We start from the raw sequence: 118365 nt of genomic DNA on the forward strand, positions 1-118365 counted from the left end.
GACTCCTTCTTTCCACTTCCCTGTGTGGTCTACCCAACATTAGAACACAACACACTTGCATCCTAAGCAATAGCTGAACATAGAGTGGGAAAGTTGACCTGCTCAAATATCTATTTGATTGTCGGTGGTCTATCAAATATGAATAAATGAATGAATGAATGAATAAATAAATAAGAATGAAGAGGTTCTGGTTAAGGCATCGGACTACAGCAATTAAACACATTGGTGGCAATTCAATGAATTGCCTCATTTGAGGTGCCACAAAGGGGTGTGTTTAGTGCCTGTAATAGCTTAAGAGTGTGCCTCAGCCAATGGGTTCACCTAAGTGCCCTATGCCCCCATGGCACCCAAACTCCACCCATGTCTACACCCTCTGACACTTACGCATTGATGGCCAAATTCTATATATGGCGCCTAGAGTTATACTCATTAAATTGAGCATGCATCCAATTTAATGTATATAAGTTAATTGAATAATGAGCCAATTATCAGCATTAATTGGCCCTAATTAGGATTTACACACATATTCTATAACGATGTGCATGTAAATCCCAGCAACCAATTATTGGCACGGATTGGCTTCTTAAGCAATTAAGTTGCACGCAAATCAGTTACGTGTGCTGATTTGCATGCACAACTTTAGTCACCATTTACAGAATCCAGGGGGTTACAGTGCGGTAATGTAGATCACTAACTGGTTAGTGCAGGAATGCCCACTCTCTATCCCTGATGTGCCCCTTAAAAAAATTCCAACAAAAAAATTTACTGTGCAAAAATGAACACATGATGCTTTACGGTATCCCACATTAGAGTGGAGGAGTAGCCTAATGGTTAGTGCAGCAGGCTTTGATCCTGACAAACTGGATTTGATTCCTGCTGCAGCTCCTTGTGACCTTGGGCAAATCAATTAACTCTCCATTGCCCTAGGTAAAAAAAAACCTTAGATTGTGAGCCCTCTAAGGACGGAGAAAGTACCTGCATATAATGTGTACACAATGGTTTTATTTCCAAAACTAAGAAAAATATTTCCTGAGATTATTTTCATACACCTTTTCTGATTTCAGGTGCAATTTTTCCTTCAGTTAGTCACCTTTATCTTCTAATTCCTGTTATGTTGTCTTATCTGTGTATTCCACTTAGTGCTGGCTATTAAGATATTTTGATGTGGACATTGCAAGTAGCAATACTATCCACCTTATAATTGAAAGAGAAAAACGCCTAGATTTCGACCCAAATCGGGAGATAGACGTTTATCTCACAAAAACAAATAAATCGGTATAATGGAAAGCCGATTTTGGACATTTTCAACTGCACTCCATCGCGGAAGCGTACAAAGTTGACGGGGGCGTGTCGGAGGCGTGGCGAAGGTGGAACTGGGGCGTGGTTATCGGCCGAGGAGAGATAGGCGCCTTTCGCTGATAATGGAAAAAAGTATGCATTTGTAGCTAGAATTTAGGGCACTTTTCCTGGACCCTGTTTTTTCACGAATAAGGCCCCAAAAAGTGCCCTAAATGACCAGATTACCACCAGAGGGAATCGGGGATGACCTCCCCTGACTCCCCCAGTGGTCACTAACCCCCTCCCACCACAAAAAATGATGTTTCACAACTTTTTATTTTCACCCTCAAATGTCATACCCACCTCCCTGGCAGCAGTATGCAGGTCACTGGAGCAGTTATTAGGGGGTGCAGTGGACTTCAGGCAGGTGGACCCAGGCCCATCCCCCCCCACCTGTTACAATTGTGCTGCTTAATGCTTAGTCGTCCAACCCCCCCAAACCCACTGTACCCACATGTAGGTGCCCCCTTTCACCCCTTAGGGCTATAATAATGGTGTAGACTTGTGGGCAGTGGGTTTTGAGGGGGATTTGGGGGGCTCAACACACAAGGGAAGGGTGCTATGCACCTGGGAGCTCTTTGACCTTTTTTTTTGTTTTTGTAAAAGTGCCCCCTAGGGTGCCCGGTTGGTGTCCTGGCATGTGAGGGGGACCAGTGCACTACGACTCCTGGCCCCTCCCACGAACAAATGCCTTGGATTTATTCGTTTTTGAGCTGGGCGCTTTCATTTTCCATTATCGCTGAAAAACAAAAAACGCCCAGCTCACAAATTGTCGAATAAAACATGGACGTCTATTTTTTTCGAAAATACGGTTCGGTCCGCCCCTTCACGGACCCGTTCTTGAAGATAAACGCCCATGGAGATAGACGTTTTTGTTCAATTATGCCCCTCTATGTCATATTGTGTATTGATGTTTGAATATTTTTACTGCTTATGTGGGAGTTATTCACCCTAGAAAGTATACTGTATTTCTTCAAAAAGATGTACTCACCTTAGTTTAACATATTGATGGGCCGAGGCTCAAAACCTCATGCCAGCACTAGAGGTGATTAGCGCCAGCGTTAGAAAATGCAGAATGCTCAGAGGGCTGTAGTACAGAAGACAATGTGTGTGCCAAAGATTAGTGCAAATAGCATGCAAATGTAGTCAAATGGATGTTAATGAGGTCATTTCCTATTCCCTCCCAATGCCCAGAGAACAGTGCACAAAACAAAGCTGCCTTTACTGCTGAAAACTTAACTCCAGCTCAGAGCACGCATTGGGGTGTTTGAAGAGAAGATTTCCCACTATTTTTTCTTTGTAAACTGCTGGTTTTTATTTAATTTGAAAGCAGAAGGAGGCCTGTGCAAGCCTCTAAGTGCTGGTAGTGAGAGACAAATGTATGTGAGTCAGAGCAAACCTGAAATTTAAGCTTTTCAAGTGAAAAAAATTTGAAAAGCTTATGTTTAAAGCACAGAAGAACGGTGCCGACGTATGCTTTGCTTCCAGGTTTGCCTGGCACATGTGTACACAAGCTGTGCTTATTGCAAAACTCCTGTGCACGTGCCAGGCAGAGTTGCTGAGACACAAAGCCGGGCCTGGGGCAAACACCCTCCCCCCCCTCCGAACCTGCTTACATAATACTTGTCTCTTGCTCCTGTCTGCCCGGACCCCATGTTAACTCTGCTATGCTGCCACAGGTCCTTCTTCCTGCCGTATTCCCTCCCATCTATAAGCAAACAGGAAGTACTTTACACAGGAGGCGGGCAGGGTTGCCAGGTGGAAAATTTTTTTCCAGCCCGATGGAGCCCAAAAAACAGCCCAAAACCCGCCCAAACACAAACCCCGCCCCTGACACCCCCACCCCCGCGTCATCACCCCCGCCCCCGCCGTCATCAACCCCGCCCCCGCCGTCACCGGCCCCGCCTCCCACGTCACCGGCCCCGCCTCCCCGTCATCGGCCCCGCCTCCCCGTCATCGGCCCCGCCTCCCACGTCATCGGCCCCGCCTCCCACGTCACTAACCCCGCCCAAAACGTCATTAACCCCACCCAAAAACGTCACTAACCCCGCCCCCCCGCGGCCGAAAAAACCGCCCTGAAGGCCAAAAACAGCCCAAAAAACCGCAACCCGCCGCGGGCAAAAATTTCCCGCGGTGGGTCGCGGAAAACCGCCCAATTGGGCGGTAAAACCGCCCACCTGGCAACACTGGAGGCGGGATGAGGCAGGAAGAAGGACCTGTGGCTGGTAGAGCAGAGTTAATGCGATAATGTGATAACCCAACACTGTGGCACACAGGAGCAGAAAACCAATCGGCCTTGCTGGCGATGAACGGGCCCCCCTTGGAGGCCGGGTCCAGAGGAATCTTGATCCCCCTGCCCCCCCTCCCAGCGGCCTTGTGCCTGGCATGTTCCTCCCCCTTGCTTTCAGTCAAGCAGCATGCATATCATTTGCATCTTTTTACAGTTGAGCATTGGGGATCTATTTCTCAGCACTGCTCCCATGATATTGATCGAACACTGTTCCAGATAGCTTCGGGTTCTGAGCATCGGCCCATCAGCTATTCTGTGGAAATGTAATTGCTGTTTCCATCACAGTGCAGGCATTCAAGGTATATGCATTGTTATTCTTTTTTGTTAGAGCATAATCATTATATTTTAAACAGAGGGGCCCTTTTACTAAGCTGCGTAAGCATCTACATGCGCCCAACGCACACCAAAATAGAGTTACTGCCTGATTACCGCATGGGATCTTGCAGTAATTTAATTTTTGGTGCGTGTCCAATACTTGCGGCCGAAAAATAAATTTTATTTTGAGAAGCGCGTATCGGACGCATGCCAAGTGGCATTTGACACACGTAGATCATTACCGCCCGGTTGTCACGTGACCCTCCCACCGCTAGGTCAAAGGCTGGCGGTAAGGTCGCAGACTCAAAGTGGATGCAAGGCAATTTTGCATGATGCGCACGTCCATTTTTCTGCAAAAATTTTTAAAAGGCCTTTTTTATACGCGTGCTGAAAAATGGATCGGCGTGTGCCCAAAACCCACGCCTACACTACCGCAAGCCATTTTTTTAGCGCACCTTAGTAAAAGGACCCCAGAGAATCCATGACTAAAAGGTAGTAATTGTGGGGGGAAAAAACCTGTCCCCTAGCAGGATTTGAAAGCTGTTCCTGGTAATTACTAAAGTGAAAACAAAGTGAGTGATGACTTTGAAATCAGGTTTAACTTGGAGCACACCTTCAAACTTGAATTAATACTAAATTGAACTAAACAGATGTAATTTGTGGACTTTTATTCTGAGTCAGCCAAGTAGGCAACCACCATCATTCTTCCTATGGGAAACACTGTTGATAACTCTCAGGCATTTAACATTTGCAAAAAGTTGAACACTATATATAACTTGTCTTAGCGCCTTTTGTGAAATAATGACATTAAAATACCCCCGGGTTAATGCTATTAAAATCAAATTGTACTGGTTTATAATTTGGAGCAACTTAATCCTGTGCTGATGAATCCAAAGTAATTAGATTTTTTTTGTTGACTGATTGGATTAGATCACAATAAGTACTTTGTTTGGCTGAAGTGAATGACTTGATCCCATGTCCTGCATAATCTTTCCCCTCCAGATTTGGCCAGTGCTGCTGAACAGGGAGTGATGGTGAAGTACCCAAGCAAAAAACGCCTCCATAATTCTTGGTGATAAAGAAACCTGAGAAGAGCAGATCTTGTGGCAGCTAGAAAAAACGAAAACAATTAAGTTACAAGCTTTGGAAACAGTTCTGCATAAATTCTTCAGGTGCTCTTTGTTGGCTAATTGTCTGGGAGTCAATAGACCTTCACCTGATCCTGTTCCAGTGAGACTCAATCCCCAAGGTTGGTATTAGCTTAAGCGAGATGTCAAAAAGCATATTGGATTACAAGTTAAGTGTTCCTCATCACGGAAAAGACTAGTGTTGAGATCTTTTGGTCTCAAAATATTACCACTTGACTCACCCCTGAAACTCTTAAGTTATGCTCATTGGGTGTCTTAATTTAATCATTATCACTGTGCTAGGGCTAGGGCTTTTCAGCTTGGAGAAGAGACGGCTGAGGGGAGATATGATAGAAGTGTATAAAATAATGAGTGGAATGGATCGGGTGGATGTGAAGCGACTGTTCACGCTATCCAAAAATACTAGGACTAGAGGGCATGAGTTGAAGCTACAGTGTGGTAAATTTAAAACAAATCGGAGAAAATTTTTCTTCACCCAACGTGTAATTAGACTCTGGAATTCGTTGCCGGAGAACGTGGTACGGGCGGTTAGCTTGACGGAGTTTAAAAAGGGGTTAGATAGATTCCTAAAGGACAAGTCCATAGACCGCTATTAAATGGACTTGGAAAAATTCCGCATTTTTAGGTATAACTTGTCTGGAATGTTTTTACGTTTGGGGAGCGTGCCAGGTGCCCTTGACCTGGATTGGCCACTGTCGGTGACAGGATGCTGGGCTAGATGGACCTTTGGTCTTTCCCAGTATGGCACTACTTATGTACTTATGTACTTATGACTGAGATGAGGGGTTCACAGGCTTACTTTACCCCTGAATCTCCCTTGCTTGACCCTAAGTTGTCACAGCACTGGAAAGAACACATTAATGCCAATAGGTATGGAAGATGTTTATTGGACAGCTATATCACCTCTAGTACAGAAGAAGGATATATTCCCCCCCCCCCCCCTTTACTACCAATTTATTTGCAAAAATGGTACTGCAAAGAGCAAATGCCAATCAAAGCAGGAGCACTTCAAAATGCAAAGAACCCTCTTCTAGGAAAAGCAAAATCACTAAACAATACCAAATAAAAAGCTATCCATAAATGGAGCAACGGCGATCTTGGCAAAAAAACAACAACTTTTAACAAATTAATTAACGTAAAAGAGGAATATCTTGGTAGTCAAACTGATACCACAACCTGAGGAGCCTGGAATAATGAAAGTGCCATATATTGACAAATCATTGTGATCCAAGTAAGCTGTGCAGATAAATGACTAGGTCTCTTTGTACTGATGTGGAAGGAGCACTGATTATTATTATTATTATTATTATTATTTTGTTCACATGTAAATATGCTTTCTATGAGGGGTTTCGGGGATGATACTCGGAGCTCTAAATGATTAGCCAGTATATGGCACTTTTCTTTATGTCAGGCTCCTCAGACTCAGGGGCGTAGCCAGACACCCAATTTTGGGTGGGCCTGAGCCCAAGATGGGTTGGCAGAAGAACTCCACCCTGTCCCACAAGTGAGTTGGTCTCTTTCTCTCTCTTGCCTGCATGCCATATGGTCTCTCAAACATACCCCTCCCCCCATACCTTTTAAATAGCAGATTTTCACTGGCAGCTGCTCATGTTGGCCCCACGGCCTTCCCTCTGATGCAACTTCCTGTTTCCACATAGGCAGGAATACATTAGAGGGAAGGCTGGTATGCAGGAAGGACAGTTGTTGGGAATTTTCAGCTGGTGGGGCTTCGGGATCCCTGCCAGACACTTCATAGGTGTGCTGCTACTGGGTGGGCCTGAGCCCAAAGTTGGTGGGCCTGGGCCCACCCTTGGCTACGCCACTGCTCAGACTGTGGTATCATTTTGATTACTGAGATACTTCTCTTTCACATTAATTCATTTGTTAATCTTTTTCTGAGGTCTCTGTGGCACCATTTATAGAGGTGATTGCAGCTAAAGAACAAAAGTGAGAATGGAAAAAAAAACATGTATATTTTTTCTTCACATTTTCTACTTTACTTTTTAATGTTTGCAAATGTGTGTGTGTTGATAGATTTTATGACTGTAAAGTCCAGGCATGTCATACTTCACTCTGAAATTCATTTTTTTTTTTTTGCCCACAGGTTGGCTGCTGCTCTGCAAGTGTAGCCTGCAGTGATCTCACAATGACAATGATATCATAGGTGCCAACCAGCTGGGTCCCCCTCCCCCCAGTCTTACCAAGCCACAGCAGGGCCACAGCAATTACTAGAATGTTTCTCTTCTAGAATCAGTGACCCCTAGCAACAGAACCGAAGTTCTTTCTGAGATCCGAGTCATCTTCAACTACTTTTGAAGCATATTACCTGTCCGTCCTTTAAGAAAAAGATAATTCCTGGAGTCCTAAAGCTGTTTGATCTGGGCCTCCTTGAAATCTTTCTCTTTCAGCTAGTGGAGGGAGGCTTCGCCATGCATGTGGAGAAGGTGGAGTGTCCCAAGAGGAGGGAAAGTGCTGCAAAATCCTGCAGTGAGAGTTTCCTTCGGCTTTGGAAAGAGAAGTCCTGGTTTGATGCATGTGACATTTCGGCCCAGCGGACTTCATGCCCCTTGTTGTTCAGTCAGGGTCTTAGGGAAGAGGGGCGAGGTCATGCCACTGCCTCTTTCTCAATCAAGGTGACTCCACTGCAGCCTAGTTCTAAGCTGAAGGCACGATACCCCCTGACATCTAAGTCTTCTCTGAGTGGGCAGAGACCTGCAAACTCATCACATGAAGCTTGCACATACCCTTGTGGAGCAGCTAGTGCAGACAGTGGTTCCTGCTGGAAGGAATCCAGCATAGCCAGGGACCAGATGGCCAGTACCCCTTCCCAAGGAAGCTCAGTGCAAGAGGAATTTCTCTGGATTTGTGCCTCAGATTTGCTTCTGGTGGGGCCTCACAGGAAGAGACCACGGTTGCTCCCTCCCAATAGGAAAATGCATGTAGAGGTAGCACAGAAGCAGCCCCTGGGCCCCTGGGCAGATGAAGGAGCCCGGAGCCCAGTGCCTCCAGAGTACAGTCACCTGGTAGACACCATGAAAATGGCAGAACCTGCTGATATCTCAGAGGTAGAGACTTTTTATCGGAGGTTCACCCCCTGGCCAAGACATCGAGGGTCTCTGGGCATCACAAAGCCAATGAGGCAGTCAGACTGTAAGTTTCCCGAGCCGGCTGGGGCAGGATCGTCTTCCCAGCAGCTGAGAGGTGGTGCTCCGAGCATGGTCAAGATTGGATCCGTAAGCAGCTGTAATGCGAGCAGGAACCTTACTTCCAGCAAGCCCCTGGTGACCAAGAGAGCAAGAGAGCTGTGTTGGGAGCAGCTTCCCCCTAAAAAGCGCTTTATTCAGCAGCACGACGGCACTCGGTGCTCCTTCTAGATACAGCAGGGATGAGACTCTCGGGGCCAGAAGCTCATTTCAGCACCAGGACAGGAGCAGAGAACGTTGGACGCTTCCCACTTTAATGACCTTTGCACAATCCTGGCCCTTTTTTCTTTTTAATATAATGTATAGACATGTTCTTAAAATAAATGTTTTAAAGGTGTAATGTTAATATACATTTCAAATCTCATTCCTGCTACAGTTCCATTTAATTTATGGCCATCCAATTTTGCCTCATTGTGATTAGATGTTGGATAGGGGAATTTGTACATACATCCCTCTCAGGCCCCGCCTTCAACCTGATAATATATACACACAAATGCAACCTCATCCTGATGCATCATGAGACCTGCAGCATCAATTTCAGTGGTCCTTTTACAAAGGCTTGCTAGTATTTTTAGCATGCACTAAAAATAAGCATGCGCTAAACACTAAAGACACCCATATATTCTTACGGGCATCTCTAGCGTTTAGCGCATGGTAATCAGCACGCCCTAAAATCGCTAATGTGCCTTTGTAAAAGACCCCCTTCAATTAGGAGAAACAGGGACTTCACATACCACATTACTTTGGGGTGTAAGTTTAAAACCAGGCCTGGCTAAAAAGTCTCCTTCCTGGAACTAGATAATTTGGCAGCTCTGAGTGAAGCCTGAAGAGGCTTAGCAGAACCTGTCACGTCATAGAAGGATTCAGACCACTTGTCTAGCTGATGCATTTGGAAGGCCATAGTTTGTTTTGTGGTTGCCTGCTTTATGTACACATACCCTGAGCAGCTCAGGCCTCGAATCATGTCCCCGTTCCCTCCCCCCCCCCCCCCTATATCCCAGATCCTTCTGCAATTCAGAATACAGATCCAGGCAGTTGCTGGCTGAGATGTCTTTCCTCCATAAGAACAGAAAATCCAAAAATCCTTGCATAATTCTGGGAACAGAAAGGCTGGGAGTGCTCTTCCCCCCCTCCCCCCCCTCCCCCAGTTCTCTACATGTAACACCTCCCCTTTGGACAAATGCAATTTATGCACATTTGGTAGTAACATCCTGCAAATCCAGGTAGTGGTAATGGAGAAGAGATTGAAACGAGATTGGAAGACACCGTGCACAAGTCCCAAGACGGCCAATGGCAATATTTATTCTTCAGATCCAACGTGCAGGAAGTGCTGACAAGATATACCCAACACAGGCTGCCTTTCAGCACGCAGGCCAAAGGCATCCTGTCAACCAGTAACCAACCTACGCAATCATCCTGAACTGTATAATCATCATAAGGATACATTTGATGTGACCAACAATGCACCAAGTTTAAAACCTGAAACTAACGCGTCAGCATCAAACTTGAGCTCGTTGATTTTTTTTGTGGAAGTTTTTGTTTCCTGTTTTTCTGGTGGGGAAGAGATTCCCACTATTGCTGAGCACTGCCAATGCCACGTGAACCCCCCCCCCCCCCCCCCAAATAAACACATGCTTCATGGTGGAAAGAGGTTGGCAATATTTCTGCGGTACATTCAAAGTACAAAATGAAGTTACTCATTTGCAGCAGGTATGCTCTGAGGATAGTATGATGAATATACATATTGATGGGTGATGGCACCGAAAGAGCCCCAAGATGAAGACGCTCCTCAGCATTCTATTTCCAGAAACTTTCACAAGCAAGCAACAATGCAGGTTTGCGAGCTTCCTGCCTACCATCAGTGCACTGGACCAGATACAATGCAACTTCAAGAGGAGGTGGACGTGGCAATATGGATATTCACCCTGCTGTCCTCGGAGAACATGAGTACCTTTGCTTTCTCCGAGGAGAAGCTGGATGAAGAATCCACACTGTTGAGAATCCCTAGTACCCAGGCTGTCTGAAAGAAAAAGGTGAGAAAACTGAAGGCCTACAACAAAGCAAAGCAAAACAAGACTTTTTTTTAAAAATCCTTTTCTCTTCCCCCCCCCCCTCCTCTTTTTTTGGGGGGGAGGAGGGGGAGACAGCCTGGAACAGAAACAAATTGGGCCTGGGTGGGGTGAAGTTGGATTCCAGACCCCAAACAAAGGAATGTAAACGTGTAGACTAATGACCACATCGCAGCTCTGCAAATCTCCTCAATGGCGGTTGACCTCAAGTGGACTATTGACACCACCTTGCTTCTGACATTGTGAGCCATGACATGACCTCCAGCCTCAGCCCAGCCCAGGCATAAGTAAAGGAGATGCAGTCCTCTAGCCAAATGGATAATGTGCATAAAAGGGCCCCTTAAACTGTTATTGAAGACTTGGCTCTTTAAAAAGGCCTTTCCTTTAGATTGAAGTGGCTGTCCCCTGTTGCCCTTATGGTTTGTTCCCTTTTTCTGCTTGTCCTTTTCCCATATTTACTCTTAGGTATGTATGAGTCTGATATGAATATGTATTCTTTACTGTCATGTCTGATGATCTCTCTTTATTTTTAATTTTGTTATCAATAGAAATCAAACAAAATAAAACATGGATAAGATGATACCTTTTTTATTGGACATAACTTAATACATTTCTTGATTAGCTTTTGAAGGTTGCCCTTCTTCGTCAGATCGGAAATAAGCAAATGTGCTAGCTGACAGTGTATATGAGTGAAAACATTCAAGCATTACTATGACAGTCTGACAGGGTGGGAGGAGGGGGGTGGGTAGGAAGTATGCATGGGGACATCAAAGCATATCATTGATATTCTAACAGGATGGGTGTGGATAGGTGAGGGGTGGGGTGATCAACAGAGACATACAGCTTTATGGTTTATAATGGGCTAGGAACCCCAGGTCCTTGTTAAGTCCTTTCTGTTGGGTGTTAAAATATTTTGTAAACCGCTGTGATATACCAGTTGTGATACATCAAGCGCAAATAAAGTATAAACCATTTGCTAATGGCAGCCTCCCTTGTATTGGGTCAAAAGAAACAAAAAAACTGGGTGGACTGTCTGTGGACTTTAATCTGCTACAGATAGATAGCCAAGGCTCTTTTGCAGTCCAAAGTGTGCAGTGCACTTTCACCATGGTGGGGCATGGGGCTTTGGGTGGGGGGGGGGAAATGTTGGCAGAACCATTGACAGGTTAAGATGGAATTCGGACACTACCTTAAGAAGGATCGTGAGATGCATATACAGGACCACACACTGTTATGATAAAGCTTTGTGGAAGGTGGAACAGCTATTAGAACCTGGAGCTTACTCCCCTGTGGACCAAAGTGACAGCCACCAAAAACAAGACCCTCCAGAGGTTCTCTTGGACTTCCTGTGAGAAGCTCTCCTTCCTTCTGATAGCAGGAGTTAGTCTCAAAAGGAGCTTTTATCAGCTAGATTAGGACTACATTGAGATTCCATTACACTATCAGGTTCTTGAAGGGGGCTTTATTAATAGCAAGCCCTCATGAAGCAAACAACTTTAAAAGCTGAGGAGAGATGGCTTTACCCATGACAAGGCGAGGATATGCTCCAATTGTGCTGAGGTGAACCCTTTTATTTCTAGGATAAGCACTATAAAATGTACTGTTCTGGGATCTTGCCAGGTACTTGTGACCTGGATTAGCCACTGTTGGAAACAGGATGCTGGGCTCGATGGACCTTTGGTCTGTCCCAGTATGGCATTACTTAAACAGTTGGTGTTGAGACCAGACTCAGAAAAGTGTAGAAGATACTCAAGCAGTTTGTGTAGGACAGGAAACAGTATCTACGGCCTTGGCCTCACAACACACAGCAAAACTATGCCTTTGAGAATAGTAGGTCATTCTTCAGAATACATTTGAGCCAGGAGTAGACCAGGACAGCGACTTGATGGTATCAATACATTTGTGGATAAGATCAATGACTTTTCTACCATGTCACCAAATAGGTTGTCCCTACCAGCATGGAACATCCAGTTTTTCCTGAACTGCTAGTTCTAGATCTGAGGCATGTACTACTACTACTACTACTACTACTTAGCATTTCTATAGTGCTGCTAGGGTTACGCAGCGCTGTACAAGTTTAGCATGGGGAAGGACAGTCCCTGCTCAAGAGAGCTTACAATCTAAAGGTTACAAACTATGTAGTCAGTGTAGCCAGGAGAGTTTGCACAGCTCAATACCCATAATAGAGCCCCAGATGCCACAATGAAATCTTCATAGGTTACCCGAGCTATAAGCTTCAGAACAAGAGAAGTAACAGGAGCCACTCAAAGAACACATCACGTTCAAACGCTGTACCTTGGTCCATAAAATCATCCATGGTGACGCCCCAGCCTACATGTCAGACCTAATAGAACTACCACCCAAAAATGCAAAAAAATCCTCCCGCACAATCCTCAATCTTCATCCTCCCAAATGTAAAGGCTTAAATACAAATTAATGCATGCATCAACCTTTTCCTATACAAGCACACAGCTCTGGAACACACGCCACGCAACCTGAAAACGACCAATTTCCGCAAACTCCTGTTCGACAAAATATATCATAAAGAACACCACGTGTAACTCTACTTTCTTTAAGATATCCAGGAATGTTCTTTAATGTCTTTTGCTTTCACACTATCATTTATGCCACCGTCATGTACCCAAAACCAAATGCACATTCTTTTCTATTTCCAGTATCCACGATGAATTGTAAGCCACATTGAGCCTGCAAAAAGGTGGGATACAAATGTAATAATAATTAGTATCCCCCAATTTTTTCTTCCCTCCCTCCTTTCATCCCTTTCTCCAAAATCTTCCCACTCCCCATGTTCTCTAGAATCTCTTCCATGCAGCAACACTGCAATTTGCTTAAAAGCATTGCTACATGGGAGAGAACGGTAATAAGTTCTGCAAGTACACACTTATGCAGAACACATGTGGGAAGTACAGCGTTCTGAAACATTTTCCTCCCAAAAGACGCCAATGTCTGAGCCTAGTGAGTCATGAACATTTGGCTCTTGTGAGTGCAGATTTGACCACCCTAGAACAGAGGAAACTAGAACTTCTTGACTCAGGGAGGCTTCTAGGTATAGAGTCAGCTTTCTGGTGCCTAGGCTGCATCTGTACTGAATAAAGGAGGCTATGCACTAACAGCATCCTTTGGAGGGGAGGATGTCCAGTAACTCAGTCTATTACCTAGTTAGAGACAGACAGACTTTGCCACCTCCTTTATAGGATCAAGGAAGGAAAGCTTCTCAGGGGAAGCCCAAGAGAACCTCTAGCACCTCCCCAAACACCCAGGAGTGGTCTGAATAACCTCTGTGGGTGGCTAAGTGTGTACCTGCCTCAGTTTGCTGACTAGTTTGTCAGGCCTGGTGGGTGCTGTGGATGCTTCCTACCACCAAGGAACTAGACAGCGACACTTACAGGCATGGACCGACTACAACAAGCAAGTGTGGGCTTCCAGGATAGGTTGGCACTCCAGCATTGAGGCCATTTATGCCTGGGCATCACAGCAAACCACAATGTGTCCCATCTCCTCCTGGAGAATTGTGCAGATCTGCTCCTTGAGAGAAATCAGCCAATGCAGTTGCCTCCCTCAAAATAGGCAGGGTCAAAACAATGGCCTGGTCCCAGCTCAATGGAGGCTGTCATGGTCACTTCAGATAGTGAATATTGATGCCCCAGCAGGCTTGACTCTACACTTCAGAGACAGATACCAACACTTCAGGCACCTCCTTGAGAAGGACAAAGTCAAATCCTCTCTTGTTAAACAACACCTGACCTTAGTGGCACTAGCCAAGGAAGCCAGTGAGCAATGCAGCTCCAAAGCTAGTTGAGGGACTGATGCCAAGGTCAATTAACTAATTGTCAGCACTGCTCCTTAAATCTTTCTTGTAAACCATCCACAGATGTTATGGTCAGGCCCCTAGAGCAGACACCACTTGTCTGTGCAAAGTGAAACTGCAGCACCAAGAACACAAAGTGGTGAGAGTTCCTAGGACATAGCTGGAAGACACACAGAATGACCCTACCACCACCCCCCCCCCCCCCCCCAAAAAAAAATGTATGCTAAAATGCTTGAGGCTTAAGCCGTAACAAAAACATAACTGGGGACACAAGGGGAAGGAGTGACACTGCCTCTACTTCAGAGAAAGGTCAAAGTTCACAAGGGAACACCCCCCCCCCCAAAAAAAAAAAAAAACCAGCACCTGTGAAAGGAGGTGCAGAAGAGAGATGGGTCCCTGCTGTACCAACAGTCTGGAAGATGTGCACCACAAGCAGTTGCTCACTACAAACAAGATGCTGAGGAGCATCTCCATGACTTTACCCAGTGTGGATTCTTCATCCTGCTTTTCCTTGGGAGAAATACAATTTAATTCATGTCTGCAGTCTGAAGATAGTGTGACCAGCCATCCAGCAGCTTCTCCCTACTGCAAGAAACACTATTTCTAGCCTATTGTGTTTCCCTCCTAAGCCATGCCCTAATTAAGTTTTTTAAGTGTTACAGTGGTTGCCGCTGCTGTCCCCCCCCCCCCCCCCCTCACAACTACAGCACCCCATTGCTATGGCTAGCAGAAATGTTCAAGCCCTGCCAACAGAATGCCTATAAGCACCCTCCCCAGCCCATGCAAGTAGGCAACACATTTCCAGCAGTTCATGTGTAGGGAAGTGATAGCATTAGCTGTTGAGGGGCATCCCTGCTAGCCAAGCTAGTTTTAAGGAGGGAGAACCGAGGAAAGTGTGGAACAGCCCCTACTCCAGAAACTACTGTATGAATATTCCTATATAGCTTGAAGAAAATGCACAAATATTCCTATATATGGGAGGTGAGGCTAGTACTGGGCAGGCCTCTACAGTCTGTGCCCTGAAAATGGTAGACACTAATCAAGGACAGGTATACATAAAGTAGTGCATACTGGATGGACTGTACAGGTCTTTGCCATCACCTATGTTACTATGTATGTATATCAAAGAAAAAAAACTCTGCCTTGAGTACAGCTAAGACAACTGGACACTGCACAGAAGTTTGCTCATCGAGTTTTCACTATTTTTAGCCTGTAAACCATAGCCCTGTGAGTCAGGTTTGTGCACTACAGTAAATGACCCATAAAAGTTAAGATGCATGCTTGTGTTCAGTAAGACCTTGACCTCAAATTGAATGGGCATAGAACAGTGCTTGTCAACCCTCTCCTGGGAGGCATCCTAGTCAGGTTTCAGGATTACTACAATCAATATGCACGAGTTTATCAAATCAGTAATCCTGAATAAACCTACTGGCTAGGTCTGTCTCCAGCACCCTCATGATCAAAAGTAAACGCCGGTGCTAGAGGCTGTTAGTGCCATACTAGCACCGGTGTTTGCTACTGCCCCATGATTAGAGCCCTCGAGTGCGTGAAATAATGCGCTTGAAGGCTCTTTGCGCAAGTAGCATGCTAATGCATACTAAACAGGGCTCAGCGCATTCATCGCCAATGATCAAAAGCCAGCGCACCAAAATTTGGCGAGAGATTTGAGAAAGCACTGGCAGACAAAGGTGAGCAGTTGCCTTACAATAGCTTCATTCTTATCTTAAGCACCACATTTAGGAGGGCATCAAAAGTGAAAGGATGTGTTGAATCCTAGCTCTAGGCACAATTTTGTTCAAGGAAGACAAGAGAAAAAGCACCTTCCAAATTGGCATTTTATTTGCTATTGAATTTAATATAATTAAGCTTCATGGTTTCTTCATTAGGTAGAAGATGTCTTCTCCAATTCTAGGGGGGAAAAAAAAGTCAAGATTTAGATTTTGAGTTAAGCTTCCTCATCTCACTAAGCTGTGAAATCTCTGTACTTTCAGACACTGACATTATGCCACACAAGTTGCCCACCCAAGAGAAGTTTTAAGAGCCAATTACCTTGTGGCTTTCCAATTTTTTTCTATTGAGCTAACAGATGATCTCAAAAGCCAGATAGTCTTAAGAACTTGTGCATGATCTGCCTGCCCAAAGCACTGTCCAGCCCAGGTGCTCACAGAACCTGAGAAGAAAAATAGAAGTATTGTATGATATATAGCATTAGAGCCTTAAGTGGCCACTTCTCAAAAGCACTTCATCAGAACTACTGAGAACTGATCCATGTGTCTTAGTTAAGACCTCTCCTCTAATGAATTCCATAATGGGATCGGGGGGGGGGGGGGGGGGGGAGTCCTCAAATGACCCTGGATCTTACTCTGTTCTCTACATTAATCTTCAATGTTTCTCAAGCTCTGTACCTCTTCCCTAATAGAGGTAGCCAAAACAAAATCAAGTGATCACAGTATAGATTGAGCAGAGCAGTGGAAACCTGTTCTGGGGGACCCCCAGTCAAGTTGGTTTCAGGATATCCCTTAATTATGCATGAGAGGTCTGCATACTACCACCATTTATATACATGAGAGATTTTGCATATAAATGGTGGCAGGTATACAGACCTCTCATGCATAGGGAAGGAATATCCTGAAACCCTGACTGGCGGTCCTTCAGAACAGTAGTGGTTCTCAACCCAGTCTGGGTATCAAGCCTAGGTTTAAAGAGCAACAAAATGCTCAATATTGTATACAATAAAATGACTACCCTAGAAGACGACATGTTTTATCTGTCATATCACAGGTTCATCAAACCTAGTATCTTGTCTCTGGCAATCATCACTAGAAGCACCAGATACCAAAGTATTAAATCAATTTTTGTTGCTAGCATTCAGGGACAAGCAGAGATCTTCCCTGGCCAAATCTGTTTTAGGGTTGAAGAAATATCCTTAGCCATCCAACACCAGTTACCCACATCTTTGGATAGAATTCCATTATGAATTGAATTAAACTAATTTGTTTTAATTGAGGATAGTGTATGCCGCTCCATGCTTGAAAACCCACCTGACTGAGAACCAATGACTAGAGAAGCTGATTTAGCTTAGAGTACAAAATGGTAAGAACACTGCTTATGTTACCTCCACCTCTCAAAGTAGGTTTCTTTTAATCACATACCTCCATGCCAGCATACAGAAAACACAAAGGTGGGCTCGTCACCTACATTCTGAAATCCAATCACTTTGCTTGCTTTTGTACTTCCTGCTGAACCCTTGGAAGTCTCCACCATGGTGTGGAAGGAGCCCTCAATAAACATCCCCTGATCAACAGAGAGTTTGAGGATGGAACCCAGATCATTCTGCCAGGTACCAGTGACATTGCAGGTATTAGCCTGACAGGAAGAAAGAAAAGCAAGTCTTACCATTACACTATCTATTCATATACTAGTGAAGCACAGGGATATATATAAAACCAATAAAAGTGATCCTATTCTCTATGGTAGAACAAGTCTTTTGCTATAGGGAAGTAAAGAGACTAGAAATATACAACACTACAAGAGACAGTAAACTTAACATGGGATATCCTAAATAGAAAGTTTTTTTTGTTACATTTGTACCACGTGCTTTTCCCACTCATGGTAGGCTCAATGCGGCATGCAATGGAGGGTTAAGTGACTTGCCCAGAGTCACAAAGAGCTGCCTGTGCCGGGAATCGAACTCAGTTCCCCAAGATCAAAGTCCACCACCCTAAACACTAGGCCACTCCTCCACTGTTGCTACTATTTGAGATTCTACATGGAATGTTGCTATTCCACTAGCAACATTCCACGTAGAAGTCGGCCCTTGCAGATCACCAATTTATTTATTTTATTTTATTTGTTACATTTGTATCCCACATATTTGTAGGCTCAATGTGGCTTACATAGTACCGGATGTGGCCGCACAGACTTCTGCTTCTGTGAGTCTGACGTCCTGCACGTACATGCAGGACGTCAGACTCAGAAACCTGCGCAGCCTTCTACATGGAATGTTGCTAGTGGAATAGCAACATTCCATGTAGAATCTCCAATAGTATCTATTTTATTTTTGTTACATTTGTACCCTGCGCTTTCCCACTCATGGCAGGCTCAATGGGGCTTACATGGGGCAATGGAGGATTAAATGACTTGCCCAGAGTCACAAGGAGCTGCCTGTGCCGGGAATCGAACTCAGTTCCCCAGGAACTAAGTCCACCACCCTAACCACTAAGTTATAAGACAGAGCAAGTTTAGCTACCTTCCTAGAGTTTTATGCAGTAAACACATTACAGGGTTTAAATATTATTGCTATATGTTCTGAAAGTTAGAAGTCTGTTAAAACTTAAATACAAACACTGTTTTCTACTCAGCAAAAAGCTAGCCTGGTCTCTAGACCTACATCACTTTCAGCAGGGTTGGAAAGAGCTTCAGCATAGCTAGACTGAACAGAGAACAAATACCCTACCCATCTGCATGTTCTCATTTTAGTCTTTCAAGCAGAGAGATGTGGTAGCCTTGTTAGTCCAATTCCCCAGCTCTCTTCAGGTTTTTCAGCTGAAGTCTTTCGAGCAAATGGGCTTAGGTCACATTAAGTGTGTGAGGCTTAGTTTCCTCCCATTTCTTTGGGTTTACAGCTCAACTACAGCCAAGACTAGATTCTAATACCCAAAACCTTAAGTTTGCACCCTTATAACTTTTTATAGTTCCTTCTATCCAGTCATTAACATAACAGTCCCCAACCAGAGGTTATATACTAGGATACACTGCAGAGCCAGGCTATTAAGCCTTAAAAGGCATCTATTACAATGTCTTATTAAGTAAGAATTGTGAATTCCTACCCACCAGATAACATTATTTCTATAACATCCCAACCCTAGCTAGCCCAGAGAGCAAAAGAATTGTCCCAACACGTTAGTGAACCAATCCACAAATAGGTTGGTTCAGTAGCAGTGAGTTATGTTATACATAGAACAGAATTTTTGATAAAAGCAATTAGCTAACTTCTTAAAACAGAGCCAGGATAGTTTTAGCAGTAACTACAGACCTCAGTGCACAGGCAGTTTTCAACCAACACTTACTTCTGCTGTGAAGAACAGCGTCACAAGCCAAAGGAAGCTACTTAATTGGAACATACACACCATCTTTAGCTATTCTCACAGAGACCAACAAAACCTTTCTCTATGGAAACACACTTAGAGACAGTCGAGTGTTTTGCTACATAGCTTAGAAGCTGGAATAAATATCCAGCAGCTGTGTTAAGTAATCAAGAACAGGTGGGCTCTTGCTGGTCATATGCCAAATTGCTCAGTATTTTTAAAGGTACAGCCACAGATTCAGGGCTCAGGTTGCAGTACCAATGGCCAAAGCTGGAATCAGAAATATTCAGATCTGATTCCATTTAGTTTGACTGGACTTCTGCCAGATAATGTTAGCTGGGCAGACTAGATAGGTTTATTGGTCATTTTCTCACCAAGAGTGAGGGGTTGCCCCTAGATTGGCAGGTTATAAGAACATAAGTGTTGCCATACTGGGACAGACAGACTGAAGGTCCATCAATCCCAGCATCCTAGAAATAAGCAGTGGATTTTCCCCAAGTCCAACATGATAATGGCTTATGGACTTTTCTTTTAGGAAGCTATCCAAACCTTTTTAAACCCCGCTAAGCTAACTGCTTTTACTATATTCTATGGCAACGAATTCCAGAGTTTAATTACACATTGCGTGAAGAAATATTTTCTATGATGTATTTTAAATTTGCTACTTTGTAGCTTCATTGCGTGCCCCCTAGTTCTAGTATTTTTGGAAAGAGTAAACAAGCGATTCACGTCTACCCGTTGCACTCCACTCATTCTTTTATAGATCTCTATTGTATCTCACCTCAGCCATTTTTTCTCCAAGCTGAAGAGCCCTAGCTGCTTTAGCCTTTCCTCATAGGGAAGTCGTCCCATTCCCTTTATCATTTTTGTCGCCCTTCTCTGTACCTTTTCTAATTCCAATATATATTTTTTGAGATGCAGAGACCAGAATTGCATACAGTATTCAAGGTGCGATCGCACCATGGAGTAATACAAAGGTATTATAAAATCCTCATTTTTGTTTTCCATTACTTTCTTAATAATACCTAACATTCTAATTGCTTTCTTAGCTGCCGCTGCACACTGAGCAGAGGGTTTCAACATATTATCAATGATGACACCTAGATCCCTTTCCTGTTCGGTGACTCCTAATGTGGAACCTTGCATTACATAGCTATAGTTTGGGTTCCTCTTTTCCACATTCATCACTTTGCATTTGCTTATATTTAACGTCATCTGCCATTTGGATGCCCAGTCTTCCAGTCTCGAAAGGTCCTCTTGTAAATTTTCACAATCCTCTTGCGATTTAACAACTTTGAATAACTTTGTGTCGTCAGCAAATTTAATTACCTCACTAGTTACTTCCATCTCTAGATCATTTATAAATATGTTAAAAAGCAGCAGTCCCAGCACAGACCCCTGGGGAACTCCACTATCTACCCTTCGCCATTGGGGATATTGATCATTTAACCCTACTCTCTGTTTTCTACCTTTTAAACAGAATGAAGGAGTAGTCTAATGGTTAGTGCAGTGGACTTTGATCCTAGCAACCTGGGTTTAGTTCCCACTGCAGCTCCTTGTGACCTTGGGCAAGTCACTTAATCCTCCATTATCCCAGGTACAACCCCCCCCCCCCCCCCCTTAGATTGTGAACCCTGAAAGTACCTGCAAATCTATCATATTCACTGTGGATAGCCAGGTGTGTCCCAAGGATTGGGTTAAAAACAGCTTCAAGAAAATGTCTTGCAACTTTGTCATTACAGAAATATATACAAGATGGCAGGTGATGGGATATGAGATTTTTTTTTAAATATAAATTATTATTATTATAGAGATCTTTCTATTTTCATTTGGAGTAATCTTGCTTTACTTTACAACATAATTTTGTTGTATGAACTTTCTTTTTTATAGCATTTGATCATTCTAATGTGCAGACAGCAAATCTGGAGAAAAAAATCTTTTACACTCTTACAGGAAGAGCTGGCAAATTATCCAGTTCCAGGAGAGAGATTTTAAGCCATTCCTGGATTTCTGACTGTCCTTTTCTGATGCATTATGGGACTTGCAGCACTGCATTCAATGGGTAGAATCAGGAGCTACAAATATCATGCAGCATTAGAATTTAAATTCAAAAGCAGAACTGACCTCCTAAAACTGAACAAGTTGACAGTTCTGCACCAGGGGCGTAGCAATACTTCGGAGGGAGGGGGGTCCAGAGCCTGAGGTGAGGGGGCACATTTTATCCCCCCCCCCCCCCACCATTGCCAACCCCCCCTCCGCCACTGCCACAATCACCACCACCACCACCAACTTTGACCCCCCCCCCCCGCCGCCAACCCGCTGTCACCGTCGCCTACCTTTGCTGGCGGGGGATGTGTACGTATATGTGCAGGACATCAAACTCAGAAACAGAACGAAGCCTTGCGCAGGATGTAGAGGACCTCGGCTGGCGGGGGCTGGGGTCCCCCGCCAGCAAAGGTAGGTGATGGCAACGGTGACGGCGGGTTGGCGGCGGGAGGGGGGTCGAGAGGGTCATCGGCACGGGGGTCCAGGGCCAAATCTATGGGGGCCCAGGCCCCCGTGGCCCCACGTAGCTACGCCACTGCTCTGCACAGGATTTCTCAGCTTTTCAGTGTAGCGCAGAGGTTTATTTATTTATAGTACATTTCTACCCCATATTTTCCCACATATGCAGGCACAATGTGGCTTACATAGGATTAAGTAAAGTAACAATGCAACTGCAGTCCTCAAGCTAGTTGGGTTTTCAAGAAACCCACACTGAATATACATGAGATACATTTACATGCACTGCCTCCTCTCCTGAAACCCTAGTTGGTTTACAGCACTCAAGGATTGGCATTATCTACCTCTGGTGTAGCTCCTTTATTTTTCAGCAGGCACCTTCAGTCATAATTGTCATGAGTTGAAGTTTGTCTCAAATTATGCACAAAACAGCAAATCTCCCTTTAACATTTAAAATCCTTGCATGAAGAGATTAACACGGGGATGGGGACTTGCGGTAACTGTGAGGAGGGGGACAGAGCCCATGGGGACAAACTTTGCCCCGTGTCATTCTTTACTTTGAAGGCTGTTAATAAATTGGACAGTTATTTATGTTTGAGTGATGCAAACGACAATGTTTTCATTTTTTGGAAAAAACAAGCAAAAGTGCTGGCCACAACTGGCAAAATTTGCACGGGGGATCCTGTGCATTCCTGCTACCAGCACATTTTCTGAGAAGACATTTTCTATGACAGGAAGGACTGTGGAAGACAAGAAAGCTAGATTGAATACCGAGATTGTTGATGAGTTATTATGTATCCACAGCTTGTAAAATCATAACAGTGCTTCATAGGGCATATTTCAGACTCACAGAAACAGAAGGCTGCGAAGCCGCGTTGCTGATCTGCAAGGGCAGGCTTCTACATTACTACTACTACTACTACTTATCACTTCTATAGCGCTACAAGGCATATGCAGCGAGGTACACCATACATGAAAAGACAGTCCCTGCTCAAAGAGCTCACAATCTAAATAAGACAGGTAAACAGACAGAACAACTAAAAGTCATAATCCTAAATCCTAATAAATGTTGCCCTTATTTTAGGCTAGCAGTGCCAGATGACCTCAGATGAAACAGGCAGAGTCAAATGTCAAGGAAGCAGCATTTATTCAAAGACCCGACATGGCCTGTGTTTCAGCAGACGCCTGCATCAGGGGTCACAGCAAGGTAAAGGCTCGTATCCTCAAAATTACAGGATATCTATATGCAAGATCATGCTTCCCGTGACAAAAACAAAGCAGCATGTAGATACCCTGTAATTCTATTGTAGACCCTCCCCCACTAGAGGATACAAGGCTTTACCTTGCTCTGAAACAGGCATCTGCTGAAAAACTGGCTTGGAAGTGCGTAACAGCTTGCTCTACCTCTTGGAGTGTGATGGGTGAGTCCAAGAGAAGAGACTGTTGGGGAGACAATTTGGGAAATGGTAAACCCTTCAGGAAATCAGTGATGGCACAAGCAGGAGCCGATAGCTCCGAGGTATAGAGCTGTTTATAATAGTTTTCGAACAATTGCAATATTTTTGCATCTTACGTGATTGTGGAATTATCACTTGGGTCTTTAAGAGATGCCACTTTTGTTTTCCTTCTTTTACCTTTCAGTAAATTAGCTAGCGTCCTGCCCATTCTATTACTCTCCGAGTATCAGTTACTTCGTGTTATCCATTTCAAACACCGGCAATTAGGTGGGGTTACGAGCACTACGACCCTTGCTGGCTTTGTTGGCAATCAGTGCAGGCAGCAGCACGCGGCCTCGTTGTTTTCCAAAGCTATGAGGTCTCATGTTGCTGCGGCACGTAGGTCCGCGCAGCAGGTGTGGGAACTGGATATAAATGATACCTTGTCTGAAACTCAATGGTCTCGTATGTGGTCACATGGCCCAAGGGCTTCTTTGTCAGCTGCCATAACACAATCCATTTTCTTTATGTATCACAGGGACCTTTGGACACCTAGAAAAAGCAAACTGTCTGGGTCTTCTAGGAGTGATTTGTGTTGGTCATGTAAAAGCAAAACTGGAACTCTTGTACATCTATTGTTGGAATGTCCTCATCTTGTAATATTCTGGTCAGATGTTTTGGGGAAAATTGAAAGAGATTTTTGGATTTCATGAATCTTTTTTGCCCAAATATGTCAAACGGAAATCCACTTGCATTTCATTTCTAAATTCTGAAAATGATAAGTTATTGTTTGACTTCTTGGTCTCCCGTTGCATTGAAACTGGTCATTTCGCACTGGAAAGACAATTCCCAAAGTAAATGTGGTGGAACTGGATTTTGCTGTACAAAAAATATGAGCCGTCAGCAGCACTTTCCATTTTTGGTCCTAAAAACTGGTCTTCAAAAATGGAAATCTTTAGACCTTTTTCTTTCAATTGCAGACTAATGTAATGATTTGAACTCAGCTTTATTGTGTATTTTATTTTGTTACCTTTTTGAATTGGATGTATATTTTAAATCTAATTTAAAAAAAAAAAAACTGGCTGGGACTTTGAATAAACGCTGCTCCCTCAACATTTGACTCTTTCTTGTTTCATCTGAGGCCCTCTACACCATCACTACTTCACAACTTTTTCTGTTGCTGTTTCCCTACGATTGGCTGGCTTCATTTAGGTTAACCAGTTGACACAATATGGGGGGGGGGGGGGGGGACTCTTTGTACTTGCCACAACAAATGATTTCAGAAGGGGACTCCCTTAGCTGGAGGAGGCAATGCTTCTTAGAGACAACCTAATATGCCATTTATCCCCCACGCTATTTGGATAACATCAAAGAAACCATGCTACACGAAATAAAAAGAAGTTATGGATGCTGTAGTAAAAAGGGGCCTGCGCTAGCATCTGCATGTGTGTTTGAAGCACGCCGAGGCTCCCTTTGACCGCAGCAGGTAAAAGGCTGTCTTTTTTGCAAGAAAAGGAAGAGCCATGCTATAAGTGAACTGCTTGCCACATAGCCATTGCGGAGGGGGAAGCACTTACTACTACCCATTCAGGTGGTGGTAAGGGCTCCCACACTAACCCAGCGGTAACCAGACAGTGCTGAGTGGGAACTACCACTGGGCTCCTGCAGTAGTTCAGGATTGGTGCACGGCAAGTCTATTGCTATGCACCACTGCTTTAGTAAAAGGTCCCCTGAAATTCTAAGTGCTTTTTATGTGGTTCAATTTTTGAAAAAAAAAAAAAAAAAGGAAGAACCACCGCAAAGGTGGAGGTACACTAAGTTCCTACGCAAAGAAACGCACAAAGCAGGAAAAGTAGGTTCTTCCAAGAATCCGCAGAAGATGTATATTGAAAAATCAAACCTTTATTCCAAGAAAAATACTGACGCATTTGACTCTGACTCAACGCAGCTGTGTTTCGGCGCTGAAAAGTGCCTTCATCAGGAGTCTTATACAGTACAGCTGATTGTGTATATTCAACTATCTGTTATATCAGATATGGGTATCGTCCAATATCTCTTCCAAGGATGGTCTATGTGGTGTGCGAGTCGCTCCAAAATATCACTTCATTGTAGAAAATTTTTTTTGAAACACATACTTCGATTTTTGTTAAAAATAAAAGGGGTCCGTTAGCTGCAGTACATGGGTTCACAACTATTTTAGCTATGGGAATTTCCCATCAGTTCCCCCCTCATTCTACCACGCACTCTCTCTCTCAAGCCCATCCCTACTCACTTCTCCCTCTTCCCAGCCCATCATCATCTTTTTGATTGGGCAAATGTCAAAACATGCTGCCACTTCAGGCAGCTGCATAGTTTCTTCTCCCTTTTTTCCTGCCACATGTAGTGTTAGCATATATTCTCTTAAGGACACAGACTCCCTTTTGGACTTCTCCAGACTTTTTAATTTTTAGGAAAACATCCTCTTTTTCTTTTACATACCTATGACCAACACACCTACTACCCATATAACGAGAGAAACTCTTTTGCCTATGAGTCAGTCTGGACACATGAGGGTGCTAGAGAGAAAGGCATTGATCTGTCAAAGGAATTTTGTTCATGCAGTATAATTTTGAACATATGTCACACAAAGACTTTCACACATATCTCAGTATCCAGCCAAAGCTGTTGAGGGATATCTGCTCCTTCTGATTAAGTACACTTGGGCTCAGACTCAGTCAAACTCAAATCTAGAAGTTTTTGAGAAGCAGATTGTCTACTGGTGTACAGTGTCAGTCACCGTTTTATGTTTATTAACTAAACTCCATTTACATATTTGATACCTTTTACTAAAAGGAACAAAAAACCATTTATTTAGTTAGTGTGGCCTCTGTCTCCACAAATATAGCAACAATAGACACAGGAATCTTTCCAGAGCTGCTTTTTCATATGGGGTTTCTGGTGAGGTTCACATGAAGCTCATACAGAACTTTGTCTGTAGTCACTCAGATCGAACACAGCTTGCACACTGTAGGAGCCTTCAGAGTCCCTAACTTTGAGGACTAGGGAATCTCAACCACTGCCAGACTCAGCAAACACAATATGCTTTCAAATTTAGGACCCCTAAGTATTTTTATTTGGGGGGGTAGGAGGTGGTCCTCTTAGTAGTGCAGTGAAATATCTTGAGACCCCTCCTCAAACCTGATGTGTTTTCAGGACCATGCTAATGAATATATATGAGATAGCTTTGTATACATTTGAGGTTTAATACATGTAAGTCTTTCTCTTGCATTATTCATTAAGGAGATCCTGAAAATACAACTGGTTTGCAGGTCTTGAGGACTGTGCTATGAGATCTCTGCTCCAGACCATAAAAGAACAGGTGAGGCGTGGGTAGGTTACCTATAATGGCAAAAAAAAAGTCATACCTGAAGAGAACTCTGTGGTACTAAATGCTGATCCAAAAATGCAATCACTGCCTGCAAAGACTAGCTAATGGGTGTGCGTAGGAGTGCCTCCACTATGACTTTTGGCCAAAAGTAATGGAATAGACCACTACTACACTTTTTACATTTTGTGTTGTTATAACCAGAAATCCATAAGTATTTCCTTATAAAAACACAAATAGCTTCAAATACAATATGTAATTATTTGCATAAAAATATACATAAATCAGGTACTCATCATGAATTGAAGAAATTAAGTTTTCAAGCTATCCATGATGACGAATACAATGAACTTGCATGAGATCCTTCATGCGTATTCATCACCATGGATAGCTTGAAAACTAGACCAGCAAGGGAATAGACCGGGTTTGGCAGATCAATGGTGCAGCAGATGGGAAGATATCTGGGGCTGAAGTCTTGCCTCCATATTAGGCAAGCATGAGGCAGTTCCCGGGGAGGCTGATCTTCAGAGCAGGAGTAGTTAGTTTCAACCATATTCCGTAGAGGTTCTTATGTCTGCAAATTTTTTTTTTTTTGAGAAAACACCTTCGCCCTGGCATTTTTGAGCTCTAAAGAGTTAATCCATCTATGGTACTGAAATGTCATCACCTGGGTGTGGCCAACTGATCCTGTCCAGAGATTTGCATATACTGCATCTATTGTAGGCAGATCGAAATTTTTACAACATTACAGGTTATGCAAAATGCGGTTGCTAAATTGGGAGTCAAGAAGGCTGTTTTTAATGCCACTTGAGGGTTTGATTTTGTTCAAACCTTTAGTTTTTGCTTTTAAAATTCTGTTGTGGGTTGGTCCCACCTTATTTAACAGGCACTTTACAGTTCCCTGTTTTGGCTAGATTGATTGTATGTATGTCTTCCTGTTGTACATAGTTCTTTCTTAAATCTAGCTTTGAAAAATCTGTACAATATAGACAGTGGAAATCTTTTACTCACTGCCCTTATGGGCAGAAAATTATATGACATTTTGAAAAAAATCTAAAGATGTATTTGTACAGTCAATTCTTTGGGAGTATAGAACTTTGTATTTGTCTGGATTAGAATCAATGTTTTACTTATGTTATTTTTATTACATTGTATGTTCTGTCTCTTTGTGATCTGCTTGGAACTATTTTGAACAGGCAGAATACAAATGCTGGAATTAAATTAAATATCTTTTGTAATATTCATTGTGGATAAATAGCAGAAAGAACAGCAGACCACCAAACAAAGACAGGAGAAATAAAAGGCTTCAATTGCAGGAATCTTCATTTGGTGATCTGCTGTTCTTTCTAAAGATTTTAGCATCACAAATCCCCGCCTCTGCTTGGTCCTGTATTCACTGTGGATATCCTAAAAACCAGACTGGCAAGAAGGAACTCCAAGATTGGCTTGAGAACCCCTGTTCCACATTAGAAACAGGTGTGAAAAAGTAACACATACACAGAAATTAAACCATTCACTTTTTGGTGTTTATTTCAAAAAAAAAAAAAACTGTAGTGTTCAAAATCAAGTTATTGGTCCCTGTCATCTCCAAAAGACAGCTACAAAAATAGATTCTACCCAATCTATAAATCCAGTGTATGAATTAACAGTACTTCAGCAAAACAAATTATATTTCCTCATTGAAAAGTATAGAATTACAGCAGCCACCAGAATCTAAAAATTATAGATACAGTATATATTAATTCACTAAATTATTTTTTTTAAAAGACATTTCTAAAATATATTTCCATTAAAATGAAACACCCAGATGGAATTAAAAAAAAAAAAAAAAACACAAAAAAACAGAACATCATACAAAAGTCAGTTACGAAATAAATCAATACATTAAAACAGTCTGCGGCCCAAAGTAGTAAAATGTACAACTTAAAATCCCCAGCTCCAGCAAGGAAAGTCTGAAGTGTGCAAAGGCAAAAGAGAAAGGAGGATTAAGTGGCCTCTCGCTGTCCTGTGGAGGTAGGCTTTCCCGTCTCTTTCTCCTGGGAGAGGAGGTCACAGAAGGGATGAGGCACAAGGCGAGGTGGCAACTGCTAGAACAGCAGGTAGGCTCCCAATCCCAGAAGCCACACTGGTCTCTCCTTCAGAGAAGGTGGCTCATGGCTCTTCATCAGAAGCTGAGTTTCAGTAGTGTCATGATACACCATAATATCAAGTCCACGTGGCACATTCTAGGGATCACTTCACTCCGCTTTTAATTAGCATGAGATAAGAAAAAAAATGGTACAGTGAGACTAGTAATTGCAAACTGGCCGATTATTAATCTAACATTCTTCTTCTCGCCACCCTCAACAACAGTCAACTGATCGAAAGTCGCTCTCATTGTTCTTGAGTACTATGGTAAAAGAGCAAGCGATCAGATCGTACTATGGTAAAAGAGCATGCGATCAGACCTGCCATTGCTTTTAAGTACTATGGTAAAGTGCAAACAATCAAACCTGTCATTGTTCTTTCGTAAAACTGCAAGCAATCAGATTTGTCATTGTTCGTAAGTACTATGGTAAAAATGAAGGCGATCAGACCTGTTTGCTTTGGCCATTTCTGAACATACATTTATGAGTGTAACATGCTTGAAAGTGTTGTGTAAAGTTATCAGATTTACACGTACATTGATTAACCAGATCTGACTATATTCTTGTCTTGTGAATCTATGAGGATTCTCAGTATTACCCTTCTCTATTTATGGTCAGAGCAGCTGGGACACCACCTCCCTTTTTAAAGCTTATAACTTTGGCTGTTTAGGGGCACTTTTACTAAGCTGTGGTAAAAAGGGACCTTAGCGCACCTTTACACAGGTTTTTGCTGTGTGCCAAGGCCTTTTTCTTTTTTTTTTTACCACAGCTGTAAAAATGGCCTTTTTCTATAATTTTGTATTAATGGCCATGCGCTGATGTTACCATCAGTGTAAGGCCATTAAAAAAAAAAAAAAAAATCAGTGCATGTGCACTTACTACTATCCATTCTGTAGACGGTAAGGGCTCATGTGCCATTCCTGTGCTATCCAGTTAGCGCACGGTAATGTCGCTGCGCTGATTGGCACAGAACACTCACGCTCTGCCCCCAGACATGTTTTTTTACAACACACTTAGTATGCACACATTTGGAACTTACTGTAGGAGGCCTGAGCACCTGATACGCCATTTTAAGCTGCGTTAGGCATACATTAGCGCCTAACGCAGTTTAGTAAAAGGGCCTCTCAGTGATCTAAATGGCTTCTATATGTGAGGCCCACATTAAAAAACAAAATACATCCTTGTAGATGTCTTGTGTCGCTTGAATTGGTTAATTATGTTTTCTTCAACCCAAAGAAATTGCTAGAATTTATTAATTCTAAAGAAAGAGTAAGGGTTCCCTTGGCTATATCCAATAGTTAATCATGCTGTTCAATCGGCTGCGGGTTGTAGTCAGCTCCCAACTGCTCTAATGATATATAAGTACTAGTAAAAAAAGGCCCGTTTCTGAGACCAATGAAACGAGCGCTAGCAAGGTTTTTCCTCAGAGTGTGTATGTTTGAGAGAGTGTGTGAGAGTGACTGTGTGAGAGAGACAGAGTGAATGTGCGAGTGTGTGTGTGTGTGTGACAGAGTGAGGCTGTCTGTGTGTGTGAGAATGTGAGTGTGTGTGAGAAAGAATGAGAGTGTGCAGCAGGGGGCCCCCCCCCCCCCCCCCCGTCTCCTCCTCCCCCTCTTTCCCTCCCCTCCCAACTTCTGGGTCGTGCCCCCCCCCCCCTCCCTCCGCCTTTCAGGGTCGTGGCCCTCCCTCCCTCATTCAGGGTCCCTCCCTCCCTCCCTCCCTCCCTCCCACTGCCACGTTCAGGCTGGATCCCTCCCTCCCACGTTCAGGCTGCCTGCCTGCCTGCCTGCCTCCCTCCCTCCCACGTTCAGGCTGCTTTCCTCCCTCGTGTCAGTGCTCCGCCCTCGGCGTCATCACGTTGTGACGCGAGGGCAGGGCGATGGTAGTCCTCCCTTCTTTCTTGCAGGTCGTTTGCGTAGGTTCACGATGCGTCTGACGTTACGTTTCGTCGCGTAGGAACGGCGGGGCGATGGTAGTCCTCCTTTCTTGCAGGTTGTTCAACTAGGTTCGCGTTGCGTTTTGACGTCACGTTTCTTCGCGCAGGATCGGGTGGGTGATGCGATTCGTTGAGTGTCAGTGCTCCGCCCTCGACGTCATCACGTTGTGATGCGAGGGCGGGGCAGACACTCATGGAGGAACAGCGATCTACACAACTACAACTTTAGAACGTTTGGAGACTTGAGGCTTCATTAGAACATTGGAGGTGCGTTTTATATAGAGAGATTCCTTGTGTTAAGTTCCTTTTGCCTAGTATCTGGACATAGTTAAGGGGGAAAAATTTCCATAATATATGTGTATAAGTTTTCTTTTAAATGATTGCAGATATTGCCTATACATTTATGTTTAAGATGTAAATGTAAAAAAAAAAATAAATAAATAAATAAATAAAAAAACAAACTGCAGGAGTTGGTGGAACCACCAGTGACTGCTTACGTGCTTTTAAATACTGAGAACAAAAAAAAGTTGGAAAGCAATTTGGAAGAATGCTTTTCGTTGCATATTTTCTTCAATTTTGGGCTAGATTTGTAAGTTTTGGGGGAAAGCCATTTTAGTTTCTTTTATATAGCTGAAAATGGGCTTCATGTGCAATGATTGTTTGGGAGATGATGTGTACAGACAGGCAAAGTGAATACGTGATTTTTTTTAAAGCATGAAGGTGCCAAAAAGCAGCAGCTCCCTCCTCCTTACCTGCACCATTACTGAGTCTGTTTCCTACTGCAATTCTTCTTGAGTTTCTTTCCCCATAGCTCCTGAAAAGAAACAGGGAACAATATAGCAATATTAAGCCAGCAGCCCAATCTGGGAGATTTGCTGATAGGGCTAATTAGATCAAATCCCAGATATCAGAATGGTCATTTATTCCTTGATTTCCACAAGCCAAAGCTTGGATTAAGAAAATGCTTCGTTGTTATTATTTTATTACTAGTAAAAAAGCCCCGTTTCTGATGCAAATGAAACGGGGGCTAGCAATGTTTTCTTCTGTGTGCATGTGGGAGTGTGTGTGTCCCTGCCCTCTGCCCTCTCTCCCCTCCCCCCTCCGAGTCCTTCAGTAATAAAAACCCTGTTTCTGATGCAAATGAAACGGGGGGGGGGGGGGGGGGGGGGGCTAGCAAGGTTTTCTTCTGTGTTCATGTGGGAGTGTGTGTGTCCCTGCTTTCTGGCCTCTCTCCCCTCCCCCCTCTGAGTCCTTCACTGTTACAGAGCCAGCGATTTGATTTCGTGCTCTGCTGTTTTCCTTCACTGACTGTTTGTGTTACAGAGAGGGCGGGGCAGACACTCATAGGGAAACCGGATATCTCGCCCCCTTCACACTTCCGGCTGGAGGCTTCATAGAACGTTGGTGTTGCCTTTTATATAGAGAGATTATTTATTTGGATTTTGCTCACACCTTTTCCAGTAGTAGCTCAAGGTGAGCCACATTCAGATACACCGGATATTTCTCTGTCCCAGGAGGGCTCACAATCTAAGTTTGTACCTGAGGCAATGGAGGGTTAAGTGACTTGCCCAAGATCACAAGGAGCAGCACCGGGATTTGAACCGGCCACCTCTGGATTGCAAGGCCGGTGGCTCTAACCACTAGGCCACGTCCTCCACTCCTGCTTTCAACACAGACATCTAAAAGATGTCCTAGACGTACTAATATAGACTACCCACTGTTTACCTCCTGTCATCCGAAGCACCACTGTTAGCTATTGTATGGAATTTTCTGTTCTAGAGTTTTCTGTTCAAGGAAAAGGTTCATAACCACCCATAGTTAACTAGCACAATATCAGGGAATTCTAATTAATCAAAAATCGCACACCTGTGTTGTTGACATATGGAAGGCCTGTGTCTATTCTTAGCTTTTCATTCACTTGTCCCTTTGAAGGTAACATACTAGATGACAGTAGATATGGACCAACTGACCCACCCAGCCTACCTTGGTGTCTTTCTCTCTGATTATGTATCATTTGGGACAGGTAAGCATTTGAGCTCCTCACTAGAGACCTACATGGGAACGGGATTCATGGGGATGGAAGCAGTTCTGCGGGGCTCTCGCGGGGATGGAAGCAGCTCTGCGGGGCTCCCGCGGGGACGGAAGCAGTTCCTGCAGGATTCCCGTGGAAATGTAAGCTGCTCCTGCACCAGCCTCTCATCTACCGATTACCAAGTTCTTTGAGTACTGTCTCCTCCCTCCTCCTTGCTTTAACAGCACAAATGTGGAAAGTTTTCCATTAAGGAAGTGGTAGAGACACAAATGATGACAGAATTCAAAAAGGCATGGGATGAACACAGAGGATCTCTATTTAGAAAATGGAACTTATAAAAAAAAACCTAATCTTAAATGGCTACATGTGTGTGGATGTGTCAAGTGACGCTTAGATGGTGACTCTGGCTGTGATGAACTAGGGCTGATACCGGGCAGACTTGTATGGTCTGTGTCTCATATATGGCAATCTGGTTTAGGATGGGCTGGAAAGGGCTTAGACAGCAACTTCAGTGGCTGGAACATGAGGACAGTGCTGGACAGACTTTTACGGTCTGTGTCTCACAAATGAGAAGATGAATAGACTGGAGTGGGCTTCGACGGCAACTCCCGTAGTTGGAACATAAGGATAGGGCCGGACAGACTTCTATGGTCTACGTCTCAGAAACACCAAAGACCATAATTAAGTATATAATATCACACTTGTTGATTTAATCATGAATTGAATGAGTGTGACTATTGGGCAGACTGGAAAGACCGTTGAGGTCTTTATTTGCTTTCACTTATTATGTTTCTATTAATCTTCTTTGCTCCCGGGCTGCTGCGCAGACATCAGCTCCGACACAGGCACGAGCATCAGATGTAACCTGACCTACTGGCGCATGTATAGGGCGACCTCTTAGCACACAGTGCCAGTGAATCAGAGACAAATCTTACATGTGTGCACCAGAGTGTTCCAACTTCCATTCCTTCCTTGCCTGCAGTGCTGTGGCTCAAATCTAGAGACAGAGAGCTGCCCGGAATTATCTTTTATGTAACATTAAATTCTTGTGGGGATGGATGGGGACGGGTTAAATTCTTGCGGGGATGGGTGAGATTTCTGTCCCCATGCAACTCTCTACTCCTCACACACAAAATCAACTTCCCAAATACCTTTTGCCCAATTCTCAACTCTCTTCTATCACAACCCTATACCTGCCCCATGAATGCCTGAATTCCGTTACAGGTCCAGCTGGTAGGACTATTCCAAGCTGGTCATCATTTTCCTTATTTTAAAATATTTATATCCTAATATCTCAATACTTAGTAAGCTGCACTAAAACATCCTAAATAAAACTGAAACAGATGCTGCATCCTATGTCTTAGCACCAAAATTTATAACAAACCAAAGAATTAACCAGACTCAGGAGGCCAGTGTCCAGTTCGTTAACCTGCTCCACGCTCACTGACAGAGTTATAATAAAAGTGCTCTTTGCTAATACTTACAGTCTCTCTCCCTCTAGTGTGCTCTGGATCTCCTTCAGAACGCCTGCAAAGCAAAAACAGAGTACAGGGAGAGCTTGGCGTCAGTTCATTACTCCTGTACCACTTCCAACCACGGAGCAGGGCTGTAACCTATTTGTCTACAGGCTGATCAAGCACTCAGTGTCACTTTAAACCAGAAACCCTCTTCCTCGTCTGCCAACTAGACTCGTTTCCCTTCCTTCACTATCCCTTCTCCTCCACCCAAAGTGTTAAAGTCATAAGGTGAGCTGTCCATCCTGCCAAAGTTCAAAAAGGTCACGTTTTTAAATAGTCATACTAGCTATTTTTAGATGTATTTCATCAGTGCTGAGTATCTATTCCTCTCATCATGACTGCCTATCTCAATGCCTAAACCACAGGCCCACCCCTGTGCATGAGTAAATCATGACTGACCCAGCACACCTGCCAAATTTGGGCCAGATCTATCCAATAGTCCAGGAGAGCAGAGTAAAAAAAAAACCTCTGAAATGTGCTTATTTTGGCAAACGCTACAAATGTATTCATTTCCTTTCTAATTTCAGTTTTCTGTTTTTTTTTTTTTTTTTTTTTTAACTAGAGCATACAGTTTTTTTTACATAAACAAAGGGTATTACTCTGCGGATTCATACGTCTTTCTTACACAAGAAGCATTTGTACAACATGAACTAAAGCCAGGACTCAAATATATTTTTAGTATTGTCTTAAGCATCTCTTTTCTTGCAAAACAGAACAGAAAGAAAGAACACATTTGGGAAAAATTAAATAGATGACATGACAACCTGCTCAACCTAGATTATTGCTACTGTGGCAGAGGAGGTGTGGATGCTCCTTGAAGGAGGAGATGGATGTGATTAATTATATTGATGACAGGTAATTTATCTACCGCTAAAGAACAAATGAAAAGGTTCAAATCCAAGCAAGATGAATCACAAAACCATCATCTCTGGCTGGAATGACGCAAAGACAAAGCTCAGCTTCACCTCTAGAAAAGAGGCCGGGAGGCTTGTGAGGAAACAGGTTCTACTCACGTTCATCGTTCAGTAATGCATGTTCCATCACATTCCTCGTCCCTCTCCCCCTCTGCTCTGAAAAGTAGAGAATAGTCACATGGCCCAACAGTTACAAAAACGAAAACTATTATTTGGATTGTGATTTCAGAGATAAATATCAGAGTTATCCTTACCATCTCCTTCACCATGTGCTTTACCCGACTTGCCTGAACCCCTGGGAAAGGAACAAAAAAAAACACAACGCATTTTTAAAATAGGAAAACAGGCACAAGCAATGCTTTCTTCTTTTCAAAGCAGGCATAATGTATAGTTTCATATTTTCTGTACACAAGCAATATGGTACCCTGTTTCAGCTACGAAAGTAGGGCACAGTCCCTTACAAGGGCACACGTTGATCAGAAGGCAGGTGTCATCACAAATTGAAACCGATGCTTCCTAGCTATGACTTCAGATGCTTATTACAGAGCATGATATTGGTGCGGCTGGATTACTGCAATGCCTTATACACCAGAATGTCGTCTTCAGGTGTGAGGGCATTGCAGATAGTTCAGAACGCAACGGTTTGTTCTTTTGCTGGAATTTCAAAATTTTCTCATATCTCCAGTATTAAAACAACTACACTGGTTACCTGTCTTTCAAAGGATCCAATTTAAGATGTTAATACTTGCTTATCAGACTTTGTATCTTGCTGTCCCATGTTACTTGAAAGAATCTTTGCTTATCAGCCGCAAAGGGCACTGATATCAGAAATAGCTATGAGACTCTCAACGGATGCTGTGAATCAATTACACACGGGCTATGGCCTTTGTGTCTGCAGCAATTTCATTATGGAATGCTCTTCCTGACCAATTTCGCCTTTGTGGCACATTGACCCAGTTTAAGAAATCTTTAAAGACTCGTTTGTGATGGCATATTTTTGAAGCAGCTATAGTAGACATGTGATGTGATCAAGAGATCAGTTACGTTTATAGTTTTGTATCTTAAGCCTGATTTTTCTGATATTTTTATGGAGTACTAGTAAAAAAGGCCCGTTTCTGGCACAAATGAAACGGGCGCTAGCAAGGTTTTCCTTGTAGTGTGTATGTTTGAGAGAGTGTGTGTGAGATTGACTGTATGTGAGACAGTGAGAGTGAATGTGCGAGTGTGTGTGTGTGAGAGAGAGCGAGAGTGCTGGGTGTGAGTGTTTCTCCTGTGGCCCCCTTGCATCCACCGTGCGATTCTCCTCTCTCCCCTGCTCCCCCTCCAGCCACCCAGCGATTATACTTTTTCCCTTGCCCCCCTGCAGCCACCCACCGATGGCGTTCTCTCCCTTGCCTCCCCTGCAGCCAACCAGCAAGTCTCCTCTGTCCCTTGCCCCCCTGCAGCCACGCAGCGAGTTTCCTGTGTCCCCTGCGCCCCCTCCAGGCACCCAGTGAGTGTTCTATGCCTCCCTGCAGCCACGCTGCGAGTTTCCTGTGTCCCCTGCGCCACCTCCAGGCACCCAGTGAGTGTTCTATATTCCCTGCCCCCCCTCCAGGCACCCTGCATTTGTTGTGTGTCTCGTGGCCCACCTCCAGCCACCCAGTGATTAACCTATGTCCCCTGCCCTCCCTGTAGCCACCCTGCTATTGTCTTGTGTCCCCTGGCCCCCTTGCAGCCACGCAGATTGTCCTGTGTCCCCTGCGCCCCCCTCCAGGCACCCGGCGATTGTGCTGTGTCCCGCGCCCCCCTCCAGGCACCCGGCGATTGTGCTGTGTCCCCTGCCCCCCCCCCCCCCCCCCCCCCCGTGCAGCCAGGCAGTGATTTTCCTGTGTCCCCTGTCCCCCTGCAGCCACCCTGCGATGTAGGTGTGTCTCCTGGCCCCCCCCCCCATGCAGCCAGCCAGCGATTATATTGTATCACTGCCCCCCTGCAGCCTCCGTGCGAATGTGCTCTCACCCTGGCCCTTTTGGCACGCCCCCCCTGCGTCTGTGACCGTTCCCTTCCCCCCGATGTGTGTTGCCAGTGCACCCCCTTCCACCCCCACTGATGCCGGCGCTCCCCCCTCTCCGAAGGCCCCCCCCCCACCCCACTGACCTGCCGAAACAGATTTTAGCGTCATGTGAATGCCCCTGCAGTAGGAACTGATAAGAGTAACGTGTGCCCCGCCCTCGACGTCATCGCGTTTGACGCGAGGGCGGGGCCCAGAGACTGTGATTTTGTGTGGCTTCAGAGCTTCGAACTTACGAACCTGGCTTCAGTGACGTCAGTGCAAATAGAACGTTGAGGGTGAGTTTTATATATATAGATGCTATTAAATTGGAAACCACCTAGTTTATATGTGGTCTATACAGCTCAGGAGTCTTGCTAGGCCTAAAACCTAAGCAGAGATCAGCCGTTCCTTCTGATGTATCCTATCAAGGAGCTGTTCTCAGACATGTTCCGCTGCAGGGCAGAGGACAGTGGGCTTTAAGCCCTCATTCAATCATAACCAATCAGCCCCCTTTCCCAAACAAAAGCTCAAGGCAAGAAAACAAAGACAACAAATAAATAAACTGAACTTAAAAAAAAACGTTTGTTGTCAGCATAACAGTAAATGCCGAGAAAAAAAAAGTAAGAGTAAAATAACAGCAGCAGATTTTAACTATCAAATTCAACTAAATCAAAATAAAAGGGTCATAGGCATAGTCTGCTGTGCAGAGTGGGGCGACCCTCCAAATGATACAGGTGCTAATGCTGAATTGTCCCCTCCTCCCACTGCCGATAGGACTTCCTTACCCTTTGCTCTCTCCTCTCCCCCAACTTAATGAGGTAATATATACCTATGAAACCCAAGTTAGCTAACTCCTAATAAATAACTACACCTATCTGATGCCCATACTTCTATGGCATATCTGTCCTAAAGCCAAAAGATAGGACAGGGTGGGTCAAAGGTAAACAGCAAAGTATTACAAATAATCACAAATTAAGTCAATAGGAATGATTAAAACTAGTTTTTTCTTCTCATTAGTCCTCCTCTTTCTTTATTATATTTTTCTTTATATTTTCCTTTGAATGGTGAACAATCTGCCCCTAAATATTGTGGGCTATTGGAGTACTGACTTACATATTTTCTTGTAATATATTTTCCTTTATTTTTTTTATAATTCAAGTGTAACCTTTCTTTTCTTATCAAGTGTTATACTTGTAATTTTTTTTAAATCAAACTTACAAATAAAAAGTTTATAAAAATGAACATAATGTTTTATTCAAAATATGGCTCATTTCATGGAATAAACGACTTTCCCAAGTCTACCTAGCTAATATTTTGTTATACATTTTCCCCCAGGAACTCATCGAAACCTCTTTTGAACCCTGACCACATCCTCCAACAGATTCCACAATTTAATTCTGTGCTGTGTGGATAAAAAATTTATGTATTGCATTTGTATCCCACATTTTCCCACCTATTTGCGGGCTCAATGTGGCTTACAAAGACCTGTTATGGCATCGCCATACCAGGACGATTGGTGTAACAACAAAATCCTAAAAAGCAGCAAGCTGAGCAAAGTGATAGAAAGGTGAAGCAGGATAGGGTGAGGTGATGAAGTGTTATGATGAGTTATGGATTCTTGTTATAGGCCTTGTTGAACAGATAAGTTTTCAGTCTACGACCTGTCTTCAGTCTGCAGGTCATTAGTTTCAAGTTTTTGGGTTGTTTGGCAGGATAAACAACCATTTTTATTTAACTGTTCCACCCCATACTTGACTTTATAAATCTGTATCATACCCCCCCACCTTGGTCATCTTTTCTCCAGGTTGGAGAGCCTTAGGGCGTGTTCCACCCCATCATTTTTATTTGCCTTCCCTGAACCTTTTCTAATTCCACTATATTCTTTTTGAAATGGGGTGAGCAGAATTGCAAACACTCAAGGTGCAGACACACCAGGAATACAGAGGCAATAAGACATTCTCAAGGTTTGTTCCAGTCCTTTTCAAATAATTCCTAATATTCCATATGATTTTTTTTTTTTTAGCAGCTGTTATTGTCCATGATGACTCCAAGATCTTTTTCTTGGATGACTCCTAGCTCAGAATGCAGCATTTTGTACTTGTAGATGGGATTTTTTTTTTTAAGGTGCATCCCTTTGCCTTAAATAACAAACAATGTTTGGTAATGGATAAATGTCTAGTCTCCTTGTTTCATAAGATCCTTCTGCAATTCCTCACTATCCATTGACGTTTTAATGACTTTGGTCTCTTGTGGTTACTCACTGTTTTGTTTTGTTTTTTGTTTTTTTGGGGGGGGGGGGGGGGGTTGACTAGCTGGGAAGGAGGTAGGGTAAAAAGCTCGGGGGTTAAGGAGAAGATTCTACTAAGGCTGACCTGGATTTCACTGGTGTCTTGTCCAAGCCAGATTGGCGCTGAGTGCGACTGCTTCTGGTGACGTCTGGTGTATCTACCAGGCAACGTGGCTCAACCAGCCACCTTGTAGAAAGGGAGAACCTCTCGAACTCTGATGGAGAAATCAGATAAAACCCTGCAAGGAGAGAGAAGAAGTTAAACAAGTAGCAGAAGTGTACCCTTACAGCAAGGGCAACAGGGGAAAATGCACAGCGCCCCATGCTTAACTGAGTCAGCTTTGCAACTGGCAGCTGATCAAAAGTTAAAGCTTCTTTTCTCTCTCCATCTTCATCCCCATCTCTCGCCCTCCTCAACATCTGAAATCTTAAGTTCCAGGTGAGGTGGCCCCCACCAAACTGGCCTGCACAGGGCACTGAGAGTTTGTCAGTTTCTGATACTACAGTTTTCCTGCTTTTCTGAAAACACACATGGCCCTGCTCTCCCATTAAAGGGATTTTTTTTTTTAGCTATAATCTTTTATAGATTTTTTTTTTTAATTATTTATTTTTTTCAAAAAAATAATTGACAAGTTTCAATGTACATTGTCAAGGCAATACAGCAGTAACATAAAGTAAAAATATAAGGGCTACTTCCCATAATGTCAAAATAGGAAAAATTTATAAGAATTACGTCCCTTAACAGCAAGAAAATATAAATTACTTCCTCAGACCACCAACTAGGGATGGGGCTCGTACATATTTACAGAAGATTTTTATTTATCATATAATCATACAAAACAAGGCTTAATGCTACCCCCCAATCTTACTCTTTTGGCTTCACTTGTTTAGAATCTAGAAAGGCTAAAATTTTAAATGGTCTGGGGAGAAGAAAACGTATTTTGTTAATCCTAAACGGACTATACAGTTGCAAGGGTAGGCCAAAAAGAAAGTTCCACCCACTTCTAGGGTTTTCTGTTTCATTTCAAGAAAAAGCTTCCTTCTCAGCTGTGTGGATTTAGAAAACATCGGGGAAAATCCACCATTAAAGGGATTTCACTGAAATCTAGCAGGAGTGTTGGCACCTCAGAACTATATTTCCACCAAATTTCATCCCAGGCTATCCCCGATACATGATATGGACAGAGTCACTGCTTATTGACTAAGGGTGCTCTCAGTTACTGGGAAACATGTCTACATATTCTATTTTAAGGCAAGTTCCTAGACCAGAAAGATTAGAAACACCTTAAGATGCTGGTTACTTCCAAGCCTGGTTTTCAGGATAAGCAAAATTAGTACATTAACTAGAGGCTGCCAATTTCGGCTTCAGCGCCAAAGTCGGCCCCAAATTTGGGTTCAGCCATGCTTCAGTTTCAGCTGAAACAAACTCCTGCTTATGCCGGATCCAATCTCAAAATGGTTGCCGCAGGAAGTTGTGGCAGCCATTTTAACTGTGCAGCAGGCACAGGCAGGAGGAGTAAGTGGGGGATTGCTCCTGCTCTGATGAGGTCACTAAACCACCAGGGCTTCTTAAAGGTAGACCCGAGGACCTATGGGTGGTCAGAGGTGGGGGGAGACAGTTCTGGTTTCGGAGTTTGTGGCCAAAACCGAGTAGCACATTTTGGCCACAGATTCGGTTTTAATCACCCTCTAAAATTAATCCAAAATTCATAAAACCAGACCTCTCCAGCAAAGGACTTTAGCAGTGGCCGTTTCGCTCAATTACCTTGCCCATATTTTGTGAAGACGCAGGATGCGATGCCACTCACATCCTCTTTCCTGATGCAGCCATATCGGACCTGTGGCTTTAGATGAGGTAGAGATACAATCTGGATGTCTCCCAGGTTGGTCAGGATAACCAGGTTGTTCTCACTGTAGTCAGTCTTGCAGCTGCCAAAGTTAGCGACTGCCAACTTCCGTACACGGCAGCCCTCTACAGCTGTCAACTTCAGTTTCAGTTTGGAGCTGACTTTGGGCAGTGTAAATACCTGTCATTGAAACAGCATAAGAAATAGACCCTTTCTAATCCCATCACCAATCAATCAATGTCATTTAAAAGGTAAGGCAATAGCAGTGTTTAAAAATGTAAACTCTGAACTATTTCTATAGCTATCCTACATAAAAAGGCATGCATACCCATTATTGCTTTTCAATTCTTTTTCTGAAATTTTATTAAACTGCAATAACCATTAACAAAACACAACCAAGAAGTAATTGTTGTTTCATTGTTACAGCACACAGACCTGAGAAGTGTACAGAGACTGAACTTAGGTTTTCCATCAATGAAAAAGATTAGTCAAGAGTCAATTTGAGAAAGATCTTTTGTATATCAAAATGCCAAAATTTGGAATATTTATTTATTTTTTGTTACATTTGTACCCTGCACTTTCCCACTCATGGCAGGCTCAATGCGGCTTACATGGGGCAATGGAGGGTTAAGTGACTTACCCAGTCACAAGGAGCTGCCTGTGCCTGAAGTGGGAATCAAACTCAGTTCCTTAGTTCCCCAGGACCAAAGTCCACCACCCTAACCACTAGGCCACTCCTCCACAGTTGCTACTATTTGAGATTCTACATGAAATGTTGCTATTCCACTAGCAACATTCCATGTGGAAGTCGGCCCTTGCAGATCACCAATGCGGCCGCGCAGGCTTCTGCTTCTGTGAGTCAGGACGTCAGACTCACAGAAACAGAAGCCTGCGCAGCCTTCCACATGGAATGTTGCTAGTGGAATAGCAACATTCTATGTAGAATCTCCAATAGTAGCAACATTCCATGTAGAATCTCAAATAGTATCTATTTTATTTTTGTTACATTTGTACCCTGCGCTATCCCACTCATGGCAGGCTCAATGCGGCTTACATGGGGCAATGGAGGGTTGCCCAGAGTCACAAGGAGCTGCCTGTGCCTGAAGTGGGAATCGAACTCAGTTCCTCAGGACCAAAGTCCACCACCCTAACCACTAGGCCACTCCTCCACTTCCTTTTCAGATTCATGAAATGTCATCTTATCTTTTTTGAAAGGCACTTAAAACTATCAGCGACATAAAATTTGTCTTTAATAAGGAAGACTGCTGTAAGACCCTTCATATGTGAAGTTTTTTTTTTTCTCTTTTGCAATCCACCTTGCATCCTTAAGGCTAAAGGTGGAATATAAGTTGCAGAATACAATACAATCTGGACAATATATAAGCAGCAGTAAATACAGCACAAGAGATTTGATACAAGAAAGTTGGTGAACTAGTCCATCTTGTCCCTTCCAAGCACTTATAAGCAACCAAAATAATCTGTCTCACCGCTGATGCTTCTTTACCTTGAACTGCTCCTCAGATATCACAAGCAGCTGATGGCAGCCCTGCATGTCTGGGCTTTTGGAAAGGTCGTGTGCCACTTCCAATGGCTCTGGGAGAGGGACACTGCGGCCATCCAGGATAAGGACGCCTACCACGGGTGCTCGGTGCATTAACTGGATTTCCTTGGCTGAGAGAGAACAAAGGGGAAGCAAAATGAAGCAGATGGCATCTAGGCCCAAATGTCAGTTAAACAGATGTTAGTTGCTCTGACTAGTACAAAAAAAGGAATTATATTAGGGAAGGAGAAAATACGACTTATCTGAAGATAAAAGAGAGGAATAAGGGGAACAAAAACAAGAACTTGAGTTTATTAAGGTGATTTGTGAAGCACTTTACAAAGGAATCACTTTTGAATCATCTACCTAGCACAGCCTGTATCTCCCTGCTGGGCACAAAAAACCCACCAACAAATCAGCAGCATGTAGAGATATGGTACAGCTAGGAGCCCCCCCTTGGGCCTCCACTGGAATAGTGAAAAGGCTAAACCTTGGAGTTTAGGCTATTAAAAACAACTGGTAATACTGGCCAAAGTTAAAACTTTGGTATAATTGAGGCTTTGTTGGAAAAGCAAGGCCTAGTAATTAAGCCTAAAAGGACTTGAAATGGAAAAGTTAGGCCAAGGAGACTGAAATCAAAGTGGAAGTTCAGTTGCAATCTGAGATACAAAATGGAAGCTGAATTGCAATATGAGTTATGAAATGGAATCTTTAAGACTACGTGTCAGTTAGAAAAACATTGTTTGTCATGCCAGGTGCAAAATTAAGGAACTTAAAATAGAAGAAAGGCGGGTGAGAGGGGGATTTGCGGTTGACTAAGTTTTGGGTAAACAAGTTTACCATTGCAGTCTATGGGCCTCATTACTTTCAATGGAGTGAAAGGGTATAAAAGAAGACAAAATCTGGGAGGAGCTGGCAGAAGACCCAGATGCTGCCAGAAGTCTCGTCGGGCTGTACTGAAGTCTAATAGATGTCTCTGATTACATTGCCCTGTGTTGGTAAGCATAAATAAATATACATATCTTTATCTTCTGTCTTCTCTCATTCTTGTAGAACATCAAATATTTCAGAGTAACTTTGTAACCAAGATGATTACTACTAAGAGTACATATATTTTTATTTTTGTTACATTTGTACTCTGCGCGCTTTCCCACTCATGGCAGGCTCAATGCGGCTTACATGGGGCAATGGAGGGTTAAGTGACTTTGCCCAGAGTCACAAGGAGCTGCCTGTGCCTGAAGTGGGAATCGAACTCAGTTCCTCAGGACCAAAGTCCACCACCCTAACCACTAGGCCACTCCTCCACTGTTGCTACTATTTGAGATTCTACATGGAATGTTGCTATTCCACTAGCAACATTCCATGTAGAAGTCGACCCTTGCAGATCACCAATGTGGCCGCGCAGGCTTCTGCGAGTCTGACGTCCTGCACGTACGTGCAGGACGTCAGACTCACAGAAACAGAAGCCTGCGCAGCCTTCTACATGGAATGTTGCTAGTGGAATAGCAACATTCCATGTAGAATCTCCAATAGTAGCAACATTCCACGTAGAATCTCCAATAGTATCTATTTTATTTTTGTTACATTTGTACCCTGCGCTTTCCCACTCATGGCAGGCTCAATGCGGCTTACATGGGGGGGTTAAGTGACTTGCCCAGAGTCACAAGGAGCTGCCTGTGCCTGAAGTGGGATTTGAACTCAGTTCCTCAGGACCAAAGTCCACCACCCTAACCACTAGGCCACTCCTCCTTCAGGGACAAGGAGTCAGATGGGCGCAAACTACCTTATAGACAAAAGCCTTCTAGTAAATCCTACCGCTAATTGCCCATGTGTCCCATTTACACTGGGGACTTCATGGGCAGTCTACAGTAAGTAAATGCTGTATCATTAGTGCCAGTCTCCATAGTGAATATTACCCTGTGATGCCATCACACGTTCCTCTCCTCTTCTCTCCACGGGAGGGACACGCAAAGAGTAAGCGTATACTGTACCACCATTGGTGCCTGCCCACAGAGAAGGGCAATGACGGGAACCTGCAAAAGGGGGGGGAGGTGACAGGATAAAACTCTTTAGCAATGCAATTTACAGTGCACCCGCCTGGACTGTAAGCTCGTTCACCATAAATGCTGGTTTTACACAAAGGACACTCACTGTCTCTCAAGTAGGTGTCAGCAAAGTACAGGGTCCGGACGAATCCCGTAAAGGAGTCTTCTGCTGATCGTGCCTCAATCTTTCGCTGGATTGGGGCCAATTCCATTTCGTGGAGTGTGTCATGATCAAACTTCGCATTTGCTTCTTGAACCTTCCAGACAGATGTGATGGAGAAAGAAACAGGAAAAAAGGGAATTGTGAACCGGGGAGAAAAAGGATTAGCTTTGAAGCGGCTTTAACTGTGTTGGGCTGGGGCTTTTCTTTCCTTTTATAATTTGTTTAAAACAGAGACAGACTCACTCACTGGATAAGGAAAATGCAGGAATTGTGGGACAACAGTACAGAATGCTCTTCAAAATGTCAGTAAAATGAAAGAAACAAAAAATTCATTTTATGCTGAATACAAAATAAAATGGCAAATTTCCAACCACTACCAGTTTTTTGTACAATCTTACATTTCTATAGATAGGAATTAAAACAATAGGATATAGAATCTATCGCTTGAAGAGACCTGCATGATTATGGGACAGAAAAATATCTATTGAGGATTAGGTTAAGACTACCAAACTCATTTCATCTGAATCCAGAGCTGGGATTTGAACTCAACACATTGTGCCAATCATATAGCTGTCGACTCTGTTCTCCTAATGGGAAGAACAGATCTTTGAGGGCCACTGGCAAGGGATTTTATTTTTCTCAGGCATTTATTGAAGTTGCCCACACATCACCCAGCCGTTATCTGCCAACAAGAGACACAAGCTGACATTTTCCCTGCAGGTCTGCTGGTAAAATGCCAACAGAAATTTTCTTGTTCATATGAAGAAATGGTCTTGCCAATTCATAGCATTATGCAATAATAAACTTCAGCAAGTAGGTGGCTGCTATTATTAGTCTGGATTTAAAAAAAAAATCTTATACTGAAGTTATCCACCACCAGATCTGACACGCTGTCCACTTTCCAACTCACAAAAACAAAATGGACACAGGACTAGCAAAGCTCACTTCAATCCCCACAACCATCATAGTGCTTCTGGTGAAAACTGGCAAAGCTCACCTCAGCTACGCTTCCAACACCCACTGGTCTTTTCGAAACCCGGCTTCTTCGGATCCTCCTGAAGGACTGCCGCAAGGACTTCTTCAAAGATTTCACCCGAGACAGCGGTCCCTCCAAGGCCAGCTGGTCACTGGGATGTAATGTACACCTGGAAGAGAGAAAAACACATTCCCATTACTCTCACCACTGGTACTGCAAAAGTGTCTCACTATATCAGAGGTACAAGAGGTCTACAGGCTAGTCAGGTTTTCGGGATATCCCTAATGAATATGCATGAGGGAGATTTGCATATAATGGAGGTGACAGACATGCTACACTCTTCTGCATATCCTGAAAACCTGACTGGCCTGTGGACCCTCAGGACAGATTTGAGTATCCCTGTACTACATAATGAATTCGGCAGTGACATTTCTTTGCCACCTGGAGACAGGTAACTGGATGCACAGGAAGGCACTTTCAGTTCTACAGTGATACATTTACAGGCACATCAAAGAACGAATGTGTGTACCCACCGTGATCTTGGGACACACAACATGAAGCAGAGTCATTAACTCCCCAAACGCAGGACATCAAAAAAAAAAAAAAACCCTCTAAAAGATGCTGCTACCTTTCCAAAAAACAGAATTAATAAGTGAAACATTCCAAGACAAAGGAGAGGTTTTATAAATTAAATGAAATCTCACTGCACGTTCAGGTCAGCTGAAAATACAAGGCTTTATATTCAGAACACAGTCATATAAAATGAGAAATCAACACAGTGCATTTTAAGGTGACCCTCTTGCAGTAAAGAGGACCATCTTGGTCTGCCCAGCTGTCTTCTGGAGAAGATAAAGAACAGCCATACTGTGACAATCCAGAGGTCCATCAAGCTCAGTTTCCTGCTTCCAACAGTGGCCAATCCAGTCACAAGTAACTAGCAGTATTCCAAAGAGTAGAGCAGATCGTTCCATACATGCATAATTCTGTCCAACTCTTTTTTAAACTCAGCTAGGCTAAATGCTCTTATATTTATATCATATCTCCTGGCAATGAGTTCTAGAACTTAACTATGCATTAAGTGAAAAATATTTTCTCCTATTTGTTTGAATGTACTGCTTTGTAACTCCATGGTGTGTACCTTAATCTTTGTATTTTTTGAAAGAGTAAACAATCAATTTGCATTAACTCAGGGTTTTATAGATTTCTATTTTATCTCCTTACAGCTATCCCTTCTCTAAGCTGAAAAGTCCTAACCTCCTCCTTTGGGCAGTTAAGCATATATATTCTCATCCTTAAACATCAGGTCCACACTGCTCAAGTCTTTTACCCAACCTCGCCACTTCTTATCACCACCCTCTGCGTTTGTTATTCACACTGGACAGGACACTCCTGGGAGAGCACATATGCTTTTATATAATCAACTCAATAGAGCCAGTCTACCAACAATTACGAACCTGTATGACTGTCCCTCTCCCTCTAAGAAGTACACCGAATATACAACACATAAAAGATGTCAAACATTAATGGCATTACATGCCTAAATGTTGCACACGAATAGAAAAGTTGTGTGGTTTCCTTCCATGAAATTGGAATTGGTTGTGTAGAGATTATAGTCAAAAACAGCGAAGATGACGCAAAAAACGGACAAAAGAAAAAGAAAAAAAAGAAAAAAACAAAAGGAAAATACAAGAACAGTGAAAAAAAGAAAATTATAAAAAGTAAAAAATACAAAATGAACAAAAGGAAGAAAAAAATATATAAAAAACAAAATTATGAATGAAATATAAAAATCAAAAAAAAAGAGACGACACAAGGAAAATGAAAAAAACTCAATAGATTTATTAAGGTGATATGACTCGACACAGCTGTGTTTCGGCCCAACTGGCCTGCGTCAGGAGTCTGTTACACCATGTATGTATTCTCTAGTAATATCAGTCCTTGAAGAGTATTCAATTTAACGCACCTTTATTCAACAACACTCTACCTTTAAAAAGGCTGTGTGCACGGTCTGACAAAAATCGTTATAGAAGACTCTGGTGCAGGAAATTTATATATATCTCACTAGAATAGCTGCAAAACAGAGAGCCTTAAACAAATATAGAATAATATGAAGGGTGAATATATACTCTTCTCATGAAAGCCTCTATCCACCCCTTACAGCCAAAGTGAGATGCACTTACTTTACAAAGACCTGCCGCTTCTGCTGGTAATCAAAAAGTCCAAAGCCATGGCTGGTGCCAAAAGCCATGAGTTTCCATTCTGAGTGAAGAACCAGCGATGTCACCACTGCTGGTGGCTGGCACTGCACCAAGACAAAGGGCTGGAACCCCGGAGAAAAGCGTACTGGTTCTTCCCTGACCTTTAGCCTTTCATGACCTTTCCACCTGTAGCCTTCCTGGTCTTGTAAGAGGTCTACTAAGGTGTATTCCACCATATGATCTGCTCCCTCGTCATTCAGTTCCATTGCCAGTACCTAGAATGAAGTGGGAGGGAGGGAGGGGAGAGGATAGAGACCTTTCATGCCATTTTCCAAGATTAGATCACACTGTCCCCCCTCTCAAGCACTTCTCTCTTCTTTCTCCACTTGCCTAATCCGTGTTGCCTCACAGAGACCTCTCACCTGTCCTGCTGTGCCAGCAATGGCCAGATAGCCACTGTACTTGCACAGATAAATCTTCTGGACTCCTAATCTGGGGTCATCACTGTAAGGATCAAAGGAGCCCACCTGAAGGAAACAGAAAAACGAGGAGGTGGTATCAGTACAAGATGGTGCTGGGAAGTGGGCTCACAGCATTATTAAAAATTCACCTCATCTTACCTTACGTAGAGGTGGCCATTCATCCTCCCCCACAGTGTTTGAGTTATCATTGTGATCGGCGTCTGTCAAGAATACTCCCACCGTGCTCAGCTTGTAAAGGAGGCGCAGGCAAACCCCAGAGGCATCCCAAAAGCGCACAGTTCCATCTTCGTGCCTGTTCCAAAACAAGGAATATAGTGAGCCTCCACATGCAACAGGGACAAGAACAAAGAGCTGGCATCATCAGGTTCTCTAAGTGGGAAACATTTTTTGATAATACATGGGTCTACGTATACCTAGTGACCATCATTTGTATGCAATGATGATTGCTTGTGAAAAATCATGGGCCATGACAGTAAAGTTCATTGCATTATATTCAAAAAGAGTATATTTCCAATAGGAGTGGAGAAGTAACTTAATGGTTAAAGCAGTAGGCTGAGAACCAGAGAAGCTATGCTCAAATCCCACTGCTGCTTGAGACCTTGATCAATCATTCACTTCTCCCTTTTTTGACTCGGGAACAAAACTTAAAAGACTGTGAGCCCTCTGGGGCAGAGAAATAACTATAGTACCCGAATAACTGAAAGGCATGAGCTAAAGCCTAACCCCACCAATATATTCCAAATGGAAAACGTGGTGAGAGGAGGAGGAGCAAAACAAAACCAATGAAAAGAAGTACAAACAATTTATAATGTACAACAGAGGCACCATAACCTAATACCCTCTCAAACATAAAGGAGTTAATGTACAAAGGTTTTAAGCATCTTTTATACGAGTAGCAATAAAATTAAACTACCAGTCATCTGAATAAGTGGATGTTTAGCTACCAGAAAGTAAGAACAGGTAAAATTCACTTGGCAGGTTGGAGAGAGGGACTGTTTGCAGAAGAGTTTATACACTATGCACCCACATTTTAGAAAATGTACATGTCATAGCAGGCTAACACATGTACATTACGCCACTGTTTATCAACACATAAGGGTGCATGTATAGTTCTATCCATATGAGGTTTAAGATGCTTAAACCTTTGTACATTGACTCCATTATGGTTGACAGGACATTAGGTTACAGCAGGGGAACCAAGCTGACCAACTGGACCAGGACTAAATCACTCAGAACCAGAGGCTGAAAAGCATGTACATCCACCTACTGGGGATAGAAAATACTGATCTGGACTGGATGCCAAGAGGGATATGTCTCGGCTCAGTTTTCAGTTCTTTATCTCCACCTGCTGTTTGATGAACACAACTATCACTGAAGCTCTGGGAATGATGGGAAGCTATACAAAGTCTGTTTCAGTTATATAACCACTAGGTAAAAGACGTCAAGTACAAAATGTGCCTAACTAGACCGGGGGTCCTGGAAAAAAAACAAAGTCCTCCCAAAAATGTACCAACGTGTTTCAATTAGAAATGTCCATTGCAGCAGCCTGTAGAATCTGTGGACAGTGACATCTAATGACTAGATACATTATCTCACTTGGGTTAATTTTTCTTTTAACTCAATGGAATTTTGTTAAGACTTGGATCTGTCAAGAGAAGGCACGCGAGGTTGAAAGATAGCCCATGCTCTGCTTTCCCCACTTGTTCAAGAACACAATGAGGCGTATTTTCAAAGCACTTAGCCTCCCAAAGTTCCATAGAAACCTATGGAACTTAGCCTCCCAAAGTGCTTTGAAAATATGCCTGAATGCCATCCCATTTTAAAGATATGCACATGATGAAGCTCATACCACCTTAGAGGGAGACAAACTGCTATTTTTTGTTTTTGTTTCATTTGAAACCAAAACCAAGCGCAATGACCTCTAATCTGGGTTTTGCTCCTCCCCCTCCCCCGAATAGGATTAGCCTCCCTCCCCACTGAGCCTATCTTACAATCTTCCTTCAAAAAGGTGGTAAACAAATCCTAACAAATAAATCCATGGTGGTGTAGTTGGAGCAGGAGGGATCACCAGTCACTTGCCAGCTCTGCTCTCAAAATGGCTGCCACCGCTCTGCCACTAGAAGTTGTGGCAGCCAGTATGGGAAGGTGTGAATGGCGACTGCTTCTACCCTGACTGCATCACCAGGGATTGCAAGGTAGGCCGGTGGGGGTGGGGGGGGGGGGGGGAAGAGAGGAGGGAGGGAGGAAGAAAGTTTGAAGTTTTACCTTACACTGGGGTAAAAAAAAACAAAACAAAACAAAACATAGGAGCATTTCAGCTGAAACCAAATACAAACTGACAATGGATTTCCGGCCCCTTTCAGTGCTGAAACCATAATTCAGTTGACCTACACCACTTTTCCTTTCTTGGCTCAACAACGTTATGAGAGCACCTCAGTTATGCTTGAGAACTGATCTTAAAAGACAGTGACATTCTGAAGTGCTTACCCTGTAAGAAGCAGATCACGCTGTGGGGGGTCTGGAGACAGGTTGTTTCCACCACCAATTGGCCACGACTACAGGAACATAAAACACATCAGCTGCTTGACATTTTCATTTTTATGTTTCAACATTTTTTATTGATGGTTCAACCTTATAAACACGGCAGGTAGATCTGGTATTATACAACTCAAATAACACCGCATATCTGTGTATTTGCAACAATAACAGCCATCATCAACCATTTTTATCATTTTCACCCTCCTTTCCCACAGGCCCGACTCCCTAGATTCAAAGCATTAAACATAACACATCTGTATCGGTAGAGATCAACTGTTGTGCATTGATGATGGTCATCTGGAACAAACGCCTTCTTATATCTTTAATACATCCATATCAATCATATATGTTCCTGTTAAAATCACCACCCTCACACCCATCCAATTCGGCCGATAGGCTAGTCTCCAAGGGCTTGTGTTCTGATAGCCCTCCAAGACCTTTCCCATTCTTTATTATTACCGCTGCGCTTTGGCCAGAGAAACGTAAACCCACCACCATTCTAACCAATTACTTTTAAACAAATATTCCAGTTCCCCCCTCCCTCTATATCCCCCCCCCCCCCCCAATGTTGCTTCTAGTGTCTCTTCCTTCTCCCTCCCTATCCCAATGTTTTTTGTTTTCAACTCTGTGTTATCCGAGGCCGCAGGGTCCCCCGGTCCCCCCTATCTCCATTCGTTCTGTCCTCTCCTGTTCCTTATTATTTATCTCCACAAGATATCGAATTCAACACCAGACTGCGGGCTCTATGGGGAAGGGACTGAATGTATCTATTCCACGTTTGTAAGAAGAGTTTTTTCCGGTTAAGCGTTGAATGTGCATATTGGAATTCCAGTAACATCAACCCGTGAAGTCTGTTCCTCCAATGCCAGTATGACGGGGCTTGATCGCTGGTGAGATTTTCATTTTTAATACTGCACATTTGAAAGCATTCCCCTTTTGCTTTTTCTACAGTTTCTTAAATATATAGAACCCAGGGAACGCAACAAATCATTAAAATGATCTTATATCGTAATATAGCGAATGTTTACAGAAACCACCATCCAACCCACCGCCCACCCATTCAGTCCACATTGCCAAGGACACATTGCAGCTACCATTGTGATGGCCTGTATAACAGTATCCTAAGGAGCTTAGCCGAGATTGGGTGGCACAGCCGGTGGCGGGAGGCGGGGATGGTGCTAGGCAGACTAATACGGTCTGTGCCAGAACCGGTGGTCGGAGGTGGGGCTGGTGGGTGGGAGGTGGGGATAGTGCTGGGCAGACTTACACAGTCTGTGCCCTGAAAAGGACAGGTATAAATCAAGGTAAGGTATACACAAAAAGTAGCACATATGAGTTTATCTTGTTGGGCAGACTGGATGGACCGTGCAGGTCTTTTTCTGCCGTCATCTACTATGTTACTAGTACATCAACACAGCTTCAACACAGACTGAGGTTGTTTTTTTTTTCCATTTAAAATGTGCTGATCAGCTTTAAAAAGGAGACCAACTCAGCACACTTATTTTCCACAGAAAGGAGCATTCCTCTATAGGCACTGGACACAAACTGCATCTTAGTTTGGATAAAAATGAATTTATCCACATATTCATACAATCATTTAAAACAAATGTTGCATCACACCATCTGTGCACAAGGCATGCGTGGGAGATCAGACTGCATGCCTTTAGAGCACCCTTACCATGCTGGAGTAGTGAGAATTCTGCTTGCTCCCAGCACTAATAATCCTCTCCCAAAGCTTCAGTGGGATGTTGGAGATGTGGTAGGAGCAAGTGATGGCAGAGCAGTGCAGGGACACCAGGTAGGGAGACTGGATCACTGGCCAGCCTGGAGTCTTCAGATCAATCACCACAAGCTCTTCGTCAGCCAGCACAACCATGGCACAGGGGTCATCAAAATCTGTAAGACAGTGGCATATGGTCATCCCTCTTAGGAACATTGGATTTCCGAGACAGTATGCTGACTGCAAAGCAAACAGCTTCGTCTGTACTGTGCTTGAGGCAGTCAGTGGAACACTGAGGTAGACAGCACAAATGTTTAGCAAGATAAAGCAAAATAAATAAATAAATAAATAAATAAATAAATAAATAAATAAATAAATAAATAAAGAGTCTGGCAAAGTCAGTTTGTCTTGTGTTATCGCTTTCCATGTGGAAAAACCACAAAATAATAAAAATAAAATGCTGCTTACATTAAAGGCCAACTGAAACTTGGATTCTTGGTTGACAAACTGAATATGCAGCCAAACTTTTCTGTTCAGTTTTGGTTGAAACCGAAACCAAAAATGGCTCCTCCTCCCCCCTACCAGCACTAACCCTCCCCCCCACGAGTGTCACTGGTGCTGGGGGAGGTCAGATCCTGGTCCCACCACCACCGTATCCCTGCCGAGACTTGGCCTGGACAGGCCAGGCTGGACTGGTCACTTGCCCCACCCCCTCCCCTGGAGGAGAGCGGGTGCTGCCAAGCCAGCCCCCCCACCCACCCGAAGACCTTCACTATGCCTTCTTTTAAATTTCCCTGGTGTCCTCTTTGGGGTTGGAGCTATCCCAATCACTCCTGTCCCCGCCGGTTCCTCTATCAAAATGTCTGACAAGAGTTTTGCGACTGTCGCACAAGGCTGCCATGGGAACTCACAGCAGCCATTTTGATTGAGAAGCCAGCGGGGGCAGGAGCAATTAGGATAGCTCCTGCTTGAAGAAGCCACTAGCCCACCAGGGAAGTTAAAAATAGGCTCAGGGAGGGATGGCTTGGCAGCAACTCACTGTCCTCAGGAGTGTGGGGGGGGGGGGGGGGGGGGGGAGCCTAGCCTGGCCTTTCCAGGCCAAGTCTGTGTGTGTGTTGTGGGGGGGGGGGGGGGGGGGGGGCACTGCCGGAGGACTCGTTCTGGTATGGGAAGAGGGGAAGTTTTAGTTTCAGCTGTAAATGCACTTGCATTTTCAGCAGAAACCCAAACTTGGATTTCAGGCCAGTTTCGGTGGAAAAACTGAACCTGAACTTCGATCGGCCTCTACCTTATATACAGTTTGCCTGAATGTGTAAGGTGTGTATTAAGCTTAATTTGCATACCTCTACTTACTGCTGGAGATAGAGATATACTGAATGAAGGAGCTAGGCTCGTTGTCTGGTATCACTACCTTCAGTTCATTATCTCTATTTCTACCTTCTGGTAGATGGACACAACCTACCAGTTCCTGGATTCATCTGCTGCTGAAGTAAAGGAAGTAATGTTTGTTGTTTGCTTTTTGTCTGTAAATAAAGTATTTTTAAAAACCCACAACGACACATGCAAGCCCCCTAACAGCATCATATACTAGTATTTGAAACAACCAGAGCTTATGTAGCCTAACGAGAAAGCCACCAACCACCCTTCCTACCTGCAGCTGGAGCCGTATTTGAAACGATAAAGAAGTCTATAACTCGAGATGTGAAGTCAAAGGCTGTCTGTTGGTTGCCAAAGACGACAGAAATGCTGTGCCGATCACCATAGCTGGCTCGGGGCATCCCTCCTTGAAATATAATATATGGAAGTCTAAGAGTGCAAGAAAAGAGTGAGGATGTTAACTTACTCTGCACATTTTAAAGGTGAAAGAGGGTGATAAGGTGGAATTTCAAATGCAATTTATAGAACTGCAAGATAGAAGTTGGTATTGTACCTTCTAAGCTGGGAAATACAGAAGCTATTTATGTGATGACTAATTTGCTTGCTGATCGGTTGCCTGTTTCTTTGTTCTCTCTGTGGATTAACTTGTTTTTATAACCACGTGTATACATAAAGGATTTATTCAAGCCAATCAGCTTCTTCTCAGAGAAAGAAGTTTGTGACCCCTGAGGCAGGTGCTTTGGCGCCGAAACACGGACCGTGTCAGGTCCTTGATATGAATATTCTGAATTAACTACTTCTTGATATTATCTCCCTATTGGTTTGCACATTTGCCAGCCTCTAGTTTTGCTGTTTTGCTGAAATTATTCAGTATCTCTTATTCAGATAAGCAGACTGTAAGCTATATCAAAAGATAAATGCATTTATATTTTGCAGCCATGCAAAGGACCAGCATTCACTACCTTTTGTCAAGTGACTACATGCAGTTGTAAGAAATGAAATTCGGCAGTGTTGACAACTTACCCCTTATCTGTCGTCTGCCAAAAGATCTTAGAAATGGCTTTGCAAGGGAAAGGACCTGCAAATGCAAACTCAAAATTTAGACCGGACTTGAAATAATGGACCTCTCTTCTGCCCCCTCTCCCAAGGAACATAAAATAATCAGCATGTGGATGAACAGGAGGCAAACTCTCCAGGAAAGAAAATTAAGTCACAATTTAAACAAAATCCAACAGCTGGTCCCACCCACATCACACCTCAAGAATACTGCACGTGTCATGAGGCAATCTGTTTCTACAGTGGTAGCATGATGCACCAAATACAAACAGCAGAAGCAATGCAACCCCTGAAGGGAATCCAGAGAAAGGCTGAGTAAAGAAAAATGCCTTGCCTTCGGCCATTGCTTGATTACCCCGTCCACTGCTTTCTCTGTTCCCAACCACAACGAACTGGTCTAACTGAATGCTCATTTTGCATTTCATGTTTTACACTTTATGATCATTTTTGGCATTTGCTAAAGGACAAGAACCTTAAAATGGATAAAATATAAATGCTAAATATCAAATGAAAATGACTAATTATGTAACAAACCAATGATATTCCTCTTCAATTTGAAGTTCTCTGGAGCAGGTCTGTCTAGTCTAACATTGAAAGCATTGAAAGGAGTGATACTTGGATAACAGGAGAAATATAACCCACTGTTAGCTAACTGCTTGACCAATATGCACATCATATTTACTTATGCTTCTTGCAAGTTAAAATAAAAAAAAAAAATCCCTTTAACAACAACAACAAAAAAAAAGATAAGTGTGAAGAAAATATAATAAGCGAGTCCGGGAACTCCCCTTGAGTCACTTGTGGCCCTAGAAACTCATTCAGTCTGCTTATGCATGGAGCAAGCTCTGTTCCTCAGATACTGACCGTAAGGCTGTTTGCTTTGTATAGGCTCAGACTGCTTGGTATCACCAGATACGGACCACTGACTGTAACTTCCATCATTATGGCAGCTGATAATCTCACAGCCATCCTTTCGCCAGAAAACATTTTCTAATTGCTATGAAAAGGGAAACAAAAAGCAGAATCATGATGCACAACACACACACAGCCAGCCGCCCCATTTGGTCATTAGTGCAGCATCAAAAACAGGTCTGCATACTTGCACACACACATACGTTGGTTACATGCACCTTGGTAAGTAGCATCCTTCTACATCTAGATCGTTACTGAAACAGAAGCGTGGAACATGGCAAAGGAAGAAAAAAAAATGTCATTTCTTGCAGGGTCTGGGGTTGAAGAGTGTTATCAACTGCACACTTCCATGTAGAAGGCTCCCACTTCAGCTCTCAGATAAGGTCATTCTGCATTCCAGGTGCACCAGGTTTGGGAATGCTGTAGAGGTTAAGGATGTGGTACCACTCCTTAATGTTGATTATAAAATCTATGCAAAATGTATTATCTAATAGAATAGAATGTTGGGTGTTATTAGGAAGGGTATGGAGTCCAGGTGTGCGGATGTTATAATGCCGTTGTATCGCTCCATGGTGCGACCGCACCTGGAGTATTGTGTTCAGTACTGGTCTCCGTATCTCAAAAAAGATATAGTAGAATTGGAAAAGGTACAGCGAAGGGCGACGAAAATGATAGTGGGGATGGGACGACTTTCCTATGAAGAGAGGCTGAGAAGGCTAGGGCTTTTCAGCTTGGAGAAGAGACGGCTGAGGGGAGATATGATAGAAGTGTATAAAATAATGAGTGGAATGGATCGGGTGGATGTGAAGCGACTGTTCACGCTATCCAAAAATACTAGGACTAGAGGGCATGAGTTGAAGCTACAGTGTGGTAAATTTAAAACGAATCGGAGAAAATTTTTCTTCACCCAACGTGTAATTAGACTCTGGAATTCGTTGCCGGAGAACGTGGTACGGGCGGTTAGCTTGACGGAGTTTAAAAAGGGGTTAGATAGATTCCTAAAGGACAAGTCCATAGACCGCTATTAAATGGACTGGAAAAATTCCTCATTTTTAGGTATAACTTGTCTGGAATGTTTTTACGTTTGGGGAGCGTGCCAGGTGCCCTTGACCTGGATTGGCCACTGTCGGTGACAGGATGCTGGGCTAGATGGACCTTTGGTCTTTCCCAGTATGGCACTACTTATGTACTTATGTACTTATGTAATGAACAAAGTCATTCACCCTAATAAAGGAGGCTTTATGCCCAGTCACTTAATTACAGATAAAGCTAGTTTATTCTTTCAACTCTCTCATACTGCTCAATCCCAACTCCACCCTGTCGTTGACTTAGCCCTTGATGCTGAGACGGCATTTGACAGGGTGGAATGGGATTACCTCTTTCATATCTTTGGTGCTCATGCTGTTTATACAAAAAATTAAAGTCCCATATACCAAACTATCAGCACAAGTCCCAGCCAATTATACCAGATATAACATATAAATATATTAACATTAAACTCAATGCTTATACAGATTATGGTTTTATTGCATTTATCTAATCCCGATTTATCTATTAATAATCATAGGAAACAGACTCTTCCACTAATAAATATGCCCATTCAAGTTTAGTACAACCTTATAACTTGATTTGGGTTTCCTCTAAGCTTAGGTATCTTGGGATTAATCTTTACACAACCCTTGATGAGACTAATAGGAAAAATAGTGCATTTATACAGTCTATAAGAATCTATGTAGCCTTCTGTAGTAAGTTTGGTTTGTTCAGTTTTCCCAATAGATGTATTGATATTTTAGGGCCGCTCTGTAATATGTAAGGCAATACATTTTTCATAGGTAGGATCCTTGTTTTGGAAGTTAGTGCTGGCATTTGTAGATTTGCCCTATGTTATGAGTGACATTTTGTTTTAAAGATTGTTTTATTTGCTATATGGTGGCTGTTGAGATTACGGTGAGTTTTATGGGGAAATGTCCTAACTCTGCTCTGCACCCATTGGGGGAAAGCCAGGGGGTTCTGTGGATGCAGAATTTATTTGCAGAATTTAATACTAGAATACTTTCTGGGATCGTTTCTACAGGGTGTAACTGGATAGATATGCTGAAAAGTGTTTGGTCTTGCTAAACAGGCTAAGTATGTGTGTTAGGGGACCGAGGCTCAATGGAGCCTGAAGAGTGCAATCTCTTGTACTTCCCCCTAGCCCTCAATGTGGCCTGTAGTCACTGAAGCCTGCACTGCTACCCTCATTGAAGTTATTGGGAGTGGGGTAGAGGTGGCAAGATTTAAATTTCAAAAAGTTGGCAACCCTGGTGCCCACCCATCTGACCTATTGGCCCACCCAAAATTGCCTTCTGGCTACGCCACTGCTCTACACTAGTACCCTCCTCCCACTGACTGGGTCTCAATTGCCGCTTGGCGAGTTACCCGCTCTCAAATTATCCCCAGTGATTTCTAGGTTACTGGAGGCTACACTGCCAGTGGTCCCATAGTTCCCACCAACAGGATTCTTTATCAGTCCAGACAAGCAGAGGCAACAAACTAATAGTGTTTACTGTCATAAAAATATTGAACAGTGAAACAGAAAAAGTGCAATCAGCAGAACAATAACATATATGAAATATGGATTAATTAAAACACTAAACATCTGTATACTATCTAAGTAGTACCCGGGAAGATCAGGACATATTCACAGAGCATTAGCAAAGAGATCCTATTCTTCCTAAAACTGGAACAAAAGCCAGTACACTCCAAACGAAAAGGCTTAAACAAAGAAAACAGCCTTGGTTCTGCAGCAGCTTCAAAACAAACATGCACCACCTGCTGGCCACACTAGAGAAATATGCTTCAGGAAATACCCGTCAGGAAATACCCAATATACTTTACAAGCTAAGTTAAAACACACTGTTCTGTCACACCCTCCTACTCACTGGTCATATTGCTTCTTCTATTTATAAACTTTTAATCACTTCTCAAAATCAGCAGCCTTTTGGTGTCCAGAAATCTTGGGAAGCAGACGCCAGTCAACAATTAACTTAAGATCAAATGGACAATATTTGGACAACTGTTGAAAGACCTCTACTTCAGCAAATATTCCTCAATAGATGTACTTTTTAACTGTGTGTCTACACGGTTAGCACACATTAATTATTAGCATGCGCTAAAAACGCTAGCACACCTTAGAAAACAGGGCCCTGGGGAAAGCAAGTACCTATTGTAACCGAGTGTAACACATCCTGAGCTGCAACTGAAAAAGGGTATGAACCAAATCCAAAATCCCTTCCCTTCCTTCACATAAGGAAAGGCATTCATTGGGATGGTAGCTGCCATTTCTGCAATCATGATTTAAGAGTACCACTGGAATTTTGCATGAGGTATTGTTGAAGGTTTCCCCCTAACTACCGGTACAATTACCTGGACTCCCAGGAGATGGCAAATTGCTTGGTTGGTTAGTAGGTCCCAAAGGACAATGAGGCCCTGATTATATCCAATAAGAATCTGGTCAGGATTCTTGGGATTTTCCTGTATTGCTTCCACTGATTGAAATGGCCTTTTGTTGCGATACTCAGTAGTCACCCTGCAGGAAGAAAGGCAAATCATCCTCATTATCCAGCTATGTTGCACAGACACACATATCTGGGAAACAGCATTAAAAGTCACAATTAATGATAATCAATTTGTTGCAAAGGATAAGAGAAAACTAACCAACCTCTTGAACAGTGCTTACCAAATATTTTAAGGCCATGATATAAGTACATAAGTATTGCCATACTGGGAAAGACCAAAGGTCCATCAAGCCCAGCATCCTGTTTCCAACAGTGGCCAATCCAGATCACAATTACCTGGCAAGATCCCCAAAAAGTACAAAACATTTTATACTACTTATCCCAGAAATAGTGGATTTTCCCCAAGTCCATTTAATAACCGTCTATGGACTTTTCCTTTAGGAAGCCATCTAAACCTTTTTAAACTCCGCTAAGCTAACCGCCTTTACCACATTCTCTGGCAACGAATTCCAGTTTAATTACACGACACACCTATGTACTGCCCACCCTGGCTGCAACCCCAAATGCAGCATGTGTGACTGTTTAGAGTCGCAACTCATAGCTTGGGAAGTGCTGCTCTAGAATTCTTGGTATAATCATAAATTGCACCATGAGCAATGACCAACCGACAATAATTACCTCTTAGAACAGGGGTGGGCAACCACGGTCCTCGAGGACCACAATCCAGTTGTGTTTTCAAAATTTCCACAATGACTATGCATGAGATTGATTTGCATGTACTGCTTCCACTGTATGCAAATAGATCTTGTGCATACTTTATTGTGGAAATCTTGAAAAATCTTGACAAACTAATAAAGTGCCAGGTCTAGGTAGGTAACAAAACAGCAACAATTCAGGATGCATCCCCACTGATGTTATGCTCCCCATTTTCTAACCAGTTGCATGATATAGAGATCTGGGTAGAACTGACCAAAAACGGCATCGCTCATGCTTATATAGTGATATAATTTTTGTTTTGGAATAACTGGGATCTCAGAGTGTCAGCAAAGTTGACTTTTTGCGCTTTAGAGATAAGTAGTAGTAGTTTTTCCTTTCAAATTGTAATCCACATGCATTGTGTTGATTTTACAAAATGTTGGTAGAAATGTGCTGGTTGAGAAAGCACTGTGATTACCGTTGCAACACTGCTTCTGGAGTGATCGTCTTCTCCTCGAGCACTCGGAAGGAAGGTAGCTGTACTACAAACACACTGCCATTCTCTGTTCCCAGGTACAACGCTTTTCTGGAGGAATGTGGAAGGAGTGTGGTGATCCGAGTGGCACTTGGAGCAGCTCTGCAGATGAAATGAACAATTACAGTATACTCAGTGGTGGCTCAGGTTCCAATCCTCTGCCTGTAGAGGGGTCAGGTAGGCCTGGACATGTTTAAGAAGGAAGGAAGACGATTGCAGCTATTGCCAGTCAAGAAATGGGCACTGAGGCTGAGCCTTGGAAGCTGTGTTCCTCCCACCCTTCGGTCAGCGAAGGCTTTTACAGCTACATGGAGGACTAGCAAAGAAGAAATGACCCCACCTTCTTCCTTCCCTGCATCCTCCCAAACCCCCCCACTACCACCATCATCAATACCAGGCCCTCAGAGGTGTTATAATTTCATCAGAATAAAGCAGAGAAATTTCAATAAGAGCAACCGATTAACAAAGCAACCCAGATTCTAATTAGAGGCAAAATCTATGTCTTTTTTATAAACACTAGAAGCTGAGAATGATAGAGTACTTAAAAGGCTTGGAAGAAATGGCACTCACAATTTAGCATTGTTCAATGTGTGTTTGTAACATTTACTGAGCAATTAACGAGGGATGGTTAAGGAAAGGTCAAGACAATATGCTCTGATGGGAGATCTGCATTTGAACAGTGTTGAGAAATCTTCCTGCTTCTCACACAACAGAATAGATGTGAAAAGGGAGCTAATTAGGTTTAATAATATATACATACAATTAAGTAACTGGCACTATAAACTACATTGGTCTGAAGAGGAGGGAGAGAACTGGTGTGGGGGCTAGACATGGGGAAAAGAAGAGAGGAAAATAATGAATACAGGTGGAGGGAGAAATGCTCAGAGGAAGATTTAAAAACGATAAGTCAAAACTATGCCCCAGGATACTGACTGGCAGCTCAGATGACCAACATGGCACCACTGAGGGTGGCTAGGACCACAGACCCCATGAGTGGAAAACAGCTGAGTAGCTGTAACAAGTTTTCCACTGTTCAGTTAAAAATTAAACTGCAATAAATTGTCACTGCTTCATTTTTATTTTTGTTACATTTCTACCCCGCGCTTTCCCACTCATGGCAGGCTCAATGCGGCTTACATGGGGCAATGGAGGGTTAAGTGACTTGCCCAGAGTCCCACTAGCAACATTCCATATAGAAGTCGGCCCTTGCATATCACCAATGTGGCCGCACAGGCTTCTGCTTCTGTGAGTCTGACGTCCTGCACGTACGTGCAGGACGTCAGACTCACAGAAACAGAAGCCTGCGCAGCCTTCTACATGGAATGTTGCTATTGGAATAGCAACATTCCATGTAGAATCTCCAATAGTAGCAACATTCCATATAGAATCTCCAATAGTATCTATTTTATTTTTGTTACATTTGTACCCCGCGCTTTCCCACTCATGGCAGGCTCAATGCGGCTTACATGGGGCAATGGAGGGTTAAGTGACTTGCCCAGAGTCACAAGGAGCTGCCTGTGCCTGAAGTGGGAATTGAACTCAGTTCCTCATGACCAAAGTCCACCACCCTAACCACTAGACCACAACAGCTGGACCTTTCTTACACTGTGAATTCCAATAAGTCTCACTACAAATCAAGACTGGTGATTCCAAAGAGACTTAAGCTGTGCAGTTACTCTGAGCACTTTAATGCATCTAACAATGGTATTACCCTGGAGGTGCCTTTAGCGTAAAGTGCTCCGCCTCCTGCAGCTCTGACACCCCATTGCATTGCTTCAGCGACCACAGGTGCAGACTGTTATCATCCAGCAATGTCACCATCTGGCACTAAAAAACAGGAAAACAACATTTCAAAAGGGCAGATCCTGAAGTGGGAAAAAAGCCACAAAATGTTACTGTTACCTGCTACTTAACATTAGATTCAATTTACATTCATTGTTACCAGGCAATTTAGGATCATTTAGGACTGGATTCTATAAATGGCGCTCAAAAATGTTAAGCGCTGAACACTACTTTAACAAGGATCTGCGTCCTTTATAGAAAAGTTCTAAGCGTATAAACAAAGCCTAACTTTAAGTGTCAGCAAATATGCCTGCTGAAATTAGGTGTAAATGCCGGCGCAAACGAGTCTATTCTGTAACAAATTCTGCAGCGTGACTTATTTTCCGTCAAAATCGTTATACCCACACACTAGTCCACTCCTCAAGTCACTTCACTGGCTCCCTGTCCGCTTCCGCATACAATTCAAACTTCTCTTACTGACCTTTAAATGCATCCATTCTGCAGCCCCCCCATTACCTCTCCACTCTCATCTCTCCCTACATTCCTCCCCGTGAACTCCGCTCATTGGACAAATCTCTCGTCATCCCCCTTCTCCTCTACCGCTAACTCCAGGCTTCGTCCCTTTTCCCTTGCGGCACCTTATGCGTGGAATAAACTTCCTGAGCCTGTACGTCTAGCTCCATCTCTACCTGTTTTCAAATCTATGCTGAAAACCCACCTTTTCACCACTGCTTTTGGCTCCTAGCTACTACTCAATTGCCTCCCCTTGTTCCTTCTCACCCTGTACTTCCCTCGCCCTTGTCTGTCTGTATTATTTTTAGATTGTAAGCTCTATTGAGCAGGGACTGTCTCTCTATGTCAGGTGTTCAGCGCTGCGTGCATCTGGTAGCGCTATACAAATGTTAATAACAATGCGCGTAAACTCTGGAAACGCCCCTGTACACCCCCTTGAAATTATCCACTACAGGAATTTTGCACACAGTGTTATAGAATATGATGTGTGCATAACTCCAAATTAAGACCAATTAACACCAATAATTGGTTGTTAACAGCCAATTATTGGTGATTGACTCAATCATGATAAGCATGCAAAGGCAACATGCACCGATTTGCACACGCAACTTTAGTCACCATATGTAGAATCCGGGGGGGGGGGGGGGGGGGGGGGTTACTGTACTACTTTTTATTTATTCAAATGTCTTGATAATACTGCCCTTTCTACATAGTGAAAAAAGGCAGTTTAAATCACTGCTCCAGAGCAAACAATTTAAACAAAAAAAAAATTAAATATGCACGCAACTGATTAAAAGAATCCTAAATATAAAATTTTAAATAACTTAGTCCATGCACAATAAGAAAAATAAAACAAATAAAAAAAGCCAGTGCCTATCAAGTGTCTGAAAAAGCCTACTTAAAAAAAAAATACAAATCTTAACACCCTTCTTAAAATCTGCAAGATACCATTAGTCTCGCTCCTCATATCAAAAGGAAGTACATTCCAAAGTGTGGAAGAACACGTCAATCAGAAAGCTGTTTCTTCGTAATTACAAGCCTTGAGGGTCAGATCAAAAGGAAGGGAACAGTGGGGAACAAATCTGTGGTTGCAATTAACGATATATTTGTCCCAGCAACTATGGTGGGTACTCTGATCCATTTTTATCACAAACATTTCCACTGTATTTGAGTAAGGGGGGAAATCGAAAATGTGCAGTAATGTTCTCACCTTCTAGGGAAGAAGACTTAAGTCACTTACCAGCTCCCAAACAAGAGCTAGAAGACTTTGAAAAACAGTTTGGGCTGGCTCAACCATTAGGCAAGACTAGGTCAGCAACAATCAAAACCCAAGAATAGAGCCCAACAGTTACCTATACTCAAAGAATCATCAGCACATTCTTTAACCTGCAAGAAGGGTAGGCAATTTTCAAACAGCCCATTTGTCTGGGTAAACAACTTTTGGAAACTGTCATTATTACATACATGCTATATATATTTATATATTACATACATATATAACAAAGCAGAGTTTAATATTTAAAAAAATAAGGGGGTAAATATTCAGCCAATGGTAGTCAGTATTTTTTTAGCTGCCGCAATGCCTGGATTTTCAATGCTAAGCTATGTTTGGGCACAAGACTTGAATACTTGGGTGTGTGCAGCTGGCTATCACTTACTGATACCAAATAGGAGGCCACAAAAAGCATGCAGACAAAAACTGGAGCCTCCCCCCCCCCCCCTCAAGAAAGCCAGATTCTATAATCAGTGAAAGTACTTGTAAAATTAACAGAAATGAATTTTCTTCTATACTCTGCTAAATCCAAAATTAGAAAAGATTTACATTTCCAGGAATCCTGTGCTGAAGGAATGGATCCTCAGAAGCTTAGCTGAAATTGGGTGGCGGAGCAGTTGGGGTGGAAGAGGGGTTGGTGGTTGGGAGGCGAGGATAGGGGAGGGCAGACTTATACGGTCTGTACCAGAGCCGGTGATGGGAGGCGGGACTGGTGGTTGGGAGGCGGGAAATACTGCTGGGCAGACTTATACAGTCTGTGCCCTGAAAAGGACAGGTACAAATTCAAGGTAAGGTATACACATATGGGTTTGTCTTGGGCAGACTGGATGGACCATGCAGGTCTTTTTCTGCCGTCATCTACTATGTTACTATGTTATCTGGTTAAGTATAATATTTAGCACTTAACCACATAAGTTAAATTGGAGAAACAGGGACTGTGTTTTATGCAGACCTATTTGTCCGGTTAACTTATCCAATGAAGTGCTGAATATTGGCACTTAACCACATAGAACTGACTCAGGCTCTGGATCGCCCCCAAAAAATCACCAGCTTTGAGTTTCCAGTTAGTGCTGACCTTCACTAGCTGGTTAAAAGCCACTGAATATCAACAGAGATTTAACTGGGCTAGAAACTCCCCTGCCTAGTTAAATTGCTTTGAATATTGACCCCCCCCCCCCCCCAAGATGTCTAATTATAAGTTTTACAGGCTTGATGATGGAAGGGATGGCGTTGGTGTTAGGTTGAGCAATTATCAAAATCTCAGGGGGAAGCTAGTGGACTGAAAGTTCATTGTAGGGGTGAGGGGTATGTGTAAGGGTATGTGTAAGGCTGAAGGGTTGCCTAGGATGCCCAAAACCCTAGCACTGGCCGTAAAAAAAAAAAGTTTTTTTTTGCTGCTTTTGAGTAGCATTCAATGTTAAATTTAGCAGCCAACTAAAACCAGAACATACCTGTGATGCAGGGCAGTGCTTCTAAAGTCAGTCCTCAGGGCACACCAAGCCAGATTTTCAGGATATCCACAATGAATATGTATGAAACTGATTTGCATATCAAGGAGACAGTGCATGCAAAGCTCTCTCATGCATATTCACTGTGGGTAATCTGTAAACCTGAATGGCTGGGTGTGCCCCGAGGACTGGGTTAAGCCACTGATACTAGGGCAAGCAATACAGCATACTAAGCATAATTCTTGAGACCTGTGAAAAAGGATTTCCTCCTCTGGTCCCAGACTTGCCTGATCTGGTATGAAGCATATCTGAATTACTGCATTATTCTCTTGGTGCAAACCCATGAACTCCACACCAGGCGATCCATATCTGAAAAAGCTGGTTCAGGAACACATTCCACCACCACGTGAAGACAGCAACAAATCAATGCCAAAAGCTTGCATTAGAGCCCTGCACTGACAGCTTAAGCGCATGACTTATAATGCAAGCGTAGTACCCAATGTTTGCTTGCTTATGCATAAACAAAATAACTTGTGCACTAATCAGGGAGAGCATACTAGACACACGTGTACCAGGTTCTGTGCACGTCTGAGCAGAAAAACATATCAGCACACATCTGTGCATGTGCTGGGATGGACTGTACAGGTCTTAATCTGCCATCATCTACTATGTTACTATGTTCTGTACATAAAACTTTTGCAGTGCCAACATTTATGCACAGAACAGCACATGTGAATGTGTGTGCCAATGCACTCTGTACACAGATGTAGCAGCCCTCAGCCCAGAACTGTCACCTCCCCCATTCTTATTTTTACCTATGTTCTTCATGGGGGCTACAAAAAAGTAGGCAGGTCCCATATGCTTACAGGCAGTGGTGTGCTGGAGCTGCCTCGCACCGGCTCGCAAGAGCCGCTTGTTAAATTTTGACAGCTCTTGCGAGCCGGTTGTTGTTGGGGGCAAGCCGGCTCCATTGCGGGAGGTAAGCATGGCAGGAGGGCGCCATCACTGGTCATGCTTACCTCCCCTGCCGCTCCGAAGCATGTACAACCTTGTCCTTCGCCCCCCTCTGTCTTTTTTTAATTACCTCCGTCGAAGCGCCGCCATTTAAAGCCCTGCTGCGTGCTGGCTGGCCGTCTCCAGGCTTCCCCTGCTTGATTCGGATGATGTCCGTGCCTTAGTCCTGCCTTCATTCTGACGTCATTTCCTTTTTCGCGAAGGCGGTACTAAGGCACGAACATCATCCGAATCAAGCAGGGGAAGCCTGGAGACGGACAGCCAGCACGCAGCAGGGCTTTAAATGGCGGCGCTTCGACGGAGGTAATTAAAAAAAGACGGAGGGGAGCGGGAGGGGAGGGTGGGAGCGAAGGACATCTTTGGACATGCTTCAGAGCGGCAGGGGAGGGAGGAGAATCGCTGGATGGGTAAGGGGGGCAGGGGAGAGACCTGCTGAGCATGGGTGGGTAGAGGGAGGCAGGGAAGAGACCTGCTGGGCATGGGTGGGCAGAGGGAGGCAGGGGAGAGATTTGCTGGGCATGGATGGGCAGAGGGGGGCAGGGGAGGAGAACAGCTGGCCATGGATGGGCAGAGGGAGGCAGGGGAGAGAATTGCTGGGCAGAGGGGGCAGGGGAGAGAAGAGAATTGCTGGGTATGGATGGATAGAGAGGGGCAGGGGAGAGAGGAGAGTTTCAGGACATGGATGGCGGGGAGAGCAAGAGAAATTCTGGACATGGATGGAGGGGAGGGAAGGGAGAGAGAAGAAATGCTGGACATGGAGGGAAGATAGAGGAAGGAGATTAGATGAGGGAAAAGGAAGTGAGGAGAGAAACTGCACATGGATGGAGAAAATAGGCAGAAGCTGGATCCACTGTACACTCAAGTATGCGGAGGACCAGAAATGAAGAAGAAAGGAGGAAAGAAAAGAATTAAATGGAAAGGAAACCCTGGAAACGGAGTCAAGGGAACAGATAGAGAGCAGCAGAATCAGATACTGAACCAGCATGATCAGAGAAACAAAGTCACCAGACAACAAAGGTAGAAAAAAAATAATTTTATTTTCATTATAGTGTTTGGAATATGTCCACTTTGAGAATCAGGTGCTGAACGTTAAAGTTTATGTTTATTTACTTATTATGGCATTTTATCCCATATTAAACATGAATTAGATTGGAACCTGGGATCATTTAATTTTTTTTTCCTGGAGAGAGTAATGTGTTGGCCGCTGCCCCCCCCCCCCCCCCCCCCCCCCCGGTATAGCCAGCTCTGCAATTTTTTTTTTTGGGGGGGGGGGGGGGGGGCGCAGAGGTGGACCGGGGAGAGAGCCTGTTAAAAATTTACCAGCACACCACTGCTTACAGGAAACAGAGCTGGCATGACATTATCACAGATGCTACCGCAGAAGAACAAGCTAACCCTTCTATGCTTCCCCAGACTTGGCGTTAAAGTCACAGGGCTGTGCTCCGCCTTAAAAGTCTTCTAGGCACATCTCTCTATTGGGGCAAAATAGAGAATAGCCTCTTCACCAATGACTGCACTGGTGTCCAACGCAAGGCTTTAATACAGGGTTAGCTTCTGTGCAAAACTTTTTCCTGCAGCACATTAACACCTGGATAACAGCTGAATTGGCCCCCCGAAATTTACTTCAATAGCATGAGGAAAACAATCAATCAGATGCTACTTCTGAAAAGCAGCATTCTAACCAGCAGATTCGGGAGCAAATGGAAGCTTAGCTCAATGCTCCACAGGTCAGACTAACTATTCACATTGCTCATGTACAACTACAGGGTAACCCTGCAGTACTAGAACACAAATACAAAAAAAAAATGAATAATGTAAGAGATCACTGGCCAATGCAAATTAATAAGCCAACAAATATTCATATACGGGCAGCTCAGATAGTTAAGAAGCTGTGTGGGAGGACTGCATGGGGAAGATAAAGGCCTAAAATAGAACCAATCCGTTTTCCCTTTATATTTTAAAATTTGCAATGGTTCCCAAACCTCCTTGGGAAGACCCCCAGCCAGTCAGGTTTTCAGCATATCCACCATAAATGTCCACAAAAGAAATCCGCATGCAATGGAGACCATGTATGCAAATCTCTCATGAATATTCATTGTACATATCCTGAAAACCTGACTGGCTGGGGATCCCCAAGGACAGGTTTGAGAACTAGTGATTTACAAGAATTTCTGTTTGTGTTTCATATATGTGGTCTTAATTGCCCCAAGGGGGATTTCCATGTTGGAAGCATATAAGTGGGCCCCAAAAAGCTGTCTTGAGATTACGGGGAACCCAAAAAAAAAAAAGGACCAATTCTCTTATAATAGGATGATGGAACTCTGCCAAAGGTCGATCAGCCATAAAAGAACTTGTTAAACAGGCTTTGGATGTGTCTCATTGGACAACAGATTTCACAGTAAATGCCAAAGTAAACAAGGGAAGAAGACGCACCTTGCTGGACTCCTTTCCTATTCTTCCTTCAGTCTGTACCTGTTGCAACAAGCAGAACCCAGGGTATGCACACTTTGGGTAGCTTTATATATGCACATAATGAACAGGCTCCTAGATAGACTCTCACAAGCTAAGAATCCACAAGTGAAGGCCTGTTGTAAACAGGATTGTGTCATACAGAGAGCTATCTTCAACACAGTGCACAGTATCAACATGAGGTAATATTAGAACACACCTATACTACATATAAGCCCTGCAGCATTATGTGAGTATCGGTATGACTCTACCTCTGTTTTTATTCCCATTAATTGATTTTAGACAGAAAAATGTCAATAAGCACTAAAATAGCTGGGATAAATGGTCAAGAGCTAGTGCTGAACACTACCAAGATACCTGGAATTGATGCCCAAGGCCAGTTTCTGTTCTGGGCTTGCGATACTGCTTGGGAAACCAAGGTTGCTTACCTGCAACAGGTGTTCCCTATAGACCAGAGGTTCTCAACCCAGTCCTTGGGACACACCTAGCCAGTCAGGTTTTCAGGACAATGAATATGTATGAGAATTTTGCATGCACTACCTCCATTCTATGCAAATCTCTGCCATGCATATTTGTGGAGATCCTGAAAACCTGACTGGCTAGGTGTGTCCCGAGACCCAGGATTAATCAGATACACAAATGGGGATCTGCCAGATACTTGTGACTCGGACTGGCTACTGTCAGAGACATGATGTTGGACTTGATGGATCTTGATCTGACTTCACATGACGTTTCTTATGGGGGATGTCATCCAACAGTGGAAGGATGGAAAGGCCCTCTCAGAACTAGTGTAAAGTTCTGCATGTGTGGCCTTTCCCAAATGCAGAAGTCTCCTCAATTATCTTAGTTTAAAGCTCATGATCTGTTCTCTGGGAAGCAGGTGGGACTGCGTGTTCAATGAATCTTGCTGTCTAAGGTGAAGACCTCAGGTAACAAAGTAAATGACATGACAATAAGGACCTACATGGTCCATCTAGTCTGCTTAATAAAGTGGTTAGAGCTGCATAAAGAATGGCAAGTCAAATGCAAAGCGCTGAATAAGAGGGACTTTGAAAAAAAAGACTGTGTAGGAGGCAAAAATATAGGCGTAAAAATATTTTTAGGTATATTAAAAGCAAGAAGCCACCAAAAGAATCAGCTGGACTGCTAGATGACCGAGGGGTAAAAGAGCCACTCGGGGAAGTCAAAGCCATAGCGGAGAGATTAAATGAATTCTTTGCTTTGGTCTTCACAGAGAAAGATTTGGGAGAGATACCGGTGCCAGAAAAGATATTCAAAGCTTACAAGTCAGAGAAATTGAATGAAATCTCTATAAACTTGGAAGATATAATGGCACAATTTGACAAACTGAAGAGTAGCAAATCGCCTGGACCGAATGGTATTTATCCCAGAGTACTGATAAGAATTGAAAAATGAACTTGCGGAACTATTGTTAGTAATATGTAATTTATCTTTAAAATCAAGCATGGTACTGGAAGATTGGGTGGCGGCCAATGGAACGCTGATTTTTAAAAAAGGTTCCAGATGTGATCTGGAAAATTATAGACCGGTGAGCCTGACGGTGCAGGGCAAAATAGTAGAGACTATTATAAAGAACAAAATTACAGAGCATATTCAAAAGCACAAATTAATGAGACAAAGTCAACATGGATTTAGTGAAGGGAAATCTTGCCTCAAATATCTATTACATTTCTTTGAAGGGGTGAACATACTACTACTACTGCTTATCACTTCTATAGTGCTACAAGGCATACGCAGCGCTGTACACCATACATGAAAAGACAGTCCCTGCTCAAAGAGCTCACAATCTAAATAGGACAAACAGACAGAACAACTAAGAGGTAAGGGAATTAAAGAGGTGGGGATAAAAGGGTACAGGGCAAGTGAGTTGTGGTTAGGAGTCAAAAGCAGCGTTAAAGAGGTGGGCTTTTAGCCTGGATTTGAAAATGGCCAAAGACAGAGCTAGACGTACAAGCTCGGGAAGTCTATTCCAGACGTGAGGTGTAGCGAGATAAAAGGAACGGAGTCTGGAATTAGCAGTAGAGGAGAAGGGGAGAGACAAGAGAGATTTATCCACAGAACGGAGTACCCGAGGGAGAGCATAGGGAGAGACAAGAGTGGAGAGGTACTGGGGAGCGGTAGAGTGAATGCACTTACAGGTCAGTAAGAGAAGTTTGAATTGAATGCGGAAACGGATAGGGAGCCAGTGAAGTGACTTGAGGAGAGGGCTAATGTGAGAATAGCGACTCTGGCGGAAAATGAGTCACACAGCAGAGTTTTGGACTGATTGAAGAGGAGAGAAATGGCTAAGTGGGAGGCCAGTGAGAAGCAGGTTGCAATAATCTAGGCGAGAGGTGATAAGAGTGTGGATAAGGGTTCTGGTAGAGTGCTCAGAGAGGAAGGGACGGATTTTGCTGATGTTATAGAGAAAGAAACAACACGTTCTGGCAACCTGCTGAATGTGGGCAGAGAAGGAGAGAGAGAGAGGTCGAAGATGACCCCAAGGTTACGAGCTGATGAGACAGGGAGAATGAGAGTGCCATCCACAGAAATAGAGAAAGGGGGGAGAGGAGAGGAGGGTTTAGGGGGAAAGGTGAGAAGCTTGGTTTTGGCCATGTTAAGTTTCAGATGACGTTGAGACAGCCAGGCAGCGATATCAGATAGGCAGGCTGATACATTGGTCTGGATACTGGTTGAGATTTCGGGGGTAGAGGTGTAGATCTGGGAGTCATCAGCGTAGAGATGGTATTGAAAGCCATGGGATGATAGAGAGCCAAGGGAAGAAGTGTAGATGGAGAACAGAGAGGACGGAGAACAGAACCCTGAGGTACACCGATTGGTATGGGATACAAGTGGAAGAGGATCCACCAGAGTGTACACTAAAGGTGCAAAGCGAGAGGTACGAGGAGAACCAGGAAAGAACAGAGCCCTGGAATCCAAGTGAAGACAACTTATCAAGGACTAAGTTTACTTACGTCAGACGAGGGCGGGCCCAGGAGGAAGGAGGGATGTCAGAGACTCGCGGAGGTTATCAGCTGTTCTTGTCCGTGCAGTGCCTTAACACACAGAGGTGAGAGGCACTGCACGGGCCCTATAAGATGGAGGGGGGCCCGGTAGAGGGGGGGGGAATGGCGGCGATGACCTCTGGGGGGCGGTGGGGGCGGGAGCTGTTTTTTCTAAAAAAAGCAGAAAGAGAGGAAGGGAGGGGGGCCGGGGCTGGCTAAAAAAATGTCACGATTTTAATGCAGGGGGGAGCGGGGAGCAGCGGCGACCTTGGGCGGGGCGGGGGGGGCAAGGCCGTCCATAAAGGACGTACAATAGCCACGGTGATATTGTAGGTTTAGCGGTTGTGCGCATGCGTTTCCTCTACCGCTTGCGGGGATTACACCAGTTTAACGATTCTTTCATGCGCCCGACTTTAGAATACCGCACCGAACATGTGCAACTTGTTTTTTTTAGTGCATCCATCGTTTTTTCTAAAATGTTAATGACTTTTACGTTTTCGGTTGTTTTACGTTTCATTGATGCATCTTCCCCTCAGTTCATTTCACATATTCCACTTAAAATAGAACATGCATTAGAACTTAACACTTTCAAAGGTCTTTGTTTATAGTAATATGCATTAATAGATGCAGATCCCATATATCAAAACATATATACAAAGAAGCAAATAGAAATAAAGAAAACTCAAGTCACATTTCAATTCTCTAATGCAGACATGCAAATCGCCTCCATATCAAGATATTTTTAATCATACTTTTAATAAGGTGCTCAGCTAAGTACAGAACAGAAAAACAAGCAAATAGGGGAAAGAGGAAGCGTGAATCACCACATATAAATTTTAAAATTCAAAAGCTTTTTCCATATAATCTGTCACAGGTTAACCATTTAATACGTAACTAGAAGACAGATGGTTGCATAAAGCTGGTGAGCAAAGTCAACAGAGAACTAGTAAGGGAAAGCTGGAGACTAGCCAGACCTGCAGAGGTAAAAAGCACTACCAAGGAAAATCAGCTGCAAGGACGCAGACCCGGACTTCATTGATGACAGAGGGGACAATATTCAGCTGCCGGCAGTTGGTTAGCATTTCTTTAAGTGCTTGCTGCTGCCAGCTAAATTAGAGCCTGATAAAGGCCAAGACTGAGCCTTCTTATCTTTCCCCCCATTCTCTATTTTTGTGGATAACACTCTCATTCCTTTTGTCTCATCAGCTTGTAACCTTGGTGTCATCTCTGACTCCTCTTTCTCTGCACAAATCCAACAGACTGCTAAAACCTGTCGTTTCTCTATAAATCACCAAAATTCACCCCTTTCTTTCTAAGCACACTACCCTGACCTACACTATCACCCTATGCTTAGATTGCTGCACCTTGCGCTTCTCACTAAAACCACTCTCTCCCTTCAATCTGTTCAAAATTCTGCTGCTCGGCTTGTATTCTGACAGTGTTGCTACACTCACATTAGCCCTCTCCTCAGGTCACTTCACCCACTCCCTATATCTGTTTCCCCATACAGTTCAAAATCCTCTTATTGACTTACAAGTGCTTTCACTCTGCAGCTCCTCTGTACCTCTCCACTCTTATCTCTTCCTACACTCCTCCCGGAACTCCATTCATTGGGTAAATCTCTCTTATCTGTACCCTTCTCCTCCACTGCAAACTCCAGACTCTGGTTCCTTTTATCTTGCAGCACCACAGGCCTGGAACAGACTTCCTGCTTTTAACTCCTAGTGACCTGTTCAGCGCCCATGTCTGTTTTAAACATTCCCACCATAAGTAATTCCCTTATTCGTCCTGTTTTTGTCTTGCTCGATAGAGCTTACAGTCTTATATGTTTAGTGGACAGCGCTGCATACATCTAGTAGTGCTATATAAATGATAAGAAGCAGAAGTAAAAGATAAATCAGTGCAGAGTATCCTGGTGTTTGGCAGAGCCTGGAAGTTGTACAGGTACAGCCGATATTTAGTATTGTGCCCAGATAACTAACCTGATATAGTTAGGATGTCATTGAATGAAGTCAAATATGCCTGGTTAGCTGTCCAGGCACAGGCACTGAACATCTGCGGTGCCCGGAAAACTTCTGGCTCTGCCCTGGCACTAACCAGACAGTGCCATGGCAGTAACATAGTAACATACATAGTAGATGTACTCACTCTGCTGCTCCCCAGTATCTCTCCACACTCGTCCTTCCCTACACCCCTTCCCATGCACTCTGCTCCATGTCGGTGCCGGGGAAAATGGTAGAGGCTATTATCAAAAACAAAATTACAGAGCACATCCGAGGACATGGATTACTGAGACCAAGTAAGCATGGCTTTTGTGTGGGGAAATCTTGCCTGACCAATTTACTTCAATTCTTTGAAGGAGTGAACAAACATGTGGACAAAGGGGAGTCGGTTGATATTGTGTATCTGGATTTTCAAAAGGCGTTTGACAAGGTACCTCATGAAAGGCTACAGAGGATATTGGAGGGTCATGGGATAGGAGGAAATGTCCTATTGTGGATTAAAAACTGGTTGAAGGATAGGAAACAGAGAGTGGGGTTAAATGGGCAGTATTCACAATGGAGAAGGGTAGTTAGTGGGGTTCCTCAGGGGTCCGTGCTAGGACCGCTGCTTTTTAATATATTTATAAATGATTTAGAGATGGGAGTAACTAGCGAGGTAATTAAATTTGCTGATGACACAAAGTTATTCAAAGTCGTTAAATCGCGACAGGATTGTGAAAAATTACAAGAGGACCTTACGAGACTGGGAGACTGGGCGGCTAAATGGCAGATGATGTTTAATGTGAGCAAGTGCAAGGTGATGCATGTGGGGAAAAAGAACCCGAATTATAGCTACGTCATGCAAGGTTCCACGTTAGGAGTTACGGACCAAGAAAGGGATCTGGGTGTCGTGGTCGTCGATAATACACTGAAACCTTCTGCTCAGTGTGCTGCTGTGGCTAGGAAAGCGAATAGAATGTTGGGTATTATTAGGAAAGGTATGGAAAACAGGTGTGAGGAGGTTATAATGCCGTTGTATCGCTCCATGGTGCGACCGCACCTTGAGTATTGTGTTCAGTTCTGGTCGCCGCATCTCAAGAAAGATACAGTAGAATTGGAAAAGGTGCAGCGAAGGGCGACTAAAATGATAGCAGGGATGGGACGACTTCCCTATGAAGAGAGACTAAGGAGGCTAGGGCTATACAGCTTGGAGAAGAGACGGCTGAGGGGAGACATGATAGAGGTATATAAAATAATGAGTGGAGTGGAACAGGTGGATGTGAAGCGTCTGTTCACGCTTTCCAAAAATACTAGGACTAGGGGGCATGCGATGAAACTACAGTGTAGTAAATTTAAAACAAATCGGAGAAAATTTTTCTTCACCCAACGTGTAATTAAACTCTGGAATTCGTTGCTGGAGAAAGTGGTGAAGGCGGTTAGCTTAGCAGAGTTTAAAAGGGGGATGGACGGTTTCCTAAAGGACAAGTCCATAAACCGCTACTAAACGGACTTGGAAAAATCCAAAATTCCAGGAATAACATGTATAGAATGTTTGTACGTTTGGGAAGCTTGCCAGGTGCCCTTGGCCTGGATTGGCCGCTGTCGTGGACAGGATGCTGGGCTCGATGGACCCTTGGTCTTTTCCCAGTATGGCATTACTTATGTACTTATCTGTTCCCTTCTCCACTACTGCCAACTCCATACTTCGCGCCTTCTGTCTCGCTGCACCCCACGCCTGGAATAAACTTCCTGAGTCCCTACGTCTTGCCCCATCCTTGGCGACCTTTAAATCTAGACTGAAAGCCCACCTCTTTAACATTGCTTTTGACTCGTAACCACTTGTAACCACTCACCTCCACCTACCCTCCTCTCTTCCTTCCCGTTCACATTAATTGATTTGATTTGCTTACTTTATTTATTTTTTTATCTATTAGATTGTAAGCTCTTTGAGCAGGGACTGTCTTTCTTCTATGTTTGTGCAGCGCTGCATACGCCTTGTAGCGCTATAGAAATGATAAATAGTAGTAGTAGTAGTAGATGACGGCAGAAAAAGACCTGCATGGTCCATCCAGTCTGCCCAACAAGATAAACTCATATGTGTATACCTTACCTTGATTTGTACCTGCCTTTTTCAGGGCACAGACCGTACAAGTCTGCCCAGCAGTATTTCCCGCCTCCCAACCACCAGTCCCGCCTCCCATCACCGGCTCTGGCACAGACCGTATAAGTCTGCCCTCTACTATCCTCGCCTCCCAACCACCAACCTCTCTTCCCCCACCTGCTCCGCCATCCAGAGCATTATTCAGTTAAGTGCCACTGAATATATTGCTCCAAGGCCAGACAGTGCAATTTAAAGGGGCAGGAGCCTCTCCTGCACAGTTAAATAATTTTTAATAAGACTAGTAAAGCCCAGTAGCCTGAACTAGTGGTCAATGGAATTCAATCAGAGGAAGGAAAAGTGAGTAGCGCAGTGCTTCAAGGATCGGTGCTAGGGCAGATTCTGTTCAATATATTTGTGAGTGACATTGCCAAAGGGTTAAAAGGTAAGGTTTGCCTTTATGCAGATGATACCAAGATTCGTAATAGAGTGGACACCACAGAGGGAGTGGAAAACAACAGGAAAAAGGATCTGCAAAAGTTAGAAGAACTGTCTACTGTTTGGCAGTTAAAATTTAATGCAAAGAAGTGCAAAGTGACACATTTGAGGAGTAGAAATCCAAGGAAGCCGTATGTCCTATAGTAGATATAGTAGAATTGGAAAAGGTGCAGCGAAGGGCAACTAAAATGATAGCGGGGATGGGACGACTTCCCTATGAAGAAAGACTAAGGAGGCTAGGGCTATTCAGCTTGGAGAAGAGACGGCTGAGGGGAGACATGATAGAGGTATATAAAATAATGAGTGGAGTGGAACAGGTGGATGTGAAGTGTCTGTTCACGCTTTCCAAAAATACTAGGACTAGGGGGCATGCAATTAAACTACAGTGTAGTAAATTTAAAACAAATCGGAGAAAATTTTTCTTCACCCAACGTGTAATTAAACTCTGGAAATCATTGCCGGAAAATGTGGTGAAGGCGGTTAGCTTAGCAGAGTTTAAAATGGGGTTGGACGGTTTCCTAAAGGACAAGTCCATAAACCGCTACTAAACGGACTTGGAAAAATCCAAAATTCCAGGAACAACATGTATAGAATGTTTGTACGTTTGGGAAGCTTGCCAGGTGCCCTTGGCCTGGATTGGCCGCTGTTGTGGACAAGATGCTGGGCTCGATGGACCCTTGGTCTTTTCCCAGTATGGCATTACTTATGTACTTATGTCCTAGGTGGTGAGAGGCCAATATGCACAGACAGGGAGAAGGACTAGGTGATGGTTTCTAAGAAACTTAAAGCAACAAAACAGCATGGCGAGGCAGCTGCTGCAGCAGAAGGATGCTAGGCTGCATCGAGAGAGGCGTAACCAGCAGGTGTTGATGCCCTTGTACAAGTTGCTGATGAGGCCCCACCTGGAGTACTGTGTTCAGTTTTGGAGGCTGTATTTTGCTAAGGATGTAAAAAGACTAGAAGCAATCTGGAGGAAGGCGACAAAAATGGTTATGGGGTTTGCGCCAAAAGACATACGAAAAGAGACTGGAAGACTTAATATGTATACCCTAGAGGAAAGAAGGGACAAGGGAAATATGACATGGCAGCAACAACCTTCACTGAACCGCAGCACCAAGGGAGGACTGAAAATACAGAAGCAAAAGATCAACAGCTTCACTGAAGAAATGGTGCTCAAGCACCACACAGGTGGACCCAGTCGGAGATTTTTTTTTTTTTTATAAGAGGCAGGAGGTACAAGAGCTATGAGTCAGAGGAAGAGCACAAGCGCACAAGACGACTGTGGGGGTGGGGGGAGGGACCTGGCTCCACCAGGAGTACCACAACTGATCAGCAAAGCCATGCCAAGCTCCCAGCTCAACTTATCCTGAGGGAACAGGTTAGGAGCAAGCACCAACCCAGAGCTGCACAGGAGATGTCCATTCACCTGCTGAGATGGAGAAAATACTGAACGTGAGGCTTTATAGAGAGAACTCCCATGCTCTGCCATTTCCACCTGCTGGTAGAGGGACATAACCCATTTATCTCTGGATTGAGGATTGATCTGGGGGACGTAGTGGAAACAAATCTTTTCAAGAAAAGTGGAAATGGTAAAACTAGAGGACATGAACTGAGGTTTCAGGGTGGTAGACCTAGGAGCAATGTCAGGAAGTTCTTTTTCACGGAGTGTGGAGAAAAAAAACCCCAAATCAAACAGTGACGAAATTCAAAAAGGTGTGGGTGAACACAAAGGATCTCTAACTAGAAAATGATAGTATTAAAAAAGCAAAGCAACAACAATTTTAAATGGTTGCATGTGTGTGGATGTGTCAAGTGACGCTTAGATGGCGACTCCAGCTGTGATGAACTAAGGCCGATGCTGGGCAGACTTGTACGGTCTGTGTCCTGTATATGGCAATGCAGCTTAGGATGGGCTGTAAAGGGTTTTGATGGCAACTTCAGTAGCTGGAACCCAAGTACGGCGCTGGGCAGACTTTTACCGTCTGTGTTCCGCACATAAGACAGATTCAGATAGGCTGGAATGGGCTTCGACGGCAGCTCCAGTAGTTAGAACATAAGGACAAGGCTGGGCGGACTTCTATGGTTTATGTCCCAAAGACACTAATGAAAGACCATGATCAAGTATATCTCACATTCATTGTTGATTTAATCATGAATTGATAATGAGTGTGACCGTTGGGCAGACTGGATGGACCGTTCAGGTCTTTATCTGCAGTTTACTATATCTGCTTCATAAGCAGTTTGTTACAGACACAATGTTAATGTCTAGATGCTTCAAATAAAATGTAACCACATTCAAGATAAACTGTTTCAAGAATGTGTTTCATCACCAGAAAAACTAGTCAACATAATCTGAGCCGCTTTTTGTCAGACACCACATTGTCCCACCACTAGTACAGAAGTTTTATTTATTTATTGCATTTGTATCCCACATTTTCCCGCCTCTTTGCAGGCTCAATGTGGCTTACAATTCATCTTGAATAATGGAAAGATATTAGAAATTAGACATTTAGTGTTACAGAGGGATTTTGGGCAGTATGATAGTGATATAACAAAATAATAGTATAATAAGCAGAGATTGAAGACAGTTCTGAATATATGTAGAGGAGTTGTGTGTGTTCACATTGGTTGGTCGTTGTAATATGCCTTGTTGAAGAGATAGGTCTTCAGCAATTTGCGGAAGTTCATTAATTCGTAAATCGTTTTTAAGTTATTCGGTACTGCGTTCCATAGCTATGTGCTCATGTAGGTAAAGTTTGACGCGTGCATTAGTTTATATTTTAGACCTTTGCAGTTAGGGTAGTGCAGATTGAGGAATGTGCGGGATGATCTTTTGGCATTCCTGGGTGGTAAGTCTATCAGGTCTGACATGTAGGCTGGTGCATCTCCGTGAATGATTTTGTGGACTATGGGGCATATTTTGAACGTGATGCGTTAAGTGGAAGCCAGTGTAGTTTTTTCTCCTAAGGGTTTAGCTGTTGCTCCACTAGGAGGACCTAATTTCCAGTACTCTTCTGAGATATTAACAAGCAACAAATGTCATGAACATTTAAGAAATAATAGACAGGAGGCAGTGATGGCTCCAACTGAATGCAAACAAACATTCTATTGCATGCAGCAGTTTAAGAGGTTTATAGAACATTTCAAAACCCCATTTGGGGAAAATTTGCAGCAGTTAATCTAAGCCACATCACAGGTAAGTCATTACCAGGGCTCCAACATGACCTATAGCATCGCATGCTGTGGAATGAGGAGGCATGAGAACTCAGGAGTAACCTAAGGAAATACTTGGAACGGCCTCCCAGTGAAGACTGAAAATACGGACTGTATCCAAACTCAAGAAAACATGGGACAAGCAAAGAGGATGTCGAGATAAGGCGGCTTAAGTATTCCTTTAAAGACAAATCACATGTGCTGTAAAATATACTCGTAACAATGGGTTTCTATGTTTAACCTGACTGATCAAAGACATTATGTTTGTCCAATAAAGAGCACAATTTGGATAGACTGTATGGTCTATATCTGCTGTCCTACATTACCTTTTTTTCTTTGTTTTTATTTGTTAACCTTTATTTCTGAGAGAGGCTTCATTATAATTAACTTTTTTTTCCAGAGCCTCCATCTATCCAGTATTGCTACAGAAAGATCCAGGTACAAAGGCACAAGTTAATGACAGGAAAATGAAGCAGGTTTTTCTCAAAAACATAAGAGGATACAATTTGATAGCTCCTGACCGGGTCCCGATGGCCATCAGACGAAGGGAGGGGCTGTAGCCCAATGCACTAGGCTGGTGCGGGAAGCCATGCTCCACAGTCTGAGGAAAGGAAACAAAATAATGGTAATATTACTTAATGCATTATTTCACATTTTGTGAGAATCACAAGTATAAATGCACCAAAACAAAACATCCCATCTCAAATAAACTGCTTTCAAATTTAATAGTACCATTTCCTAATGCCATAAAAACATAAGTTTTGCCATACTGGGACAGATCGAAGGTCCATCAAGCCCAGCATCCTGTTTCCAACAGTGGCCAATCCAGGGTACAAGTTGCTGGTAAGATCCCAAACAGTACAAGGTAAAATTATGCCTTACCTTTTGATAATTTTCTTTCCTTTAGCAGCAGCAGATGAATCCAGGAACTGCTGGTAGATGGACACAACCCACCAGTTACTGGATTCATCTGCTGCATACGCTAAGGAATACATTTTACGCTGCTTATCCTAGAAATAAGCAGTGGATTTTCCCCAAGTTCATATTAATAATGGCTTAAGGACTTTTCTTTTAGAAAGTTATCCAAATCTTTTTAAACCCCGCTAAACTAACTGCTTTTAGCACATTCTCTGGCAACGAATTCCAGAGTGTACTTACACATTGACTTAAGAAATATTTTCTCCAATTTGTTTTAAATATACTACTTTGTAGCTTCATTACGTGTCCCTAGTCCTACTATTTCTGAAAAGAGTAAACAAGCGATTCACATCAACCTGTTCCACTCCACTCACTATTTTATAGACCTCTATCATACCTCCCCTCAGCCATCTTTTCTCCGAGCTGAAGAGCCCTAGCCGCTTTAGCCTTTCCTCATTTTTATCGCTGTTCTCTGTACCTTTTCTGATTCCACTATATCTTTTTTGAGATGCGGTGGCCAGAATTGCACACAGTATTTGAGGTGTGGTCGCACCATGAAGCAATACAAAGGAATTATAACATCCTCATTTTTGTTTTCCATTCCTTTCCTAATAATTCCTAACATTCTATTTGCTTTCTTTACTGCCACTACACATTAAGCAGAGGGTCTCAACATATCATCAACGATGACACCTAGATCCCTTTCCTGGTCAGTGACTCCTAATGTGAAAACTTGCATCCTCTATCCCACTGAATCACTTTGCACTTGCTCACATTAAACATCATCTGCCATTTGAATGCCCAGTCTCGTAAGGTCCTCTTGTAATTTTTCACAATCCTCTTGTGATTTAACTTTGATTAACTTTGTGTCGTCAGCAAATTTAAATTACCTCACTAGTTACTCCCATCTCTAGATCATTTATAAATATGTTAAAAAGCAGCAATCCCAGCACAGACCCATGCAGAACCCCACTAACTACCCTTCTCCTTTGTGAATACTGACCATTTAACCCTACACTCCGTTTTCTATTTTTTTAACCAGTTTTTACTCCACAATAGAACACTACCTCCTATCCCATGACTCTTTCCTCTGGAGTCTTTCATGAGGTACTTGAATAAAATAGCAGCAAAATAGCTCAAAATTAAAACCTTCCATGTGATTATCAAAGAATTCTGGCCTGGCTTTAGTACCCGTGCTATGAAGTTACCAATGTACTTGCTTTCCATTTTGGATCAGGTTTCTCCTGAATTACAAACACCTGGAGCGCACCCATCTCTGTACTGCTTACCTTGGTGCTTTCAACTTCTCTATGCTGTCGGATACACTGTATTATATATTCAGCCTGTTATGTATCACATGAGCTAGCACCAGATGCATCAAATAATCACACTTATATAAATGCATCTTTAAAACGTTATACCAAAAACAGAGACCTGCAGTTACGTTTATTCTGCGTCCTCTTAGACGACCCTCCCAATGACTTTCACACTTGGCAAAGTGCAGACTGCATGCTTTCCCCTATGACCCATAAAAGAGGGAGTACAAGATTCCTTTTCAGTTATGTTGGCAAAGAAACAAACTGAATTTGCCTCTGAACAAGCAGCAGGATGAATGAGAGTGTCAGTCCCTTTACACAGGGTGGTCTTTTGGTTTCAATTGCTTGCAGCAGTGAAGGCAGGCAGGAGGGAACTGTAAGTGATACATGGGACAGAAGCTGTAGGAATAGGAAAGGGGAAAGCAGAGGGGGACTAGGATTTAGTTCACGCCTTTTTCAGTTGTTGCTCAAGGCGAGTTACATTCAGGTACATATACAGTGTTCCCATCACTTCTTCTTGCTCAGGTATAGGGAGGCTGTTTTTCACCAAATCACTTTTCTCTAACCCCTCACCTCAATACCCCACTTTGAAATAGTTAGCGGTGGCTACACTTTACAGGCTGACCAAATTTTAGTTTTGGTTTGGTCACCGAAACCAGTCTGAAATCTATTATTTGGCCTTGTTTTGGTTTAGCCAAAAATGCTGGTGCATTTTATTATTATTTGTATCATTTGTATCCCACATTTTCCCACCAATTTGCGGGCTCAATGTGGCTTACATTTGCCGTAATGGCGGATGCCATTTCGGGTAGTACAATTGCAAAGGTTATTGCGTATGGTGCCTACATACATGATAACATACATGGAACATAACTTATATGGAACAGATCATGGTATATATATATATATACCATGTGCGTACATACATGGTAGAGGAGATTTTTGCCTGAAACCTTCTTCTGCCCCATGGCTCTAGACTTTCCCCCTCCCGGACCCACTGCCCTCACAGATCGTTCTTGCCGAGTCACCAATAGACCACCAGGGTGGTAAGGTAGGACTATGGGGTAGGCCCAGGAGTGGGGCTTCTTCTGTTTGGGCAGGGGGCATAGTGAGTGGAAGATCCTGTGGGGTGGCCAAAGCGGGGGAGGGAGGGAGTGAGTGAGGGTTGTTCCTGGTCATTCTGTTTAGGCTGAAACAGATGTTATATTTTGGCCACAGATTCGGTTTTGGTCACCCTCTATTGCACTTTATGAGGACAAAAATGTCTTGGGAGCAAAGAGGTAATCGAGGTGCAGTGTACTTCGCTAGAAAGGCAGCTTGTATGGTTAGCCTGGATCAGCTTCCAGTTATTTGGCCCCAGCTGTTCTCAAGTGTCCAAATGCCAGTGCTGCTACTTCTCATGCAAATTCCTTATGCCATCCACTGGTTTTGTCCATGACACAGTGCAAGAATTCATTAGCATGAATATTAATCAGTCCCCTCAAGTCTAACGATCCTTCATATGAACTTTAACGCATTACCACTTTATCTATTATTCCGAATATGATCTCTTTATACCTGCTTGTTTAATTTTATTTTGTCATTCATGTTCTCTATGTAATACCACTTAAATCTCTCACTCTGGAATGGCGATTGCCATGATGGAACAATGTAAGCCACATTGAGCCTGCAAACAGGTGGGAAAATGTGGGATACAAATGCAACAAATAAATAAATAACATGACTAGCACTATCAGGAAAGCCAGAAGACGCCACAAGGACTGGGAGATCTGAAGATATAATCAGAGAAAGCAGAGGAATGAGAAAAAAAAAGTACACGGAAAAATGGTTTTACAGTATTAAGGGCACTATGATTTTTACTTTGGAAGCTCTGTTGAGAAGAAATTGTCTCATATGTGTTTAGTGTACAATGCTGTGTACGTTCAGTAGCACTATACAGTAGGAGTAAATAACGGCCTTTACAAAACGTAGATCAGATACAAGTGTAAGTGTAAACTGCAACTTCAGAAAGCCACTATGGATATGTGGATATCCACACCTCACCGAGATTTATTTATTTTATTTACATTTGTACCCCGCGCTTTCCCACTCATGGCAGGCTCAATGCGGCTTACATGTAATTAGACTCTGGAATTCGTTGCCAGAGAACGTGGTACGGGCGGTTAGCTTGACTGAGTTTAAAAAGGGGTTAGATAGATTCCTAAAGGACAAGTCCATAGACCGCTATTAAATGGACTTGGAAAAATTCCGCATTTTTAGGTATAACTTGTCTGGAATGTTTTTACGTTTGGGGAGCGTGCCAGGTGCCCTTGACCTGGATTGGCCACTGTCGGTGACAGGATGCTGGGCTAGATGGACCTTTGGTCTTTCCCAGTATGGCACTACTTATGTACTTATGTACATGGGGCAATGGAGGGTTAAGTGACTTGCCCAGAGTCACAAGGAGCTGCCTGTGCCTGAAGTGGGAATCGAACTCAGTTCCTCAGTTCCCCAGGACCAGAGTCCACCACCCTAACCACTAGACCACTCCTCCACTCATTTTAAAGGGGCATGGTGAGGGCATGGCACTGGCAGGCAGGACAAAAATCTACACATGCGTTCTCTATTTCACACATAAATGGGGAAAAAAATGTCTACATTGGCTTTTGCACCACTTCAGAGGTATGAACAAATTTTTTTTCTTTTAAGTTCTTGTGAAGAAACAGTATGTTTTAAGCCTGTAAAATATATTGGATATTTTCCAGCATTAATTATGTCTTGAAGTGTATTTGTTACATTTGTAGCCCACATTTTCTCACCTATTTGCAGGCTCAATGTGGCTTACATAGTACCGTAAAGGTGATCGCCAATTCCGGTATGAACAAATACAAGGTGATGCTGTGGTACAATAAAGATCATGTGTAATAGACACATTAGGGAATCCTAGGGAGAAAGAGTACAAGCTTTTGGCCAGCAGGCGGTGTTTCTCTGTTGTAAAGCTGTTACAGAGAATGAATGCTCTTTTCTTTAGTTTAACACAAACAAGAAGCAACATGCAATATATTTTTGAAATGTGTTCTGGGCTCTGATTAGTCTGGAGTTTGAAGCTAACTAGCACTTACTGGTTTTGAGTTCAGTCTTAGCCAGGAAGAAAAGAGAGTAGGAACTCTTTGCTGAGGCTCAGTGAACAGTTTTATGTCCTGAACTTCCCAGATACTAATTAGTTAGTATATAAATGTTTAATTAGTATTATAATTGATCCATATTTCAGTTACCTGTTATTGTTTGCTAATTACACTTTCTATGCTTCACTGTTCAATATTTTAAAAACAATAAACAGTTTTCAGCTTATTGCCTCTTTGTCTGGACTAAGAATTCTGGTGGTTTGTGTTGGATCTGCGAGTGCCTTCTGGGAACTGTGGGACCACTGGGAGTGTGGCCTCCAGTAACCTAGAAATCACTGGGGATAATTTGAGAGCAGGAAACTCGCCCAGAGGCAGTTATGACCCAGACGGTGGGAGGAGAGTGCTAGTGTAGAGCACAAGCGGCAGGTGAACCCGAGCTGTGCTGGGGATAGACCCTCTAAGTGACCGCAGGGTAACCCTAGGCAGGTGGCTAGGCATTTTGTGACAGTTCTCATTTAGACCAGGGTTTTACGTAAGGGATTAGGGAGTAATTACTATTTACTTCTACACAGCGCTTTAATTATCCCTAATCCCCTCCCCCTGTTTATTAACACCTCCAAAATGATAAAAGAAAGAATTAAGTTCAACCTCACCACAATAAATTGGTGGCACTTTTGTAAAGATGTGTAAAATAGGCTGGCTACGCACGGTAGCAATACACTTCCACATGGACGATGTCAGATTTGTGCCAGTCATTTTTTCCACGTGTATATTTATAAAATGGAAACTCCTGCTGTGCATACCAGCAAATACATGTGCACTCCTGCACTTCCTTATATTCGTTTTACAAAAGGCTCAGCACTCATCAGAACCTTTTATAAAATACCACCAGAAGTATGCACATCCCACCTTGGACATCTCAAGTCTAATCTCAACATTCCATGTACAACTGGCCTTGATTTGTTCTCATCTGCGTTTTGCAGATTCCTACAAATTCTGCAGACAAATTAAGCTGGGCAGCTTGGACACCAGACCAACATGGCTCATATTTGCCACTACCCCTTAAAATAGTTAGAATGAGCACATCATGAATCACGGCAGGGATTTTTTTCACCTTATTCAGTCCAAGATCCCTGGTTATGTGATAGATAACCAAGGGGGGGGGGGGGGATCCCTCATTAACAGCACAGTGGACAAACTGTGTAAATTAAGTGTCTTTTGCCTCTCATTATACTGTAGGAATGAGATGAGCAATCTACACTCCTGCAGCTGAGCACAAAATGCTGATTCAAACATTGGTTTGCCAGAGTAAACAAACTTCATTTTGTAACTAGCATCAAATCAGCAATGCTTTCTCAACTGCCTATCGAAATAATTACAGTTATATTATAACTAGGGATGTGAACTCATTTGTAAACAACATTTCCACGTCATTCAATGTTATTGTTAACCTGAAATGGGGAACACTACCAACAACACTGCCCCTAAAACGAAAACAAAACACTGAATAAAAACAAAAAAAAAAATCCTATAAATGACATGGGAAAGTAACAAAATGAAAATTTTGGCTTGCACAGCCCTAATATAAAACACCTCTAATGGAGAAGGAGCCTAATGGGAAAGGGAAATGGGACTTGATATACCGCCTTCCTGAGGTTTTTGCAACTACATTCAAAGTGGTTTACATATATTCAGGTACTTCTTTTGTACCAGGGGCAATGGAGGGTTAAGTGACTTGCCCAGAGTCACAAGGAGCTGCAGTGGGAATCGAACTCAGTTCCCCAGGATCAAAGTCCACTGCACTAACCACTAGGCTACTTCTCCAGGTTACAAGCAGCAGGCTGAGAATCAGGGAAGTCAGTCAGAGTTCAAATCCTCCTGCAGCTCCTTGTACAAACAAACAGATTGTGAGCCCTCAGGGAACAGAGAAATACAGTACCTCCTGTACCTGAAAGGTAGCCTGCCTTAAGCTACTACTGAAAAGGTGCAAGATAAATCCAAAATTCCCTTTGTTGATTGTAGACTTTATACTGCTTACACCAATGTATGCTAAAAGTACTGATGCAATGCATTGGGAGTTTAATGGTTGTACACCTTTGGTTGACCTATATATAAAAAACTGTTGAAACATAAACGCGTTGGGGAGGGGGAGAGGGGGGTGGGGCGAAAAAGTGGTAAAATGTTTGATGACGGATCTTGTCATTTAGTTTGACTGTGGATATTTTGATGTTGGGTTTTTTTTGTTCATGCCAGAATGGAATGTTTTGTACTGTGTTGTCATCAATAAAAATGTTGAAACATAAATCCAAAATTCCCTCCCTCCTCCTATCAAAACCTAGCATTGTAACATAGTAACATAGTAGATGACGGCAGAAAAAGACCTGCACGGTCCATCTAGTCTGCCCACGATAAACTCATATGTGTATACCTTACCTTGATTTGTACCTGTCTTTTTCAGGGCACAGACCGTATAAGTCTGTCCAGCAGTATTTCCCGCCTCCCAACCACCAGTCCCGCCTCCCATCACCGGCTCCGGCACAGACCCCGTATAAGTCTGCCCTCCCCTATCCTAGCCTCTCAACCACCAACCCCTCTTCCCCCCCCCCCACCCAATTTCAGCTAAGCTTCTGTGGATCCATTCCTTCTGCACAGGATTCCTTTATGCCTATCCCACGCATGTTTCAATTCCGTTACCGTTTTCATGTCCACCACCTCCCGCGGGAGGGCATTCCAAGCGTTCACCACCCTCTCTGTGAAGAAATACTTCCTGACATCTTTCCTGAGTCTGCCCCCCTTCAATCTCATTTCATGTCCTCTCGTTCTACCGCCTTCCCATCTCCGGAAAAGATTCGTTTGCAGATTAATACCTTTCAAATATTTGAACGTCTGTATCATATCACCCCTGTTCCTCCTTTACTCCAGAGTATACATGTTCAGGTCAGCAAGTCTCTCTTCATACGTCTTGGAACGCAACTCCCATACCATCCTCGTAGCTTTTCTTTGTACCGCTTCCATTTTTTTAACATCCTTCGCAAGATACGGCCTCCAAAACTGAACACAATACTTGTCGCACTGTTTCATCGCCTTCAGGTCCTCAGATACTATCACCCCAAGATCCCTCTCCCCGTCCGTGTCTATCAGGCTCTCCCCACCTAACACATACGCCTCCCTTGGATTTCTACTCCCTAAGTGCATCACTTTGCATTTCTTCGCATTGAATTTTAATTGCCAAACCTTAGACCATTCTTCCAGCTTCTTCAGATCTTTTTTCATGTTTTCCACTCCCTCCGGGGTGTCCACTCTGTTGCAAATCTTGGTGTCATCCGCAAAAAGGCAAACTTTACCTTGTAACCCTTCGGCAATGTCACTCACAAATATATTGAACAGAATGGGCCCCAGCACCGATCCCTGAGGCACTCCACTACTCACCTTTCCCTCCTCCGAGCGAACTCCATTTACCACCACCCTCTGGCGTCTGCCCGTCAACCAGTTCCTAATCCAGTTCACCACTTCGGGTCCTATCTTCAGCCCTTCTAGTTTATTCAAGAGCCTCCTGTGGGGAACCGTGTCAAAAGCCTTGCTGAAATCTAAGTAGATGACGTCCATAGCATGTCCTTGATTTAATTCTCCTGTCACCCAGTCAAAGAATTCAATGAGATTCGTTTGGCACGATTTCCCTTTGGTGAAACCATGTTGTCTCGGATCTTGCAACTTATTGGCTTCCAGGAAATTCACTATCCTTTCCTTCAGCATGGCTTCCATTACTTTTCCAATAACCGAAGTGAAACTTACCGGCCTGTAGTTTCCAGCTTCTTCCCTATCACCACTTTTGTGAAGAGGGACCACCTCCGCCGTTCTCCAATCCCTCAGAACCTCTCCCGTCTCCCAGTATTCTGGGGTGGATCCCGTCCGGCCCCATGGCTTTGTCCACCTTTAGCTTTCCAAGTTGTTCATACATACTCTCTTCCATGAACGGTGCTCTATCCACTTCATTCTCAGGTGTACTTTTGCCAGTCCCTCTCGGTCCTTCCCCAGGATTTTCTTCAGTGAAAACAGAACAAAAGTATCTATTTAGCAAATTGGCTTTTTCCTCATCATTTTCTACATAGCGTTTTGCTGTATCTTTTAGTCTCACAATCCCCTTTTTAGTCTTTCTCCTTTCACTAATATACCTGAAGAAGTTTTTGTCTCCCCTCCGTACATTTCTAGCCATTTGTTCTTCTACTTGCGCCTTCGCCAGACGTACCTCTCTCTTGGCTTCTTTCAGTTTCATCCGGTATTCCTCCCCGTGTTCCTCTACTAGAGTTTTTTTGTATTTCTGGAACGCTAACTCTTTAGCCTTTATTTTCTCAGCCACTTGCTTTGAAAACCATATCGGTTTCCTTTTTCTCTTGCTTTTATTTACTCTCCTTACATAAAGGTCTGTGGCCCTGTTTATTACTTCTTTCAGCTTGGACCACTGTCCTTCCACATGTTGTGCGTTCTCGCAGCCCATCAGCTCCTTCCTCAGGTATTCCCCCCATTTTGTTAAAGTCAGTTCGCTTGAAGTCCAGGACTTTGAGTTTAGAGTGGCCGCTAACCACATGAACCGTTTGATGGTCACTACTTCCCAGGTGCGCAGCCACTCGGACATTGTATTCTTACTAGTGTATAGTTTCTGGTGTTTTTTTTATGAGGTCAAGAAACATCTTAGGCTCGGAACAGGGATTTTCTAAGGAACACCTCTCTCTCTCTATGAGGGCTTTTTTTTTTTTTTTACAAAGCTGTGCTAGTGATTCCCATGCGGCAGATGAGAGGAAGGCCATAGAAATCGAATGGGCTTCCTCTCATTTGCTGCACTGAGAAATTGGCAGTGCAGCTTTGTAAAAGAGGCCCTGAATTCCTACAGCTGTCAGGACCAATGGGAAGGTTAAGAAACCAGCAGGAAACTAGAAGTTGAACTACAGCACTTCTTGTGACTCTGGGCAAGTCACTTAACCCTCCATTGCCCCAGGTACAAAATAAGTACCTGAATATATGTAAAACGCTTTGAATGTAGTTGCAAAAACCTCAGAAAGGCAGTATATCAAGTCCCATTTCCCTTTCCCTATTTGAGATTCTACATGGAATGTTGCTACTATTGGAGATTCTAGATGGAATGTTGCTACTATTTGAGACTCTGTTGCTACTGTTTGAGATTCTACATGGAATGTTGCTATTCCACTTGCAACATTCCATGTAGAAGCCTGCCCTTGCAGATCAGCAACGCGGCCGCGCAGGCTTCTGTTTCTGTGAGTCTCACGTCCTGCACGTACAAGGGCAAGCTTCTACATGGAATATTGCTAGTGGAGGAGTAGCCTAGTGGTTACTGCAGTGGACTTTGATCCTGGGGAACTGAGTTCGATTCCCACTGCAGCGCTTTGTGACTCTGGGCAGGTCACTTAACCCTCCATTGCCCCTGGTACATAATAAGTACCTGAATATATGTAAATGGCTTTGATTGTAGTTGCAAAAACGTCAGAAAGGCGGTGTATCAAGTCCCATGTCCCTTTCCCCTTAACTAGGGGTCTTTCACTCATCCTAAAGTCTAGAGTCCTTCCCTATAAACACTTCAACAATTCTGAGACTAGAAATGTGATCTAGGAAGAGTGACCGTTCCAATAAACTGAGAAGCCTAATGAGTTCTGTTATCATAAAAATAACTGAAGATAAAAATATCAGTTTGGGAAGAAGGTACCGACTGCTGTAGGAATTAATACACAAGATAACGATGGTAGAAAGTTTCTGTTCTCCTACGCTTCCCAATAGTCAGAACCAGTAGCACAGCAGTACCTCATAAGGCGAAAAATCAGCAGCAGCTTGGAAAACCCCTCTCCTAACCTCTTCATTTGTAGCCTTTTGGGATATGAATCCACGCAGAGGCACTATTTTATTGTGGTGGTGGTGGCGGCAGCACAGAGGGGAGGGGGAGAGAATACCGGGCCCCCCTCAGACCACCTTTGGGAACTCCCAGAAATGGACTTCTGGCTACACCCCTATCTTTGAATTATCTTGAGAAAAAAAACAAGATTATTATCTCAACAAAAGACTACCAAGAGACAAGGCTCCAAAACATTATCAAATATGTTCCAATACATTCAATCCTTTAATCTGCACGATTGTAATCAATGCATCACCCTTAGGTTTCCATGGTGTGAACATTCACATCAACAAAAGTCTGGAGATTTTGGAGGGTTATTTTGTTTTAGCATTTTCTGCCTGCTTTTGAGATACGCTCAAGCCCCTTGAAAATGTTTGGGCTGCAGAAAGGAAGCTATACACTATGACCCAAAAAGACTAAACCTTACTGCAGTGCTTCTTAAATGGTGGACCACAGTTTGTAATCCAGACCCCCAAAACCTTCCTGTGTGGACCGCTGGGGTGCCAGGTTTTGTTGGCTCCGACGTCTCAGCAGGGGCACACTAACTCTCTCCCCCAGCTGCAGGTCCTTTGCTCCCCCTGTATGTTGAACATCCCCCCCACACACACACACACACTTTAAAGTGTTTCTCTGTCCAGGTCACTGGCAGCGACCAGTGACAGCAATTTGCACAGGCTGTCTGCCGACAAGCCTGCTGCATTCTGCCTCATGGAGAGAGAGCTAGATAGAGAGAGATCTTGGACAGTGACTGGGCACGAGGGAAGGAAGAAATATGAAGAGATATTGGATAGTGTCTTGGTGGGACGTAAAAGTGTGGGAGAGCAAAAGGAAAGAGCACAAAAAGGTTATATGGGGGGGCAGTGAGAGAAGACAGCAAGAGAACTTATGCATATGAAAGGGAGATATGATGAGATGGTGATATGAAGTGGGGAACAAGACTGTGGTAAGCACAGGTGAAAATAAGAATCTTTGCTGAGGACAATGAGAAGACAGTAAGAGAAACCTGTTGAAGTTATATGAAATATAAAAAGAATCACATGACACATGGTGTGCAAGCAGTAGTTTGCGTACCCTGTGTTTCAGATAGCCAAAGTTTCTAGACCTCCATTCAAAATAAAACATGGAAAAGAAAATAAGATGATACCTTTTTTATTGGACATAACTTAATACATTTCTTGATTAGCTTTCGAAGGTTGCCCTTCTTCCTCAGATCGGAAATAAGCAAATGTGCTAGCTGACAGTGTATATAAGTGAAAACATTCAAGCATTACTATGACAGTAAAATAGATACCATTGGAGATTCTACATGGAATGTTGCTACTATTGGAGATTCTACATGGAATGTTGCTATTCCACTAGCAACATTCCATGTACAAGGCTGCGCAGGCTTCTGTTTCTGCGAGTCTGACGTCCTGCACATACGTGCAGGACGTCAGACTCACAGAAGCAGAAGCCTGCGCGGCCACATTGGTGATCTGCAAGGGCCGACTGCTACATGGAATGTTGCTAGTGGAATAGCAACATTCCATGTAGAATCTATAGAAATCAAACAAAATAAAACATGGAAAAGAAAAAAGATGATACCTTTTTTATTGGACATAACTTAATACATTTCTTGATTAGTTTTCGAAGATTGCTTATTTCCGATCTGAGGAAGAAGGGCAAATGAGGTAGCAGATAGTATATATGAGAGAAACATCAAAGCATTACTTTGACAGTCTGACAGAGTGGGAGGGTGGGGGTATGCATGGGGACATCAAAGCATTTCATTGATATTCTAACAGAATGGGTGTTGGTAGGTGAGAAGAGGGTAATAAACAGAGAAATAAACAGAGAAATACAGCTTTATGTTTTATGAGTTAGAAAACCCAGATCCTTATTAAGTCCTGTTTGTTGGGTGTCAAAATATCCAATCATTCTTATTTCAAAGGTCTTACGTTCCTGTATTGTTTTAAAATTACCTTTCAGTATTCTTACTGTGAAATCACTGGTGCAGTGTTCTGGTCTTGTGAAGTGTTGGCCCAGATGCTTAAGACAAGATTCAATCTGCACAGACATCACATGAAAATAGCCGGTGCCAGTCAGGCCCCCACCCCTGTGGGCCAACACTTCAGAAGATCAGAACACTGCACCAGTGATTTCACAGTAAGAATACTGAAAGGTAATTTTAAAACAATACAGGAACGTAAGACCTTTGAAATAAGAATGATTGAATATTTTGACACCCAACAAACAGGACTTAATAAGGATCTGGGTTTTCTAACTCATTATAAAACATAAAGCTGTATTTCTCTGTTTATTACCCTCCTCTCACCTACCAACACCCATTCTGTTAGAATATCAATGAAATGCTTTGATGTCCCCATGCATACCCCCACCCTCCCACTCTGTCAGACTGTCAAAGTAATGCTTTGATGTTTCTCTCATATATACTATCTGCTACCTCATTTGCTTATTTCCGATCTGAGGAAGAAGGGCAACCTTCGAAAGCTAATCAAGAAATGTATTAAGTTATGTCCAATAAAAAAGGTATCATCTTATTTTCTTTTCCATGTTTTATTTTGATTTCTACTGATAACCTTTAAGAGTGGACTAACACGGCTACCACACCTCTCTACTTTAGACCTCCATTCGAAACATTTGAATAGCCCTGCCTTAATGCATGCAATCAACAGTTCCATTATGAACTTGAAGGAACAAATTCAATGTGCCACCATCTGACTTAGACCGGAAGGATGCAGCTAACACTCCAGTGCTATCGACTTGGCACCTTTCTTTGTAGTACTAAAACCTTCACCGATTCTAACTACAGAAGCTCACTAGTAAAACTTTCAAAAGGTTGGTGGTATAAATCTGTCTGGTTTATTACACACTGATTGCAAGTAAAGAAGAAATCTGCCCACCTTGTTGAACTGGAAGAGATCCCGTTTGAGTCTCTCTCTCACTGGGTCTTGGCTGGGTCGCAGAAACCGTCGCATTTTTGTTTCTGGCTACCTGCACTGGAAAGAAGAAGTATATAAACATTCAGAAGTACAACAAAATCACACACATATATAACATGGTGTTTTTAAGGAAGAAAGCTCAGTATTCTGAAACAATGAGGCTTAGGGTCTGTCTCTCTGCTCAGGATGTGGTGGGGAAAATGCTTGGCACCATCTTAAGCAACGAGAAAGGGACACAGTCTCCAGATTCAGAGAAGAGTGAGGCCACGGCTAGATTAGGCACTAGCAACGATGAATATAACGGTCCTCAAATATAGTCTAATATCCAACCCCTTCTAAACTGTTACAGAGAAAGAAATCACTTGTAATGAAACCGCATCAACCCATCTACCCACACATCAATATTGTATAAACAGTTTGCAGCGTAGTCTCTCTCTGGCTGGCTCTATAAATAAATGCTATGATCTCATACAAGACAATATCTAGTTGAGAGGGGAACATACAATACTGAAGTACTGACTATCATGTGAATATTAAACAAATACAGAAAGTGGCCTTGAGGTAAATTCTACTTAACAATGCAACATTTTTGCTTAGGTAACAGCTCTTCACCCCAGGAAGTTGGGAGGAGCAGGGCTGGGTTGCACGGGCATAGTGAGAAGGGAGGGACTCTACAGGTATACCAACAGGTAAAATATCCAGCCAGGCCCTGCCAGCAGTGCTAGGAATGCTACATGTTATGTTAATCGTTAATCAGTCAATGCCTATAAAGCAATAACCTGCAACTTTCTACTATGGAAGGAAATAATACAACTGTAGATCAAAGTCCATGTTACCTGGCACCCGACAGACTTGCAAGCCAGTTCTCACTCACAGGCTCCTGTCCCTAACAAGCCCGCAGTGTCAGCCTGTCCCACAAGGTGACCAGTCTGTCCCTCTCCTTCCCCCCAAACTTGCATATTAGTGAGTGCAGGTAGACTGCACCAGCTCCTTCCTCTGATCAGCAAGATGGTGGCATATATGGAATTGTTTCACATTGGTTTATGCACCACTTCCAGTTCACCTTTGCATAAGGCAAGGGGGCCCATGCAGTCCAGCTGAGTCCCCTTTGGTGCGGTGCCAAATAAAATAAAGTATTAAAATCTGAGCAGGCATATGATTCTGCAGCAGGCTACGCATGTCATGGAAGGGGCTTAGGTTTGATGCCAGCTTTTGCTTCTCAGGGCACTATGAACTAGGGCTGCTCCAATAGCAACATCAACAGCCCACTGGGCGGGATCTCACAGACATCCATAGCCTGTGCCGCGCCACCAATTGCAGTGACGGGTGGGTGATGCCTCTCCTTTGGCAGCTGGCATGACGAGTTAGGATGTCATTGGCCCAAGAACAGCGTTCCCAAGTGAACTGGAAACCACAGAAAGAGGAGGAAGAAATTTCTGGCACACCTAACATCCTGCATCACCCCTCCCTCAAAAAAAACCCCTTGGCTACATAATGTTTCATTGTATCTTAGGAACACCATGAGAACCATATCTATGGCATCTGAATGTTCTGAGGGGTGCTTATTAGGTGTTTCATTGGTATCATGCCAACATCATACTATATCTATGTAAACCGCTTTGATTAATTTGAAAGGAAGTATATCAAATACCAATTAAACTAAACTTAGTATGGATGAACATTATGGCATCATTTGTACTGTACTTGCATTTTTCATATTCCCATGATATGATTGTTCTATAGTGCTGTTAAATATTTATATTTCTGACATGGTTTCAGGTTTCAATTTGCCATTTCCAAGTTTACCATATTGACTATCTCTCTATATAAAAGGCAACACCAACGTTCTATGAAGCCTCCAGCCGGAAGTGTGAAGGGGGCGAGATATCCGGTTTCCCTATGAGTGTCTGCCCCGCCCTCTCTGTAACACAGTCAGTGAAGGAAAACAGCAGAGCACGAAATCAAATCGCTGGCTCTGTAACAGTGAAGGACTCAGAGGGGGGAGGGGAGAGAGGCCAGAAGGCAGGGACACACACACTCCCACATGCACACAGAAGAAAACATTGCTAGCCCCCGTTTCATTTGCATCAGAAACGGGGCTTTTTTTACTAGTGTTCTTATATTTGGTCATTTTACTATTGTTATTCTGGTTAACAAAACTAAGTTTGCTGTACACTGCTTTGTTTGAATTTCTTCGTAAAGACGGCTAATAAATCCCAATAAATATATAAGAAAGCCTCTTGGGGACAACACTGTTTTGTGAAGAGCAAGAAATCTGCATCAGATAGCTGGATGGCAAAACAAAAACAAACCTTCTCATTAAATAGGCTTGGCTTTCACATATATTTTTGTGCAGAGTATGCTCCTAGGCAATGTTGTCTGGTGACTGTGGAAATAAAGGTAAATCCTTGGATCAAGTATTTGAAAGCATGCAAAGCCTACATCTTATTAACACTTGACCTCAGGCTTCTGTCCCATAGACAAGGAAATTTCAACCTACAAATGCCCAAATTCAAACTTCCAGTACAAACAAGTGGGCATTTGTTTCTGCATTCCAGCAAGAAATGAGGTCACAGGTTAATCTTGGTAGGAGCACTTAGTTGACTTACTATCCCTTTAAGCAAGGCCTGCACTAGCATCAGAAGTCTGAACAAAAAAGATACAATGGCACAAAAAGGTGGGTTTGAATGACGGACCATTCATACTTAAAAAATCTACTATAATAAAACTCGCCCTCAACGTTCTGAGGACGCTGACGTCAGTGAAGCCAAGCCCTGACTTCCTTCAAAAAGGTTCGAAGGTTCGTGGTGGTGAAGCCACCAAAATTGCTCCGGGCCCCGCCCTCGAGGGCGGAGCAATGGCAGAACAACGAAGGGGTTGGCAGGGAGGGAGGCAGGGAGTGGGAAATCGCTCCGCGCCCCGCCCTCGCGTCAAACGTCATGACGTTGGGGACGGAGCAATGGCAGAACAACGAAGGGGTTGGCCAGGGAGGGAGGGAGGGGGGTGTTGGCGACGAAAACCTTGCTAGCGCCCGTTTCATTTGCTCTGAAACGGGCCTCTTTTACTAGTTAGTACTATTGCTTCTTTAGTAAATCAGACACCATCCCAATGTCAAATTAAATCCCATTCAGTTTTCTCTATGTCAGGGACAAAGGCTTGGGGAGGCTAAGCCTTCCCAGCCACAAGCTGACCCAACAAGCCTCCCCAAGGTAGATGGGGCACACCATGCTGCCAGCTCTGTGGGTGCCCAAGCACCCCTAATATCTTTGGGACCCTTCCTCACCAATCATGGTCTACTGACCTCCAATGTTCAGACAAGGATTCAAAGTATTACGGAATGCCTAGCTACTTGCCTGGGGCTACCCCGCGGCTACTTAGAGCCTGTACCTTCCACTTGTGCTCTACACTACCACCCTCCTTCCATCGACTGGGTCCCAACCGCCTCTGGGAGAGTCTCCTGCTCTCAAATTATCCCCAGTGATTTCTAGGTTACTGGGGCCACACTCCCAGTGGTCCCACAGTTCCTGGAAAGCACTCAACACACAAACCACCAGGATTCTTTATCAGTCCAGACAAGCAGAGGCAATAAACTAAAAATGTTTACTGTCATGAAAAATTAGAACAATGAACAGAAAAAGTGCAATCAACAAAAATCACTGCAGGTTAACTTCTTCTCTGTATTAAACTAAAGAAGGAACAGTCATTTCTCTCTAACAGCTTTAAACATAAACATGCACCACCTGCTGGCAAAACTAAAGAAATACACTTAAATATTCTTGTAATTCATATGCTGGAAAATTCACCATTTCACCACACAAAGCCTTTCTGGTTTTGATTTTTCTGGCTGTAATTGGAATGTGTCACCTTTGGGAATGTATATCTCTTCTCATATTTTGCACAGTACAGGAGGAAATGTAATTCTGTTTTCTATTTCTCCAGTGTTCTACTACTTAGGTTTGTCTTCCTGGGGTTTCCAGTTCAGTTTTCGCGTATTTTATTTTCTAATTTGTGGTTACTTATTCTGTATTTGTTGAGAATCTATGTTCTGTGTGTGATGAGTGTGACTGAGGTGCAGTATTTAACTAACAAGTAGTTTAAGGGAGGGTGAAGATATGTGTTTGTCTGAGACACAGACTGTGTCTGATATATATATAATGCGATAACAAAACTTCATTTTTTTCTTTTCTAATAATTTCTTTTGTTTCTTGTAAAGATTCAAGAATGTAATATTCAAATTATATAAATAAAAAGAAACACTGCAGGGCTTGTGAGGTAAGAATGAGGCACTCTGGGTTATCCAGAAAGAGGGAATGGAACAATCATTCATATTGGTTTGATATACAGACCACTTCTGCATTAATGTTTGAAGACATTCACAAATATACAGTGAAAGGGAGATATTATTACTGGGTGATTTCAATTACTAGATGTTGACTGGGACATTATTACAATATTGTCTAGAACAGGGGTGTTCAACTACTACTACTACTTAGCATATCTATAGCGCTGCCAGGGTTACGCAGCGCTGTACAAGTTTAAACATGGGGAAGGACAGTCCCTGCTCAAGAGAGCTTACAATCTAAAGGTAAAAACTATGTAGTCAGTGTAGGTATCAGGAATGGGAAGGTGGTTAGGCACCAAAAGCAAGGGAGAAGAGATGGGCCTTGAGTAAGGACTTGAAAATGGGCAGGGAGGGCGCATGGCGTATGGGCTCAGGAAGTCTGTTCCAGGCATAAGGTGATGCGAGGCAGAAGGGGCGGAGTCTGGAGTTAGCGGTGGTGGAGAAGGGTACAGAAAGGAGTGATTTGTCCTGAGAGTGGAGGTTACGGGTGGGAACATATGGGGAGAGGAGGGTAGAGAGGTAATGGGGGACTGCAGATTGAGTGCACTTGAAGGTCAATAGGAGAAGCTTGAACTGTATACGGTAGAGGATCGGGAGCCAGTGAAGCCTCAAGGGCCACAATCCCGCTGGATTTTCAGGAATCCCCAATACTATTTGAATGCACTGCCTCCATTGTATGCAAATAGATATGCATAAGTACATAAGTATTGCCATACTGGGAAAGACCAAAGGTCCATCGAGCCCAACATCCTGTTGTTTCCAACAGTGGCCAATCCAGGTCACAAATACCCGGCAAGATCCCAAAAATGTACAAAACATTTTATACTGCTTATCCCAGAAATAGTGGATTTTCCCCAAGTCCATTTAATAACGGTCTATGGACTTTTCCTTTAGGAAGCTGTCCAAACCCTTTTTAAACTCCGCTAAGCTAACCACATTCTCTGGCAACAAATTCCAGAGTTTAATTACACGTTGAGTGAAGAAAAATTTTCTCTGATTCGTTTTAAATTTACTACATTGTAGCTTTATCGCATGCCCCCTAGTGCTAGTATTTTTGGAAAGTGTAAACAGACGCTTCACATCTACCCGTTCAACTCCACTCATTATTTTATAGATCTCTATCATATCTCCCCTCAGCCGCCTTTTCTCCAAGCTGAAGAGCCCTAGCCGCTTTAGCCTTTCCTCATAGGCAAGTCATCCCATCCCCTTTATCATTTTCGTCACCCTTCTCTGTACCTTTTCTAATTCCACTATATCTTTTTTGAGATGCAGCGATCAGAATTGAACACAATATTCGAGGTGCGGTCGCACCATGGAGCAATACAAAAGGCATTATAACGTCCTCATTTTTGTTTTCCATTCCTTTCCTAATAATGCCTAACATTCTATTTGCTTTCTTAGCCTCAGCACCACACTGAGCAGAAGGTTTCAACGTATCATCAACGATGACACCTAGATCCCTTTCTTAGTCCGTGACTCCTAACGTGGAACCTTGCATGACATAACATATTCATTGTGGAAATATTGAAAACCCCCATCTAGCGAGGGCCAAGGCTGGATACCCTGTTCTGGAAGAAGGGAGAACCTAGAATCATTGCAAAGGGGGGGGGGGGGGACAACTTTTAGCAGCTGATTATACAAGCCCCACATTTATTTATTGGGCTTTATTAACCACCTTTATGAAGAGATTCACATAAGAAGGAGATGCTGGACCTGGTGCTTATAAATGGAGTGAATAATCGCTGGATGATCTGATTTTTGATTAGGCTCATGCCTTTCCAGTAGTAGCTCAAGACAAACTGCATTCAGGTACTGCCACTGGAGGAAAAGCATATTAGTTAGAACAGTGGACTAAGAACCAGGGAAACTGTTGAACTCCCACTGCAGCTCCTTGTGGTCTTGAGCAAGTCTCTTAATTCCCCATCATAAGTCCTCCAGGGATAGGAAAACACCTAGTACATGTATACCTGAATGTAGCTCACCTTGAGCTGTATGCTGAAAGGCACGAGCTAAATCCAAAACTCTTCCCTCTTCCGTTCCCCTAAGTTTGAACCTAAAGCAATGGAGTGGAGGAGTGGCCTAGTTGTTAGGGTGGTGGACTTTGGTCCTGAGGAACTGAGTTCGATTCCCGGCACAGGCAGCTCCTTGTGACTCTGGGCAAGTCACTTAACCCTCCATTGCCCGCCGCATTGAGCCTGCCATGAGTGGGAAATCGCGGGGTACAAATGTAATAAAAAAAAAAAAGGTTAAGAGACCTGCCCAAGAACATGAAGAGTATTAGTGGGATTTGAACCCTACCTTCCTTGCTTTTCAGCCTACTGCTCTCACCAGAAAGAAAAACAGAGAGCCAATACAGTAAAACCAAGGTGTTTTTGTTTTTTTTTAAGATGTTAGGGATAGAAGTGCAAAAGTGGAATTTGAAGACAATTTCTCCAAATGGATTAAGTTTTGCGCATAGCATGACATGAATGAATCTGACTCCTAAGACTCATATGAGAAGGCAGTTATGTAGAAGTTAAGCAGGAGGTGGCTAGGAGCTACTGGGCAGTTAATGTCTCTTCAGTGGTAAGTAAATTTACGGAATTGCTGCTAAAACTGCAAGCAGTGCACTACAGCATACAAAGGCAGCATGATTTTACCAGTAATATATTCAAACAGCACAAATTATAGCATAAGAACATAAGGAGCAGCCATACTGGGTCAGACCAATGGACCATCTAGCAAACAGCAACCAAGCCAGGTTACAAGTACCTGGCAGAAACCCAATTAGTAGCAATATTCCACGCTACCAATCCTGGGACAAGCAGTTGCTTCCCCGTATCTGTCTCAATAGCAAACTATGGACTTTTCCTCCAGGAACTTGTCTAAACCTTTTTTAAAACCAGATACACTAACTGCCGTTATCACATCCTCCTGCAAAGAGTTTGAGAGATTAACTATTCGTGAAAAAATATTTCCTCCTATTTGTTTTAAAGTATTTCCACATAATTTTCTTGAGTGTCCCCTAGTCTTTGTACTTTTGGAATCAGAAAAAAAAAAGTCGATTTACTTCTACTCATTCTACACCACTCAGGATTTTGTAGACCTCAATCATATCTCCCCTCATCAATCTCTTTTCCAAGCTAAACAGCCCTAACCTCTTTAGCCTTTCCTCATGCGAGACGAGTTCCATCCCCTTTATCATTTTGGTTGCTCTTCTTTGAAACTTTTATAATTCCACTACATCTTTTTTGAGATACGGTGACCTGAACTGAACAAAATACTCGAAGTGCAGTCGCAACATGGAGTGACACAGAGGCATGTGTCGCCTCCACCTACCCTCCTCTCCTCCTTCCTGTACACATTGATTTGATTACTTTATTTTTTGTCTATTAGATTGTAAGCTCTTTGAGCAGGGACTGTCTTTCCTCTATGTTTGTGCAGCGCTGCGTACGCCTTGTAGCGCTATAGAAATGCTAAATAGTAGTAGTATTTTCAGTCAATCACCATCCCTTTCCTAATAACTCCTAGCAACCTGTTTGCTTTTTTGGCTGCCACCACACACCAAGCAGAAGATTTCAGCGTATTATCTACAACACCTAGATCTTTTTCATGAGTGCTGACCCCCAAGGTGGACCCTAGCATCAGGTAACTATGATTCACATTTTTCTTTCCAATGAGTATTACCTTGCATTTACCCACATTAAATTTCATCTGCCATCTAGATGCCCAGCCTTCCAATTTCCTAAGGTCTTACTGCAATATTTCACAGCCCGCACTTGTTTTAACACCCTTGAATAGTTTTGTAAAATTGTAAATTTAATCACCTCACTTGTCGTTCCGATTTCCATATAATTTCTAAATATGTTAAATAGCACCGGTCCCAGTACTGATCACTGACGCACTCCATCCTTCCAATTTCCTAAGGTCTTACTGCAATATTTCACAGCCCGCACTTGTTTTAACACCCTTGAATAGTTTTGTAAAATTGTAAATTTAATCACCTCACTTGTCGTTCCAATTTCCATATAATTTCTAAATATGTTAAATAGCACCGGTCCCAGTACTGATCACTGACGCACTGCATCCTCCTCTATTGAGAGAAATGACCATTTAACCCTACTCTTTGTTTTCTAATGACAAATTCCTAATCCACACCAGAACCTTGCCTCCTATCCCATGACTACTTTTCTCAGGAGTCTCATTAGGAACTTTATCAAAAGCTTTCTGAAAATCTAGATACACTGCATCAATGGTGTCACCTTTACCCACATGTTTATTCACGCCTTCAAAGAAATGAAGCATACTGGCAAGGCCAGACTTCCCTTGGCTGAACCTACGCTGACTCTGTCCCATTAAACCATGTTTGTCTAAATGTTCTGTAATTTTACTCTTTATAATAGTTTCCACGATTTTGCCTAGCACTGACGTCAGGCTTACCGGTCTGTACTTTCCAGGATCACCCCTAAAACCATTTTTTTTAAAATCAGCGTCACATTGGCCACTCTCCAATTTTCAGGTACTACGGACGATTTTAATGACAATTTACATATTACTAACAGCAGTTCAATAATTTCATGCTTGAATTCTTTGAGTTCCTTTGGATGTATGCCATCCGGTCCAGGTGATTTACAACTCTTTTGTCAATTTTGCTCAGTTAATCTTCCAGGTTCACAATATTTCTTTCAGTTCCTCCACATCATCACCCTTGAAAACCATTTCCGCTACAGGCAGATCTCTTCATCTTCTTCCATAAAGACAGAAGCAAAGAATTCATTGTTTCTCCACTATGCCCTTGCCCTCCTTGAATGCCCTTTTTGCTCCTTCGTGATCTAGTGATCCCGCAGACTTTCTGCTTCTGATGTACCTGAAAATGATGTTACTGTGAGTTTTAGCCTCTGCGGCAAATTTCTCTTCATATTCTCTTTTAGCCTTCTTTATTAATGCTTTGCATCTGACTTACCAATGCTTATGTTGCTTATTTTCTTCATTTGGATCCTTTTTCCATTCGTTGAAGGACAATCTTGACTGTAAGAGCCTCTTTTACTTCACCTTTTAACCATGCCAGTTGTTGTTTTCTCTTCTTTCCACTTTTGCAAATACATGGAATGCATCTGGACTAGGCGTCCAAGACGGTCTTTTTGAATAACATCCACACCTGATTTATACATCCTAACCTTAGCAATCGATCCTTTTAGTTTCTTTTTAATAAATTTTCTTCATTTTATTATAGTCACACTATTGAAAATTAAATGCAGCTACAGTACTTTTCCTTTGCAAGTTCATCCCAGATAGTAACTCAAACTTGATGTTATGATCACCGTTTCTCAGGGAAAGCAAATGCACGCCACCAAAGACCACATCCAAAATGGCTCCGTCTTGTCAGTTCCTGGACAAGTTGCTCCAAGAAGCAGTCATTTATTACATCTAGAAGTTTTATCTCCCTGGCACTCCCTGATGTAACATTTATCCAGTCAATATTGGGGTAATTGAAATCACGCTATTGGGGTAATTGAAATCACGCTATTGGGGTAATTAAAATCACCTGTTATCATAGCGTTGCCCAATTTGCCAGCTTTCCTAATCTCTGCAAACATTTTTTCATCTGCCTGTTCGTTCCGTCCCGGTTGACGGTAGTACAGTCCAACAAGACTATTCCTTCTCTTCACACATGGAATTTCTATCCATAATAATTCCACGCTGCTATTTCAAGTAGAATGTTAAAATTTGACTCCATTACATCTTTAACATATAGCACACCCCCCCCCCCCCCCCATTGCTACTTACAATGTCAACACAATATATAGGAAAATATCTCAAGAGACAACAAAGGGGGTAAGTGAAGGCTTTGTCAGAAGATTCTACTAATTTCTGTGTGACTAGAGAGCAGAAAGTCAGGGGAGTCATGATGTAGTGTACTTGGATTTCAGCAAGGCAACTATTAAACAAATTAATCATCCTAGGTATAGGCCCTGAAGTGACTGACTAGGTAAGAAACTGGTTAGGTGAGAGATGACGAAGGGTAGTAGTTTATTAGGATTTACCTCTTTAAAAAAAAAAAAAAAAAAAAAAAAGATTCATCCAAGACAAAGCTGGACAAAGACAATAGACAATTTCAACAGAAAAAATATTCAAACAATAGTATGCTACTTACAATGTTAATACACAATAAAACATCTTAACAGACAGCATAAGGTGTAAGCAGAGGTGAAAAATATAGATAGATATTGGGTGAGGAATGACATTTAGGAATCAGGTTGATTAGAAGTTGGTCTGCATTATCATCATATTGATCGCATTTTTTTTTACTTTATTAGGGTGGATTATGGGGGGGGGGAGATAGTGTTATTTTTTAATTTATGCTTTTTGATAATCTTACCATTCAAAGAACTTATAAATGATAATGGAAAAAAATAAAGAATAAGAAATACTATGGAAAAACAAATCTTAAGGAAAAATATACTTAGTCTACAACTTGGAACCAAGGTAAAAGGAAATAATCAAAGAAGAAAATAAAGTTCCTTTCTTCATAGAAAACCTCCAGAGAGATAGAAAAGGTTAGTGTTCACAGCCGGCCTAACAGTGCTTCTTTAACTTGCAGTAACTGTCAAGGGTACATTCAATTCACCTTCTTTAGCTATTATCCATTCTAGCAGGGTCAAAGGAAACATAATTAATGGCATTTAGAGATACCAAACATCAACAGGAAATTTTCAGAACAAAAGACCCATTCAGGGAAAGAACTTCAGCCGAAGGGCCAAAAGTCCTTTCTTCTTTTTTCAGTCTCTCTCACCAATAGGAAAAAATTGTATTTTAGAACCCAAAAAACTGCATTAATATGACGAAAATTCAATCAAAAAATATTATTCCTATTCAATTCTAGAGCAAGGTCACCAATAAAGTGGTACATTCGCTTCCAAAGAGCTTTCTAGAAAGTCAGTCAGATTCATTTCTGTTTGAGGTCTATCACCAGCCCTATTAGATTCTCCTGAGAGATACTGAGCTCTCACATGGGTGGAAAACCCTCTGCTGGGATCCCCAATACCTCCTGAAAATATTTCTTAACCATGTCCAATGGGGAAATTAAGGGAAGGGAAAGGGAAATGGGACTTCATATATCGCCTGAGGTTTTTCCAACTACATTTAAAGTGGTTTACATTTATTCAGGTACTTATTTGTACCTGGGACAATGGAGGGTTAAGTGATTTGCCCAGAGTCACAAGGAGCTGCAGTGGGAATCGAACTCAGTTCCCCAGGATCAAAGTCCACTGCACTAACCACTAGGCAACTCCTCCGCTCAAGAAACCTCAAGTAGTGTTGTCGTTTTATGCATTTGGTTTTATTGTAATGCCCTTCAGACTTGCTGGTGAAGTGTGAAAACAGATCGAAATAAAATTCTCACTTTTTTTTTTTCAGAGTTCTAGCATTCACATACAATTTAAAGAATTCTTTTATTGTTTACAACCTACACAACAGCTGACAGTGCTAAATTTGGAATCATTTCTCTGTTGATCATTTAAATACTCCTAGCCTACTTCAACTTTTACCATAACATCTGTTATCATGAAATGTACTTTGACAAAGGAGAGAGGGCTATCAGTGGTGTGATACAGGACTGGCCCTGCAGCTGTTCTAACCAATGATTTCATAAGAAATATTGTAGAAGGGGTAGAGAGGAAGGTCTGTAGATATCTTGGAAGGGAGGTATCTAGTGAGATTTGTGGAATGATCTAGATTTTGACGGAAGAGGTTAAAAAAAAAAGGCAGGGTCATAATTTGGGTTGCAAAAGTTTTTTTGTCCACTAAACAAAAGCAACATCTAGGGGTGATTATATCCGATATCTTAAGGTGGATAAACAGGAAATAAGGTGATGGCAGAAGCCACAAGGATACCGGGGTGCATGGGCTGAGAAATTGGTAGCTGTACAAAGGAAACAATATTGCCTCTTTACAATCTCAGGCAAGACCTTATTTAGAGTAACATGTACAATTTTGAAAACCATACTTTCAAAAAAAGGACATGAGCTAGATGGGCTTGGTCCAGAGCAACTACATGCAGGAGAAAAGGAGAGTTAGAAGAGACCTTTAAATAAATCCAATGAATAAATGCACAGCAGGCATCTTTTGATGGGAGGGAACATGGGATGAGTGTGAAAGGGGATAGACTCAGGAAATACTTCTCTACTGAAAGTGTAATAGATACATGAAACAGCCTCCTAGTGGAGGCAACGGAAAGGAAACGATGACAATATGAGAATAGAAAGCATAGGACACGCACAGAGGATCTCTTAATGAGAGGAAGGGACTGCAGAGCTTTGCAAGTAGTACAGATGAGCAGACTGGAGGGGACCATCGTGCTCTATGTTTCTAAAAATATTTCCACCCCTGAATGCCATCCTGCCCATCTGAACTGCAGGACTTTCACAATATCTGGCAAGAATGAAACTTGTGTATAAATCAAAGAGATGTGTGCACGGGAAACAAAACTAAGGTGAGAATACAACACCCAGCTGAGAACCATGGATAGAGCCAGGAGTTGACACCAAACACAAGAAAAAGGCACCAGGCCAGGCCAAGTATCCAATTCCTCACTGTATTACAGAACAAGGGAACCATGAGCAAGAAAAAAGAAACAACACCCCTAGAGGCTCATTTTTGACACAGCAACATAATATTAAGACCTGCACAGTCTATACAGTCTGACCAGCAAGATGGATAGAGCTACACCAGTCATTCTGTGCAGGTTACACTCCATGATTGAACACTGGAATCACAAACAGGGCAGTCAGCAATTTGCCACCATGCCAACCACATACAGAAAGTTATATATGATGCAAACTACAGAATGACATGGGGATAAAATTTGTCTCCGTCCCCGCCCCTGCAGGTTCTGCCCCCATCCCCGTGGGCCCTGATCTCATCTGCAGAAGCCTCAAACACTTATGATTTTATATTTAAATCCTTTTAATAAAGTACAAAAAGGAATATGCTGTGTAACTGTTGTGTTTAAATTACAAATAGAAAAAATATTGTCAACTGCATCAAACATAAATAACAGTCCAGTTTGATTAACAGGCTTCAAAGTAGGAAGTGACATGGGGACAAAGTCTGACCCCGTCCTCACAGGCTCTGCCCCCATCCCGGTGTCATTCTCTAATGCAAACTGATAAGTGTGATTTTATAATTTTGGCTGCAGAATAGTCACATTCATTGATACATGATTAAATGAACAATCCAACAATGATGTTAACATTTTACTTGTTAAATTTAAACCTGAACATGTCTTCCCTTCCCCCACCGAGATAATCACCCCCCCCCCCCCCCCACACACACACACACACAGCATACGGTATGAATGAGATATAAAATACCACATACCGGTTTTGCCATTTTCAGGGCATAGACCGTAGAAGTCCACCTGGCACTGGCCTTACTTCCAAGCTAGTCTACTACCATTAATTGTGTTTTGATTTGCTCCTCTTTCTATATAGGGATCCTCTGCACTTATCCCATGCATTTTTTTAATTCCGACACACTTTTAATCCCCACCGCGTCCACTAGGGGGTATTCCAGGCATCCACCACCCTTTCCACAAAAAACGTACTTCCTGATAAAGTCGACCCTCCTGCAACCTCAATTCATGGTCTCTAATTCTACCACTTCTCTGTCTCTGGAAATAGAATTTTGTACATTAAATATCTTTTCAAGTATTTAAATGTCTGTATCATACCTCCCCTATTTTTAGGTAAATGTAAAAAAAACACACACATTTTTTTCCCCATTGGTTTAAGCATATGGTTAGATATCACAGCACAGTATACCATAAAAATCAATGGAAATGCTAAGTGGGAAACTAGTATTTCCACCGCAAAAGCAAGACTACAGGGAGAAATCATGGTGTCACACCCAGCCTAGCCCAGAGAAAAAACAGGACTGAAGGCCAGCGTACAGAATAATATGTGAAGGGTGCCGAGTTTATGAACAAGCTGCAACATGAACATCCTGGCCAGATGGCTGGCACATGGGTACAGAACACAGACAGGGCTACTGTAACAGCCCACAAGACTCTCTCCTGGTGCTGTCATGTTAACCTGCAGGTAGAGAGCTGCTCCTGATCCCACAGCAACAAAAGGGAAGGAGGAGGAAGAAGAAAGTACAAGCAGAAGCACCTATGCAGGGATAAAAAGAAGAGAACAAAGGAAGAGGGAGGAGAGAAAAGAGCAAACAAGCCAATAACAAAAAAAGCGCATGCCCAAGACAGCGAGTCAGTCACCAACAAGGACTCTTCTGCGGCACACCTGCTGCCACATCAGTTTAAACAGAGAGATCATGTAATCAAAGTGAGCTTATGTACACACCTACAGGGAGGGAGGGAGAGAGGCAGGCGGGCAGGCAGGAAACACCAACCACACAGGCAGCTAGCCTCTCTCACAGCTGCCTATATTCAACACCCAAATCTATTTATTTAGATTTACCACCTTTTTGAAGAAATGTGTCAAAGGGAGTACAGCAAGAATAACCTGGATACAGGCAACAATTACAGAGTAAAAGTATTCAAACAGCAGCACACATTATGGCCTAGTACGTTACTTTCCAACGTCAGTTAACATAAATAGTAAAATATCCTAACAGAGAGTACAGGATGTTAAGTGGAGGTGAAACACAGACAGATAAGATAATTACCCTTATTTTCTAACTCCTGTACTTTAACAAGGAAGTGTTATCCACTCCTGTGAAATCTATGAAAAAAAAAAAAGTGCACCATGGTTCAAACAGGGATCAGAGAATAAAATCTAATCCAAGATCACCCTTTGAAATGCATACTTCACTGGGTTGGTAAAACTTCATGAAGTAAAATACAAAAAGAAGGAAAAATTAAATAACGACCCTTAAAAAAAAAAAAATCAAAGAAAAAAAAACTATATATACACCAAGACCACTCATACTACAAAACTGAAACCAAATGAAAAACCTTAAATCTCTTTATTAACAAAAATAACATTAACAATACTCTCCTTAGCATACTATATAAAAAGTGAGAATGGTGCTCAGAATCTAGTAAGTGATCAACCAGAGGACTGGCATCCACACAGTTTAATCAACCCATACCATGCAAAGAGTCCAAAAATAGTCCATATTTTTCAAAAATCTGTATATAAATCAATAAACCCAGAACACTTGCCTGCCTGGTGCGAAGATAATGGATCTCACACGTCACCTAGACAGGATCTTAGATAGTGCTGGGGAGGAGCCGGCTGTCCTGGTACATGTAGGTACCCATGACATAGGAAAATGTGGGAGGGAGGGAGGCTCTGGAAGCCAAATTTAGGCTCTTAGTTAGAAAGCAGAAGTCCAGATCCTTTAGGGTAGCATTTTCAGAAATGCTCCCCGTTCCATACGCAGGACCCAAGAGGCAGCGCTCCGAAGTCTCAATGCATGGTTGAGAAGATGGTGCAGGGATGAGGGATTTAGATTTGTTAGGAACTGGGCAACATCCTGGGAAATGGGGAGCCTGTTCTGAAAGGATAAAACTCCACCCCATTAGGGATGAAACCAAGGCAGCATTTTCAGAGATGCTCCCTGTTCCACACGCAGGACCCAAAAGGCAGGCAGAGCTCCGAGGTCTCAAAGCGTGGTTGAAACGATCGTGCAGGGATGAGGGATTTAAATTTGTTAGGAACTGGGCAACATTCTGGAAAAGAGGGAGACTGTTCCGAAATGGCCTCCACCTTAACCGAGATGGAACCAGGTTGCTGGCACTAACTTTTAAAAAGGAGGTACAGCAGCTTTTAAACTAGAATGGGGGGTGGGGAGGGAAAGGAAGCAGTCGCCCAGGAGTGAACAGTTCAGTGTGGAGTACCCTTAAAGAATACTATTGAAACAGGACATTTAGGGAAACCCAGTAGAGAGGTTTCAACAGTGCTGCAAGTAAGCCAGGTGTGCTTAATATGAGAGAGCAGGATAAAGACTGCACATTATCCCCTTCAACTTCTAAGAAGCTTATAGGTCCAAGGAAAAAACACAATTTGAAGTGCCTATATACAAATGCTAGAAGCCTAAAAAGTAAGATGGGAGAGTTAGAATATATAGCACTAAATGATGAGGTAGATATAATAGGCATCGCAGAGACTTGGTGGAAAGAGGACAATCAGTGGGACACTATGGGGCTCATTTTCAAAGCACTTAGCCTCCCAAAGTTCCATAGAAACCTATGGAACTTAGCCTCCCAAAGTGCTTTGAAAATATGCCTCTAAGTTAACAGGGTACAAATTGTATCGCAATGATAGAGAGGATTAAATTGGAGGGGGATTGCGCTATATGTTAAAGAAGGAATTGAGTCAAAATAATTCCACATGATACAGATAGCAGCGTGGAATCATTATGGATAGAAATTACATGTGTGAAGGGAAGGAGTGTTCTTCTAGAGCTGTACTATTGTCCGCCGGGATAGAACAAACAGATGGATGAAGAAATGTTTACAGAGATTAAGAAAGCTGTTAAATTGGGCAATGCTATAATAACGGGTGATTTCAATTACCCTGATACTGACTGCATAAATGTTACATCAGGAAGTGCCAGGGAGATAAATTTTCTAGATGTAATAAACAACTACTTCTTGGAGCAACTGGTCCAGGAACTGACAAGAGGGGAAGTCATTTTGGATCTGGTCCGTGGTGGCATGCAGCGCATAATGTGAGAGGTGTAAGTGTTGGGTCACCTGGGAAACAGTGATCATAACATCAAGTTTGAGCTACTATCTGGGATGAACCTGCAAAGGGAATCTACTGTAGCTGCATTTAATTTTCAAAAGTGCGACAATAATAAAACGAGGAAAATGGTTACAAAGAAACTAAAAGGATCGGCTGCAAAGGTTTGGCTGCTAAATCAGGCGTGGACGTTATTCAAAAATACTATCTTGGAAGCCCAGTGCAGAAGCATTCCACATATCTGCAAAAGTGGAAAGAAGAGAAAATGTCAGACAGCACAAGGTGAAGTAAAAGAGGCCATTATAGCCAAAAGATTGTCCTTCAAAGAATAGAAAAAGGACCAAAATGAAGAAACTTAAGCACTTGCAAGTCAGATGCAAAGCATTAATAAAGAAGGCTACGAGAGAGAATATGAAGAGAAACTTTCCGTAGAGGCTAAAACTCACAGTAACAACTTTTTCAGGTACATCAGAAGCAGAAAGCCTGCGAGGGAATTCATGGGACCATAAGATCACGAAGGAGCAAAGGGGGAACTCAGGGAGGACAAGGCCACAGTTGAGAAACTGTCTGTACCAGAAATGTTTTTCAAGGGTGATGATGCGAAGGAACTGAAAGAAATCTCGGTGAACCTGGCAGATGTACTGAGCCAGATTAACAAATTTAAAAGAGTACATCACCTCGACCGGATGGCATACATCCAAGGGTACTCAAAGAACTCAAGCATGAAATTGTTGATCTGCTGTTAGTAATATGTAGCCTGCCATTAAAATCATCCATAGTACCTGAAGATTGGAGGGTGGTCAATGTAACGCCGATTTTTAAAAAGGGTTCTAGAGGTGATCCAGGAAATTATAGACTGGTAAGCCTGATGTCAGAGCCTGGCAAAATAGTGGAAACTATTATAAAGAATAATATTACAGAACACATAGACAAACATGTTTTAATGGGATAGAGTCAGCATGGTTTCAAGCAAAGGGAAGTCTTGCCTCACCAATTTGCTTCTCTGTTGATCACTTACAAAAGTAAAAGGTGGCAGTCCCCTCATCTACCTGGCCAATGATTTAAAAACAATCTTAAAGGCTACTGTAACACCCTATATGTTGGTCTACCTTTCAGAACTACAAAGAAACTTCAGTTCATACTGTGGTAAAGCTGCTGGCTCCATGGCACCTGCCATTTCACCCCCCGCCCCCCCCAACAAAAAGGTTGGTATCGAGTCACTGGCCACCTGAAATTTAAAGTGCTTACCATTGTTTTCAAGTGTTGCTTAGCTCATGCACCAGCCTACCTTGCTAACCTTCTCATGCTTTATTTGCAAAGTCATTCTTTATGCTCTTCTCAAACTTCACTACTCGCTTTACCACCCCCTCTTGCCTACGGTATGACATCACACGTGACACTGCTGTCTGTTATTAAGGACTTCAGCCCTGGAATTCTCTCCCAAGCAACTTGCATACACAATCCTTCCTTAAAAAATCATCAGAAGCTGATTGTTTCAGCAGGCCTTTGGGTATCTTGTGTGATGACAGTGTTTTTAACTTTTTTTTCTTGTTTGACCATTCTCCTCTTACTGTATTGCATCTTCTCCTTGGTGTGACTACTCTATAGCTTTCTTCCCTCTCTCTCCCTTCTCCCCCCTTTCTATTGAGATTGTATTTCATTTTCCACCTCCTAATAACTAACTTATTTTATATTATAAACCACCGAGAAGCACTTTGTGCAATAGGCGGTATATAAAGCACCAGTAAATAAAAGCAGCATCCAACTGGCAAGATAAGACTGAGGAGGAAACTAAAACCTTGCTTTCCATTTTCTCAGCTTTGTTAAATTTTACATTTTTTTTGTCAAACTAATATTAACCCTATAGTACTGGGTATAACTGGCCCTTGAATTGTTTTATATTTTTAGGGCAGAGAAAGGAATATGGAAATAGGAGCAGATGTATAAGTTTCATGTTATTCCATTGAGATTCTTTTTGCTTCTCCATATTCAAGTTAGTCTGTCCCCTAACTGTATCAGTTTCTTCAATTATACTGCAGCAAAGCTACCAGCACAGGTTGCAATAATCTATTCTATACAAAACAGTGAATTCCATGCCCCTCCATATCTGAAGGTTAATTAGATGAAAGTGATAGTGGACCTTGATCCAGGGTATTCAAAATACAGCGTAACACACTTTGACTATAATCCTGTATCAAAACACTACTACCATTCTTTAGATCAAATATTCAACAAAACACATACAGGTACATCCATAAACAGTATCTGATTTCAGTAATGCAGGAACTACTCAACATTGTAAACAATATACCCCACAACTCATCTCGGTTATTTTCATTTAGTGCAAAATGACAGTCACCTTTCAGCAGAACAAGGATCCTAAGAACAAAATGAAAGCAATAATGCAGTAACCCAGCCAGAAGAAAATGAATGAGAGAGACCGGGGCACAGCTCAGACCTGAATCCAACAGACAACCCGGGACAAGGCTTGAAGACTCCCGTCCCTAGGTGATCCCTGGCTCATGTGAAAGAGCCGGAGATACTTTGCACCGAAGAACGAGCAAAAACTGTACCAGCCCATTGTGCATAAACGGTAGACACTTACCCTAAAAGACTGATGGCCATTATCATTGCAAAAGAAGTTTCCACCAAGTACCAAATCAAGGAGAGCGAAGACTTTCTGGTTTATTCTTATTTAACTTTTAGAACATTTCTATTATAAAATAATTTATAAATTGCATAAGCAAAGCCCCCAGTGTTACTGGTTAGTTAACAGAATTAACAGCACTTTTAGAGAATTGCTCTGTTAACTACAGCAGAGGGCTCTCCCTACCACAAGGCCAACTAATAATCAATCGCAAAGATATCAAGTCACACTCATTCGGCTGCCCTCACGCTCCTACACGCCGAGCACCCCTCCTCGCACGCATTCGGGAACCAGTCTCCTTCTCCCCGTGGTCTACCATCTCTCCCTCTGTCTTCCGTTCTCTTCGGTCTAGCATGTCTTCTTCACCACCACTGTTAAACTCATATTTGAAATTACCCACCAACAATCCCGCAGCTTTCCTTTTCCAGTGTCCCGTCCCCTATGACACACAACTTCTAATCTTCCCCCTCGGAGGGAAGCATCCCGCCTTGCCGGAAATAGCGTCAGAGAAGAGAAAGAGGGAAGGGGGGGAATGGAACAAGGTTAGATTGAGACAAGGAGGTTTGATTGAGAACAGGAGACGGTCACGGCATGACGTAAAAAAGTTGAAGCCAATTAGGTTAGCCTCTGTTTCCTCTTCCCCTTCACGCAGCCGTCTTTCCACGTACACTACACACTCAAAATAAAGCAAACTTATGAGCTTGCTGCATCCAGGTTGTGTCATTCTTTATTGTTGGTCGAATTTTATTTAATCTCACTTATATTTTTCAATCATGCCAGCTTGTGCAGCATATGGACGTACACAGATAAAGTATAATAACAGAATAGCTTTTCATAGGTAGAGCACTCATTTATTATAAATCATAATCAGTGTGGCACTTGGAGGGACTGGTTATAGGGACACCCTAGCATGTGTTATATATTTGTGCATGCTCAGTTTCACTTAAAGAAGCATGCGGGACGTGAGGAAGAGAGAGAAGAGCAAGCAACACGGCAGTGCTGGAGACCGGCGCAAATGAGGCTTCAGGTGGTGGGGGGGGGGGGGGCCCGGATTAAATTTTGGGGGGGGCCCAGGCCCCGTGGCCCCACATGGCTATGCCACTGCAGCAGAGATTACTTTCTCCTGGTAAAGGTCCTCTTAAACAGTCATCATGTTATGAGAATCATGATGCTCAATATTCAGCGGTTCTACTTACTTACTTACTTATTTATTTATTTAATTTACATACATACTAACATTTATATTCAGTGTGTTTTTTCTAGCAAAAAAGGTGCCGGTACTCAAATGCTAGGCCACGTTTCAGGGGTGGGGTGATCACTGAGGGACCCATTCCACAATAGCCAGGTCCCCTGCAACCAGTCACAGACTCAACGACAAGGCAGAATTGGTGTGTACAGCCTGAACTCTTTCATTAAACCTTGGGGGCCATGGGTCAATTTTAACAGACAATGGAAAAGGTGCCGGTACTCAGTACCCCCTCAAAAAAAGACCTGTTTATATCCCACATTAAACATGAATTAAATTAAAACCTGGGAGCACTTAAAAAATTTTTTCCCCTGTGCCTAGTTCAAAAGAGAAAGATGGTTTACAGAAACTTGCTCCTTTTGATTTGTGGAATGCAGTGGTGGTATATTATAAAAATACACTTAAAATTGTTTATTACTACTATTTAAAAGAGAGATATTCAATATTGAGGGCAGAGCTACCTTCATGCAGCAGTCCAGAGTCAATCTAATATGCCAACATTTTCCAGTTCTCTGATAAATAATATATTTATCTCTTCAAGTCATTTTTCAACAGCATTTTCTCAGTTATTACCCAAATACAAACACAATTATAATGCTAATACATTCTAGATGTTCTGAATTCTATTATTCTGCCTTACTGTATTTCCAGTTTTGGCACAGTATAAGTCATCACAAGGACAAAATATAAGAAAACCAATGGACTCCATTAGGGGCTTGTAGCCCATGTTATGTTTAAACAAATGAGAGATCTGCATGAAAGAAAATATTTATTTTTATTATTTTGACTTATGAAAACCACTTGTCCCTGAAACATGCTCAAAACAGAATAATCCATATGTACAAAACAGATGAGGTAAAGATGTGATTCCATGTACCCCAATGAAAGGAGAGTGTAATTTTACTTCCAATCTTTATAACACTAGGCTTCCCAAGGCAGATTACAACAGTTAAGATGAACCCATCAGAATATCCTCACTAAAATTTGGCCATGTATTACTGTATTGTAAAGAACAGTATAGAAAAATGAGCACAAAATACAGCCTTTATTACTGCTGTTTCCACCAGCTACAATAACGTTTGAAGCTGTTTTAGTGATACTCAGTTTTGATTTCATGATATTTATATCTACATATGGGAAGCTTTCAAAATAAATTAAAAAGCTGTCAAATAAGTTTAAAAAAAAAAATATATATATATATATAGTCCTCTACCGTTTAAAGCACTGCCTATCGAACTGGAACAGCTTTTGACTTTTTACAGATGGACCACGCATAGACAGTCTGTTATTTCTAATAATCTTTTACTATTGTTTTCAATAGCGTTTGCTGTTTTGGGTGAACCAGTGTGGTGGCAATCTCCACCTACTGGCTTCAACCCATATAATGGGCTAGGTAGCCTCATACTGTGTCATGTTCTCAATCCCTCTCCCCCGCGCAGCTGTCATCCCAATTCACTGAAAACAAAGCAAGCAAACCTACGAGCTGCTGTATCCACATTGTTTTTCTTTATTGTTGGTAGCATTTTTATTTGATCTCACTTATATTTTCAAACATACCGGCTTGTGCAGTATACAGACGTACAGAGAGGGAGTATAGGTTTTATCAGTTAAGAGTAGTAATTAGTTCTAAATTGTAAACCATTGTGTCATTTAGAGGGGCTGGTTATAGGGACTCCCTGTATTTGTGTTGAGATGTTTTCACCTAGTAAAGGGCCACCAAAACAGACATCATGTTAAGAGAATCAGGTGCTTAACAATCTGACTTACTATTTATAAGTACAATTTTTTAAAGCATTAATTAGGTTGAAACCTGCAAGCATTTAACATCTTGTGCCCACATCAAGAGAAAAAGATGGCATGTGGGAGCTTGCTCCTTTTGTTTTGTGGAATACAGTGATATATTATAAAAATACATTTGCCTTTTTTTATTACTACTATTTCACAGAAAGGTAGTGAATAATAAAGGAAGGGCTTCCTTCATGCAGAAGTTCTATCCAGACTCATGCTAAATGTGCCAACATTGTCCAGTTCAGCACACTATTAGCCACCAAGTTCATACAAAGTTAATTATGATCAGTGGAAAATAAATCTGTTAGCTCAGGCTGATTGCTATGTGAGTATTCCATCACTGTTTCATTATTGGTACCAAGTATTACATATTAAGGGCATTTGTTTTACACTTTATTTTAATGTATTTATCCAGTCCTTATATGCACATGGTTTTGCTTTTTAAACCCAAAGGACCCTGAAACATGCTGAAAACAAAATAATCCATTTGTGTATCTAAAATGTAAACTTCTACAAAACAGATGAAGTGAAGATGTGATTCCATGTGCCCCAATAAAAGAAGGGTTTAATTTTACTTCCATTTCATTTCAATATATTCCATCATCTTTATAACACCAGGCTTCCCATGGTAGATTACAACAACAGTTAAGATGAACCCATCAGGAAACAGGATATCCTCACTGAAACTTGGCCATCTGCATTGTATAGAACTGTGTAGATAAATAAGCACAAAACAGAGTTTATAACTGCTGTTTCTACAAGCTACAATAATTTTTAACCTGTTTTAGTTATATTCAATTTTTACTTCATGATATTTATAACTACATATGGGAAGCTTTCAAATAAATTAAAAAGCTGTTAAATAAGTAAAAAAAAAATATATATATATATATATATGTTTTGTCCTTCAACTTTTAAGGCACTGCTTATCCAAATGAAACAACTTTTGACTTTTTACAGATGGACCACATGTAGGCAGTCCATTAATTCCAATAATCTTTTGCTATTGTTTTCAATAGTGTTTGCTCTTGTTTTGGATACGCAAAAATGGTGGCACTCTCTGCTTACTGGCTTCAGCCCATATAATGGGCTAGATAGGCTCATGCCATCTCCTGTTCTCAATCTAAACTCCTTGTGTGGAGGTCACCATACCCACATGCCAGTAGAGCAGGTGA

The 118365-nt window shown here is 42.8% G+C and overlaps 2 protein-coding genes across 6 annotated transcripts; both read right to left on the reverse strand.

Moving 5' to 3' along the window:
- Positions 1 to 16009: 16009 nt before the first annotated feature.
- On the reverse strand, positions 16010 to 19416 carry LOC115472401 (avidin-related protein 4/5-like). The gene is made up of 4 exons (XM_030206677.1): positions 19262 to 19416; positions 17345 to 17558; positions 16242 to 16362; positions 16010 to 16100 (listed from the first exon to the last, which is right to left on the reverse strand). The coding sequence occupies exons 1-4, from the start codon at positions 19322 to 19324 to the stop codon at positions 16061 to 16063; spliced, it is 438 nt and encodes a 145-aa protein (XP_030062537.1). The 5' UTR covers positions 19325 to 19416; the 3' UTR covers positions 16010 to 16060.
- An 8677-nt stretch (positions 19417 to 28093) lies between these two features.
- On the reverse strand, positions 28094 to 114638 carry LLGL2 (LLGL scribble cell polarity complex component 2). 5 transcript variants are annotated; one of them, XM_030208265.1, is made up of 26 exons: positions 114557 to 114638; positions 94443 to 94533; positions 80806 to 80903; positions 66311 to 66392; positions 62719 to 62834; positions 60951 to 61109; positions 59685 to 59847; positions 56232 to 56364; positions 55335 to 55389; positions 54586 to 54740; positions 52893 to 53110; positions 51164 to 51231; positions 48815 to 48968; positions 48617 to 48721; positions 48177 to 48469; positions 46018 to 46165; positions 44964 to 45114; positions 44729 to 44845; positions 42777 to 42943; positions 41191 to 41452; positions 39511 to 39664; positions 35361 to 35401; positions 35206 to 35262; positions 34160 to 34202; positions 31396 to 31457; positions 28094 to 28826 (listed from the first exon to the last, which is right to left on the reverse strand). In XM_030208265.1, exons 2-26 carry the CDS (start codon positions 94515 to 94517, stop codon positions 28819 to 28821), a joined length of 3084 nt encoding a protein of 1027 aa, XP_030064125.1. In that variant the 5' UTR covers positions 94518 to 94533; positions 114557 to 114638; the 3' UTR covers positions 28094 to 28818. The 5 variants fall into 5 exon arrangements, with proteins under 5 accessions (XP_030064125.1, XP_030064123.1, XP_030064127.1 ...); XM_030208263.1 differs by having other exon boundaries at positions 94443 to 94538; XM_030208267.1 differs by lacking the exon at positions 114557 to 114638 and adding an exon at positions 114473 to 114492 and having other exon boundaries at positions 94443 to 94538.
- Between the last annotated feature and the right edge of the window lie 3727 nt (positions 114639 to 118365).

Source organism: Microcaecilia unicolor, chromosome 6 (assembly GCF_901765095.1).
Source record: "Microcaecilia unicolor chromosome 6, aMicUni1.1, whole genome shotgun sequence".
Lineage (NCBI taxonomy): Eukaryota > Metazoa > Chordata > Amphibia > Gymnophiona > Siphonopidae > Microcaecilia > Microcaecilia unicolor.

Excerpts from the sequence above, each read along its gene's own strand:
- LOC115472401 (XM_030206677.1), bottom strand. The coding sequence starts at position 19,324 with ATGGTGTGTATGTTCCAATTAAGTAGCTTCCTTTGGCTTGTGACGCTG. Across the intron at positions 17,559-19,261 it reads CGCTGTTCTTCACAGCAGAA|GCTAATACCTGCAATGTCAC; the intron begins GTAAGTGTTGGT and ends TCTTCCTGTCAG. Across the intron at positions 16,101-16,241 it reads AAAAATTGGAAAGCCACAAG|AATTGGAGAAGACATCTTCT; the intron begins GTAATTGGCTCT and ends TTTCCCCCCTAG.
- LLGL2 (XM_030208265.1), bottom strand. The coding sequence starts at position 94,517 with ATGCGACGGTTTCTGCGACCCAGCCAAGACCCAGTGAGAGAGAGACTC. Across the intron at positions 46,166-48,176 it reads AAGCGGCAGGTCTTTGTAAA|GTGTACATTACATCCCAGTG; the intron begins GTAAGTGCATCT and ends TCTCTCTTCCAG. Across the intron at positions 35,263-35,360 it reads AGCACATGGTGAAGGAGATG|AGCAGAGGGGGAGAGGGACG; the intron begins GTAAGGATAACT and ends TCTACTTTTCAG.